The sequence below is a fragment of the Bos mutus genome, chromosome 8, assembly GCF_027580195.1.
Source record: "Bos mutus isolate GX-2022 chromosome 8, NWIPB_WYAK_1.1, whole genome shotgun sequence".
In the NCBI taxonomy this organism is placed as follows: domain Eukaryota; kingdom Metazoa; phylum Chordata; class Mammalia; order Artiodactyla; family Bovidae; genus Bos; species Bos mutus.
Genome location: NC_091624.1, coordinates 35,460,545 through 35,586,866, shown reverse-complemented (window position 1 = coordinate 35,586,866; position 126,322 = coordinate 35,460,545). Strand labels below are relative to the sequence as shown.

The following is a 126,322-nucleotide window of genomic DNA, read 5'->3' as shown; positions in this document are numbered from 1 at the left end:
TATTCTTGCCTGGAGAATCCCATGGACAGAGGAGCCTGGCAGCTACAGTCCAGAGGGTCGCACAGAGTCAGACACGACAGAAGCGACTTAGCACACACAGATGTACCCCTGCAAATTCATTGGAAGGACTGATGCTGAAGCTGAAACTCTAATACTTTGGCCACCTGATTCAAAAAACTGACTCATTAGAAAAGACCCTGATGCTGGGAAAGATTTAAGGTGGGAGGAGAAGGGGACAACAGAGGATGAGTTGCCTGGATGGCATCACTGACTTGATGGACATGAGTTTAAGTAGGCTCCAGGAGTTGGTGATAGACAGGGAAGCCTTGACAGGAAGTCCTTGAGGTCACAAACAGTCGGACACGATTGAGTGACTGAACAGAACTGAACTGAATGTATCCCTACTCCACCTGCTAGGCCAGCCAATCACTTGGCTCTTACCCCAGGCCCCAGGCAGGGGACCTGGGACTCGAGCCAGGTTAATTAGCCAGCTACAGAGTTTTTTGTATGGACTATTGGCAAAGATTTGCACTCTGTTGCCTGTGCTGCTGCTGCTGCTGCTGCTAAGTCGCTTCAGTCATGTCCAACTCTGTGTGACCCCATAGACGGCAGCCCACCAGGCTCCCCCCAGTCCCTGGGATTCTCCAGGCAAGAACATCATTAGCTATTAGAGTCATCTCTTCCAACAGAGCAAAAATGTGTAATCTTTGTGCATTTTAATCTATTGACCATAACTGGGCATTGCTAAGGCCAGCTCTTTCCCTGGATTTATTTTTTTTTTTTAATCATTATATTTCCTTTTTCATTAAACTAGTTTGAGTCTGGTTTTTTCCACTCAAAACTAAAACACCCTTAACCCAATGGGAGAAATCAAAACAGAAAGGAAAAGAAAAGAAAAAGGAAAAGAAGGGATATAGTGAATGGGAAAAAAGAGAAACTTGGATGAATGCCACTATAATAAATTCTCCAAACTTCCAATTGCTTTAGTCAATGAGTCTTATACCTGAAAGGAATCATACAAATTACTTAGCCCCATTATATTTTATTAATTTCTTACTTTATATTTGATATCCCTAAGTTAGACAAAAATTACTTTGCCATATTATTTATTCATGCTTGTATTAGGGTCCTCCAGAGAAACAGAGCCAATATATTTACAGAGAGATAGATGTAGATCGAAATTTAGACCTATAATCTATATGTTTGTCCATCCATCCATCCAATCATTCATCCATCCATTCATCTATCTAGAGAGAAAGAGAGATGTATTTTAAGGAATAGGCTCATGTGATTGTGGGGGCTATCAAGTCTGAAATCCATTGGGCAGACTAGCAAATTGTAACTTCAGATGAGTTGATGTCTTGAGTCTAAAATCTTCAGGGCAGAGCAGCAAGTGGGAAACTCAGACAGGTTTTCTATGTTTTAGCCTTGAGGCAGAGTTGTTTGTTCCTTCTTCTGGAAAGCTCAGTCTTTGCCCTGAAGGCCTTCAACTGATTGGTTGAAGCCCCTGCATTATGGCGTGTAATTGCTTTACTCAAGTCTATTGATTATAAATATTAATTATATCTGAAAAATATCTTCAAAGCAACATCTAGACTAATGTTTGACCAACCAGCTGGGCACCCTTGCCTAATCAAGCTGACATAAAATTAACCACCACAGTGTTGTCCTACCTCAACCGGTAAATAACTAGAGACATGCATATATTTTATAAAATGATACAAAAAGAAAATTAGAACCAGAACCAGAGACTCAGACTATCCTCCTGCCTATGTAAATTAAATAGGCATAAAGATTTTAACTGATTTGTTCAAAAGCTGATAATAGAACCAAGACAATGAACATATGATGATTCTCCTTAGGACAACCCAGACTCTTGGATCTTAACACTAGGCATTTTATTCTGTGGAGAACTCACAACTCTGGACTTCCTTACTTTGAGGGTGATTACCTCCCATGGTTTGAGAGCAAATAAAAATGTTACCTACGCCACAACAGCCTTTTTTGTTCTCAGTGAACACACAAGCGCATTAAGAAAGGGCTGATGATGAAAACGTTGAATTTTGGCTGCGCTCTGTACTTTTGAAAAATAATGACAATAAGAAACTCCCCCAACTTTGTTTTATGAAACCCCCTATCCTTTTGTGTTCTGGGAAACAGTATACCCAACAGGATCACCCTTCTTTGTGTGACTTAGATAGGACTGACAACTCTGTCTCGGTCTCCCTTGTTGACTTGTGACTGTGACAAGACCAAACATAGATCTTTCCCCTTTCACCTAAACCTGCTAACAAGGCCAGACACACTCTCCAATTCCTCCTTGTCTCATGATTGATTAGCTGAGATTAGAATTGTTGGTCTGCCTCAAATTAGCTAGACACAAAAGTAAACATTTTCTGTTCAGCCAACTTACTGAGATGCCTCATGACTGCAGAACAACCGCCTATGAATCCCTCACCTGTAAAACAGTAGGGTAATACCACCTGCCAAGAAGCTCTAATCTTGGCATCTGGGGTGTTCTCCATATTGTAATTAACTGGATGAGATCAATTTCCTCACTTGTTCAGGTTTTGTCTTTGGCAATAACATCCATCAAAGGGCTGAAAATTTAAAAAAAAAAATTTTTTTTTTTAAAAAGAGGGACTTCCCTGGTAGTCAAGCAGTTAAGACTCTGTGCACCCAATGCAGGGGACCCAGGTTTGATCCCTAGTCAGGGAACTAGATCCCACATGCCATATGAGATCAGGGCAACCACATAAATAAGAAAAAGGGAAAAAAAGGGGTCTAAACACATGGGGAGACAGCTGGGTCATAGTTACAAAGAAGGGGAAGGTGTAGTTGCTTCAGGTCATATACTGTGGCTCATTAAACCTGTACCTCCTCAACCGAATTATCAAACCACTACCCATTCGGCTTCAGAGGACCAGTGAAGGAGTTCATTAACTGATTTCTGGATTGAAATCAATGAAATCTATTCATTTCTTTAGTGCTAATCAGGGGAAAGTTAAAGGTTGAGAAAGGAACAAAAGCAGCCCCTGACACCAGCCGGCCTGGCATTCACAGGGTATTCTCCTGTATGTGTGTGTGTATATATATACACACACACACAATCTCAGGAGACCTTAAAGTGAGCCAAAATAAGGCCACAGGTTAGTTTGGCCTAGGCCACTGTGCCACACACACAGTACCAAACATCCTGCTATCTTGGTTAAAATGAGTGATTGCTGCTTCTTAACCAATTTCAGCTTTTCCTTGCTTTAGTCTGCCCTCCTTATAGGTAAGATTTGAGATAGCCAAAGGTAGAGCTGCTAGAGCCTTTCTGCAACTCTTACACTCTTCAACTTCATATCTTCTTCAATCCTGTTGCATAGAATGCAGACATCTTAGATCATGAGTCCAGGCTACACTCAGTGGAACAAGAGAAAAGACAGCTGTGTCTTGGACATCAAAGAGCACCATACAGTCCTAAACTGCCTTCCCTGTCTTTTACATGATGAAGTAAACGTGGAAAGCAGGAAGGCTAGAGCTGGCTGAACCTGGAGGAAGGAAGAAGGGGACAAGAGTGGGAAGGAAGGAAAGGGGAAAGACAGGAAAGGAAGAAAAGGGTACAGGGTGGGCAGGAGAAGGAAAGGAGTAGGAAGGGACAGGATGAGGAGTTGAGTTAATCCCAAGGTCTAAGCAAATCTTTGGCTTGTTGTTCCTAGAGCCTTAAAAAGAGCGGGTTTCATTGGAAATTATTAACTATGATACTTTCTACAGAACACTAATTCAAAATGATGGCAATAATAAGGTGCTGTGTTCATCATGTCAGGGATGAAAGCCAGAGCTAAGTTTGACTCAGGCAGGGCAGGTACTGGAGGGCTCTGGCTTCACACAGTGGTTACTACAGCTTCAGGTATCACATTTAGACAGAACGTTGCTCAGGGGAAGAACAGTGATCTCCTTCCATGGCCCTTTCTTAAAAGTGAAGAAACCTTTTGCCAAATGCCTCCCTGCAGACTTGCCCTTCAGTGTACTAGCCAGAGCTAGATTATATATCCATTACTAGAGCAATAACAGACAGAGAATAGCATTACCATGAATAATAAACCATTCTTATTAACTTGGGTCCACTCCTAGAACTAGGGACAAGATCATCTTCCCCTTAGTCACAAAGGGGAGAGATAGATACAAGACCACTACTTCTAGGGTGTGAGTTTTTTAACTTACTCACAAAAAGGAACAAAATTGTCCCATTTGCAGAGATGTGGACAGACCTAGAGACTGTTATACATAGTGAAGTGAGTCAGAAAGAGATAACAAATATTGTATATTAACACATATATGTGGAGTCTAGAAAAGTGGTACAGATGGACCTATCAGAAAAATGGAAACAGAGACACAGATGTAAAGAACAAATGTATGAACACCAAGCAGGGAAGGAGTGGGATAAATTGGGTGATTCGGATTGATGTATATATGCTGCTGCTGCTGCTACTGCTAAGTCACTTCAGTCGTGTCCGACTCTGTGCGACCCCATAGACGGCAGTCCACCAGACTCCCCCATCCCTGGGATTCTCCAGGCAAGAACACTGGAGTGGGTTGCCATTTCCTTCTCCGATGCATGAAGGTGAAGAGTGAAAGTGAAGTCACTCAGTCGTGTCCGACTCTTCGAGACCCCATGGACTGCAGCCCACCAGGCTCCTCCGTCCATGGGTTTTCCAGGCAAGAGTACTGGAGTGGCGTGCCATCGCCTTCTCCGGTATATATGCTACTATGTATAAAATAGATAACCAATGAGAACTTACTGTATAGCACAGGGAACTCTTACTCAGTGCTCTGTGGTGACCTAAAAGGGAAGGAAATTTAAAAAGGGGATATACGTAAACATATGGATGATTCACTTTGCTGTACAATATAAACTAATACAACATTGTAAAGCATCTACACTCCAATTAAAAAAAAAAAAAGGGCAGTATATGACTCAGATGCCCCATTCACATTCCCACTTTGTCATTTGTAAAGTTACTCCGACAAGTTTCCAGCAGATGGCAGTAAAGTGCTTGGAGAAATGACTGCTGCCACTGCTAAGTCACTTCAGTCATGCCAGACTCTGTGTGACCCCATAGACGGCAACCTACCAGGCTCCCCCATCCCTGGGATTCTCCAGGCAAGAACACTGCAGTGGGTTGCCATTTCCTTCTCCAATGCATGAAAGTGAAAAGTGAAAGTGAAGTTGCTCAGTCATGTCCAACTCTTAGCAACCCCCATGGACTGCAGCCTACCAGGCTCCTCCACCCAAGGGATTTTCCCGCAAGAGTACTGGAGTGGGGTGCCATCGCCTTCTCCGAGCTTTCCCTAATTTACACACAGTGAGGTGACAAGGTAGATAATTAACAAAAATCAAGATTATGTTAGACGATGGGCTTCCCTGGTGGCTCAGACTATAAAGAATTCCCCTGCAGTGTGGGAGACCTGGGTTTGATTCCTGAGTTGGGAAGACCCCCTGGAGGAGGGCATGGCAACCCACTCCAGTATTCTTGCCTGGAGAATCCCATGGAAAGAGGAGCCTGGCAGGGTACAGTATGTGGGGTCACAAAGAGTTGGACATGACTGAATGACTAACCACATTAGACAAAAGTGGTGGTGAAGCTGAGAAATGAGAGTCCTACAACATAGATAATCAAATTCAAGTAAACTTTAAAAAAATATATCCGGCAAATTCTATTTAATGAAACAATTCATTCCATATTTAAGAAATGTTTAAAAAATCTTTATTCAATGAATTTCAATATAGTTACTCTGGAAAAAAAAAAGATATCCTAAATTGAAAATCATTATGTTAATCAACAAAAAGTTTTAAAATATCTGTCAAGATTGATTTCTATAAGAGTGGGAGCATTCAATACAGCAAAGACCCTACTCTCTCTTATATCAAATGATTATGGTACACAGAAAATTACTATACCATGAAAAAAGATACCGATTGAATGGATGAAATATTATCACTAAAGATCATTATAAGACATGATTAATTTTAAGAAATCTGAGATTTAAAGAAAGCATTAAATTTTCTTCATTATTTCTCTCATGTATCTGTAGAAAGGGAAAATATACTCAAAATTAAACAAGCAAACAAAGGATAAAATTAGGAATACAGGGTGATATGTCAGGAAAAGATTTTAAGAGAGTCTGGCTAATCAATTTTCTTGTTGCTGTAACCTCTACCACTTTCTCTTAATATCAAAGCAGAATTGTATAAATAATTATGGTACAAAAATGCAAGGAATTTCTTAGGATCAGTTTACACTATGGGTCAATAATATATGCAACGTGTACGATGAAATGGAATTCCTTTCATATCTTCCCTGTGATCACGGGCATAGTCCCATAAGTAATAATCCAAAAGAATGGAATTGATCTCTCCAGTAGTTTTTTCACCCTTTTTTTCAATAAGCTCCAGAAGACAATCCCGGATCAGCTCGACACACCAAACTGAGCACCCTCTGATTTCTACCTCTTGCCTATTCCCATAAAAGAGCATTTCTCCTGCAAGGAAGAAAAAGAAAAATAAGCACTAATAGTCAATGAAATAAAATGTATTCAAAACTTTACTGTAGGACAAAATGCAGTAAACAGTACTCATTTTCAAATTGTAAATCTCAGACTTTATTTATTTTTGGTAATTTAAACCATGTCTAAACTCGAATTAATTCAAAATTGCAAGTTAAGTTCCACATGGACAGGGATTGTGTCTGATTTGATTGTCTCAATATTCATAGGACCTAGCATGATCCCTTGTATATACTAGCTCCCCAATAAATATCTGCTAATTGAATATGGGTGAGCCATACATTTGAAAATATGACAGCAAGATTATTAAATTATTTAAAAGAGAGGATTTAAAATTTGGGTTTGATGTTGGAGAAAAAAAATTACTGCAAAATTTGGAGGACTCCCAGGGGGCCAAATAAACAGCACCTCCTTTACCCTTGAGAACTTAATGTTGTCTTGTGTACACTCCAGATACATCAAGAAAAACCTAGGAGATCAAAGTTCTTAGCTTGAGCAAGGAAAACCATGCTTGTTCTTCAGAGTCAGGATCCTTCTGTCAGCTCTGCCTGAATACAGAGCCGCTAGATCCTACAGGTATTCAGTGCTTATCTCCAGAGTATATCTGATCCTACAAGGTGGACACTGGCAGTGCTTTGCCAGGGAGACTAGAATTGGGCTTAGCAACTCAACTGTCGTTAAAGATGAGGCAGACAGAGTAAGTGGATGCAGCAGCTGGATGCAAAATGCTGCCCCGTCAAGGTAGACCCCAAAGTTTGAGCATTTTTCTTCTCTTGGAAATCAGAAAATTGAATTTCATGTGAAATCTAATTGTCAAGTGTTGATAACTAATTAAAAATTGCTTAAAACACTGTTCAAGCCAAACAAAACACATCTGCAAGCTATATTTGGCCTCAGGCCACCAATCGGTACTCTTGCACAGAGCTTCGCAGTAGCTGAGAAGCCCTGTGATCCACTGAGACCTAGAGGAAATGCCCTACCCATACTGGTTCCATTCTGTCCCTTGGGATCTTAAATAGTGTTACTTGTGTCCCTTCCATATCTCTATCTCTGATCCTTGGGGCAAGTGGAAGAACAGACACTGACTTAGCATTTGAGTTAAGCCTTTTTGGATGTGTAGGATTTGAACTGAATAGAAGAAAATTTGGGTGGGGGAAACCAGGCAAGAAAGTGTTTATAAAGATAGGAATGTGTATTGCATATACCCTCCCCCCAAAAAAATCAACTGATTATGGCTGTATGTAGAAGAAGCCCTGACTGCTAAAGGTTGTCCCTTTAAAGGTATTCAACAATTAATGATCCCAGACATGAGTATTATGACATAGAACAGCTTGCTATTTTTCAAATGAGGAAATGAGCAAAATGGATTGCCCGAGGCTACATAAAAATGTGGTAGAAGCAACCATAGGAATAATGGTACCTTTATATAATGTGTCATTCTTATTTTGGGTGATTGAAATCTATTTCACAGGAGAAAATTACTCATCATAAAAACAACTTCTTTTAAAAATAAAGAAAAAAGTAGCTGAAAATATTGCCCCTAAAAGAGAAATTAACACGAAAATTGTACAATATAATTATTTTCCTTATGCAAAGGGATATTTAAAAAGCGAAAAGTTACTTTTCATACAAACACAATCATCTATACTTATGGCAAATAAATCAGCCTAGAAAAGTCAGTGACTTGTGCAAGATAAACCAGCAGCAGACCTTGGAGCCTCCTCACTCAAAATCCAGTACATATTTATCTGTCAGCCCACTTTTTATTTCACAGTGTAGTGTGCTCTTAAGCTTAATTAATAACACTCTGAATACAAACCTGAACTGTCTTAGTGTTGCACACCTTCATGTGACATAAATGTAGGTGTCATTTTAATGTAAGACTCTGAAATGATGATGTCCAGATAGTGTGATTTCCAGCAAAACCATATTCCACGGTGTAAAAAACAAAAACCAATTTTCTCTATAATTTAATTGCCCTTGCATTCTTTACATGTGCTTTTAACAATAATAGTGTTTTGTTTTTTTTTTAAGGGAAGACCTTTTGTGAAAGAAATGACAAAGACTGAACAATTCACAGTATAACAAAAAATGTCTTAATTAAGCTAGCAAACCTTTGAGAAGCTTCTCCAGTAGTTCATTGGAGTATTTCAGGGCTCCCAGGTAAACGAGAACCTGAGGTAATCTATAGTCGGCAAACATGGTGATACTGGAGATGTCCTTAAAGCAGCCATCTCCTTTCCCCTCTAATACACTCCACGTATCTGCCACCAGGATTTGGGCCCTTTTGTAAAAAGAAATTCTTTTCCCCTGATGAATGAAGAGAATATGAATGTTACCTGGGTATCTGAAAGCCTTATGTATGCTATTAAAAAAAGGTACACATCGAAAACATTTTTTCAAGGGTAAATAATCTTACTCTTTGGTAAGAATTTATAGACCTTTTATAGAAAAAAAGGGAGTCTATAGATACTAAATTATCACTCCAGGTTTATTTCCTTTATTTTTCAAAACACATAAAATACAATTCATGTCATCATGGTACTACTTAGTTCTTTTTCAATGACATTACTTTATATACATACATATTTCTGTGCCACTATAATTTATCTGCTTACTATGTTTAAGGGCTAGATTAGCATGGACTGTAGAAAAATATAATTACAATCTACTCCTAGTCTTAATACCAAGGCTAATGACCTCAAATCATCTTTTACAACTGTGAGTCTGCTAACTGTGAAAAAGTATCACTGGCTCCCAAAACACATTCTGACCACCTTGGAGAATGTTTAAATAAGTAAATGACATAAAGAAGTAAATAAAAAATGAAATTAAATTCTTCAAGGATAGACTCCATATAAAAATTCTTTAAGATGATAATATAGATTCCTTTATTTATTAAAAAAAAACTCTATTAAAACTACTTCTTTTAAAAATATTGCTATACTATCCTAATGAGAAATAACTTAATATTGTTTAACCTTAAAGAATACCCCCTGCAATCAATCCAGATGTACTTTTTCTAAGTAAACTAAGTTTTCCATTTTTCTTTAACTAAATTTTCTAAAGCCACCACTAAGAAACTGAGTATTTTGTTTTTTAGGGCAAATACCTATACTCATTTTTTGGTGTAAAGTCTGTAAATTACATTGAGTGATGGGGGAAGAAATTACCACTAAGAAATATTTCTATATCATCTGGGAATAATCTATATTCCCAAACCTACCAAAATATGACAACCTGGAAATTGTTCCTTTATGGATGCTGGACTTGTAGATGGTAACTAGATTTCTAATTCAAGTAAACTTTATTGAATAGCAAGCATAAAACTTAATTCACAAAATAAAACTGTTCCAAAAAGAAGTATTCATCATAATATATATTATAATAGAAGCTATTGTCTCCTATTTTTAACAAGATTCATAGAGCAAGGGCGTCCCAGGCGGCACTAGTGGTAAAGAACCCTCCTGCGAATTCAGGAGACATAAGAGATATGGGTTCAATCCCTGGCTTGGGAAGATCCCCTGGAGGAGAGCACGATGTCTGGAGATTCCCATGGACAGAGAAGCGTGGCAGGCTTCAGTCTATAGGGTTGCAAAGAGTTGGACATGACTGAAACACCTTAACATGCATACATGCATAGAGCAAACAGGAAAAATCTAGGAGCCAGACTTATATAACAAAATCAGTGCCAGCATCTAACACAACACAAATTGTCACATCATGAGCACTGTTTCCATGGTAGCCAACTAGGATATCATGAAGGTTAGATTATAAAACCCTAAAATGAAAACAAAAACAAATTCAAGTGAAGAATCTAAAAATAAATTCAAATCACCTATAAAGCATTTTTTAAGAAGCTGATATGGTTTTTAGTAGTCAAATAATTTTAGTAACCAAATCTACATCTCTAAAATATTAACTGCTATCACTGAAAATACCAGTAAATTCTCTAGTAACAATTCCCTATATGTTCCATAGGGCTTCCCTGGTGGCTCAGATGGTAAAGAATCCTCCTGCAAGGCGGGAGACCTGGGTTCAATCCCTGGGTTGGGAAGATCCCCGGGAGGAGGGCATGGCAACCTACCCCAGTATTCTTGCCTGGGAAATCCCATGGACAGAGGAGCCTGGTGGGCCACAGCCCATGGGGTCACAAAGAGTCAGACATGACTGAGCAACTAAGTACATAACACATATGTACCATAATGCTTTGCATTAAAGCTTTGCTTTGCAAATAAAATATTTTCAAAATAGTACCTTTATAAAATAATAATCAATGTAAAACACTATAACCATGAGTTGATTTTCTGCAACAAACTTATCATGAACAAATAGAAAGGTCAAGAATTACAAATGCTTAATCATAACGTAACATGTTATCAGTTATGCTTAGTCACCCAGTCCTATCTGACTCTCTGCAACCCCATGGGCTGTTGCCAACCAGGCTCCTCTGTCCATGAGGATTCTCCAAGCAAGAATACTGGAGTGGGTTGCCATGCTCTCCTCCAGGGGATCTTCCCAACCCAGGGATCAAAGCCAGGTTTCCCGAATTGCAGGCTGATTCTGAACCACCAGGGGAGAAAAGCTCAAGCTTTTCATGTATATTTATCAGTATGTTAGCATAAAGGAAGTTGATTTGTTAATTAGGGCTTTTATATATACTGAATGGGCTTCCCTGATGGCTCAGTGATAAAGAATCCACCTGCCAACACTGGAGATGCAGGTTTATTAATCCCTGGATTGGAAGTTGCCCTGGAGAAGGAAATGGCAAACCACTCCAGTATTCCTGCCTGGAAAATCCCATGGACAGAGGAGCCTGGCGGGCTACAGTCACTGGGGTTGAAAAAGACTCGGACATGACTTAGCAACTAAACAACAATAGTTACTGAATATTCTAAATCAGAGTCACTTTAAGAGCTTTAAAAAATAAAGTTCTTTTACCCAGTGATCAGAATCTTTGATGGTGGTGCTTTGGAAATGTATCTGAATTCTGAAGTCTCCTGATTCTGGGGCACAGCCAGGTTGAGAAATCACTCATCTAAACTGTTGCATTTAGACAAATTCTCTAACTTCACTAACTTGTTCACAATGTCTAAAAACGAATGATAATCTCAGTAAATAAGTGTAACATTAAAAACAATTATAACTATTTTTAGTAACTTGCTGAAGATTAAAAAATACAGCAATTGATACTACTACAATATTATGAAGGAGTAGGGAAAAGGACACTCAAATATGCTACTGCTGATCCTCTTTGTTATTGTTTTCCTGGAGAAGTGTAACCATTTTTATGTATTATAAGTCTGAAAATCCTGGCCACACTCTAACTCAGTAATCCCATTACGGGGAATTCATTCTAAGGAAATAACTACGGGTGTTAAACTGCTGTGCAATATTGCTTATTTTTACATAAAACTGGAAACAATAAGATATAAAATTTAATTTAAAAATAAAACTATATATCACAATTATTGTGGTAAAATAGTTTGGGCAAATAATTATGGTAATGTACATCAATACAGTGGAGTACTATGAAGCCATTAAGAAGAGTAGCATGGAAAAAAGTTGTGCTGTGAAAGAATTTTTACTGACATAGATGCTCATAATATATTAAATTTTAAAACAGTTTATATAGCATATTTCTTCCCAGCTCATATATATATCTATAGTCTCTATACATATATATACATATAGTCACACACAGAAAAAGACCAAATTGTGAACAATGGTTACCTCTTGGCAGAATAAAGACCACTTCTCTGTACTATCCAAATTCTATAATTAATTTTACTTTTGCAATTAGAAAAAAAATTTTAAATATGTATAGAAAGGACTTCCCTGGTGGTACAGTGGATAAGAATATACCTGCCAATTCAAGGGACATGGGTTCGATCCCTGGCCTGGAAGATTTCACATGCCTCAGAGCAACTGAGCGCATGTGCCACAACTACGGAGCCCGAGCTCTACGGCCCATGAGCCACAACTACGGAGCCCAAAGTGCGGCAACTACTGAAGCCCACACACCTAGAACCTGTGCTCTGCAACAAGAGATGCCACCACAACGAGAAGCCCTGCACTACAACTGGAGATAGCCCCTGCTTGCCACAACTAGAGAAAAGCCCGAGCACAGCAACAAAGACCCAGTGCAGCCAATAAATAATCAACTAAATTTTTAAAAATACATTTGATTTTATCACTTTCTGAATTCAGCAGCAGTGCCAAAAGTTCATCAGAATTCCTTTAGACTTGGAATTGAGCAAAGTGCTTTAATTATTTGTTTATCTTTTAAATGAATATGCAGAATCACAGATGTAGAAAACAAACTTATGGTTACCAGGGGTGGAAAATTGGGTGGGGGGGGAGATCATTTGGAAGATTGGGATTGACATATACACACTACTATATATAAAGTAGATAACTAATAAGACCTACTGTACAGCACAGAGAACTCTACTCAATATTCTGCAATGTGAAAAGAATCTAAAAAAGAGTGGACAAAAAAATAAATAAAGAGTAGACATATGTATAACTGATTCGCTTTGGTGAATTATTTATGTCACCAGAAACTAACACAACATTGTAAATCAACTATACTCCATAAAAAATTTTAAAAATAAATAAATATGCAAAGGTAACTTAAAATTAACTAATCAAAGGATTGAGTCCTCACTATACACTCAGTGTTATGTGAGGAGTCACAGGGATTCAAGAAATATAGTGCCTTGGGATAACAATAATCATAATCTTATGAAAATATAAATGAAAAATGAAAAAATGTAGTAATACTTCTTTAAGTGAAAGTGAAAGTGAAGTCGCTCAGTCGTGTCCGCTCAGTCGTGTCTGACTCTGCGACCCCATGGACTGTAGCCTATCAGGCTCCTCCATCCATGGGATTTTCCAGGCAAGAGTGCTGGAATGGATTGCCATTTCCTTCTCCAGGGGATCTTCCCGACCCAGGAATCGAAGCCGGGTCTCCTGCATTGCAGGCAGATGCTTTACAGTCTGAGCCACCAGGGAAGCTTCTTTAAGAAAGTACTAAAATGTTTAAATTTGATTTTTGTTACATTTTGGGGAATTTTCTGTAAGAATGTATTTTAGAAATGAGTACTGATGGGAAATGGCTCAGGTACTAATTTTCATTTTAAAATGTATCAGTCACAGACTTCCCTGGCAGTCCAGTGGTTAAGACTATGAGTTTCAAATACAGGGCGCACAGGTTCAATATCTGGTAAGGGACTAAAAGCCTACATGCCGCATGGTGTGGCCAAAAAGGAAAAAAAAAAATGTGTTATCAGCCTTAAAAATTAATCTATATCCTGGTACAGTTTCTAATTGAACTTCTCAGCATATATAACAAATGAAAAGAAAGCACTCTGCTATAAATAAAAGAGAATTTCAGCAAACACTTACTAACTCAATCTTATCTACCAAAAAAATTCACTCCTTTCTCTCACAGAAACAAAAATTCAGGACAACTTGAAAGTAAACAACTACCTGATGTCCTGAATTCATTCCATCCTAGTAAGGGAGTAAGCAAGTGAAAGTCGCTCAGTTGTGTCCGACTCTTTGAGACCCCATGAACTACATACTCCATGGAATTCTCCAGGCCAGAATACTGGAATGGATAGCCTTTCCCTTCTCCAGGGGATCTTCCCAACCCAGGAATCGAACCCAAGTCTCCCGCATTGCAGGCAGATTCTTCACCAACTTAGCCACCATCCTAAAGTCATGTTAAATTTAATCTTAGCCCTTCTTCTACAACAACCACGTTGATTCTGGAATACACAGATTCCAAGCAACATGAATGACAGTTTGATTTCTTTTATACACTGTTTAATATATTTAAATGGCCAGTATGAAATAAGGAACTTGATCTAAATTTCCTGAAAAACAAGGTTGAAATGACATACTTTGAAGACTAAGATAAAGCTCATAGGAACCTCTGCATTAATAAAATGGTTCCTCAGAAGAGAATGAAGTTCAACAGTGGCCTAGGGTCTCTTCCCTAGGAACTGCCTGTGTCCCATCCGTACTACTCTCCACAGGCACACTTAACTGGTCATAATCCATGCCAGGTCAATCAGTCCTTGTCCAGGAGTTTTAGAACTGGAAGCAAGAGAGTTCCTCCCTCTCTCCCTGGTGGCTAAAGTGATAAAATGGGGAACTCTTTTCCTACTATAGAGTATTGAGTAGAGTTACAGACTAGGCTATCACAGAGCACTGAGTAGAGTTCTCTGTGCTATACAGTAGGTCCTATCAGTTATCTACTTTTCTACTTCATGGAGAAAGTTGGTCTGCGGTAAGAGAAAAATGGAGTCAACAGAAACAAAGAAGAGAGGACTGAATTCCCATGGCTTTGAGTCCCTGATCCTGGATATTTATCTCCAAATCTTGTTTTGTGTCTGTCACTTGCAATTAAAAGAATCTTAACATAATCAGGCATCTTTCACTTTACAGTAGAACTGAAAAGCTAGCTATTTCTTGACTAAATGACCTAAGATATTGTACATTAGCTAACCTTTCTATTTTTGAGACTTTGGTTCCAAGTCTACAAATAGGACTATAATGCTCCTTGTCCTTAGCCCTACAGAATTGTTCTGTGGATCAATGAGTGTGCATGCAAATACCTTGTAAATCATAAAGAGAGATTTGAACAATACTACCATTTTAGTTGTTGTGATTATAAAAGGGTAGCTTTAAAATTCCAAGTTGACATAAGTACTTATTAACTTAGTCAAGAGATTTATATATATGGTCCCTCTTGTTACTTTTAATTCTATTCAACAGTTAAAATACACAGTGATAATGAATTCTAAAAGAATTATACAAAAATAAAATCCAGGTGTATACTAGGAGAGTATACAAAATGTTCACCATTTAAAAAGTATGCCTACTTAAATTTTTTTGTGAAGAAGTGAAGTGAAGTCACTCAGTCATGTCTGACTCTTTGCGACCCCATGGACTGTAGCCTACCAGGCTTCTCCGTCCATGGGATTCTCCAGGCAAGAATACTGGAGTGGGTTGCCATTTCCTTCTCCAAGAGATCTTCGAGACCCAGGGACTGAACCTGGGTCTCCTGCATTGTAGGCAGACGCTTTACCGTCTGAGCCACCAGGGAAGTCTTTGTACCACAGAGCAAATGATACTGTTAAACTACCCTGTGCATGAAAAAGGAAATACATAGTATATATACATTAGAACTCAACATCAAATTTTTTTAAGAGAAAATTTAGTATACATTCTGATTCTTATCCAATGAAGTAAAGTTTTTGAAGTACTAAAACGACCTCACTATCCCTAAGTGACATCATGTTAAGTCTAGCGTTTTCTTAGGTTTGAAACATTGTAAAAGACAAAATAAAGGAAATACACTGATTAGAAAACATTAAGAGAAGTGATGTCTTTGAAAAACTGCTTAACAATTTTGTTACTGTTCCTTGGTTCCATTAGGAAAAAATTCCAGAATTTAAATTTTTATTCTCGAAAGGAGTTCTGAAAGTAAGAGAGATATCTATGGGAAGATAATTAAGAACTCTAAAATCTCTAGAAGGGGAGCAACTCACCTCAAACTGAGTCACATCTCTGTAAGAAGGAAAGTTTTCAACTACCAGGTGCAATAACTTCTGAGCACTTTTATCACTTTTTTGGACACAATTAAGAAAAGAGCCTCCAAACTTCTCAAGCAGAATTTTCCCGGTTTCATTGAGAATCCGATGCCTCTCTTCTATCAAAGGCATGGGGACATCTGTGTCAGACCGGAGTATATGCCGAACCTCATCAAGGGTCACTGTTGCATAGTAGGAAGCACTAGTTATTGGGATCCCTTAGGAAGAAAAGCACATGCAGAGGAACAATGTCATACTTTTATATTCATTAGGCCCTTGCTTTTACAACATACAATTAAAATGAAACCACTTAAGTATTACAGGAATGAATTAAAAGTAGATGAATAATTAAAAATCAGGAACAGATCCCTCATTCTGTATTTGCTCGTCTGTACTTACTCAATCACTTCTAACAATTGTAATATTACACCAAATGTATTTTGACTGTGTAGAGTGTGGGATAATATTTGTCCCTTTGCTCCTCAGATATCATCAGAGTGGCGTTCCTAAGAAAACCGACTTTCAGTCTTAGCTGCGACAGTGCTAAGTATTAAAATCAGAATCATTTCACACTGAAGATTTTATGCCAGCTTCTTCTCGTACTTTTAAGCAGAGGTACCGGCAATAAATTCATCTTATCAATACATTATTCCATGTCCCAGCCCACTCTGTGGGACCCTCCTAGTAAAATGAAATCTCAACGCCACTGGGTCTGACCGGGAGTAGAGGTACCAACCTTCGTCCAGAGCTCTGTTGACCGCGGCGCACAGGGACCAGTACCCACTGTACGTCTTCCCCCCGAACCCCACCTGACATTTATACTCGTCACTCTCCGACCAGAAGGAGAAGTTGAGCGTGTCTGTCACGAACACCCAGTTAACGGCGGCCTCGTCAGTGCCCCTAGGGTTCAGCTCGTGAATCGCCTTCCAGCCCCCAATGCGCAGCTCGGGCCCCGTGGCCTTGGCCAGCAGCAGCTCGGCCACCCTCCGCACGCCTCCGTCATCAATGAACACATCTCGACTGTTCTCGGCAATGAATTTTGCAGACTCCCTGGGAGTCAGAAGCCCATCCATCCCGCACTTCTGTGGAACAGGAACCGACACTTTTGCCCGCGGGCTGGCCAAACGCCCTTTCCTCTCTAGCAGGGACAAAGGCCAGGGTCCCCTACGACTTTCCCTCCCTTGCCACCGCGGGATCGTTGCCCTAACAGGCTCCCGCCCTCTCAGAGAGGATAAGAGAACCGACGGTCCCCAAACCCCTACGGCCCCGCGCGCACCACTGGGGCACAGCGAAAACCAGCCTGAGGCTGCAGGCACTTCCGGGAGGGGGGCTCCGCCCACTCGGGCCGGGGCGCGCGCCCAGACCCGTTTCCGGTTCTGAAGGTCCGGAAACCGCTTCCGAGAGTCGGTCGCGCGCCTACTGTGAGTTGCCCAACCTAAGACCTGAGGACTTAGCTGATTTGCCCGTGCGCCCACCCTCCCCCCGGCAGGTGGGCCTGCGAGAACGCTGTGGCCCGAGTTTCAGCTACTCCAACCGGTGTATTGTGTTGCTCTCACTCGGCACTCGCGCCTCTCCTGCCTACTGAGGGCGAAGTCTGGGCAGGACACCGTTGGCGACACGCTGCAGCCAAGTTCCTGGGACTCGAGGAACTTTATGGCCGTGGGTCATCGTGTCGGGGACCGAGCCACCCCAAGACTGCGACACGGGTTGGCGGTCCCCCCAACCCCTATCCCCCAGGCAGTCCTCTTCATTTTGCTGTATTCCTGGCCCCTTTGGTGGCTCAGACAGTATAGGATCCGTCAGCAGTGCGGGAGACCTGGGTTCGATCTCAGGGTTGAGATTCCCTGGAGAAGGAAATGGCAACCCACTCCAATAGTCTTGCCTGGAGAATCCCCATGGACGGAGAAGCCTGGTAGGCTACAGTCCATGGGGTTGCAGAGTCGGGCAGGACTGAGCAAATAAGCACACCAGGCCCATTGGGAGATTTAGGACTGGTTGGAATGTTTGGAGAAGTGAATGAGGAAACATCCATTTAAATTGTTAAATTAATATTGTGTGTCTGGATTTGTGCTTAAATACTGAAATACTGAATCCCAGTTAGTCTTGGGCCATGTCAAAAGCAGCAACTGTAATCCCCGTTTTTGCAAGAGAAACTGAGTGGTTCAGTGCTTAGTCCCTGGTCACAGCAGTGGTCTAGGCTGAGATGAGATCTCCAAGTCAAAGGCACTTTCTGTGAACCAAGCTTAGCAATGCCAACTATCCTGGTCAGGTAGGGGCTATGTCAGTGGCTCTAATCAACTGAGGAGACATTATTAGAAGATATACGTATCCCCTCACAACCCCAAACTTTAAAAACAAAACAAAAACAAAAACAAACACAAACTTTCTAGTAGGATGAGGAATGAATTTTAGAAGTCAATGACCCAAATTTGCCTAGTGATGAAATTTTAGAAAGAAAGCAAATATTTTTTTTCTCCTTTAGAGACTTTTATTTCCATGGATCATATTACATGTTCACATCTTTGAAAATCAACTATTAAAAACAATCATCAGTAGTCATCTCTAGTTATGAATTTGGGGAGGATTTGGAACTTTACATCTGACAACTGTGCCCCTAGAAAAGCAGAACATCTTCATCCCTCTTCTCCATTTGGATGAGAAAAAGGAGCTTTTAAGAACTTCACTACAAAAAAAAAAAAAAGAACTTCACTACGATTTGCTGCTGCTAAGTCGCTTCAGTCGTGTCCGACTCTGTGCGATCCCATGGACGGCAGCCCACCAGGCTCCCCCGTCCCTGGGATTCTCCAGGCAAGAATACTGGAGTGGGTTGCCATTTCCTTCTTCAATGCATGAAAGTGAAAAAGGAAAGTGAAGTCGCTCAGTCGTGCCCAACTCTTAGTGACCCAATGGACTGCAGCCCACCAGACTCCTCCGTCCATGGGATTTTCCAGGCAAGAGTACGGGAGTGGGCTGCCATTGCCTTCTCTGATGATTTGCTCTCCTTGAAAAAGTAACTAATACAGTAACACAGTTATTGAATAAATGTCAACCTGTTGACTATCCCAGCAGTTCTAAGTCTTGGGAGTCAAAGAAGTTGATTAGTACAGAGTTCCCTGGTGGTCTAGTAGTTAGGAGTTGGCACTTTCACTGCCGTTGTCCCAGCTGCAATCCCTTGTGGGGAACTAAACATCCTGTAAGCCATGTGGCCAAAAGAAAAAAAAAGTTGATGGATTAGCAAGAAGTTCTAGCAATCTACAAAAGAATCCAAGAGGTTAAATAATTTAGGCTATTTTCTGAGGCTTGTTGACAGAAAAATCAACAACTTGAATTCTACTATGTTCAGGCTATTGAGTTAGACACAGGAGTAGTATAAACAGAAGTAAAACATTATTCCTTCTCTCAAGGAACTTGTTGAGATAAAGTATAAACTTTGCATGTGTAGGGTGGAGTTTTTTTTTTTTAAGTATGTTTGCAAGATGCTGGGAGTACAAAAAGTGAGTTCTTTACCTACTCAACATCCTTGCCTTCCTTTGTCAGAATTTCTTCCCAACAGGATTTTGATGTTCAGAAATCCCTCTCTCATTCACAGTTGATGTAGCACAGCATTCTCAGCTCCAGAGGTCTGGACTGGTCTAAGGGTAATATTACCCTCTTGCCAGAGATTGGATTAGGATCATGCATGTTCCCCAGTTCACCTCGGTGAGTTGCAAGAATAGGTTTGAAGGCTGCTTCCAGAAAAACTTTTCCAGGAGAACTTTGAGAAGTGATTGACAATTCTTCTGGACATAGTTATTATTGGATGTGAGGCTTGAAATTGCTACAGTTCTTTTAAAAATAATTAATCTTTGGCTGTGCTGGGTCTTTGTTGCTTTGTGAAGCTTTCTCTGGTTGTGGCAAGCAGGGGACTACTCTCTAATTGAGATGCACGGGCTTCTCATTGCAGTGGCTTCTTTTGTTGCCAGATCTCAAGCTCTAGAGCACAGGGTCAATAGTTGTGGTGAGCAGGCTTAGTTTCTCCGCAGCACATGGAATCTTCCTGCATTAGGGATCAAACCCATGTCTCCTGCATTGGCAGGTGGATTCTTTACCACTGAGCCATCAGGGAAGCCCCCACTACAGTCCTTTTGATGGTAACTGGAACAGAAGTCTACATATAGGGGAAGTCAAAAGAACGGCAGAGAGAGAAATGGAACTGGAATCATGGGATTATGTCTACTCTTAAGTTTGTCTTACTTCTAGATCTCCAATTATCTGAGTTAATAAACTTCTTTATCAGTTCAGTTCAATTCAGTTCAGCCGCTCAGTCGTGTCCGACTCTTTGCGACCCCATGAATCACATCATGCCAGGCCTCCCTGTCCATCACCAACTCCTGGAGTTCACTCAGACTCACGTCCATCGAATCAGTGATGCCATCCAGCCATCTCATCCTCTGTCATCCCCTTCTCCTCCTGCCCCCAATCCCTCCCAGCATCAGACTCTTTTCCAATGAGTCGACTCTTTGCATGAGGTGGCCAAGCTGGAGTTTCAGCTTTCACATCATTCCTTCCAAAGAACACCCAGGGATGATCTCCTCTAGAATGGACTGGTTGGATCTCCTTGCAGTCCAAGGGACTCTCAAGAGTCTTCTCCAACACCACAGTTCAAAAGCATCAATTCTTCAGCACTCAGCCTTCTTCACAGTCCAACTCTCACATCCATACATGACCACAGGAAAAACCATAGCCTTGACTAGATGGACCTTTGTTGGCAAAGTAACGTCTCTGCTTTTGAATATGCTATCTAGGTTGGTCATAACTTTCCTTCCAAGGAGTAAGCGTCTTTTAATTTCATGGCTGCAATCACCATCTGCAGTGATTTTGGAGCCCAAAAAATAAAGTCTGACACTGTTTCCACCGTTTCCCCATCTATTTCCCATGAAGTGGTGGGACCGGATGCCATGACCTTTGTTTTCTGAATGTTGAGCTTTAAGCCAACTTTTTCACTCTCCACTTTCACTTTGATCAAGAAGCTTTTTAGTTCCTCTTCACTTTCTGTCATAAGGGTGGTGTCATCTGCATATCTGAGGTTATTGATATTTCTCCCGGCAATCTTGATTCCAGCTTGTGCTTCTTCCAGTCCAGCGTTTCTCATGATGTACTCTGCATATAAGTTGAATAAGCAGGGTGACAATATACAGCCTTTTCCTGTTTGGAACCAGTCTGTTGTTCCATGTCCAGTTCTAACTGTTGCTTCCTGACCTGCATACAGATTTCTCAAGAGGCAGGTCAGGTGGTCTGGTATTCCCATCTCTTTCAGAATTTTCCACAGTTTATTGTGGTTCATACAGTCAAAGACTTTGGCATAGTCAATAAAGCAGAAATAGATGTTTTTCTGGAACTCTTGCTTTTTCCATGATCCAGCGGATGTTGGCAATTTGATCTCTGGTTCCTCTGCCTTTTCTAAAACCAGCTTGAACATCAGGAAGTTCACAGTTCACATATTGCTGAAGCCTGGCTTGGAGAATTTTGAGGACCACTTTGCTAGCATGTGAGATGAGTGCAATTGTGCGGTAGTTTGAGCATTCTTTGGCATTGCTTTTCTTTGGGATTGGAATGAAAACTGACCTTTTCCAGTCCTGTGGCCACTGCTGAGTTTTCCAAATTTGCTGGCATATTGAGTGCAGCACTTTCACGACGTCATCTTTCAGGATTTGAAATAGCTCAACTGGAATTCCATCACCTCCACTAGCTTTGTTCGTAGAGATGCTTTCTAAGGCCCACTTGACTTCACATTCCAGGATGTCTGGCTCTAGGTCAGTGATCACATCATCGTAATTATCTGGGTCATGAAGATCTTTTTGTACAGTTCTTCTTTATAGTTAAAGACATTTTGAGTTGGGTTTTCTATTATTTTCTATGAAAGCATCCTAGCTTACACAGGTAGCAGATCCTATCTGATATCTTATGATTTAGTGGGAAAAGTAGACAATCAAATGTCTGGGTAGAGTTATACATGAGCAACAGAAACCAGACTCCAGTGACTAAATGAAAAAGAGATTGTTATTATCATACAGTAAGAACCCCAGAAGTAGACACTCCAAGGCTGGTGCAGCTATTTGAGAATGTCAGCAAGGAACTAGGCTCCTCTTTTTCTATCATTAGTATGTGGCTTTATAGTTGTCAGATGGCTCTAAAGGGCCAAGGAAACATACCAAGTGAGTATGTTTCTTTTGAAAACCTTTACCAGAAACTCTATCCCTTAGGCATAGGCTTTTGAAGAGAAGATCAGAGAGGGAGGCATGATCAATGATGTTGTGTCCCTATCAATTTTCCCCCTCCTGACCAGTAATCAAGTTTGATTATTCCAATTATCAGTGAACCGTCAGTCTGAATAGCTGAATTAAATTTCAGGCATTGGCAACAATCATTGCTACATCTTCTATTTTCTATCATGATTGATTATGACAGATACTTAAAGAAAATGAGTTAAAATGCATTCTTGAGCATAAGTTGCAAAAGTTGGCTGGAGCAATGGATGGACAATAGACTAGATGGGAGTAGTGGACAATGGCTAGATAGGAGTAGTTTCTGATATATGCAGAAGGAGGAAAACAAAGAAGTAAAATGGATTTTGTGAAGGTAGGATATCTGTTGTTTTCATTTCTCATGACTCTCCCAAAGTGATCAATAGACTAAAGCCCCAAGAAGACAACAGAAAAGAGATATAGTTCACTACTGTGTAATTTTCCAGTTCAGTTTTTCCTTGATTTATCCATATATCGCATTTAAAATTGACTGCATGCGTGAGTGCTAAGTTGCTTCAGTCGTGTCCAATTCTTCGACACTATACACTATAGCCTGCCAAGTTCCCCTGTCTACAGGATTCTCCAGGTAAGAACACTGAAATGGCTTGCCATTCTCTCCTCCAGGGGATCTTCCTGACCCAGGAATAGAACCCCCATCCCTTACATCTCCTGCATTGGCAGGTGGGTTTTTTATTTTTTATTTTTTTACCACTGGCGCCATCTGGGAAGCCCCTTAAAATTGACTACTTTCTTAAAATTCACTCTCAACTTCTAGGGCATTGTGAAAGTGTAAGTGAAAGTCTCTCAGTCATGTCTGACTCTTTGTGACCCCCATGGACTGATGGAATTCTCCAGGCCAGTATACTGGAGAGGGTAGCCGTTCCCTTCTCCAGGGGTCTTCCCAACCAGGGATCAGACCTAGGTCTCCTGCATTACAGGGAATTATCCTAGTTTTCTTAGAAAAGAAAAGAAAAGAAAAGACTCTTCTCTTCCTACTCTATTCTTATTGTATGTAAAATATCCCACCTCCAGGCTTGGATTAGGGACAGAATGGACTCCTTCTGATGAAAACTCTTGAGGATAACTATCATTTCCATTATAGAGCATTAACATTCTTACTATTGTTCAAAACCAATTAGAATTTTTTTGAACCATAGTTTACTTTTAGCTAGTGAAATATTAATATTTCCTACTTTGGAGGAAGAAGTAAGTATTATAAACAAAACAAAACAAAACAACAACTCAGTTCAGAGCTTCCAGATTGGTGAGATTCAGGGAAAGTAACAGGATGGGAAAGCACAAGCCTTCTACATCCCTTCCTACATACTTTGCCCTATCCATCTCTTGTGTCTGGCTGTTCCCGTGTTGTATCCTTTTACAGTAAACTGATAGTCTATAATTACTTTCCTTGCTGTGTACAGATTACACAACAAAGTTCTGGAATAAGCTAGACAGTCCTTGAGAAGTTTGCTGAGTTCCAGTGATGTTCCTTTAGCAGATTCCAAGCAAGACTTAAATGTCATTGAAGAAGTGATTTGAATGATATTAGAGATCATCAGTTCCTGCCTGTCTGCCAAATTCTCTTCACCACCATCCAGACTTGGTGTATGCACTGCTTTGCACATGCGGTCTCTTTGAACAATATTGAACTCACCACACTTCATTTCAGGATATAACACAAAATATTGGTCTGGTAATCACCGTTAGCTCAAGGTTGCTACAAGCTGGAGCTGAGCTGTCAGTGGAATGGAGTCTGGAAATCATCAAGAAAGGGGTTGTTGCACTGCTCAAAGACAAGCTAAAGAAGTTTCCAGAACTGATATTCAAATATGTGGAAGTAGGGGGGAGAAATTGAATGAAGGCAGCCAGAAGTTATGAACTTCCAGTTATAAGTACTATTTTAATGTACAACATGCCAAATATAATTAACATTGCTGGATGTTATATATGAAAGTTGTTAACAGAGTAAATCCTAAGAGTTCTCATTGTAAGAAAAACACATTTCCTTTCTTTAATTTTGCACCTATATGAAGTAATGGATGTTCAACTGAACTTATGATCATCACTTCACAATAAAATTTATGTAAATCAAATCATTATGCTGTACACCTTAAACTTATACAGTGCTGCATGTCAATTATATCTCAATAAAACTGGAAGAAACTAAACAACCAAAAAAAAGACACCGAAATATTCGGGAGAGACTCTGAGGAACAGAAGTAGACAGATTGGTGTATTTTTTAGTAAAGTATTGCAGTAAGCCAGGCTTTCTTCCTGCAGATCCTCGCCGACGCCGTCCCCGCTTCAAATTCCCTGGATCCACCGGGGCTGGACCCCGGCAAAGGATCACACAATTGTGTTTGCAATGCATACTTTGATTTGGAGAATTGGTGCCAGTTGGCAGTAGATCACTTAGACAGTAGTGGGGGAGAAAACGGTGTGGGCAGAGAGGAGATTCACAACGCTAACATATGTGAAAAATCTGCTTTTAAAAAGTGCAAAAATAAATAGATACGAAAGAAAACTATGGTGACAGAACCTGAGGCAGGGATTAAGTGCTAATGTTTTATCTATGAGGTGTAGTCTGAGGGCACTGACAGCGAAGGAGAGGGAAAGAGGAAGTTTGGTTGGCAAGTGATGTGTGCTGGCTACTGCTTTGTGGGGAGCCTGGAACAGACGCAACTTTGAAACAGTCTACACCACACTGGACAAACTACTCGAAGATACTGTCTCTCAGAGAGGTTTGTGGAGGGAGAAAGGGAGGAAATTCTCCTCTTTCTCTCTTTTTTTGATGTTTTATGATTTTAATGTTCTTTACCTTTCAACATAAACTTCTGATTGTGTCGATTGTGTCTAAACAATAGGGGAAAAGACTCTTCAGGAAAGATCTTCCAAAATTCACCGTATCCCTCTCTTCAAATACTATAAAGAGAACGTTCAAGTGAACAAAGGATACGAGAGTTTAACAGAGAGTTTTAGTTCAATGGCTTAACTAAAAAAGAGCCAACCAACCAACCTTCTTTTCTACTCTTTCAAAGGAAAACAAAAGTGAACCTGAGAACTTCTAAATCTTTTTTTGGGGGGGTTTTGGTATCCAAATATTTCTTTAAAAGGAAGGGAAGGTGGAAGGGGAGAGGGCCACCACTGTTGCTAAGATTACTATAACCCAAGAAGTCAAGGATTCTATCAAATTCTAAAAATCTCTAAATGTATTACCGAGAACCACATTATTGGAAATATAAATGCATAGGGATATAAACTATTTGGTAGTAAAAAGACTTTGCTATATAAACATGTAGGATGTCACTTTAATCTCTTGATGAGAATTACAGTACAGAGAACAATCTCCAGTTTGCCCTTTATTTATTTATTTATTTATTTATTTTATTATAATTTTTAAAAAAAAAAAAAAAAAAAAAGATCAAGCAGACCGGACACTCAAAGAGACTCGCCAAGTCATTGTTGGAGGCGGTTGTGCCCGTCAGGGCAGGCACCCTCTGGGACGGTGCACACTTTGAGGTTCCAGTAGGTAATGCTGTTGCAGTCTGACGGCTCATTTCTGTCAAGCTGAATTAAAGATAAAACAAGCACCTTTTCCCAGGATATAGTGGGCTGCTTTCTTTTAGAATGGCAAGATCCAGGACACTGATAACACCGAATGCTGATGGGCACGTGGAACAACGATTCATTGCTGGTGGGAATGCAAAATTGTACAGCCACTTGGAAGGCAGTTTAGCAGTTTATTCAAAACTACACATATACCATGCTGCTGCTGCTGCTAAGTCACTTCAGTCGTGTCCGACTCTGTGTGACCCCATAGACATCAACCCACCAGGGTCCTCTGCACATGGGATTTTCCAGGCAAGAGTACTGGAGTGGAGTGCCATTGCCTTCTCCCAGTTTGCCCTTTAGTCTGGAATTCCTGAACACTTAGCATGCCATTGGTGTTGCCCTGAACTAACAGCTTTGGAACCCAGAAGACCCCACTGCTGTCATTTTGTAAAGGATCACGAATCACGCTCCTAGAAGACACCATTCACCCCACCCCCACGCTTTGTGTTTGTGTGCCTCTAGATACAAATAACTGTAATTTGCATAATTAAGTCCACAATCAAGTCTGAATACTGAGATCTAGCTAGAAAAAGTAGCAGCAAAGGCAACCTAAGCTAGTTTGTTAGAAAAGCAAGAGGAAGATTTCTCAAACACTTCAGTTCAAGTGGGGAATCCCTGGTGACTCAGTGATAAAGAATCTGCCCGCAATGCAGGAGATGTGGGTTTGATCCCTGGGTCGGCAAGATCCCCTGGAGGAGGAAATGGCAACCCAACCCACTCCAGTATTCTTGGCCTGGGAAATCCCTCAGATAGAGGAGCCTGGTGCGCTATGGTCCATGAGGTTGCAAAGAGCTGGACACGATTGAAGCAACTGATGACATGCATGCAAGTCCCACCAGCTGTGGATGTTTTGCTGTTGTTCCTTGAAAAAGAAGAATCTCTATCTTCCTGACCCAGAGACAGAACGTTTCTCTTCTCCATTGTCAAGCGGATTCTTTACTACTGAGCCACATGGGAAGCCATAATAAACATGTCCATTCAAGAAAAATGCCATGTTTGTTAAGGTTTTTTGGAGCAATTCCCAAGTTACTTTAAACTTTGTACGTTATTCAAGGACAGAGTGCATATTGGTTGGGATGTGTTCGTCACTGATACATCTCCAAAGAATATTTCATGGAGGCTACCAACTTCTGAACATCTTCTATCCTGCCATCATTATTCAAAGAAGCCATGATACCTCCCACAGACCCATGCCCTTTCAAGGAAATTATAGTGAATTCAAGAGCTTTATCAAGAAATCTTTTATTCTAAAGCGGCATCTCCATTGGCATTGCCAATGCAGAGTGAAATATTCATCTTGCTTCTATTCTGGGTTTCACTAGATATACATAGAATCCTTCAGAATTATCAATAATATGATAAATCATTTGAGATTTGATGGAACTAAGCTTCATGGCTGCTTCACCACTATTATTCTTTTTTTTTTTTTGAGGGGGTGACTTACTTGACCAGAGATCAAACCTGCACCCCTGTAGTGGAAACATCGGAGAAGGCAATGGCACCCCACTCCAGTACTCTTGCCTGGAAAATCCCATGGATGGAGGAACCTGGTGGGCTGCAGTCCATGGGATCGCTAAGAGTTGGACACGACTGAGCGACTTCCCTTTCACTTTTCACTTTCATGCATTGGAGAAGGAAATGGCAACCCACTCCAGTGTTCTTGCCTGGAGAATCCCAGGGACGGGGGAGCCTGGTGGGCTGCCGTCTATGGGGTCACACAGAGTCAGACATGACTGAAGTGACTTAGCAGCAGTAGCAGCAGCAGTGGAAACATGGTGTCTTAACCACTGGGTCACCAGGGAAGTCCTTTGCCACTGTTATTCTTGATCTACTCCAAGACCAAGCTGATGCTGTAGAAACAAGGAAGGGAGTTGTGTTGAATAAAGTGTTGTTTCCGGCCTGCACTTTGTATTCCACAAGGGAAGGGCACTCTCTGAGGGCAAACCCTAGCAGGATATCTTGAAATATCACCATCGTGACCCCTACAGAGCCAGCATTCTTCTGGGCACCATCAAAAATCACACCAAACTTTTAAACATCAAACTGGTTTATATGGGAAATTTGAGGACATGTCAAAAAGCAGCCACTGCTCCTTTGACATCAGGAACAAAGCAAAATTCTGCTCTGGGCCTGGTCTCATTTGTGCAGTAATACATGCAGTGGTGACCTGATTGAGGTTCCAGGGTCTTGGATTCAGAATTTTCCTGTAACTTCTAAGTTTAGAATGGATAACATTCACAGTTCCCAAACTTCAAGGCTTCTGGGGCCTTAGGTGACCAAGCTTTTGCCATCGAATGGCTGGCACACCTCCCTACTTTCAGGTCAATCAAGCTTAAGGGGATAGCATGGAACTGGCTCATCCAACCCTCCTCTTTGTACAAAAATCATTGTCTGGAATGGCTAACAATTTCTGCACAAGATTCTATATGTTATTAATAATCTTAGCTAAAGCTGATAGGCTGTAGCTCATTTCAAGAACATGAATGCCAGCTCTTTGTGGCCTAATAATTCTTTCTATATCTCTAACAACACAGAGCTCAGTAGCTTGTTGCCCTGAGCTGAAATTGACCACCTACCTCCAGGTGTCTTCAGATAGTGGCATAGGCAGAGTTGGCCAGAGAGGATTTATCAGTGGGCAGTCAGTATCTCTCTTCTATTTCCTTTTGGCCAGAGGTTTCCCTGCTGGGCATGTTAAGAGTTGGACTATAAAGAAAGCTGAGCACCGAAAAATTGATGCTTTTGAACTTTGGTGTTGGAGAAGACTCTTGAGAGTCCCTTGGACTGCAAGGAGATCCAACCAGTCAATCTTAAAGGAAATCAGTCCTGAACATTCATTGGAAGGACTGATGCTGAAGCTGAAAACTCCAATACTTTGGCCACCTGATGCGAAGATCCAACTCATTTGAAAAGACCCTGATGCTGGGAAAGATTGAAGGCAGGAGAAGGGGACAACAGAGGATGAGATGCTTAGATGGCATCCCCGACGTGATGAACATGAGTTTGTGTAGGCTTCGGGAGTTGATGATGGACAAGGAAGCCTGGCATGCTGCAGTTCATGGGGCTGCAAAGAGTACATGACTGAGCAACTGAACTGAACTGCACTGAACTTCCCTGCTGGGAGTTAACTCCACTAGCATTTCAGATTGCATCATCCAGCGCTTCGGTGACTGTTAGGGAAGGCAGATCCACTGCCTGTGAGGTGTGGTATTTTATCAAAGTCTGAAAGTGAAAGAGAAAGCCAGAAACTTAGGGCACATTGATAGTTGCTCTGTATGTTCAGTGGCAGCCTTGAGATAAGGCCTGGCACTCTCCTAGAAAATGACTGATTTATGCCCAAAATGGCATCGCTGTGAAGGCCCAAGTGACACTGGTTGCAGTAGTGGCAGCTGAGGTGGAGCAGGAAGCTGTCACCCATACTTTGTGGCTCTCCTCCCTTGAAATTAGCAATGCTGCCTGTACAAGAAAAGCCCCTTAATGCAACAACATGGATGGACTTGGAGAAATTACGCTCAGTGGAATAAGCCAGACAGAGAAAGACAAATACTGTGTGATATCACTAACACATGGAATCTAAAAAATACAACAAACTAGCGAATATAATAAAACAGAAGTAGACTTATACAGCGCAAATCAGTGGTTAGGAGTGGGAAGAGGGAAACAGGGCAAGACTGGGGTAGTGGATTAAGAGGTACAAACTACTATGTGTAAAATAAATAGGCTACTGGGATATATACTATACACACAGAGAATATAGCAAATATTTTATATAGTATAACTAAAAATTGTAACTCACTATATTGTACACCTGCAACTTATATAATATTGTACCTCAACTATGTCTCAATAAAAAATTTAAAAGACTCTTCATTTGATGGGCTGCATATAATAGCAAGTGATCAGCTAATTAATTTAAGGAAAATTAATTTTTTAAAAGTCACAAATGGGACTTCCCTGGTGATCAAGTGGCTAAGACTCTGCACTCCCAAGGCAGGGGGCCTGGGTTCAATACCTGGTCAGGGAACTAAATTCCCCAACTAAGAGTTCACATGACTCAACTAAAGATCCTATGTGCAGCAACTAAGATCTGGTGCAGCCGAATAAACAAATAAATATAAAAAAAATAAAATGAGAAAGTTGTGAAAAATCTCTCGGGATGGAAGGGAAGGCTGGGGAACGAGATATGTAAACAGAAATCAGGCAGTTCTAGAATACTGAGAGCAGGAACCACCCAAGGTTTTACTGATGCTGCTGAAAAAATATGATAATTTTACCTTGTTTCCATTATTTTGTTCAAGGTACAAATTCCCAGGACAAAGTGCATTGTTGGGCAAGCCTGGGTCAAATGCCTACACTTTTGGGTGATAAGGCATCTCAAATGACCAAGATTTCTATCTCATGAAGTCTATACAACTGGGAGAGAAAAAGTCTAAAAAGAAACCTGGGTTCTATTAGAAAAGAAAAACTGATGCTGTATTATTTAATAAAATTCACCCTTATGGCTGTTCAGCATCAAAAACAATTTTATTCCCATATATATATATACCTTCAACAATACTCCTGCCTAATAGAATGCAGCTATTCCTCATTAAGTAAAAAAAATTCTCACTCCTTCTTCAGGAGATAATTCAATGTCTCATGACTTACTGCATCAAAATCTATGTCAAGGATGTCTAAGTGAAATAAATTTTTGCTCTAGCTCCAGCTCAGCTGTCTTAGATCAAACCCCTAGAAGCAGAGCCCAACCCAGGGATTCTTGCACCAGGGATGTGCTGGGGCATTGCTCTCAGATAAACGGAGTGAGGGCAGCAGGATAAGGCAGGGAATCAGTCAAGCCATGATGTGGTCTCAGTCTGATTCCAGAGTTCTGAAGTCCAAACTGTACACAGATTTGGTGCCAGTTTGAAACACAGGTATGAATAAATGATCTCAATTAAAAAGGTCACATGATCTTACCGAATAAAGGCTCTAACCCAACTGGGGCCACCTCCACCTGGAACATATGTAGGTAAGGTAGTTTAGCTTGATCTCTTCTGCTTTTAAGAGATTTCTAGAGGTCTCAAATTCCCTTATACCCTCTTCCTTGGTAATTTTGAACTCCCATTGACTTTAGAAGAAACACATAAACTTGCCAAGCAAAAGTAGGTTGATCTCTTCCAGTTTAAAATGATCTAATTCAAGGTAGATAATTATTCAGTTCAAGATCTGACCTTTAAGGCTGTTTGCACTAAAAGCTCTTGATCTCCACCTTTCTAAGACTTTTTGAGGTCTGACTGCAGAAGGTTTAGGTTTTCTGATAATGAAAGTGAAGGGCCTTGTCTCATGTCTTAATTTTGGCATCTCTTCTCCCTATGGTTACCACTGAATAACCAAACCTAGCATAACTGGTGGTCTGGTTTCTCTAGCACTCAGCTCAGTGGTTTTCCTTGACCAACTTGATCTCATTTGGCTTTCACTGGTATTGACAATCCTTTGAGATTCTGCTCTGTCTCCAACCAGTCCCCAGCTGAGCTGTCTACCATATTGCTCCCACTATGCAGGAACTGTCCCCTTTCATCATGGTGGCCCTATGGAAAGCCCCGTAGCACTTAACTGGTGTTCCTCTTATGCCACATAGGAAGCAAAGGGAATTCTGAGATAACGAGAGAAATCTCAGGTTCTCTCTGCCAAACGTGATATGCCTTCATTCTGCTGTGCTTTACTAGTTTATGTGGTCATAGGAACACTTAGCAGGGTTCCAGACAGAAATCAGTCTTGTGTTTGGCTTCTTACTTAACCTATCTGAAATTTCTGCTCTCACTTGCCCTGCCCCATGCTGAACCCTAGGAAGGTCTTGGAGGGACCTAGCTGGCACTTTCTACTGTTTCTGCCAAATCTGCCTCATTACTATCAAAATCAGTTATCCTCCTTTGGTCTGAGAAGCGGGTATTATATGCTTTCCTTCCCTACTATATATACCCTTTCTTCTTTCTAGGTAAACAAGGTGGCCCTTCCTTTCCAATGAAGCCTGTCTTTAATGGTAGCAAGACTTCAGGGTAAAAAGGAGCAAAGGGGAAAATGGGGAATTTCCTGGTAGCCCAGTAGTTAGGACTCTGAGCTTCCACTGCATAAGCACACAGGTTTAGTCCCTTGTCAGGAACTAAGAGCCCGCCTGAATGCCTGCAAAAAAAAAGGCAGGGGGGAGGTGGATGGGGAAAATTTTGAAAAGCGTGAGATTTTGGTGACCAAACCTTTATTCCTAATTACAGGTTCCTGGGTTATAGGCCTGAGTTTGGGGAAGCAGGGAGAAATAGTGGGGAGAGCTATAGAGAGGGAGGTTAGGAAATTCTTACTGGTTTTGGACAAAGTGAGGTTGAGAATAGAAAGCTTTGAGGTCATAGGGTAGCTAGTGTATCTTTTTACCCCAACACTGTTGCTAGTGCATGTTGTTCAGTTAGCAAACAGGGAAGCCCAACCCCACAAAATGTTTGCATTTTACATTTTCCAATGTGTACTTGCACATCCTACCACCTTGATTCAGATTAGCTCCCCATTCTAAATATAGACAAACGTATACATGCCTGGGCTTTAATTTTTCAGGTATCCATTTCTCACAAGTCAAATAACTGAAATACCAAGGTCTGGCTTGGGTAAATGATGTTAACCTGTGTATACAATGCCCCATTTTTTTAACCTAAGAGGATTCGAGGGCATAATTTTATTCCACACACTGTAATTCCTAGTTTGACATTTGAAGTAACATGCTTGTTAATGTATATACATTCATGTGCATGAACAGATGTTGGTTTCTGCCTCTTAAACACATACTATACAATGAACCTTCTTGCTCCATGTTTACTGGTGTAATTATTGGTCTCTCCAAAATAGCTTTGCTAACCACTGCCTCTTCAGGAGCTACAATGTACACCTCAGGAATTAAATACTTGATATATTAGTAAAATGATAGAAATTTATGGTTCACTTGAACTTGTTATGCAGATTCCTGGCACCTCTCTACAGAACAGGTGGTTCAATAGAGCTCTATTGTGACCCAAAATTCTCATGTTTAACAAGCACTGTTGATTTTGATGGTGGTCCTAGAATAGTTTGACATTGCAGTATTGCTTCCTAAGGGTTCATTGCCTCCGTAACAAGTTAGGCTGGAACTTTCTTGGTAGTCCAGTGGTTAACACCACTCTGGGCTTTCACTGCAGGGGGTGTGGAGTTCAGATACCTTGTTGGGAACTACGATCCTGCAGTGTGTGGCAGAGCGCCCCCCCCCCAAAAAAAAAGTCATCAGTTTCACTTCAAATTTGCTAACAATGGGCAAACTTTGATAAATACAATACAGCATTTAAGGCTACTTTAATTTACACTCAACACATCAAGACTGAATTTCCTTTTATGTGGAACAGCAATTCCCTTCAGAGTACCAACAATATAAGGTGTTTTACATTTTAAGACAATCATTGATAGGGTTAAGAGAAAAACTTGATTTTCCTAAAAGATTCTGTGTATTCCAGTGGTTAGACAAGAGTAACCGCTGGTTCATTCAAAAATATTTAAAGTACTGTGCAAAGATAGACTCTGCAAACTATTAACATTTGAATAGCAGGTAAAATTTTTAAATTCCTTTTCTCACTTCTGAAAAAATTTTGGTGCAATCTGGTTTACAACATTGTTGTTAGCATATTGATAATTTACAAAATTAAGCCAAAACCACTTTTGAAACTACTTCAGTTTTAAAAGTTCAATCAGCCTATACAACTGGTTTAATGTTCCATTTCATTCAGTGCCTTTCAAGCTTGAAAATTTTCTCAGAACTGCCAGCTTATGTTCAAACACTATTTAGTGGTTAAGAATGGAAATGACAAAGGTCTCTCCCCCTGAAGTTGTATCCCAGATTTACCCTCAAGATATCTTTCAACCTATTTTTTAGTAGGTTGTGTTCAAAGTCTGATTTTTCAAAGGCAAAAACAGGAACACTTTCACCGGTCTATTTATATAATTAATTTCTGAATGACAAGTGAAAACTTTGAAAGCCTGTATTCTCTCCAGGGATACTTTCCTCCAATAGAATTACAATTTGACTAAAATATCATTACTGATAATCTTTCTCCAGAGGAAGGTCTCATTTCAACATGAATAGGTTACACTACCCTCAGCAACCCAAGCTTACTCATGCTTAAAATACAGAAGCGGAAAGCTAACCAACACCCAGGTGGCAATTCAGACTAATATCATCTTTGAGGAAACCTCGTCACAGGTAGCATTATGTTGTGATACCACTGTCACTTATCAAAAGAACACTCACTGCACCACACCCCCACCCCCGCCTCCTTGAACTAAGAGGGCTATCACTAAAACATTAAACACCTTCACGTGTACTGCTCACACATTTCAGAAAATTCTGCTCACTTCAGCCTATATGTTTTCTTGAAACTTAGAATTGCATCCATGAATTATTTTCCACGTTCTCAGGCTTTCTAGACAAATTCAAAGTTAACCGGTAGCACGTGACTTATGAGCCAAGAACCAGGGGGGAAAAAAAATTCTCCCAACAAACCAGAGCTATTTTAAAGATAGAAACCTAAGAATCTGCAAGCATATCACAGGTAATATGAGAACAGGAAGACTTGTAAAATTGGTATGACTCAGCTCTATGTTCAACTCCTCTTTGGAAGTTTTCAATTTACCACCCCCATGAAATCTGACTTATAAATGCTAGAAAAACACTTCACACAAAAAATACATAATTTAAGATTATTGTATTTCCTTAGAAGAGGAACGTTTTAACAAATTTTACAGGTGTCAATCAACCCTTGTTCAAAATTGGGCACACATCAAATCTAGCATTATGGGAGTTTTATTTGGAAGTGAACTTTAACTATTAATACAAATGCCAAGAGATACTACACAAAACATCCACAGGAATTTTTTTCATCTTTTTTTTTGAATTGTTCACAAACATTTCCTACATAATCCAACATACAACAGAGAAATGGTACATCTTTTTCTTTCAATTTGCATACAATGGAAAAACAAGAATATATATATATTTTACAAAGTTTAACTAATAGACACTACCAAGCTGACAGTTTAAGTCTATATGTGAGAAATTATCTAATAAAAAATAATCAGAATTTATTTAGCATCAGTCACTTCCATAACCAAGTATTATTCTGATTGATAAAACTTGTCATTAAGCTTCTGGTATAAACTTATACCACTATTCCATCGGTTGTGTTGCTCCCCACCTTGGTTCTTCAGAATTACGAACAGAAAATCGTTGCAAAGTAGGGGCAAGCATTTGCAAAAACAAACAAAAATCCCCAGCTTATTATAAGCATGAATGTGTGGTGGAATTTCCTCCCAAGCAATGGACTTCAAATCATTAAGAATCACCAGAACTGAGTATTGTCAAGATATTTCGCCTAAGTCCAAGAAGAGATGCCATTTATTTATATCCAACAGAGGACTGAAAATTAAACTTAGTGTTCCGTTTGGGGGTAGGTTGGAGGGAATTCAGCCATTTGAAAAATGACCATCTTAAAAAAAATGACCACCAAAAATAGGTTCACTAAATTTATTTTAAAAATCATAAAACGTTTCTTACAAAAGAGCATTACATTCTGCACACTGCTCTGAATAGATGCCAGGGACATATGGACTACTGTTACTTTTCCTCCCTGTCCCACCACCCCAAATGTTACAGTGACCACAAAGCAAAGTGTTCACAATAATTACATGGGGGGACTTCTTTAAACCACCAACAATGAACAAAAATTAAAATTCACTCACTCTGCTGCTGTTTCAAAATTTCAATGTTAGTTTTTGCACACCCTCCCCCACCCCCACCCTGTTTGTAAGGAACTAAAACATTACATCTGGTGAACAGCAAAGATTTCACTACACCTCAAATGCAGAACACCTATGAAGCAGAGGAATGTTGGCTTTTTAAACAGAAGCAGATAAAAAAAAAAAGATGCAGGACTCCTTCAGTTCTTCACTAGTCTTAGAAAAACTTTCCAGAATACTGCTTCACACTATAAAAAAGAAAAAATATCTTGCATTAGAATCCTTCAACATCTGCATACTGCTTCACACTATAAAAGAAAAGAAAAAAAAGTACGAATTAGAATTTTTGTTCGTAACATCTTAATCAATCTTAATCAACATTAAGACAATTTCAATGCTAAATTAAAATGATAAACATGTCCATTACACAATTAGAGATAAGAACTAAAACATTAGTAACTACAAATTAGAGCAATGTAAAGTCCAAGAAAAAAGATTAATAGTAAATCAGACATTAGTAGAGCAGAATTGTTAATATATGGTAGAAAAGACAAAGAAATGCCAGTTAAGGTGTGAATTGCTGCATTTTACAGCACCAATCATTTGTCCTGTAGAGGCATGGCCTGTGCCATATGGCAGACTGTGATTTGTTGTCGATTCAGTTATCTAAAAACAACAAAATCACTAGTCTTCCACACAGAACTAGACCAACATCCACTGAATCTTCTACATTTTCTACAGGCTCTGTATAATTTGTAACAAGTGGTTTTGGCAGCAGTTTTCACCAGAAAAATGAGAAGTTTGCTTGGTTAAGGCTTCTTCCAGTAAGATTAGTATCGAATGTCTTCGTGTTTTAGCAAGAAGGCAGAAGAAAATTAAAGCAAAGCTATTAGAATGTTTAGAAGTTAGGTCCCCAAAAGCTTGAGACACCATGGCTTCTAAAAGAAAAATCAGCTGAGAAAGAGAAGCTTTTTAAGGTTTTAGTATGTGTAGGCTAATAACATAAAGCTAAACAAACTGACCTGTTCTGCAGCAAATACTGTGCATTCTGTATCTGGTCCTGTGTTCCCGTAATGGTAATGATCCGATCTTCGGATCCTTCTAAAGGCTCATCAATTTTGATCGAAGCTCCTGACTCATGACGGATTTGTTTAATCCGCTGACCACCTTTGCCAATAATAGATCCAGCCAACTGCAAAGATTTTTAAAAGCAAGTGTTTATGATATACTTAAAACAAAAACAAAAACCCTACCCTGTATGTTCAGTGACCATCAAGAACACTCTTGTACAACTTATTGACTATACTGTTAATTTAATGCCCTCCAACCAGTCAGTTTGAATTACAACCTATTTATACTACCCACTGACATTTGCTTTAATAAATGAACCAGGGGCTCAAACCCCTGATAATTGCTTTTAATAGCACTGAACACTGTTTGACAAGGCTTAAACTGGAGAACACTTCACTGAAGTCCTTGAAACACAATTTTAATCCTTAAAGGGAATACTTTTGTTAAAACCTTTGTTAAGTCAGAAAACTCATAAAAATGAATCAGTGAATGTCTTTTATAATATTAAAAATACTTACATCTTTGGGAATAGTTACTTGTGTAGTAATAATCGGTCCACCAAGATCACCATATGAGCCACGACCCCCTGCATAGGAATAATCTGATTTAAATAATGAGTATTAAGTTCATATACAAAGCATGAAATAATGTTTGATTTCAGAAAGAAGAAAACTTACCATATCCAGAGCCACCCTAAAAACAGAACAGACAAAAACAGAAAATTACTTTGCCTTCCAAACTTTAGGTAATTAAACACATTTCTAAAAAACCCCCAGTTATTATAAGTAACCAAAGCCCTCCCGTATATTCCCTAGTAAGCCAATTTCAGAAAACAATCTTCAGGGGAAGAAACCATTCAGGTACACAGCGTTCCAAGAAACAAAAATGTTGATGGGGGAAATAAAATATTTAATTGGTGAGTAAATAAGCACTTTAAGATTATTAACATAAACACCCGTGATACTCAACCTGTGGTTCATAAGCCATCTGCCACTCTGATGGGCTCCATGTATCTATTGCAGAGTCCCAGGTTTCATCAGCACTGAAACCAACCTGTGTTGAGAGAGAGAAAACTATTAACATAAACCTGCATGGTATTTGTCAGAGCCACCATTTTTATACATCAATTTCTACTTCATGACTCTACATAAAAGTTTGCAGTAATCATGTATTTTAGGGGCAAACAAAGAGTGGAACAAGTCGTAATATCCCAGCAGACAAACAGAAACAATGATTTAAGTGACTAACAGAGTATATTTGTAAGACAAGTTCTTCAGTTAACACGTTCAATAAAATGTTAGCTAACTTTTAAACCCTTTAGCTCTCATAAATACATTAATGAAGTAGTATCAAAGTTCTTACCATGCCATCATAACGGTCTCCAGGTCTTCCTCTTCTGTCATAGGCCATTAGATCTCTGCAAGCATAGTAATTGTAATCTCAGCTGGTCACGTGTTTGAAGTATTTGAAATGAAAACCTACCCCCTTCTATCTGTGAAGTGCTGCTTCTTGTATGTTAATGTGTGGATGAAAGAAACTTACCCTCCTCTAGGTGGTGGTGGTGGTGGAAGAGGAAGATTCCGAGCTCTACTACCTCCCCGGCCACCTCGTCCGGGAGGGGGTGGAGGAGGTCCTCGACGAGGGCTCATATCATCATAATCTCTTCTGGAGGGAGGCATGGGACGCCCACCCCGACCAGGCGGCATTCTGTCAAAACCACCTCTTCCCCGCATGGGAAATCCCACAGGACGTCCACGGCGGTCATCAAACATCATTGTAAAACCACCATAATCATAGGTTTCATCATAAAAATTGGGATCATAAGGCTGAGCACGTCCTTTGATGGGAGACTGAAAGAAAAACACAGCAACTTTATAGATTGAGGAAAAAAACCTTAGTTCACAGTAGTAATTCTTTTAACAGAAAACTTCAGGCACTTTAAAAAAATTGGGAGTTTTACTGCTCGTGAGGCAACAGTTTAATTTTACCCTTGGCGTTAACAGACCACAAATTCCTTTCAATTTCACAATGGGGATTGGGGATCACCATCTAGTACTATAGAGGAACCATAAAAACTTCATTTGAATGATCAAAAGTTATTTAAAAAAACCTCACCAACAATCAAAGACAACAGTACAGATTCTCCCAAAGTATTTCTAAATTAAATTGATGGGAAAGCAGAGTGACAGAAATTGTTAGGGAAAGGTACTTTGTCTTTGCCTTCTGAAATTACTTTTGAATAAGAAATCTGTTTTGTGAAATTAAATGTAAATAAAAGTGTTCTGAAGGTACCTCTGATATAAGATCAAGGATGATCTTTATGCACTCTACAACCCTATCAGGTTTTCCTCCGATAAGAACGACTCTGTCAGTAGATTGAGGACAACATTCCTGGAAAAGCTTGATTGTTGTCTGAGTATTCTGCAATAGGTTTACAAAATAAGCAGCATTAATCAATCAGAAAAAAAAGGAAATGCACTAAAGAAAAAAAAAGTTCTAGGCTTAGACAGATTTAATGTATATTTTAGTAAAATTTCCCCCCAATGTAAAACCTTGTTAGTAAGGGTTGGGCTTTGCAATACACTTTTGGCAAATAACTTGTCTAGTATGGCCAAGCCATTCTACTATATCTTAATTAGCAAACTACGTAATCTTAGGGGGAGGAAACTCAAAAGAGGGAATGAGAAAAGCCTACCAAATCCTTATAAACAACTATTTTCCAATAATTCAGCAGAAGAAAAAAAAACACTGGCTTTACCTCTCGAAGTTCTTTGATTTTAGCACCTTTGACTCCAATAATTCCTCCTGCCAGACTCTGATGAATCAACAGTCTCAACTCGCAATCAAAGTCGCTTCCTTTATAGTGTTGGTACTGTGGAGGGAGTTACAGAATTTCAGTTCCAAATCATAGATTCCCGAATACACACTTATCTGCTATAAGCATACCAATATACTGTTGCAGTGAGCAACCTGAATTTATATTTCAATAACTTTACCAGTTATGTGCTATTATCCTCAATAGCCAGGCCCAAAAAGGACATTCTGCACCACCTTAAAAAACTATTTTATTTTCAGGTCCTGCAACACCATACCCACACTGCAGCCATTTAGCATGTCGCTGTTACCACAAAATTATTATTAACATTCAAATAACACCATAATAAAAATGACTGCAAAGCACTTTGCAAATGTAGTTAATTCCCACTGCAGCATGGAGCAGGGTCAACAGTGAGTTGTAAGACCATTCATTTATCATCTTTTTAAGCCTTTTTCTATAGAGACGGGAAAAGTACACTATGTTGAAAATAAAATCGATCCTATGGGCCAGGCTCCATACTTCAGTGGGGTTCAATGGCACTATGACATACATTTAAGCATTCCACAGCATCAGATTCGAGCGGGAGCTGGCTGGTTGCAGTGGGTGATGGCAACTGCAGGCCCTGAAAGTAGAAAAATAAGAGTAATAGGTTAAGTGTCTAGTGTGATCAGGCTATTGTCGCATATATTGGTAAAGCTACTACAACATATTTCACAACTACCATTAAATAACAAGAAATTGCTTATCTACACTAACAATCAACATACAATGCTTTTCTCTGTATATCTAGCAAACAAGATTACACAGAATTTAAAAATACTCAAACTAGATCAAACATAGTCCTTTCCAACATAGTCTCACAGTCAGTAGTCTAACTCAAAACCTCTTCTAAAAATTAAAGCCCATAATATACATGCTAAACTCCATGAATGTGCACAACCACAGGTACTTCCTATCTACTCCAGAATGGCTAGACTACATTTTTAAACAAGTAATGTGGGATGTAAAAGAATCCTGCACTTAAAGCAGCAGAGTGTAACACACTGCTGCTAAAAAACTATTATGTCCAGTGTCTTTCCACCTCCCCCATTTTGCCCCATTAAATATATTAAGCACCCCCTCCATTGCGAAATACATTTAAAAAATGAGCCTACCTCTTCCAAGGTAGGGATGATTTTCTTCAGAATTTCTCCAATCGTTTCAATATCAGCACTGATACTCAATATGCTGTCAAACACCACAAATACCAGATAGTACAAAAAAAGGTGGAAAAGAAAAATGAGTTTTGTGGTCATCACCAGTAGTCAAATTTTTACAGAGATGAACATACAATTATTTAATAGTCCCCATTTAAAGTAGCCTATTTATACATTTTTCACATGCATTTTGTTTTATGCCCAATACAAACATGGTAACAATATTAGGAGACTTGCAGAGAGACAGAAAGAATGGGCTCTTGGAAGGGCTCAGATTAAGTGGGCAATAAATTGACCAGAACTGAAGCAGAGTTGAATATTTATGTTCCCCGCCACCACTAAGTTAATTAAGGATACCCTCGCTGTTACATTGGAAAAACTGGCACACCTTCTCTCAGGCAAAGTAGGGGAATATGCAAGTGGTAAACACTGTATTTGGAGTAAGGTTATGGATACCAGTTAGAAATTAGATCACTAATGGGCTCTGCAAGAAAACAAATACAAATGCGAGACAAAAACAAAGACAACACAAATGAGAAGTGAAGGAAAGTGAACCAGAGTTAGCATTTCATCAGAAAAAATTATGAACAGGCAATGTTGGGAAGCAAGGTGGGCCACAAAGACAGAGCGAGAGACTGTTTCGGTAACAATTTGATTTACAATGCAGCAAATATGCAACACTTGAAGCTGTGCTCCTTCCATTGAAATAAAATTAGTGGATCGTTTGGGTGGGCAACTCACGGTAAAAGTTCAGTGACAAAAAGACTTAATGGGGAAAATAAGACAGAAACTTGAAAAACAATACACCGTCTAAAGGGGATACTATTTAATTATATAAAAGGCAGGTAATAAAATACATTTCTCTCTTTCTAATCAGGCAGTGAGGCATAAACTGTTGGGACATACCGCTCGGGGCCACTGCTGTCTGGGACTGAAACACTGGCATTGTACTGCATTGGTCATTGGCGTTCGTGGATGTTGGCATTGGGCATGGGCATTCAATCAGAAGTTGTCAAGTATGGTACCCGTTTGGCAACGAGCACATTTTTGGGCATAGCCAACCAGGGTTTTCACATGGGCGTTCAGGGGCGGATGGGCCAACGTCATGGTGGGCAACGCAGGGGTAAGTCGATCCAGTACATGGGCAACGGAGATATATGGCCAAAAAAACAAGGAGAGGGAAAAGGGGGAAAAGCAATAAATTTTAATTTAATACAAACTATACTCATACTCTCAATTAATGAAACAAGCTTAAGTTGTTCTGAAGACTAACACAATAATGGACTTCTCTATATCTGACTGTGGCTTAACATTTAAGGACCTTTAATGATGGTACTTTTAAAAAACAAACGATGTTTCAGTAGCAGGCTGGCTCATGAGGGTAGACACAAAACCTGTCATGACTTGAATTCTCGAGGAAATGGGGAAATTATTAACCCAGATAATTATATATAACATCTGGATTAAGAGGAAAGAGGTTTATAAAAGACAAAAATTCCCACACCACCAAAAATCCTAACTTCAATGACTGATTTGGTTTCCTGGAGGTTTAAAATGCATTCCTAGATCCTAACAGGCAAGTTTGTAAAATTTAAATTTTTAAGTTCAGTTTACAGTAATCAAGAGGAACATACAAAGATCTGCGACCAAGAGAGAAATGAAATACTATCAAATAAGTTTTCAACACAAAGTTCTTATTTGCCTCAACTTCAGCAAGGAAACATCAAAAGAGTGTGTAACATGAGAAAAAAAATTAAGAAATTTGGTGTAGCCAAGTCCTATAAATATGCTCACTTCTGGTGATACCAACATTTAATGTGTCTAATCACAAGAGTCAACCCACTATAAAATATGAAGACACAAATTATCAGCATTGACAGACGGTCACCCAGTTATAAAATTAAGTGCCTACTCTATTCTTTACCCATATCTAAATCATGCAACCTCAACTTCTTTGTGCTCCATGTGCAAACTATTCAAGAACAGATGGGCAAATTGGGGGGGGGGGAATAAAAATATGGAGTTTAATCAGCCACCTGCAACGGTTTTCAGTACTACTGTACTTGATTCACACATGGGAAATGGTGCAATTAAGGGGTTTTATACTGTTATTTCTAATTAAGATGTTATCTTGCTTGAAGTGAATAATTTGGTGTAAAGTTATTAGAAAGTGAGGAGGTTTAATATAGACCCCCCAACTCAATCTGGGCTTTGTTAGGAATGGCAAATCTTTAGAATTATCTATGTATTCAATTATTATAAAAGGCTTGTATCTAGGCTATTAAATGATTTCTATGATGCAAATCTTTAAATTTCTAAAAACACATAAAACTGAAGCTGCCTGTGTAGTAGGTTTAAACTCTTTAATACTTACGTCTGTACGGAGAGCCTTAATATTCTTGCCTCCTTTTCCAATCACTGCCCCAGCATTCTGGAGAAGATAAAAAGAAACTTAGTGTGTCTTCTTAACCTTTTAGTTAAAGACAAACACCACACAAGTCTACCATATCTAACCTCTTGTTTGGTTATAGCGATGGAAATCTATTTGGGGATATTAAAACCACAAGGTTTAAACAAAAACCAAGAGTCTATGTGACATGTTCCGGGGACTAAATACCTAGACAGAGCTTTGAAATATTCAGAATGCCAGAAATATACTGAGTATAAATCTTAAGCACTGGCACCAAATTTACAATACCCTTTTGCAAGTCAATTAACTTGAATTCTAGTAGATACTTTCACATTTTTTAGCTATATTATCAGTTAAGTAAGCTGCCAATCAGGATGTTATCTAATGAACCCACAATGAAATAAAAAATACTATCTTTAAGGCATTAATGCTATAAGGACCATCCATACCCATCTCCTAATTAGGCTTGTAGTAGTTCACCATGTTAAGGGCTTTCATTTTAATCATTAGCAAAATAATTACCATGGCCTAAAAAGTCTAAGTCTGTTTAGAAAGAGCCACACAATTATTTTACATTCTGCAGCCTTCTGAAGGCTTCCCAGAACGCTCAAACATTTTCTTAATTTCTACTTTGAGTAAGAAACAATTTCAAGAATAAAATCTATACCTTGCTCTGAAGCAGAATGCGTAATTCAACCATCTCATCAGTGTTTCTAGATCTTTTAAAAGCTTGTTCCTCTTCCATATCTTCAGCAGGGCGTTTACCTAAAAATTAACAGTTTAGGTTTCAGAGAGCACCAGCATCTTCAAGAAAGGGTACCTTTAATCACATTTTAGTTTTAACCTACAGATTTAACATTTAACTCCACTCCCTTTGAAGGAATTGTTAAAGCTTGTTAAAAAAAAAAAAAAAAAAAAAAAAGGCATTCAATCTTCAACTTTTAAGTCAAAATACACTCCCTTAATTTTCTAAACACGAGATTTATTGTGACAGCACATCAAAGGATTAGAAATTTCTAAATGCAAGAAAAAAACTTGTATTTACTGGCTTTCTTTTAATCGGTTTCCTCACCTACGCAAATGACAGTTACTTCTAGTTCAAAAAAGTAACTAACAAGGATCTCAGAGAAAATAATGAAATTAACAAAGCAAAAAAATTGTTAAAATGTTTTCTCACCAAATTCGCCATTGGTTTCAGTGTTGGGAAAGGTTTCCTCTGGCTGTTCAGTTTCCATTTTCTTGTATTCAAGGGACACACGAATCTGTTAAAAAATAAAGAGGCTAGTACACTTGGTTTCTTGCAAAGTAGGCTGTGCAGCGTACTAAATATTAAAGACAAGGGAAAGAAATGACTATTTCCAGAACGTACCAGTTATTAAATATATCCTTCCAGGGCAGAACTGAAGTGTTCTGGGCGGGACCAACTGACACCCTAGTGCTGTAGTAGCCTACGAAAACCAACACAAATCAGTTTTGCTTTTTTGGTTATTACCGAATACTAATGACTACAGATTTGAACACAACAAAAAGAGCCATTTCTAAAACTTGTTTTAGGATCTTAAATTTCCAAAGGACCGCCCTGTAACACAATCCAAAAGACCTATCTAATTTTTCTGTAAAAGCAAAAGTACCGTAATTTTGGATCAAGTTCCACCACAACAATGTTTTACATAAATACATAGAAACCAGACGCATAAGGCATTTAAGCCCCCGAGTAATGAGTCTCGAGTAATGCTCCCGAAAGTACACATTTATAAATAGACGCAGAAATTATTTTTACATCTGGATTCTAAACTTCTGGGTTTCTTTCCACCGGTGACTTGAAAAGTCTACTTGAAATATAAAGGCAAATTCAAGCCATACCCAACCGTCTGGCCAATCTACTGGAGCGATAAACAGGCAAACCTGAAACAGGAGTACACCCAAACTGCCTGTAGTACTCGACTAACAACCCTTGAACACCAATAACATCACTAGCGGGATATTTCAAATTACGTTAAAAGCGGTATAACCTGACAATTTCAGCACTACCAGACTGGCGATAGGACTGTGAACAGCCTTTTAGCTCCCCTCTCCTGACTGGCAGGAGGCGACAAGCGGCTCCCGTTATGAGAGAAATAGCTAAACAGCTCACAGTCATGGCAGTATTTACGCCTTCCACTCTTCCCAGGAACTGAAACGCCAACCTGGCCCCAAACTCAAATACTGAGGTGCTACGGAAGATTTAGATAAAGGGGTTTGACGACAAATAGCAATAGCAGGCTGTTTATAACGATAAACCCAATATCCTCCAAGTGCTTTAGTCGCCAGACCCAAAAAATCGCTAAGTATATGCGCGACCAGCCAAGGGCAAACATGCCCTCCTCCCCGCAACGCCCGAAACCGGGATCGGCAACCGCCAAGCAACAGGAGTTGAGAAAGCTCCCGAGGCGAGAGCACCAGCGCCGCACCTCTCCTCGGCCCGATCCGACAGGAAATGGCGGCCCGCGTAATGGCGACTACGTGCTACTAGGCGGAGCCGAGCGCGGACCCCCTCCCCCACCCACCACGCGGTCCCGAGACCTCGTCCCCCGCGCCCTCCCCCCACCGCGGGAGACAAAGCAACCAAGGCAGCCCCGACCCTTCCAGCTCGCCCGTTCCAGACCCAGGCCCGCAGCGCCCAAGTGCGGCGGGCCCCGCACAAAGAGAGCGGCGGCATTCTCTACCGCCCTCCGGCTCCCTCTCCTTCCCACACAAGGCCTAGTTCCCAACAGAACAAAACTCATCCCACCGGCACAAGCCTCGCGACTCTCCGAAGCCTCTAGTACCACAACGCAGACTGCAGATATACGCTCAGGGAAATGGCGGAGGTGGGGGGAGGGGAAACCCGGCAACGTTCCCTCCCAGAACCCGCCAACCACCACCAAGCCCCCAAACGCCTTCCCTCAAATGGAGAAAGTACTCTCCGGCCCTCACCCCCACGCGCCGTTCGCCCAGCCCCATTCCTCACCCGGCAAGGATACCGTCCCTATGCCGCCGCGCCTCCTCAGCCGGTCACAGCTAGACAGAGAACAAGCGTAGGCCCCCACTGCCCTCCCCCGCCTCCACGCACTCTCCTACCCCGCCGCCGGGCCCGATTGGCTGCACCGGCTACAGCGGTGGCGCGAGAGCGAAGCGATTGGCCCAAGGCCGCGTCAATCAAGGCGCCGGAGGAGGCGACAACCCCGCCCCCCGCCGGCGCCTCCCTTCAGACTGTAAGGCCGCTAAGGGCCTGAGAAAAATCAGACTTCGAAAAAGTCAACGCAGCCTTTAGGGAGGCCAAACCCCTGCCCGAACCCGCAGTGCCCAAGCCCCAATAACTCTAAATTACCTATAGGCCGCAAATAGGCGGGAAGTAGACAAGACGTCGAGGTTGGTGCAGCAGAGAAACAGAGGATAATGGCGTCTGCAGTGCTTTCGCCTGAAGCGCCCTCCTCCTTTCTCGTTCGCGCACTCACTGGCTGGGGGGGGAGGGGGGGAGGCTCTCGCGAGAACTAAAGGCTGTCCCGTTCTCGCGCACAGGGAGGGGCGGGTGTAGGGGGTGCTCCTGGACCTGAAGGAGGCTTTCAGGGGTGGGAGGAGGGGCGTGAGCGCGCGGCAAATCGGGCGGGAAGCAGCGAAAAAGGGTTAGGGCGCGCGCTGTGGCGGTTCCTAGTCTCACGGTCGCGTGCCCGGGAACTGCTGTTGCGCGAGGGGAAGGCGGGACGCCCAGGTCGGTGTAGGGCCAGATGAATGCCCCCGTTTCCACAGCCCACATTCGCGTCTTCTTCCCTCCCCGGTACTCCCCTCCCACCCATGCTGCAGGGCGAGCTGCGCGTTGGTAAGTGCAGCCAGCTTGCCGGCCCGGCCCTCGCCGCGCTAACCCGCTGTCTGTAACGGGCCGCAGCGCCCTTCAGGCGTGGCCCGGGCAGGGGGCGCAGCCGGCAGGTTGCGGTCCGCGGTCGGCTGGAGGATCGGGCGGGATTCCGAGAAACGGTGGCAGTCTCGCCGGGCTGTGGCGGTCGAGCCTTGGAGTCCTGTACTCTTCGCCCCCTTTGCTTCCGGCCGGGAGCCTGCGCTCCCAGGGTCTTTACCGGGCTCTGCGTTCTGATGAAACTTTTTTTGCCCTTTTCTTTTCTTTATTAATGGGGCCTGTGATACGAGTATTTTATAGTGTCGCTGTAGTTACGTGTGAAAAATTTCTGAAAGTACTGCTTTCATATCCTACAATGAATGCAAATCGCAAAATAAGCTGTAGACATCCGCTTTCCGTTCACTCGCCTTAAATCAGCCACGGTGTGTCGGCAGTGACTTAGACTAAACCTCTCGCCCTCATATAGATATGTTATCGTCCTAGAGTGTTCGGGTTATACTTAGTGTTCGGCTACTTCTAAGGCCTTTGTGTCAGGCTTTGATGGGTTTTTTTTTGTTAAGGCCCTTAGGTCCAGAATCGGTGACAAACCTCGGAAATTACCAGTAGTAGTACCCAGTCTCCGCATCCCGACTCAACCCTCCAGCTCTCAACCACAACCCCAAACTTGTGTTGAAAAGTGAAAATGTTATACGTTACACATGAAGCTAAATCTACCGTTAGAATACACATTTTTTGGGTAATGATGAATTTGTGCTGATTCATTCCATTGTAATTTGATTTCCCTCTTGAATACTTTGCAAATTAGATGTAACCAGCATCTTAAAAAGTGTGTGATTTTGACCATCTATTTTACTTGCTTAATATGGAAGAAAACTCTTTTTAGGGGAAACTGAGGACTTCATGAAGCACCAAATATTTACTGGCGGGAATGGTAGTTAAGTACTGTTGGAGCATAATGTCTGGGATTGTGGGGTTTATAAAAGGCTCTCTGAGTTGTTTTTTAATGGCCCCCATCGTAAAGAATATTATAGTCTTGTTGGGAAGTAAAACTCAATGTGCGTTTGGTTTTATGATACATAGTTCAAATTCTTATTTAATGTTCAAGAAAAGTTGATTGAATGTATGAAGGGGCTGGGGATATTTGGATTATAGAGATTTAATCTGCCAGTCAGGATTTGCAACATTTAATTGAATCTGTCTTTCAAAACCAGGGACACTTCACTAACACAAATAGGCACATACAGGATAATGTACTAAGGGTGGTTTCTTTCAAACTAGTATTTCTGTTGAAACCATCATTTTCTGCCTTGGTAAACAGTGATGACTGGTGAGCAGGAACGCAAAGTAAGCAGCTCTTAAGAACTTCCCAGTTTCACTGTCTTCTGATTGGACCCTCAAACCTGAAAACTCTTATTCCCCTTTTCTAGATTTTTTTTTATCTAATTGTTTTCTTCCTTTACCTTTTAAAATTTGCTGTTTAGGTTTACTTTTTAAATAACAAGAAAGTCTGTTTTTTACAAACAATTTTATACCTGCTTCATTCAGAGACTTGCCAGTTTGAGGAAGGTCTGTCTTTTCGCCAACCTTTCTTTCATCCTCTGTTATTTTCAGCCAAGCTGTGTTATATCTGCTTATTCAAGGACTTAGCAACTTGATTGACATATTGTGCTCTTGTGTAATTAATTGTGTGATTATTTGGACTCCTGATGAATTTAAGTCTGGTATTACTTAGCTGTGGAATTTACATAAGGTAAACTAATATAATTGAGATTGTACTCTAGTCAGCTGGATGATTATTTAGAATTTTGTAACTATTATTTTTTGAGTTTGTGCCAGACTTTGTGCTGGCCGTTTAATGCTTATTACAGTCCTGTGAGTAAATTGTGGATAAGACAAAGAGAAGTTAAGGAACAAGTCTAAGGTCACAAAGCGTAGATGGGAATCAGACTCCTATACGTGTTTTCCGTCTTTCTCATGTATTAGGTTATGGAGGATCCACAAGCAGCTCCACTAATTACTTCTTTCTGATTTCAGCCATTAAATATAAAATTTTCCCCATAATTTTCAGAAAGTGTCTTCTCAAAATTCTTGGGTTACCTTAATGTTATCCCCAAGAGTTAAAAACAGACTTACGTGTATTTTTTAAAGTAAAGGCAGTGGAAACATGAAACGGTTATAACTTAAATATTTGTTAGTGCTTTTAAGTCTTAACTATTGATTGAATGCCACATACCATGTCTAAAAGGATGGTACTTGTGCCTCTTCTTCGATTTGTTAAAAAATTGGAATATGTGAGGCTGACTGAAAATTAACTTATAGATGAAATTTGTATAAATCTTAGTATTGATGACTGATATTATAGAATTTTCCTACTCTGTTCTCTTCTGCTCAGTTCCTGCAGTCAATATCTAGAATGTAGATTGCTGTGTCAGCCAAGTTAAGCAGGAGCAAGATGTAACTCAGTTTTTAAAAAAATAATGTTTTCATGATTATAAAATTAATGGAGATTAATGTAATTTTACATATGGTCTTTTTTCCTAACAAAATAAAATAACATATTTTCATGTCATTAAATAGTCCTTAAAATATTTCTTTAAAAAACTATTTCCTGGATCCAGTGTGATTATGTATGTATTTATTTTACTGTTGTTGAACATTTAGTTTGTTTTTTTCCACACTGTAAAAGCTTCGTGATAAGCACTCTGGCACATAAATCTTTGTCCTTATTTCTGAGTGTTTTCTTAAGATTAAGTTTTGAAAATAAAAGAAGTAGATCATATGGTGTGAACATTTCTTACTGTACAATTTCAACAACATATACTTTTTTTATATTCTTTTCATGGACAGTGATGTTTTTGAGGATCAAGGGCTGGGAAATTGTGGTGCTCTAGCTGACACCTGGAGAAGGCAATGGCAACCCACTCCAGTACTCTTGCCTGGAAAATCCCATGGATGGAGGAGCCTGGTGGGCTGTAGTCCATGGGGTGGCGAAGAGTCCGACATGACTGAGCGACTTCACTTTCACTTTTCACTTTCATACATTGGAGAAGGAAATGGCAATCTACTCCAGTGTTCTTGCCTGGAGAATCCCAGGGACGGGGGAGCCTGGTGGGCTGCTGCCTATGGAATCGCACAGTCAGACACGACTGAAGTGACTTAGCAGCAGCAGCAGCTGACACTTCCCTTGTGAGTTGCTTACCTGCAGTGACCATGGTTACTCAATTTCTCAAGAAAAGGAGGAACAAAAACCTTAGAAATTCTCTTGAAGGAATAGATGCAAGTAATACAATTTACTAATTAAATACAATTAGTAAATAAACTCCTTAATAATTTAATTAACACAATTAAATTATTAAGGAGCTCAGTTATTGAAACCCAGTCTAAACTTTATAATTTCACATGATAATACTTTTTCCATTTAGCAATTTAATAAGCTTTTCTTTTAATAATTTAATAAGCTTTTTTTTTTTACCTGTAGGAAAAAAATTTATATGTTAGAAACATCTTTTTATAAAATTGTTTTAACATGCATTTGTAGGCACTAAATTATGTTTTATATCAATATGCCCTCTACCTGTCTTTGCTGTTAAATGAAGAATTCTATGCATATTCTATGCAAATGTGCATTTAGTTATGGTAACGTTGTTATAAAATTATAGTACATCTCTGGAAGTGGAGATCCAAATCCTGAGGGTAGTATTTTAAGAAAATTATTTATTAGGAATTTGTCCAGACTACTGTCTGAAAGGATTTTTGTCACTTTCTGTGTTCAACAACACAAACAAGGAAATGCATGTTTGAAATAAGTACAAAATTTAAAAATGAATACATAAGTCTTAAAATATCAGTTTGTGATATTTAAAAAAATTTAAAACTGCTTTATATGGTACTTTAGTAGAGTTATAGCAAAAGGAAAAGTAATAGTGATAACACTGCTTTGAAGCTATTACAAAGATAGATGCAGTAGGTGATGTGTTTCTTTCGTTTGACTTTGTAAATGAAATAATTTAGAATGTACTAGGTGAGCTTGTCATTTATATGAGATCAGAGCAAAGTCTGTTGATTGTTAATACTGTAGTGCTATTACAAACTAGCCATTTATGAATATGTTTTGTATGCAAGTGGGTATATGTAAATGAGAGACTGACTTTACTTTCTCTTTTCACTTATGTCAAACAGCATCTAGAAAATGGTATACGAATGGAGATTAGCAGAATCTAGTTCAGAGCCTGATACTATGTATGATCTTTATGTCTTTAATCTTCATGCCTGTTTCATTCTCACCCAAATAGAAGACAGTACCTACCCTTTCTATCATAAATGACTATTTTGAGGTTTAGGTAATATTACAGATGTAAAACAATATATTTTGAAAAAGTTTAAAATCTTAAGAGGTTTTAATTTTTACTCACCCTTTTCTTCACTTCTCTGTTTATACAGCTATACTGCTGCTATATAGAATTGACACCACTGAAATTCATTTCTTTAATTTCATTTTCTATCCAGCCTTGACCTTTTCAATTCACAATCAGTCAGTCTTCCTTTTTTTTTGGTTTCTTCCTCCTCCTAGAAGTATTAACAGTATTAACTCCTACTATTTAACAGGTTCATGTAGAAAATGGCATTTGTGTTAAGTGTCTGCATGTAATAACTTAGGGGTGTATATGGTTATATACTATACTGTACATCCTGAATGATTCATAGTACAAAACATTCTGCAAACAATTTAATTGATGCGGCATTTATACTTGCTAATTCATTTAAATAATTCTAACTACCAAAAGTACACTTTCTTGATTTCAGTTTACTTAATGACTATCAACTCATTACAACACCCCTGCCAATTATACCAGGCCCATTTGCCAGTGTTGTGGTGGTTAAATTTTAGTGAAGAAAATAAAGTAACTTACTGAATGAGTACACCTGAGAGCCTTGGATATAGCTTAATTTTTGATGTTAATAATGTCAACAGATAAAAATAGATCTATAAAGTACAGATCTGTGTCTTGAAGATAAGATATCACTCAACTATGGCATCATAAAATCATGCTTGGAGATTTTAACATGCCTTATTTTAATTAATTTCATGTGTTGATGGTATTTTGTTCTAGGTCCATCTTTTAAGCATACAGCTGAACTTGGTTTATTCAATTTGAGAGTATCTTTTAAGAGGTGAGTTAATCTATATTCATTATGATTGCTGATATATTTAGACTAATTTTTACCATCTTGTTAATTTCTGTTTATCAGTTCAGTTCAGTCGCTCAGTTGTATCCAGCTCTTTCCGACTCCATGGACTGCAGCGCGCCAGGCCTCCGTGCCCATCACCAGCTCCCAGAGCTTACTCAAACTCGTGTCCATTGAGTTGATTGTGCCATCCAACCATCTCATCCTCTGTCATCCCCTTCTCCTGCCATCAGTCTTTCCAGCATCAGAGTATTTTCAGATGAGTCAGTTCTTTGTGTCAGGTGTCCAAAGTATTGGAGTTTCAGCTTCAGCATCAGTCCTTCCAATGAATATTCAAGACTGATTTCCTTTAGGATGGACTGGTTGAATTTCCTTACAGTCCAAGGGACTCTCAAGAGTCTTCTCCAACACCACAGTTCAAAAGCATCAATTCTTTGGTGCTCAGCTTTGTTTATCGTTCAACTCTCACATCCATACATGATTACTGGAAAAATCATAGCTTTGACTAGACAGACCTTTGTTGACAAAGTAAAGTCTCTGCTTTTTAATATGCTGTCTAGGTTGGTGATAGCTTTTCTTCCAAGGAGCAAGCGTCTTTTAACTTCATGGCTGCAGTCACCATCTGCAGCGGTTTTGGAAGCCCCAAAATAAAGTCTGTCACTGTTTTCACTGTTTCCCCATCTATTTGCCATGATGTGATGGGACGAGATTCCATGATCTTAGTTTTCTTAATGTTGAGTTTTAAGCCTGCTCTTCCACTGTCCTCTTTCACTTTCATCAAGAGGCTCTTTAATTCCTCTTCGCTTTTTGCCATAAGGGTGGTGTCATCTGCATATCTGAGGTTATTGATATTTCTCCCGGCAATCTTGATTCCAGCTTGTGCTTCATCCAGTCCAGCATTTCTCGTGATGTACTCTGTATATAAGTTAAACAAACAGGGTGACAATATATAGCCTTGGCATACTCCTTTCCCAATTTGTAACCAGTCTGTTTTTCCATGTCCAGTTCTAACTGTTGCTTCCTGACCTGCATACAGGTTTCTCAAGAGGCAGGTCAGGTGGTCTGGTGTTCGGATCTCCTTCAGAATTTTCCACAGTTTATTGTGGTTCACACAGTCAAAGGCTTTGGCATAGTCAATAAAGCAGAAATAGATGTTTTTCTGGAACTCTCTTGCTGTTTTGATGATCCAGCGGATGTTGGCAATTTGATCTCTGGTTCCTCTGCCTTTTCTAAATCCAGCTTGAACATCGGGAAGTTCACGGTTCACGTACTGTTGAAGCCTGGCTTGGAGAATTTTGAGCATTTCTTTGCTAGCATTGAGATGAGTGCAATTGTGTGGTAGTTTGAGTATTCTTTGGCATTGCCTTTCTTTGGGATTGGAATGAAAACTGATCTTTTCCAGTCCTGTGGCCACTGCTGAGTTTTCCAAATTTGCTGGCATATTGAGTGCAGCACTTTCACAGCCCCGTTCCCTTTGTGCCTTCTTTTGGATTGTTTTCTTTATTTTGTGTTTTTCTCAGCAAATTTGAAAATCAGTTGTTATATTTCTATCATTTTGGTGTTTGTCTTCAGTATTTTTATTAAGTATATAATTTACATTCAGTAAAATTTATGTTCTTTTTGATGTATAGTTCTGTGAGCTTTGACAAACATTAGTCGCATGACCATTGCTGTCACCTGTTACTATGGTGCTGCCTTTTCCATTGTTGTTATTCAGTTGCTAAGTTGTGTCTGATTCTTTGCAACCCCATGGACTGCAGCATGCAAGGCCTTCCTGTCCTCCACTCTCTCCTGGAGTTTGCTCAAGTTCATGTCCGTGAAGTTGGTGATACCTTTCCATAATGCCCTGTAACTGGAATTATACAGTCTTTGTCTAACTTTTACCTAGCATGCTGCATTTGCTATTTGTTTCAGTCTATTTGGGCTACTATGACAAAATAGCATAAACTGAGTGGTTCATAAATGACAGAAATTTATTTGAAAACTGAAAAGTCCATGGTCAAGGTGATGGCAGATTTTGTGGGTGTCTGATAAGGACATGCTTCCTGGTTCTTGGATGACAGCCTTTTTATAGCAACCTCTTGTGGCAGACGGAGAAGGCGATGGCACCCCACTCCAGTACTCTTGCCTAGAAAATCCCATGGACGGAGGAGCCTGGTAGGCTGCAGTCCATGGGGTTGTGAAGAGTCGGATACGACTGAGGGACTTCATTTTCACTTTTCACTTTAATGCATTGGAGAAGGAAATGGCAACCCACTCCAGTGTTCTTGCCTGGAGAATCCCAGAGACCTGGGAGCCTGGTGGGCTGCCGTCTATGGGGTCGCACAGAGTCGGACACGACTGAAGTGACTTAGCAGCAGCAGTGGAAGTGGGGAGTCTGAACCACTGGGCCACCAGGGAATTTCTATGAGGGCTTCATTCTCATAATCTAAGCACTTCATAGAGGCCCCACCTCCCGATACCATCACATTGGGTATTAGGATTTCAACATACGAATTTTCTGAGGGAGAATATCTGTAGCAGTATTCATCTTTGTTATTGCATTTATTAGAAGTGTATTCTTTTTTAACACTGAATGATATTTCATTGTAATGATGTACTATTATTTGTCCATGAAGGACATGTGGGTTGTTTCTGATTTTTGGTGATTATGAAACAAGCTGCTGTAATTGTTCACATACAGATTTTTAATGAATGTAAGTTTTCATTTCTCTTGAGTAAATACCTAGTAATGCTGGGTTGCATGATGAGTGTATATTTAACTTTGTAAGAAAATACTGAACTGTTTTTCTTCCTAATAAACTGCTAAACTGTTTTTCTTCCTAAAAATCTGCTAAACTGTTTTTTAAAGTGATTGTGCTATTTTGCTTTCCAACCAGCAATGTATGAGAATTCCAGTACTTGGAATTATCAGTTGTCTTTTTTATTTTAGCTATATTTTAATTTTAGATTTCCGTAATGTCTTGTCGTTTTGCATATCTTTTGGTGAAATGTCTATTCAGCTCTTTTGCTCCTTTTAAAATTAGTTTGTTTTCCTATTGAATTTTTAAAAAGATTTTTTTCTTTTTTTTGGTGTGGACAATTTTTAATTCATTTTTATTGAATATGTTGCATATTGCTTTTTGTTTTATGTTTTGTTTTTTCGGCTGTGAGTCATGTGAGATTTTAGCTCCCCCACCAGGGGTTGAAGCCACACCCTCTGCATTGGAAGGTGATGTATTAACCACTGGACTGCCAGGGAAGTCCTCCTATTGAATTTTAAAATTATTTTTGTAATCTAAATATGTCTTTTGTCAGTTACCTATTTCTCCCAGTCTGTGGCTTGTCTTTTGTGTTTGTTTGTCTTATCTTTATACTTTAAGCAGTGTCTTTCATAGAGCAGAATTTTAAAATTTTGGTGAAGCTCAATTCATTAGTTTCTTTCTTTTATGAATTATGTATGCTTCTAGTGTTGTATCTGAGAAAACTTTTAAGAAATTAAGATCACAAAGATTATTCTCCTAACTTTCCTTCCCCTTAAAAAAATATAATTGACATATAACATTTTAGGTTCAGTTGTACAACATCATAATTTGTATTATTGCAGAAAGTGAAGTCGCTCAGTCATGTCTGACTCTTTGCAACCCCATGGACTGTAGCCCACCAGGCTCCTCCATCCGTGGGATTTTTCCAGGCAAGAGTACTGGAGTGAGTTGCCATTTCCTTCTCCAGGGGATCTTCCCGACCCAGGAATCAAACCTGTGTCTCCCGCATTGCGGGCAGACTCTTTACCAACTGAGCCACCAGGGGATCCCTATTATTGCAGAACTCACCACAGTTAAGCCCAGATGACATCCATCACCACACTTAGTTAGAAAATTTTATATTTCTTGTGATGAGAACTTTTAAGATCTACTCTCTTAACTTTTAAATATGCAATATAGTATTTTAACTACAGTGACCATACTGTACATTACATTTCTATGACTTACTGATTTTATAACTGGAAGTTTGTACCTTGTGACCCCTTTCGTCTGTTTCGCCCACCCCTGACCTCTGGCAGCTGTCAATCTGTTCTCTGTTATATATGAGCTTTTTTTTTTCTCCTAGCTTTTTTAGTTTTCACATTTATATCTGTGCTTCATTTAGAGTTAATTTTTGTATGTGGTATGAGGTACTGGTTGCGGTTTAAGGTTTTGTGTGTGGAGATATCCCTGCCTCTTTGAGAATATTAATAATAGTTTTTTTTGAAGTTTTTTGTGTTCTTTCATAGTCACTTTATTCTTATTTTTTAAACATTTAAGATTCTGCATTTAAAAACAAACTTCTCCAGGTATAAATTCTTCTCTTGGTTGTGTGTCCTGATGTGGCTCATCATGGTAATTTTCCTCAAATATAGTTTTGGCTTGAGAGCTCATGTTGGATAGAGGTTTTTCCCTTTGGTGTGTTTTTGGAGTTGCTTCAACCTGCCCTCTGACTGGCATAGGTCTAGATCAGCTGTGTCCTTAGAGATTTGGGTATTTACTTTAGTGAAGAGCCTGGTTCTGGACCATGTTGTATTCTATACAAGTTGTATACTCTATGTATCTATTCTTAGATTATCTCTGTTCTCTCCATAGGCCATAGGTAGGTGCTGAATAGAACATTTTTGGGCACAATTCTAGCAAGTAGTCTGTTGTGCCCTATAATTGGCATACTGGGCCCTTAGAGCCTTGTAGCTTTCGCCTGCAAGTCCCCTTTTCCTGGTGTCTTTAGTGCCCGCTTAAAACTCTAAAGTAAAAGTTTCTCAGTCGTGTCCAACTCTTTGTAACCCCATGGACTGTACCGTCCATTGAATTCTCCAGGCTAGAATGCTGGAGTGGGTAGCTCTTCCCTTCTCCAGGGGATCTTCTGAACCCAGGGATCGAACCCAGGTTTCCCCAGGTGGATTCTTTACCAGCTGAGCCACCAGAGAAGCCCAAGAATACTGGAGTGGGTAGCCTATCCCTTCTTCAGGGCATCTTCCTGAGTTCCTGGCCCAGAAGTTTTTACTCTTTGTTATTGAGTGTAGCTATGTATTTAAAGTTTTATCTTGTTTCTTGTATATCCTTCTAGATAGAGGTCCTATATGTACAAAATCAAGAAGAATATGCTTATTGTCCTTTCTTTTGTACACAAAAGTTAGCATGCTGTGTTTTGTTTTTCTTAGCAACAAGTTAGAGAATATTTCCATTTGGTAAACCAGAGGGCTCGTGTAGAGATTGTTGGTTTCTTTGTTAAAGAGACATGCTGATTTGACTCTACATGGTTTATTTTTATCAGAATGGGCGTGGACCTCTCCTACCTCTCCTATCTGTTTTCACATTGTTTTTCATACATGATTTAAAATGTATCTGTACTCTTAATTATTTTCTTCAAAGTAAAGATTCATCAGTTTGGTAGTTATGACCTTCTTAATTCTTCCTCCTAAAATGTTATTCTTGTATTTCTCATAATAACTGTAACTCTTCCTTTAAATTTTAACCATTTGTTGAATTAGTAATGTGACTACTTATTTAGGGTCACAGAGCTTGTAAGTAAAAGAAATTTGGCACCAGAGTTGTACACTGAACCTCTGGATTATATGTTAGTCTCCTTTTTTATTTCACTTTTTTAACACAGTAAAGGGTTTTTACTTTTAAATGTCTATCAGTATATCAAATAATAACATGTTAACAAATTCTTGAATTCTGTCATCTAGTAATTTTGATTAAAAAATGCTAAAAGTAGCCCAAACAATTTTACTAGCATTCATTGTTTTTTTTAGCCAGAAAGGACTGTTTTAAGGCTAGATGCTGCTTAGTACAGGTTACAAATAACTACTTACTATTTTTTTCATAGATAAAGCCCCTGACCTTCAGAAAGCTTTAGGGGAAAAAAAATTAATCCCCCTTTTTAAGTTAAAAATTAAAAAAAAAACTATACCTACAAAAAAAGTCTGTGTGTGTGTATATGTATATGTATAGACACATATTTGTCGCTTGAGCTAAAAGATGTAGGAAACCAGACAATATATGCCTATTAAATTTCTAAGAAATGCAAGGTTAAAAAAAGAAATATTTGTATAAGCTCTAAGTTTTTACAAGGATGCTAGATTTACTATTTTCTAAAAATGAGAGGACCTACTATATAATATACAGAAATAATTTAATGCCTTTTCACAAGAATATGTCTTGAACTAGTCCATGGGACAGGACTTCTTCCCTGGTCCATTTATGCAGTAGTTTTTATGGATCTGCCAGATGTTGCAGACAAAGGCTGAGAGGTTATCTAGGACTTCATCCCTGTTTTGCCAGAAGTAAACCTGAAGGATAGTCATCCCTGGGTCTCCTTTTCCACGTCACTGCTGCAGCTGCCATGGCATCCAGAGCTCTGGCTTCTTTAACTTTGAGCCCTTCTCCCTCTGTAGGCGGTCAGTTTCAATTTCAGCTGCTTTGGCCTCCTTTCACCTTAGGTTGCTTGTGAACCTCCGACATCTTCTCCTATCCTTTAATTTTCACGGTAGCCCTCTGCAGTAAGGAAGGCAAGGAAGCAACCTAAGATAGAGTGTCTAAGTTTCTTGTGGTCCCTTGCTTTTGTTTATTTCATTCCAAACCTCATGTTTTTAGTGTGTACTACCTCCACTCTACCCTGATTGATAATAGGAAACTTCAAAACCATACCATCAAACTCTTGCACTTACAAAAATAGGCCAGTGATTGTTTCTGCAGCTTCCTCTTATAACCCTTACTGTTTTTTGTCTTAGCTCTCAGGCCATTTCTGAGCAATAGAGGTTACAAGTACTCCACTGAACAACCAGTTCTAAATCCTGTCATCAAATCCTGTGCTCCTGTTCCAAATGGTAAGTTTTCTTATGGGCATATTAAAACTTTATAAATTTAGAGTCTTCCTCTGTTGAAGGAAAAAATTTAATTTGTGAGAAAAGCTTAGTCTTTTTAGTGTTTTGCTACTTTTTTTAATCATACTGAGAAAATCAGAAGTATATTTACGTGATACGACTGTTGAGAATCATTTAGATAAATAAGATGCTTTACATCAGCTAAGAATCTGTTACTTGTTATAATTTTACCTGATTATTATATTAATATAATAACTACTAACATTGTATGTATTGCGTAGGTCTGACATTGTGCTTTACAAATGTTAATCATGTAATCCTCACAACAGCCCCATTAGGTAGGAGGTGGTATTGACATTTTATAGATGAAAAAACTAGGTTAGAAGAAGTTAAAAAATTTATGCTAGGCTGTAGAGCTTATAATTTGACAGAGCTAGCCTTCAAACCTTTATATATCTGTCTCACATTTTTTGCTTTTCTCATTGTACCATCTGATTACTTGTGGCATTTGAATTTTTGCTATGTAGAAAGTCAAAGAATTACATGCTAGAGAGAAAGTCTAAAGGTTTGGCTACTCCTGTTTGTGCATTGTAGAGAATTATAGAAACTCTATTTAGATATACTGAATTACAATAATTTTTTTGTTTGTTTTCAGGTAATAGATGCCTAATATTTCCTTTATGTGAAAGAAATGAGTGTAACTAGTATTGCATTAAGAGTTGAAACCTGGCTTTCAGCTACATGGCATGTTAAAGTGCCTGTAACGTGGCTAGAAGCTTGTATTAACTGGATCCAAGAAGAAAATGATCATGTTAATTTGAGTCAGGCACAAATGAATAAACAAGTGTTTGAGCAGTGGCTCCTTACCGACCTGAGAGATTTGGAGCATCGTCTTTTACCTAGCGGCATTTTAGAAACTCCGAAAGGAGAACTGAATGGATTTTTTGCTCTGCAGATTAATTCATTGGTTGATGTAAGTCAGCCTGCATATGCCCAGATACAAAAGTTGAGAGGAAAGAATACAACCAATGACCTAATTACAGCTGAAACACAAGTAACCCCCAAACCTTGGGAAGCAAAGCCTTCACGAATGTTGATGCTACAGCTAACTGATGGAATTGTACAAATACAAGGAATGGAATATCAGTCTATTCCAGCTCTGCATAGTGATCTTCCTCCAGGTACAAAAATTTTGATTTATGGAAATATTTCTTTCCGTCTTGGTGTTCTCTTGTTGAAACCAGAAAATGTGAAAGTGTTGGGAGGAGAAGTCGATGCTCTTTTAGAGGAATATGCCCAAGAAAAAGTTCTTGCAAGATTAATTGGGGAACCTGATCCTATAGTTTCAGTCATACCAAATAATTCTAACCAAAGCATCCCCAGAATTACGGATGTTCTAGATCCTGCGTTGGGACCTTCTGATGAAGAACTCTTGGCAAGTCTTGATGAAAATGATGAGCTTGCAGCAAATAATAATACCTCTTTGGAAAGAAGTTGTTTCATAGGTAATTCCTCAAATACTGTTCCCATCAGACAGTCAGATTTTGAAAGAGAACTTGTTATTTCTCCAAGGCCAAAGGAGAAACCACGAAACCAATCTATGCTTTTTACTGATGAGGAATTAGATGACTTTTCATTGGAGGAGGCCTTGCTTTTAGAAGAAGCTGTCCAGAAAGAACAGATGGAGACCAAAGAATTACAGCTATTGACTTTGAACAGAACTACAGATGAAAGTATAGAGAAGTTTTCACATAGATCTAATACTCTAAATAATTTTTCTTTTATTTGCAAAAATGGAAACAATAATTGGAGTGAAAAAAATTTATCTGAGCAAATGACTAGTGAAGACAAATCTCTTAGTTGTCCATCTACTAGAGACCAAAACAGTAGTAGTCTTTCAGTTAATCATAATGTACCTCTACCCCATGATTTTACAAATAAAGGTAAGAGCTCAGAGACATATAAAATAAAACAAATTAGCAGTTCAGATGGACATTCCTTAAATAATAAAATGTTCAATGGAGAGCTAGTCAGTAATGTACCAAAAAGGAGTTCAGATGTTCCTAATGAAAATGAGCACCATTTACAGACTTGTTCTTTACAGTTGTCAGAGAATAGCACTGGACTTCCTATCACCATGGATTTGTATTCTCCACCCTTTATCTATTTGTCTGTTCTAATGGCCAGCAAACCAAAGGAGGTTACAACAGTGAAAGTCAAAGCATTTATTGTAACTTTAACCGGAAATCTCTCAAGTTCTGGTGGCATTTGGAGTGTAAGAGCAAAAATTTCTGATGGTACTGCATATCTAGATGTAGACTTTGTAGATGAAATACTTACTAGTCTGATAGGGTTTTCAGTATCAGAAATGAAACGGTTGAAAAAGGATCCTTGTAAATACCAAAAGTTCCTGGAAGGTTTGCAGAAATGTCAGAGAGAGCTAATAGATTTGTGCTGTCTGATGACTATTTCATTTAATCCCTCCTTGTCTAAGGCAATGGTACTGGCATTACAAGATGTTAATACGGACCACCTTGAGAACCTAAAGAGGAGATTAAAGAAATAATTTATTGAAGTAGTATTAAAAAACAATTCAAATAAGCAAGGAAATATTTAGAATTAAATTTGTCCTTTTACTTTCACAACTTTTTGAAAAGGAAGTTTCATAACTGATTTCAGTTTAATTTTAAAATGCTTGATCATGATTGTGTGTTTAAGTTTTTTTAATAAAGTTTTTTGTAGTAAGTGTTTGCTGAATGAATTTAATGACCCATTGTTGTTGAGAAATTTTGTTTTCTACTTGTTATTTCACATAAGGTGACTGGTAAAGTATTGGTGTTTACCAATGAGTCATACTGTTGAAAGAAGGTTAACAATTATAAGTAGGTAGTTGAGTACTTCTAATTTGTACCCCAAAAGATTTGTTTATAATGTTTTTCTTAGGAAAAAATGTAAATCCAGTGGAATAGAATGTTAGACTTTCAGATGTTAATTGTTCTGCTGGTTTTTATTTTGCTGATTGTAAATATTTTGTTTGGTATATTTAAGGCAATTATTATCTTAACTAGATACCATTTCAAAGATTATATTGAACAGTTAAAAACTTGATTTTCAAGGATAATCTATTAAGAAGATCCAGTTAACTTTTGGGGGGATTAAAATAAGATGTATATCTATGTCTTTAGTTGTTATCTCCTTTCTGAATTAGTTTTACATGTAAGTCTTCCTTTAGTTTTGTTGGAAGTGCTGATTTCTTTTTCAAGGGAGGCTGTTTCCCACTTTCCCATTTTGCTGTTAAAAAATCACATTTGAAAGGTTAAGTTATTTTTATTATTCTTTTTTAAAAATGTAAATTAAAGTATCTTTAAAACATTAAATAATAAACACATGGCATTTTTAAAGAAATGTAATAGGAAATATCTGGAAGTAAGATAAATACATATATAAAAATATGATATGGATATAGCAGAAAAATATTCTAAAAATCTTTTGTCATTATTGGTTGAAGGATAATTATCAGAGTTCAAGGCACAATCCAGATTTTGCTGCTGTATCCTTTGATAATAACCACTTCTATGTCCTTGCATAGCTTATTTACTACAAGAGGCCTAAATGGATGGTATTATCTTTCATTATCTTTATTCTAAGTGTTCTCCTGTACTCTGTCTCTGTGAGTAGTGCTTGAAAGCTGTTATTAAATTTTATTTTCTCTTCATATTCAGTTACTGAAGACTGGGTATAGTACTTAACAGTCTTCCCAGGTGATGCTAGTGGTTAAAGAGCCCACCTGCCAATGCAGGAGACATAAAAGGTGTGGGTTTGATCCGTGGGTCAGGAAGATCTCCTGGAGGAGGGTATGGCAACCCACTCCAGTATTCTTGCTGGAGAATCCCATGAACAGAGGAGCCTGGTGGGCTACAGTCCATATGGTTGCTAAGAGTCAAAGTTGCAAAGACACTACTGAAGCTTCTTAACAGGCACACACACAGTACTTTACCATATCAATCCTTTCTTCTGTATTGGACCTTTGTTTCTGACTCTAGTCTTCACTGGCCTGGAGTATTCCAGTAGGATTACTAATTGGCCTGTGCTTTGTTTTGTCCTTAAGCCTTTAACCATAATTCTGCCTGAATGATCTTTCTGACCATTCTTGTTTATTAATAAACTTCTTATTTACTACTCTTTGTTGCCCTCTGATACCAACCTTTTCCAAACTCTTCATCTAGTATGTATGACCTTTTGCAGTCTGGTCCTTGCCTTCCTTTTCAGCCTTGCCTTGCCTCCTTATTCTTCACCTACCTCGTCTGCGGTAAATTTTAGTCGAACTTGTTCCACAAATGTGGGGAATATACTTCATACTTATATTCTAGCTCACAGTAATAACCCTACCTCCCAGATTTCCACTCAACTTAAGCTTTAGATGCCCATTGAAGTGTTTCATAAATTTCCCTATCCACTTTCATGCCCTTTGTATATTGTATAGACTATTATTTATGTTTTATTATACTTTTTTGCTTCCTGTATTCTACTGCTACATTTTGGGCAGAATAATTCTTTTGTAGAGAGCTGTCATGGGGACCCTTTAGCAACATCCTGGCCTCTACATGTGATGTAGAATCCTTCCAGTTATAGATGAATGGATAAAGAAGTTGTGGTACATAAATACAATGAAATATTACTTAGCCATAAAAAGGAATGAATTTGAGTCAGCTGAACTGAGATGGATCAACCTAGAGCCTGTTATACAGAGTAAAGTAAGTCAGAAAGAAAAATATCATAAATTAAAACATACATAGAAAAGACAAAGGACCAGAGACCAAATTGCCAACATCTGCTAGATCACTGAAAAAGCAAGAGAATTCAGGAAAACATCTACTTTTCCTTTATTGACTATGCCAAAACCTTTGACTATGTGGATTGCAACAAACTGTGGAAAATTCTTAAAGAGATGGGAATATCAGACCACCTGACCTGCCTCTTGAGAAATCTGTATGTAGGACAAGAAGCAACAATTGGAACTGCACATGGAACAACAGACTGGTTCCAAAATTGGGAAAGGAGTACGTCAAGGCTTTATATTGTCACCCTGTTTGTTTAACTTACATGCAGAGTACATCATGCAGAATGCTGGGCTGGATGAAGTACAAGCTGGAATCAAGATTGCCGGGAGAAATATCAATAACCTCAGATGTGCAGATGACACTACCTTTATGGCAGAAAGCGAGGAACTAAAGACCCTCTTGAAAGTGGAGAGTGAAAAAGTTGGCTTAAAACTCAACATTCAGAAAACTAAGATCATAGCATCTGGTCCTGTCACTTCATGGCAATTAGATGGGGAAACAATGGAAACAGACTATTTTTTTGGGTTCCAAAGTCACTGCAAATGGTGACTGCAGCCATGAAGTTAAAAGATGCTTGCCCCTTGGAAGAAAATCTATGACCAACCTAGACAGCATATTAAAAGGCAGAGACATTACTTTACCAACAAAGATCCATCTAGGCAGAACTGTTTTTTCCAGTAGTCATGTATAGATGTGAGGGTTGGACTATAAAGGAAGCTGAGCACCAAAGAATTGATGCTTTTGAACTGTGGTGTTGGAGAAGACTCTTGAGAGTCCCTTGGACAGCAAGGAGATCCAACCAGGCAGGCCTAAAGGAAATCAGTCCTGAATATTTATTGGAAGGACTGATGCTGAAGCTGAAACTCCAATACTTTGGCCACCTGATACAAAGAACTGACTCATTGGAAAAGACCCTTTAGCTGGGAAAGATTGAAGGCGAGAGGAGAAGGGGGGGTGGCAACAGGATGAGGTGGTTGGATGGCATCACCGATGTGATGGACATAAGTTTGAGTAGGCTCCAGGCGTTGGTGATGGACAGAGAAGCCTGGTGTGCTGCAGTCCATGGGGTCGCAAAGTCAGACACGAGTGAGTGACTGAGCTGAACTGAAAACATACACATGGAATTTAGAAAAATGGTATTGATGAACCTATTTGCAGGGCAGGAATAGAAACACAGACAGAGAACAGACTTGTAGACACAGTGGGGGAAAGAGAGGGTGGGATGAATTGAGAGAGTAGCATTGAAACATCCCTTATCTTATGTAAAATATTAATCCCACCAGGCTCCCCCGTCCCTGGGATTGTCCAGGCAAGAACACTGGAGAGGGTTGCCATTTCCTTCTGCAATGCATGGAAGTGAAAGTGAAGTCGCTCAGTCGTGTCCGACTCTTAGTGACCCATGGACTGCAGCCTACCAGGCTCCTCCGTCCATGGGATTTTCCAGGCAAGAGTACTGGAGTGGGGTGCCATCGCCTTCTCCTGGCACTTAAATTACCTGTGTGATAATCTCCAATTGGGAATTTAACATAAAAAAGAATGACCCTGTGGGAACCTGGCAGAAGCAAATGGAAAGTGGAAAAATGGGTATAATCAGATCATCTTTAACTTAGGAGTGAATCTGCTTTCAGAGATTATATGTTCTTTGCTCCTGCATTCTGTATATCTTATATGTATTGATCGCTACTCTAAGCCACCACTGCTTGTGACTGGTGGGTATATCTGCTCAATTCTGGAGTTAGCAGGCAATAAAAGAAATGCTCAGAGAGCCATGGACTTAATATGTGCAAGAGGGAAACAAAAGAGAAAAGATGAAAATATCAACAGGGGATTGGGTATTTTAAAAAACTAAAAGACTGTAACAGCTGAAATTTTGAAAAGTCAATGAATGAGCTTAACACCAGGTGAAACACAGCTGAAGACACAGTGAAATTTGGTCAGAAGAAAAAATTCAGAGTATATAGAGACAAGAGGATGGAAAAGAACCAAAAAGTGATAAAACACCAAGAAGAGCTAACATTAATGTAACTGTAGTCCCCCCAAAAGAGAGGAAATAGAGAATACTTAGAGTTAATGCTTAAGAAATTTTACAATTTAGGGAAATCAAGCTGCAAATTCTGGAAGTCACACAAAACCTGAGCAAAATATATTCAGAGTAATCATACCTGTGCAAATATCAATACCATTGAAAGCTAAAAAAAAAAAAAAAAAACCAGAATCCAGAGCAGTGAAAGAAGGCATATTTCAAAGCACCAGAATATACCCAGTGTGAATCATGATGTTGTGCACCTGTAACATAATGCCAATTTTACTTCAGTTAAAAAATTTGGGAATCAAAAGATGGGATGTCATTTTCAAAGTGACAAAAAATAAGTACCAACTGAAAGAGTTCTATACAAAGCAAAAATGCCCTCAATAGTAAGGGTGCAACTGGTAAAATTAAGAAAATTTCATACACAAAAATAATTTTTTCCCTAACTACACAAAAATGTCTTTAAGCAGAAGGAAAATGATAACCAAATGGAAACTTAGAGATGCAAGAAGGAATGAACAGCTGAAAGAGTAAATATATGGGTTAAATGAATAGTGATTTTGAAATGGAAATAATGTTTTGAGGGTTTAAAAAAAAAAAAAAACAGAAAAACCCAAAGGACTAAACTACATGAAAACAACAGCATTTAAATTGGGTGAGGAATAAAGAAAAGTATTTTAAGGTCCTATGTCTGAGAAAAGGTTAAAGTTGTAGTTTTATATTAGACTTGAATATTCAGAGTTTTATGTTATAATAATGAGTATCTACACTGAAAGATTTATAAGAGTTTATCACTATATATTAATGGAATAAAAATAACAACAATAACAAAAAGTATACTCAATACAAAAAGCAAGAAAGAGAAAAGAACAAAATGGTGTATAGGAAAAACATTTGGTGAGGTGGTAAATTTAAATCCAAATGGATCAGAAATTACATTAAATGTAAATAAGCTAAGTCTTCCTATAAAAGACAAAAATTGTCAGTAACATAATCCAATTACAGTCAAACTTTGTTTTATTGTGCTTTGCTTTATTGCAGCTTTTATAAATTGAAGGTTTGTGGCAACCCTGTGTCAAGCAAGTCTTTGGTACCATTTTTCTGACTTATTTTAAAGTATATACATCTTTTTAAAAAGACATAATGCTACACACAGTCTACAGTACAGTGTAAACACGGGCTTCCTAGATGGCTCAGTGGTAAGGAATCTTCCTGCCAGTGGAGGAAATGTGAGTTCAATCCCTGGGTCAGGAAGATCCCCTGGAGAAGGAAGTGGCAAACCCACTCCAGTGTTACTGGCTGGGAAGCTGCATGGACAGAGGAGCCTGGTGGGCTACAGTCCATGGGGGTTGCAAAAGAGTCAAACATGACTTAGCAGCTAAACAACAGTGTAAACAAAACCTTTATGTGCACTGGGAAAACAAATTTGTGTGATTGTTGTGATAATTGCTTTATTGTGGAGGTGTAGGACTGAACCCACAATATCTCCGAGGTATGCTTGTATATACAAGAGACACACATAAAATGTAAGAATGCAAAAGAATGAAAGGATATAAAAATATATATAAACACTGGAAAAAAGCTGCTATGGCTATATTAATATCAAACAAGTTTGGGCCAAAGACTTACTAGTAGTAAAGAGAGTTGATAAGACTAATTCAACAGGGAGATTTGGCAATTCTAAATATATAGAATTCAATATATTGTGTCTCAGTTTATCAGAGAACTACAAGGAGAAATGAGAAATCTGCAATCATAGAGGAAGATCACATAGTAACCAAAACTGGTAGAGTTACAGAAAATACTATTGACCTAATAACCGTGTATAGGCTACTGTACTCAACAAATAATACAGTTTTTCATGGACACATGGAGCATTTACAAAAATGACAATTCTCTATACTGGAAAGCAAATCTAAACAAGATTAAAAAATTTGTAACCAGAGCATAATTCTTTGATTGTAATTAAAAAACAAAAACAACAACAAAGGGGGAAGGGTAGAAAATGTCATGTTTAGAAAATACAAAACATACTCCAAAGTAACCTTGGTTTAAGGAAGAATCCACAATGAAAGAAAATATTTAAAAAATAAAGTATCAATGTATGAGGTGTGGACAAAACTGCTTAGAGAAGCACTTTATATTTTTATTAGAATAAAGGCTAAAAGTCAGTGAAAAAGAAAGTGAAGTCGCTCAGTTGTGTCTGACTCTTAGTGACCCCATGGACTGTAGTCTACCAGGATTCTCCATGGGGTTTTCCAGGCAAGAGTACTGGAGTGGATTGCCATTTCCTTTTCCAGGGGATCTTCCCAACTCAGGGATCGAACCCGGGTTTCCCACGTTGTAGGCAGACTTACTGTCTAAGCCAGCAGGGAAGTCCTAAGTGAGTTGAACATTTATCCCAGTATGTTATAAACTGCAAATGAAGCACAAAGAGGGAAGAAATAAGAGCTTAATTTACTGAAATAGGAATCAGATGTCATAAAATTAACAAAGTTAAGAGTTGCTTCTTTGAGAAGATTAAAATGAAGGAAAAAGTATGAAGACACAAATATCGGAAATGAAGTGGAGATAATCACTGCTTAATCTACATACATTAAAAATCTAAGAGGATATGAATAACAATGCTGAGGCATTGAACAGTTTAGATGAAATGATCAAATACCTGAAAAACTACAGATAGAAGAAAGACAAATCTGAACCATTCCATATTTGCTAAAGTAGTTATTTCTGACAAGGAAATAATAGTCTTCAATTAATGGTATTGGGACAATTCCATAGCCACATGCAAAAGAATGAAGTTGAACCTATACCTCACATTATATACCAAAATTAACTCCAAGTTTACTGAGTACTCATATGTAAGAACTGTAACTTAAAACTCTGGAAGAAAACATAGTTGTAAGTTTTTGTGACCTTGAATGGGACAATGGCTTTTTAACACATGGCAACCAAAGTAGAAGCAGATAAATTGGACTTCATAAAATTTTTTAAAAATTGTGCTTCAAAAGGCTTATCAAGAAAATAAAAACTCTCAAGAGTGAGGAAATATATTTGTAAATTATATATCTGATAAAAGACTACTATCTAAAATTCCTCAACAATGAAAAGACAACCCAATTTAAAAATGGGCAAAGTGTTTAAATAAATATTTCATCAAAGAATATCTGTGAATGTCCAGTAAGTACATAAAATGCTCAACATCATTAGTCATTAGGGAAATGCAAGTGAAAAACACAGTTAAGGTACTATATTTCACTGCTGCTGCTAAGTTGCTTCAGTCGTGTCCAACTCTGTGCGACCCCATAGACGGCAGCCCACCAGGCTCCCCTGTCCCTGGGCTTCTCCAGGCAAGAACACTGGAGTGGGTTGCCATTTCCTTCTCCAATGCATGAAAGTGAAAAGTGAAAGTGAAGTCACTCAGTCATGTCCGACTCTTAGCGACCTCATGGACTGCAGCCTACCAGGCTCCTTTGTCCATGGGATTTTCCAGGCAAGAGTACTGGAGTGGGTTGCCATTGCCTTCTCCAATATACTCACTAGGATAGCTATAACAAGACAATGATAATTTTGGCAAGAATGTGGAGAAATTGGAACCTTCACATGTTGATGGGACTATAACATGGTACAGCCTTTTTGTAAAACAGCCTGTCATTCCCTAAACATTTATGATATGACTTAAAAATTACATTCTTGCCTGAGAAAATTGAAAGTGCTCACACAAAAACTTGTATATGAATATGCATAGCCGCATTATTCATAATAATGAAAAAGTAGAAACAACCCAAATGTTCATCAACTGATGAATGGGTAAACAAAATGTAGTACATACAATGGAAAACTGTTCATCCATAAAAAGGAATGAAATATTCATAAATGGAACAACATGGATGAGTCTTGAAAAGCATTATTCAAAGTGGGAAAAGTGACACAAAAGACTATGATCCCACTTACATGAAGTATCCATAATAGTTAAATCCATAGAGACAAAGTAATTCATGGTGGCTCAGAGCAGGAGGGAAGATGATCAGTGAATGACTGCTGATGGATACAGAGTTTCTTTGGGCGATGATTTACATGCTCTGAAATTGGTGATGGTTGCACAACTTTATTAGTATAATAAAGTCAATTATTAGTATAAAGTATATATATATTAGTATAAAGTCAATAATTAGTATAATACAGTCAATCGTACACTTTGTAAAGGAGATCTACTGTTAAAGAGCTCACAAATCCAAGCTTAGATGGCATCCCCACAGATTCTTTCAAATATTAAAGTAATACCACCCTACATAAATTCTTCCACAAGCTGGATAACAAGAAAATATTCCCCAATTCTTTTTACTAGGCTGACGTAACTTGGAATCTGCATAGGAGATTGAAAAAAAAAATTGCAGACTAATCTCATGAATATAATTTCAAAATATAACTTCTTCCTAAATACTAGCAATTAAACCTGAAAATATAAAAAGAATACATCATGACAAAGTGAGGTTATTTCAGGAATGCAAAGATGGTTTAACCAGTCAATGTAATTCACATTAAGAGATAAAAACTAAAGCCATAAAAAAAAAACAAACTAAAGCCATTCTTGGATGTGGAAGAAACATTTCATAAAGTTTATGTATTCATAATAAAAACTTAAACTAATAAGAAGTAGGTTTCTTATCCTAATAAAAGGTATACATAAAACCTATAGTGGACATCATACTTGGGATTAAGACCAGAATATCTACTGTTTACTACTTCAACTCTGTGCTGGAGGTCATAGCCAGAATAATAAGGCTAGAAAAAACAAAATGAAACAGGTGTTGGAGAGAAAGAAATAAGCCTCTTTATTTATTTGCCAGTGACGTGTATGTAGAAAGTCCAAAATCTATAAACTACTAGTAGGACATGGTACTTGTCAAGGTTACTGTATATAGAACAATTAAAATACTTGATTATGTTCTTATATATCAACAACAAGTAAGAGAAACTGCTATTTACTTGCATAAACATTAGCTACTTTGGAATGAAAGTAATGAAAGATGTATAAGACTTCTACACTAAAATTGACAAAATATTGAAGATATAAGTACATTAAGTTCATAGATTAGAATATTCAGTATTTTAAAGATGTCAGTGCTTCCCAAATTGATTTATGGATTCAATGCAATATCCAATTTTCAGAAGAACATGTAAGTGTAAATCGAGCTGATTCTAAAATTTATATGGAACTTCAAAAACTTAAGCTGTGTCACCCCAAATACTTCAGCAAGTATTTCCTATAAACAGTTACAATATATGTAATTAGAATAGGAAAAAAAAATTATGTGGAGTAAAGGATGTTGAGAAACGCTGGGCTGGAAGAAGCACAAGCTGGAATCAAGATTGCCGGGAGAAATATCAATAACCTCAGATATGCAGATGACACCACCCTTATGGCAGAAAGTGAAGAGGAACTAAAAAGCCTCTTGATGAAGGTGAAAGTGGAGAGTGAAAAAGTTGGCTTAAAGCTCAACATTCAGAAAACAAAGATCATGGCATCCGGTCCCATCACTTCATGGGAAATAGATGGGGAAACAGTGTCAGATTTTATTTTTCTGGGCTCCAAAATCACTGCAGATGGTGACTGCAGCCATGAAATTAAAAGATGCTTACTCCTTGGAAGGAAAGTTATGACCAACCTAGATAGCATATTCAAAAGCAGAGACATTACTTTGCCAACACAGGTTCGTTTAGTCAAGGCTATGGTTTTTCCTGTGGTCATGTATGGCTGTGTGAGTTGGACTGTGAAGAAGACTGAGCGCCGAAGAATTGATGCTTTTGAACTGTGGTGTTGGAAAAGACTCTTGAGAGTCCCTTGGACTGCAAGGAGATCCAACCAGTCCATTCTAAAGGAGATCAGCCCTGGGATTTCTTTGGAAGGAATGATGCTAAAGCTGAAACTCCAGTACTTTGGCCACCTGATGTGAAGAGTTGACTCATTGGAAAAGACTCTGATGCTGGGAGGGATTGGGGGCAAGAGGAGAAGGGGACGACAGAGAATGAGATGGCTGGATGGCATCACTGACTCGATGGACATGAGTCTGAGTGAACTCTGGGAGTTGGTGATGGACAGGGAGGCCTGGCGTGCTGCGATTCATGGGGTCGCAAAGAGTCGGACATGACTGAGTGACTGATCTGATCTGATCTGAAAGGATGTTGAAATTAATGTACAATTAGAGGCAAAATTGTTCTTTTCACAGAGAGGACAGGAACTCAGCTGGTCAATTATTCTGCATTGCAATCTGGTATCTACAATTTGAAAAGTGAAAGTGTTAGTCCCTCAGTTGTGTCTGACTTTGCAACCCCATGGACTGTCGCTCTACAACTTACTGAGCTGTAAAATAACTCCCTTAGGATCAGAATTATTTGCCTTGGAGGACAGTTCTCTACACAAGACATAGTTTTCTCTTGTAGCAGACATTTCCCCCTACAGAAAATATCTTCTCCCATTCATTAGGCTGTGGTTTTTTTTTTTCTTTTGTTGATGGTTTCTTTTGCAATACAATACTTTAATTCAGTCTTCCTTGGGTTAGTGGAAAACTCAACCACAGAAAATAGTTGCGTTCCCATTACTCAATGTAAAGTTTCCTGAGGACTTTAGAAAAAACAATACTAGATGAGGCCCCTCTGCTCCCTAGTCCATGCTGTTTACTGCTGGTATTTATGGTGTAAGCCCAAATGATTCCTTTTGTGCCATGTGGGGTATATTTAAGTTTACCAAAAACAGAACCTCCAGATAGCCTAGGGAATGTAAATATAGGTGCAGGAAGGTAAGGATAATGTAAGGTTTTTTTGGTCTCATTAGAATTTGCAAAGATTAGCTTCTTTTCAGCTTCCCCATATATTGACCATAACGCTGTTTAACTTTCTTTAGGTTGTTGAGCCTTGGTGCTAAGTCCAACTTTCCTAGGTGCATCAATAGCCATTCCCCTTTGAGGCCTGTCACCTATTAGGGCAGAGACAAGTGGGGGGATTTGGGGGAGAATGGATTTTATTATTGAAGGTGCCACACTCCACCAGGTACTTTCCAATTTTGAGGAATTCTCCCTTTCCAAATTTTTCATTTTTCTCTTCTTTACCTTCCTCTAACCTAATTCCCTGAGTGCCTAATTCCAGGCACTTAAAAAAAATTGCAGTAGTTTTTTATATATATATATAACATGTACAAATAATAGGTATATAATATATGTGTATTATGTGTATCTCATATAGATATGGTCCACTGGCCATCTGTATGTCTTCTTTGGAAAAATGTCTATTCAGATCCTCTGCCCATTTTAATTTTGTATTTTCTTTGCTCATTTTAAAATTGAATTTTTTTGTTTTTATTGAGCTATATGAGTTCTGTATTTATTTGGATATGCTTATTGGATATATGATTTGCAAATAACTTCTCCCATTCATTAAGTTGTCTTTTTGTTTTGTTGATAATTTCCTTTGCAATACAAAAACTTTTTAGTTTGATGTCAGCCCATTTGTTTATTTTTGCTTTGGTTGCCATTGCCTTTGGAGTGAGATCCAAAAAAAAAAAAAAAAAAATTCCAAGAGTGATGTCATGGAGATTACTATCAATATTTTCTTCTAGGAGTTTTAAGGTTTCTGGTCTTAACATTCAAGTTTTTAATCCATTTTGCGTTAATTTTTTTGTATGATGTAAAATAGTGGTCTAGTTCCTTTCTTTGCCTGTTACTTTCCAGGTTTCCTAAGACTTATTTATTGAAGAGGCTGTTCTTTATCATGTATTCTTGGCTCCTATGTTGTAAATTAATTGACTATATATGTGGGTTTATTTCTGAGCTCTCTGTTCTATTCCATTGATCAATGTGTCTGTTTTTAATGCCAATACTGTTTTGATTATCGTAACTTTGTAATATAGTTTGAAATCAGGGAACATGATGCCTCCATCTTTGTTCTTACTTAAGAATGCTTTGGCTATATGGGGACTTCTGTGATTCCATATAAATTTTAGGATCATTCTGTTTCTGTGAAAAATGCCATTGAATTTTGCTAAAAATTGCATTGAATCTATAAATTGCTTTGGGTAAAATAGGCATTTTAAAAATATTAATTCTTCCAAACCATGTGTGTGGAATATCTTTCCATTAATTTGTGTCTTCGATTTTTTTTTAATCAGTGTCTTATAGTGTGCATTCTGCAGGTCTTTCACCTCCTTTTTTTGTGAAAGTTAACCAAAACAAAATAAAAACACATTCAGTATTCATGGTTAAGAGCATGCTTTCTACTGTCTACCACTTCCCTCATTATTATTATTTTTTGTCCAAAAGATAATCACCAGTCTGACAGCTATTTTGCTCCCTGGTTTTTAGGAGGAGAATCCATGCTTTCCATATACAGGCTTTAAATAATTTCCCTGCTTTCAGGCCCAGTTCCTGTTGTCCATCCTAATTAGAATGTCCTGGTTCTAAGCATTTTGGGTTTCTTTAGTAAGATTGGTGCACTACATTCTTTTCCACTCATATTCTAAGTAGTATTTCCTCTGGTCTTACTTAATTAGCCATCAGTCTTTCATCTTCTTTCTGTTTCTGAAACTTTGTTAAAATAGCATTTTCTGAGACTTTCTTGGTGGTCTAGTGGCTAAGACTCCACATTCCTAACACAGGGGGCCTTGGTTTGATCCCTGGTCAGGGAACTAGTTCCCGCATGCTGCAACTAAAAATTCTGCGTACCACAACTAAGACCTGGCATAGCCAAATAAATAAATATTTTTTTTAATAAGTAAAATAGCATGTTTTCTAATGACTTTCCTTACTTCCTCTTAAATGTTGTAGACTTATACCCTGAAAATAACTTTCAATGTTACTTATTTATTTATTTTTTCACAAAAAGCTTTTTTGAGTTTTATTTTTTCCCTTGGGTTAGAGATTCATTTTCAATGTTATTTAAACAAGGTTTTCAGAGAGATTAACAAAAAGCATTTGGGTCTTCATCATCTTGAAGAGGAACACATTATTTAATTCTTAGAACAACCCTATACCATTCTATTTTACAGGTTTGGAAATATTGGCACAAGGAGGTTAAGTAGATTTCTCTAAGACAAATAAGGTATTTGGTGATGGAGTGGGAATAAAATCCCAGAAGTTCCACTCCAGAGCTTCATATTCTTATTTTCTCACTAGATTCACTACTATGAAATCCTAAGGCATTTAGAAATATCCTAGGAGATAGCAGAAATATTATATCTTGGACTATTTAATTTTCAAAAACCCAGAAGACACCAGGTTAAGTATATGACTTAAAATTGACTATGTTTGGCAGTTGATTCTAAAATGTATCAAAGTATGTTTGCTCTGGATTATTCCACCTTGCATCCCCTTATTCAGTTGTTAGTTGTTTCATATTATTTGATTTATTTGGAGCTATTTAATCTGTTGAAAAAATTTTTTTAATCAGAGAAGGGCAATGGAAAAAAGTAGGTATCATTTGGAGACATGAACAATAACAAAGGTGGAAGTGGGGTGGCTTAAAGTGGCATACATTAAGCATAAGTTTGTTCGTACATCCTTTTCCCTAAAGCCTTATTCTTAAGGGACTTCCGTAAAACAGAAACCAATTGGGTTGGCCAAAAAATTTTTCGAAGTTTTCTGTAACATCTTACAAATGAACTTTTCGGCCAACCCAATACCAGCTAGCCATGCTGAGACCTGGTTAACACCAGCAAATACTGCCTTATAAACGCTAGATGAGATCTGTATATTTGAACATAGTAACCTGTATACTGGAGAAGGCAATGGCAACCCACTCCAGTACTCTTGCCTGGAAAATCCCATGGACAGAGGAGCCTGGTAGGCTGCAGTCCATGGAGTCGCTAGGAGTAGGACACTACTGAGCGACTTCACTTTCACTTTTCACTTTCATGCATTGGAGAAGGAAATGGCAACCCACTCCAGTGTTCTTGCCTGGAGAATCCCAGGGACAGGGGAGCCTGGTGGGCTGCCCTCTCTGGGGTCGCGCAGAGTTGGACACGACTGAAGCGACTTAGCAGCAGCAGCAACCTTTATACTGAATGCCAGGAACTTAGTTTTGAATATTCAGTGTATATCCTTGCACTGACCATTGAGTTGACTCCTTGATTTTCCATCCTGTTTTGCCATTGAGAATGAGCAAATCATGTTTCTCAGAATCCCAGTTTCCTTACATATACAGTGAAGAGGCTGGACCAGATGATCTCAAAGATCTTTACCTCTCACAGAATTCTGTTATTCAGCTCTTCTTATTTTATTTTTGGTGGTTTTTAATATATTAATACCTTTTGGGCTTCCCCAGTGGCTTAGCGGCAAAAAATCTGCCTACAATTCAGAAGCAGCGGGAGACGCCAGTTCGATCCCTGGGTTGGAAAGATCTCCTGGAGTAGGGCATGGCAACCCACTCTAGTATTCTCACCTGGAAAATCCCATGGACAGAGGAGCCTGGCTATAGTCCATGGGGTTGCAAAGAGTTGGACATGACTGAAGTGACTGAGCACAAGCAATATACCTTTTGATCAACACTTTATTATAGTTTACATGTGGTTTAACACACAAATTTAAAAGATTGCTTGATAATAAAAACCCAGCTTTATTGAGATATAATTAACATGCTACGAAATTCAACTGTTTAATATGTACAACTCAATGGTTTCTAGTCTATTAACAGATTTTTCAACCATTACCATTATTAAATTTTAGAAAAATTTCAATATCCCCCTGAAAAACCTCATACACATTAGCAGTCACTGCCAATTCCCCTTTTCTCTCTTCCCCTCAGCCCTTGGCACTTGCTAATCTACTTTCTATCTTAATACATTTGTCTGTTTTGGACCTTTAAGTGGAATCTTACAATATGTGGTCTTTGTGATTGGCTTCTCTCATTTAGCATAATGTTTTTGAGGTTTATTTGTATTGTAGCAAGTATCAGTATTTCATTCCTTTTTGTTGCTAAAAAGTTCCATTTTATGTATGTACCATATTTTGTTTATCCATTCATTAGACGGTGGCCATTTAGGCTTTTTCCACTTTTTGGTTACAGTGAATTATGCTACTGTGAACATTTATGTAGGCATGTATTTATATTTCTCTTGGGTAGAGACCTGGAAGAATTGCTGAGTCATATGGTAACACTATGTTCAGCATTTTGAGGCACTGCCAAACTATTTTCCAAAGTGTTTGTAATATTTTACATTTTTACCAGAAATGTATGAGGAGTACCACTTTATTATAGCTTTACTAACATTTATTATTGTTCTTTTTATTATAGCCATTTCTATTACGAGGGAAGTGGTATCTCATTTTTCACTGACTTTTTATACATCTACACTTTCATGATCCTCACCAGATAAAGATATGTACCATTTTCATTGTCCTGAAAGTTTTTTTGTGTGCCTTTTCTCAGTCAACATCAGTTCCTTGCCCCTAGCTTACCACTTTTCTAACTTAAAAACACCATAAATTAGTTTTACCTGTTCTTGAACATCATATAAATGGAATCAGACATTATGTTTGATTTATAATCAAAGTACATGAATGTTCATAGCAGTGTTATTCATAATAGCCAATAGTAAAAGCCACTCAAATCTCCATTAACCGATGAATGGATTGGCAATATACAGTATATCTGTAAAATGGATACTATTTGTTAATAAAAAGGAAAGAAGTACTGATATACTCGTTAGTGTGGGGCTTCTTTTAGTCAATGTAATGATTTTGAGATTTTCCCCATGTTATTGTGTGTATCAGTAATTCATTCCTTATTATCACTGAGTAGTATTCCAAATAATGTAAAACCTCAGACCTATCACGGTTTTTGACAAAATGACATTCAATAAACATATACACTTATTTATAAAATCTCTTAGCCAACTTAGGAAAATGGGGAATTTACTCAAGGTGGTAATAAGGATGTATCAAAGGAAATTTAGCATGTGTCATACTTAATAGTAATACTTGAAAAGCAGTCTCAGTTATATCAGGAATGGACCTTAGTTTGGAGTGTATTAATTGCTGTAAGAAACCAACTCCAAAATATCAGTAGCTTAACAAGATAGAAGTACATTTCTTGCTAATATAACAGTACAATGTGGATGTTCCTCATCAGCAGATGACAATTCTAGAGCTCATTCAGAGACCTAGGCTTCTTCTATATCCTTCAAGAGTTCACAGTTCTCTGCTTGTAGCCAGCAGAGTAAGAAAGGGTGGTGAAGACATGCCTGTTTCTTAGTTAACTTTGTCTAGAAGTGACAGATACCATTTTTGCTCATAACTGCAACTGTACCCCAGGGGGTTTTAAATCTAAATTACAAACTAAATTTAAATTGTAAACTAAAATCTGAGTGCTTTTAATACCATCTCAATCAGTGGCTCCTTTCTGAGGTTACATCTTACAGAATAGAAATCTGAAATCAAGCACATTTTGAAGAAGAAAGTAGAGTAATTTATGACTTAGAGGGCAAAGCCAAAGACTGAGCAACACAGTTTAATATTATAGTGAGAAGATTTCCCATCTTATGGTAGCACTATTAAAACTGTAACTACACGTTTTTAAAAAACTTCACAGTTTTCAGACAAGTCTAAAACCTTGAATGTAATTTAGTTGGAGTTGTTGTATTTAACCTCACTTTTACATTTCTTTCCTACTCTTAGTGATTATTTACATCCGTGGTTCCCAAACTGCGGAGGTGCTCTAGGCATTCCAGTGAACTTACAGAAACCTACATTTTTAAGAGACCCGGTGTCATGTGTTGGATACCATGCAGATTATTGCTACTAGGTTCTGAACGTAGCTAATAATAAGTGGAAATGGTTGACTATTTCTTTTGACCTATGGTGCTTCGTGATGTTGAACATGTTTTCATGTGCGTATTGGCCATTTGCATAGCTTATTTGGAGAAATGTCTATTCGGGTCCTTTGTCCATTTTTTAGTTTGGCTTTGTTGTTGTTGAATTGTCAGAGTTCTTTTTTAAACAAATATTTTAATATTTATTTCATCTCAGTTGCAGCACGAAAGCTCTTCCTTGTGTCATCCAGTCTGTTTAGATGTGGCAGATGAGATCTGGTTCCCTGACCAGGTATCGAACCCAGCCCCCTGAACTGGGAGCATGAAGTCTTAGCCACTGGTCCACCAGGAAAGTCCCTGGAGTTCTTTACATATTCTGGACATTAATCTCATAAAATACATATACGTTCTTTCATTATGTGGGTTGACTTTTCGCTTTGTTTATTGTGTCCCTTGATGCACAGAAGTTTTACACTTTGATGTAGTCTAATTTATTTTTTCTTTTATTGCATGTGCTTTTGGTGTCATATCCAAGAAATCATTCTTGAACTCCAAATCAATATCATTAAGCTTTTCACCTATGTTTTCTTCTAAGAGTTTCATGTTATATTTAGTTTTCGACCTATTTTGAATTAATTTTTACGTATGATATGTATAGTGTATAAGGGTTCAACTTCATTCTTCCTCATGTGGATATTCAGTTTTCCCAACACCATTTGTTGGAATGATATTGAATGATCTTGCACTCCTCTCAAAAAACATTTGGCATTCCTGTCAAAACCCCATATATACAGGATTTTTTGGTGGGGGTTGGGGGCGTCTCTATTTTATTTCATTGTTCTACATGTGTATATTTATGCCGGTACTTCTCTATTTAGGTTACTGAACTTGGCAATAAGTTTTGAAATCAGGAAATGTGAAACCTCTGACTTTGCTATTCTTTTTCAAGGTTGTTTTGGCTATTTGGGGGTCCCTTGAAATTCCATGTGAGTTTTAGGATAGATTTCTTTCTTTTTGTGAAAATGCAATTAGGATTTTGGTAGGATAGTTTCTGAAATACTATGAATGTTAGCTATAACTATTGTTGTTATTATTAAGTTTAAAATCAATTTGGTGACCTGAAATTCCTGAATACGAGTATAGGAAAAAAAATTGTATATATATATTTTGAAGAATTAAGCTTCTATAAGCTTTTTAAAAACTTAACTTTATTGAAGTATAATGTATGTACAATAAGCTGCATGCTTTTAAAGGGTACACAGTTTGATGAATTTTATATATACCTTTAAAAAAACTACCATAATCAAAATATAGAACATTTTCATCATCATCCTCCCTTCCTCTTGTGTCTGTGAGGTCTATCCCTCCTGCTCCTGGCCTCAGGCAATCACTGATCTGTTTTTTTCGGGGTTTTTTTTTTTGGTTACTGTAAACTAGTTTGCATTCCTGTGCTTTTTATGTAAATATCATCATATAATGTGTGCTCTTTTGTGTCTGGCTTCTTTTACTCAGCATAATGAATTTGAGGTTTATCCATGGTGGGTATATAGGCATATCAGTATTTCATTCCTTTTTTGTTGCTCAGTGGCTCATCTGGTAAAGAATCTGCCTGCAATGCAGGAGACGTGGGTTTGATCCCTGGGTTGAGAAGATCCCCTGGAGAAGGGAAAGGCTACCCACTCCAGTATTCTGGCCTAGAGAATTCCATGGACTGTATAGTCCATGGGGTCGCAAAGAGTTGGACACAACTGAGCGACTTTCACTCACTCAGTATTCCATTTTGTGAATATACTATGTTTTGTTTATTCATTCACCTGTTGATGCATATGTGAATTGCTTTCAGTTTGGGGCTATTGTTAATAAAGCTATTTGAACATTTGTTGCAAGTCTTTGTGTAAACATGCACTTTCATTTCTCTTGGATACACACCTAGGGGTAGAATTCAGGATCATATTGCAGATGTATGATTAATTTTGTAAGAAACTCTTGAGCAGTTTTCCACAGTGGTAGTATTATTGTACATTCCCATGAGCAGTGTATTAGACTTCTCTTATGGCTTTTAAACAAATGTTTATATAGATGGTCCATTTTTATTGTAGAAATATTTAAAAATATGTGAGTAAACAAAATAAATCACTCAAAATCCTACTACAAGACATCATAAGTTAACATTTTGGAATATGTTCTTCTAGTTTTTTAAAAACTTGTGCTAATTTTTTTATGGTTTAATAGGCTTTTTTAAAAAAGTGAGATATAATTGATACATGACATTAGTTTCAGATATATAACACAATGGTTTGATATTTGATACACTACAAAATGGTCACTACAGTAAGTCTTTTCACCATCCACACTTACACTATTTTTAATAAAAGTTGTACTATATATACTACTTTGTATTTCACTTTTCCCACTAAACATGGACTAGATTTCTATTTCAATAAGTATAGAGTTGTACCATCATTTATAATAGGCATACAATATTCCATTGCATCAATGCATAATACACTGAAACTAGCCATTTGGCTATTATTGGACCTTTAGGTTGTTGCCTCTTCCCCTTCTTATAAATAATGGTATAATGGACATCATTATATTAATATAGTGTTTATTTCACTGCTTATTTCTTTATGATAAACTCCAAGGAGAACTGCTCTCTCTAAAATATAGAAATTTAAAAGATATTTAATATTCATTGCCAAATTGCCTTCTAGCTCTGTTGTGTTTTTCACTATCTTTGTTTTCTTGGGTATGTTACTTAACCTTTTCTGAAGATCATTATCTCCTCATTCATAAAACAGAGATAATGTAAAAATGTTATTTTAAAGCAGTTAGCACAGTACCTACCGCATGGTAAATACTCAGTGATAGCTATTCTTTTCTTTTCTTTTCAGTTTTTCTGCTTCGTATTCCTACCTGGAGTGTTTAAGAGTTTGTGGTTTCTCAGCGTCTCAGATACTTAGAAGTTAATTATTATGAAAAAAATTCACTGCTGATCTGATCATTGTATTTCTTCTTTTGTGAACTGTCTTCCTTGATTATGAGTGAAGCCGCTCAGTCGCGTCTGACTCTTTGTGACCCCGTGGACAGTAGCCCACCAGGCTCCTCTGTCCATGGGATTCTCCAGGCAAGAATACTGGAGTGGGTTGCCATTTCCTTCTCCAGGGGATCTTCCTGACCCAGGGATCGAACCCAGGTTTCCCGCATTGTAGGCAGACGCTTTAACCTCTAAGCTACCAGGGAAGCAATAATTCTCAAGCACTAAGATGAGCAATAGGCAGGCAGATTCTTTACTGTATAAGCTATGGTAGAGTCACAATAGAACACCGAGGTTTTATTAATAGAAAGGTCTCTAACAATTAGGAGTGAAAGGTGATTTATCCCATTAGTAAATTCAGTAAATTTGGTATTTTTATTGTATTTTTGAATTTATGCTATTGGTATTCAATGTGGCTTTGAGATTCAGGGCACCAAACTCAGAGTGCATTTTAAAGATTCAATACAAATCAACTTTAAATATGTATTTGACATTATTACTTTTACATGTTGGCCTGGTTTTTATGCCAATTTTTATGTTACCTCAGTGCTAATGAAATGAAACAGAGCTGCATAAGCTCAAATTTATTTAATCTGATTTTTTTCTTCTTTTTTGTTTTCTGAAACAGAACCAGAGAGCTGAGATGTTTTTGTTAGGTTACATTTCTGGAGAATCCATAGTGACAGATTGTACTTGGTAATTTTATATTATGAATATCACTATATGTAATCAAGCTATTTACTTAAGAGCTTTTAAAATTTTTCATGTTTAACTCTGAGTGGTGGTAGGGGAAGTAAGAGTAGACGGTGGAAGGAGAATGGAAGAGAAGCACATCAAGTGTTTCTGTTTTGGCTTTGTCCTTGGAGTTCACAAATGTTTAGAAGGGAGAACAAGTTCCTGAAGAACAAGAACAAGACTCCTGAAGACAGGAGTCTTCTATGATGGAGTGGAAATGTAGCTAATGGGCAATGAGAAGGTACCTCCTGACCAGCTTCTCCCTCCCAAATTATCATATATATGTCCCAAACAAAACAAGACAAAATCTTTCCCTTTCCTCCAACCTTCTAGAGATTTAAGGAATTAATCCATTAAAATGCTTTTACTTAATGTCAATTACAATGGTTAGACATTCAATTTTCAACTCTTTTATGGTTGTTCACTGACTGATAACTCACTAATAATAATGAAACTCTTGACTGAAAAACAAAGCACAACCTAAAGGTTGAGAGTTGTATTTTGTTTGGTGGGCATTCTTAGGAGTTCAAGCCCAGGTAGCAGCATCTCAAATAACTCTAAGAGACTGCACAGAAGGGGCAGGGGCCAGGGGGCAGAGGGGTAGCCAGGATATAAGTTTTTGCAAGAAAAGACCAGGTAGTTGGACTATCAAAAGATTATTGTTACTAAAAGAAAACCAGATATCTCAAGAAATTTAGTGCTTTTCTATGTATGGGAAGATGCAGGAATCTGGGCTTACTGAAATCATTCTTTTGATACGTATCTAGACTATCTGGGGCTTCCCTTGTGGCTCAGCTGGTAAAGAATCTGCCTGCAATGCAGGAAACCTGGGTTTGATCCCTGGGTTGAGAAGATACCCTGGAGAAGGAAAGGCTACCCACTCCAGTATTCTGGAGGAATTCTCGAGAATTCCAAAAGGGGGTCGCACCAATTTTGTGTGTTCACCCATAGAAGTAATAGAAATAATAAATCTGAATTAGGATTGCAGGCCACTTGCATGTCTCTTACAATTTTTCTATATGTATGTTTGGCTATCTCATCTTGCTAGTAAGCACAAGTTTGTGTGCCTGACATACAGTGAGGCCAAACTAACTGAAACATTGAAGTTTGGAGCAGGGAAAGGTTTATTGAAGAGCCATGCAAGGAGATGGTTTGCTTATCTACCTAACCCCCAACCCTGTACTCTCTGAAAGTTTTCAGCAAGCATTTTTGAAGGCCAGGTGAGGGAGGGGTTTTGCAGGGTTTGTGGTCAGCTACTGCCCATTTCTCTGATTAGTGAATGGTAAGGTAATAGGATGGTGTCACGGGGGTTAACATTATCAGTCCTTAGGCTCTGGGAAGCCTGGGGTTATGTGCTCATGGTCATCAGATAGTTAACATCTTCTATTTGGTAGGGGTTTTTCACATCTATGAAACAACTTAGGAAATGTGCATTAGTTCAGTTCAGTTCAGTTGCTCAGTAGTGTCCGACTCTTTGCGACCCCATGGACTGCATGCAGCATGCCAGGCCTCCCTGTCCATCGCCAACACCTGGAGTTTACTCAAACTCATGTCCATTGTTCGGAGAAGGCAATGGCAACCCACTTCAGTACTCTTGCCTGGAAAATCCCATGGACAGAGGAGCCTGGTAGGCTGCAGTCCATGGGGTTGCGAAGAGTCGGACACAACTGAAGCGACTTAGCAGCAGCAGCAGCAGCATGTCCATAGAGTTGGTTATGCCATCCAGCCATCTCATCCTCTGTCTTTCCCTTCTCCTCCTGCCTTCAATATTTCCAGCATCAGTGTCTTTTCAAATGAGTCAGTTCTTCATATCAAGTGACCTAAGTATTTGAGTTTCAGCTTCAACATCAGTCCTTCCAATGAATATTCAGGACTGATTTCCTTTAGGATTGACTGGCTGGATCTCCTTGCAGTCCAAGGGACTCCAAGAATCTCCAACACCACACTTCAAAAGCATCAATTCTTCGGTGCTCAGCTTTCTTTTATAGTCCAACTCTCACATCAATACATGACTACTGGAAAAAACATAGCTTTGCCTAGACAGACCGTTATTGGCAAAGTAATGTCTCTGCTTTTTAATATGCTGTCTAGGTTGATCATAACTTTCTTTCAAGGAGCAAGCGTCTTTTAATTTCATAGCTGCAGTCACCATCTGCAGTGATTTTGGAGCCCCCAAAAATAAAGTCTGCCACTGTTTCCACTGTTTCCCCATATTTGCCACAAACTGATGGGACTCGGATACCATGATCTTAGTTTTCTGAATGTTGAGTTTTAAGCCAACTTTTTCACTCTTCTCTTTCACTTTGATCAAGAGGCTCTTTAGTTCTTCACTTTCTGCCATAAGTGTGGTGTCTGTTGCATATCTGAGGTTATTGATCTTTCTCCTGCAATCTTGATTCCAGCTTGCACTTCATCCAGCCCAGCTTTTCTCATGATGTACTCTGCATATAAGTTAAACAAGCAGGGTGACAATATACAGCCTTGACGTACTCCTTTCCCTACTTAGAAACAGTCTCTTGTTCCATGTCCAATTCTAACTGTTGCTTCCTGACCTGCATACAGATTTCTCAGGAGGCAGGTCAGGTGGTATGATATTCCCATCTCTTTAGGAATTTTCCAGTTTTTGCTGTGGTCCACACAGTCAAGGCTTTGGCATAGTCAATAAAACAGAAGTAGACGTTTTTCTGGAACTCTCTTGCTGTTTTGATGATCCAGTGGATGTTGGCCATTTGATCTCTGGTTCCTCTGCCTTTTCTCAATCCAGCTTGAACATCTGGAAGTTCATGGTTCACGTACTGTTGAAGCCTGGCTTGGAGAATTTTGAGCACCACTTTGCTAGCATGTGAGATGAGTGCAATTGTGCGGTAGTTTGAGCATTCTTTGGCATTGCCTTTCTTTGGGATTGGAATGAATACTGACATTTTGCAGTCCTGTGGGCACTGCTGAGTTTTCCAAATTTGTTGGCATATTGAGTGCAGCACTTTCACAGTATCATCTTTTAGGATTTGAAATAGCTCAATTGGAATTCCATCACCTTTGCTAGCTTTGTTCGTAGTGATGCTTCCTAAGGCTCACTTGACTTCACATTCCAGGATGTCTGGCTCTAGGTGAGTGATCACACCATCGTGATTATCTGGGTCATGAAGATCTTTTTTGTACAGTTCTTCTGTGTATTCTTGCCACCTCTTCTTAATATCTTCTGCTTCTGTTAGGTCCATACCATTTCTGTCCTTTATTGTGCCCATCTTTGCATGAAATATTTCCTTTGTACCTCTAATTTTCTTGAAGAGATCCCTAGACTTTCCCATTCTATTGTTTTCCTCTATTTCTTTGCACTGATCACTGATGAAGGCTTTCTTATCGTTCCTTGCTATTCTTTGGAACTCAGCATTCTAATGGGTATAACTTTCCTTTTCTCCTTTGCCTTTTGCTTCTCTTCTTTTCACAGCTATTTGTAAGGCCTCCTCAGACAACCATTTTGCCTTTTGGCATTTCTTTTCTTTGGGGATGGTCTTGATCCCTGCCTCCTGTACAATGTCATGAACCTCTGTCCATAGTTCTTCAGGTACTCTGTCTATTAGATCTAATCCTTTGAATTGATTTGTCAGTTCCACTGTATAATTGTAAGGGATTTCATTTAGGTCGTACCTGAGTGCTCTAGTGGTTTTCCCTACTTTCTTCAATTTAAGTCTGAATTTGGCAATAAGGAATTCATGGTCTGTGCCACAGTCAGCTCCCAATCTTCTTTTTGCTGACTGTATAAAGCTTCTCCATCTTTGGCTACAAAGAATATAATCAATCTGATTTTGGTATTGACCATCTGGTGATGTCCTTGTGTAGAGTCTTCTTTTGTGTTTTTGGAAGAGGGTGTTTGCTATGACCAGTGCATTCTCTTGGCAAAACTCTATTAGCCTTTGCCCTGCTTCATTTTGTACTCCAAGGCCAAATTTACCTGTTACTCCAGGTATTTCTTGACTTCCTACTTTTGCATTCCAGTCCCCTATAATAAAAAGAATATCTTTTTTTGGGTGTTAGTTCTAGAAGGTTGTGTAGGTCTTCAAAGAACCATTTAACTTCAGCTTCTTCAGCATTACTGGTCGGGGCATAGACTTGGATTACCGTGATATTGAATGGTTTGCCTTGGAAATGAACAGAGATAATTCTGTCGGTTTTCAGATTGCATCCAAGTACTGCATTTTGGACTCTTTTGTTGGACTATAATGGCTACTCCATTTCTTCTAAGGGATTCCTGCCCAAAGTAGTAGTTATTATGGTCATCTGAGTTAAATTCACCCATTCCAGTCCATTTTAGTTCTCTGATTTCTAAAATGTTGATGTTCACTCTTGGCATCTCCTGTTTGACTACTTCCAATTTGCCTTGATTCATGGACCTGTTAGGTAGGTAGAATACGGAAAACGAGTCCAAAATGGCAGTGGCTAAAAGACAAGGAAGGTCAAAGGAAGGTCTGAGGACGAGAGTGAAGACTTCAGGCAGAGCAAACAGCACTCCTGGCTAAGCCCAATTTGCATAGGGCAGGCCCAGGTGGAGGAAAAAAAAATATAAAAGGAGGAGCCAAAGTGCTTTCTCACAGACTCTCTCCTGCCTGCATGTGCTCTGGCTCTCTCTCTCTCTCACTCTCTCTCTCTCTCTCTCCCTCTCCCTCCCTGCGCACTCCTCCACTCTCTTCTCTTCAAGTCTTTGGGTTGGCATGCCCTCACACTTTAAGGATGGATTCTCCTGCTATCTTCTAAATAAAATAGAGCTGTAACACTGATTTGCTTAAGAGCTATAACACGGTTTGTCCAAGACCAGAGAGCTGTGACGCGCCGAGGGCTTTAATGTCCGTCGCTCCAACTCTTTGCTGTGACGAGACAAAGAACTGAGGAACATACACTCGCATGACAATACTGTTCATGGGGTTCTCAAGGCAAGAATACTGAAGTGGTTTGCCATTCCCTTCTCCAGTGGACCACGTTCTGTCAGAACTCTCCACCATGACCTGTCCATCTTGGGTGGCCCTACATGGCATGGCTCATAGTTTCATTTTTAGACAAGGCTGTGGTCCATGTGATCAGATTGGTTAGTTTCCTGTGACTGTGTTTTCATTCTGTCTGCCCTCTGATGGAGAAGGGTAAGAGGTTTAGGGAAGCTTCCTGATGGGAGGGACTGACTGAGGGAGAAATTGGTCTTGTTCTGATGGGTGGGGCTATGCTCAGTAAATCTTTAATCCAATTTTCTGTTGATGGGTGGGGCTGTATTCCCTCCCTGTTATTTTACCTGGGGTGAAACTATGGTGGAAGTAATGAAGATAATGGCAACCTCCTTCAAAAGGTCCCATGCACAGCACTGCTGCGCTCAGTGATCCAAGCCCTGCAGCAGGCCACTGCCGACCCACGGCTCCACCCGAGACTCCTGGACACTTACGGGAAGTCAGGGTCAGTCTCTTGTGGGATCACTGCTCCTTTCTCCTGGGTCCTGGTATGCACAAGGTTCTGTTTGTGCCAGCCAAGAGTTTGTTTCCCATTCCTGTGTAAGTTCTGGCTGCTCTATGGTGGGGTTAATGGTGACGTCCTCCAAGAGGGCTTATGCCATATCCAGGTGTTCTGCACCCAGAGCCCCTGCTACTGTTATTTAGGTACTTCAGAGAGGAGCTAAAGGAGAGGATATGGGAGAGGACCTGACCCTGGGAAGGCCCCATAGGGTCCTCCTTGGTTACAATCTTCTTAGAGGGTAGAAGATGAATTTTAAAGTATGTATGTTATTAAGTTATATTTCTTTTTCTATGAGTTCTATGTCCCCAAACTTGAGCCACTCAAAACAGAATATTCATGAGACCAGGTTCAAATTGAATCTGTAATTTCTCTAATCAAAGCCTCAAACTTTGTCATTAGACTCCCCGCTGTCTAGGGATGTCCTAAAAAATGTTTAATGACTGGGTTTTATATGTTTGTTAGAATTTTACTGAAGGATGTGTAGCACACAATTTACAAATTATAATAAAGGTATAAAATGATTTCATTGTAAATTCCATATAGCCAATTAACTCTCAAAGAATGCTGACTTTTGACAAATTCTTGTATCTGTAGCCAACCCATGATTGCAAGTCAATCATGAGTTGACAGTTTTTGTGCTATTTATAATGTAATAGTTATTGATATGCACATTTTAAAGTTAAGTCTATTATTAACATTTTATCTAACACTTTCCAAAGTCTAGATAGACAAGAAAACAATAAATAAAGGCCTGATTTGTAACATTTGATGATTTTCATGTTGTAAGTATATTCACTATGGCCAATTTTAATCTACCAACACGATGGAACTAAATGGGAAGGGATATATGGTAGCCCATATTGTTTTATTTATTACCTATTATTTTCACCAAGCTGATAAAATAGATATAAATAATTTCAAAAGGATCAGTTCAGTTCAGTCGCTCAGTCGTGTCCGACTCTTTGAGACCCTATGAATCGCAGCATGCCAGGCCTCCCTGTCCATCACCAACTCCCGGAGTTTACCCAAACTCATGTCCATCGAGTAGGTGATGCCATCCAGCCATCTCATTCTCTGTTGGCCCCTTCTCCTCCTGCCCCCATCCCTCTCTGCATCAGGGTCTTTCCAATGAGTCAATTCTTCACATGAGGTAGCCAAAGTATTGGAGTTTCAGCTTCAGCATCAGTCCTTCCAATGAACACCCATGACTGATCTCCTTTAGAATGGACTGGTTGGATCTCCTTGCAGTCCAAGGGACTCTCAAGAGTCTTCTCCAAAACCACAGTTCAAAAGCATCAATTCTTTGGCACTCAGCTTTCGTCACAGTCCAACTCTCACATCCATACATGACCACTGGAAAAACCATAGCCTGGACTAGATGAAACTTTGTTGGCAAAGTAATGTCTCTGCTTTTGAATATACTATCTAGGTTGGTCATAACTTTCGTTCCAAGGAGTAAGCGTCTTTTAATTTCATGGCTGAAGTCACCATCGGGAGAAGGCAATGGTGATGCACTCCAGTGTTCTTGCCTGGAGAATCCCAGGGACGGCGGAGCCTGGTGGGCTGCCGTCTATGGGGTCGCAGAGAGTCAGACACTACTGAAGAGACTTAACAGCAGCAGCAGCAGCAATCACCATCAGCAGTGATTTTGGAGCCCCCCAAAATAAAGTCTGGCACTGTTTCCACTGTTTCCCAATCTACTTCCCATTAAGTGATGGGACCAGATGCCGTGATCTTAGTTTTCTGAATGTTGAGCTTTAAGCCAAACTTTTCACTCTCCCCTTTCACTTTCAAGAGACTTTTTAGTTCCTCTTCACTTTCTGCCATAAGGGTGGTGTCATCTGCATATCTGAGGTTATTGATATTTCTCCTGGCAATCTTGATTCCAGCTTGTGCTTCCTCCAGCCCAGCGTTTCTCATGATGTACTCTGAATAGAAGTTAAATAAGCAGGGTGACAGTATACAGCCTTGACATACTCCTTTTCCTATTTGGAACCAGTCTGTTGTTCCATGTCCAGTTTTAACTGTTGCTCCTGGCCTGCATACAGATTTCTAAGGAGGCAAGTCAGGTGGTCTGGTATTCCCATCTCTTTCAGAATTTCCCACAGTTTATTGTGATCCACACAGTCAAAGGCTTTGGCATAGTCAATAAAGCAGAAATAGATGTTTTTCTGGGACTCTCTTGCTTTTTCGATGATCCACCAGGTGTTGGCAATTTGATCTCTGGTTCCTCTGCCTTTTCTAAAACCACCTTGAACATCTGGAAGTTCACGGTTCACATATTGCTGAAGCCTGGCTTGGAGAATTTTGAGCATTACTTTACTAGTGTGTGAGATGAGTGCAATTGTGTGGTAGTTTGAGCATTCTTTGGCATTGCCTTTCTTTGGGATTGGAATGAAAACAGACCTTTCCAGTCCTGTGGCCACTGCTGAGTTTTCCAAATTTGCTGCCATATTGAGTGCAGCACTTTCACAGCATCATCTTTCAGGATTTGAAACAGCTCAACTGGAATTCCATCACTTCCACTAGCTTTGTTCATAGTGATCCTTCCTAAGGCCCACTTGACTTCACATTCTAGGATGTCTGGCTCTAGGTAAGTGATCACACCATCGTGATTATTTGGGTCATGAAGATCTTTTTTGTACAGTTCTTCTGTGTATTCTTGCCACCTCTTCTTAATATCTTCTGCTTCTGTTAGGTCCATACCATTTCTGTCCTTTATTGTGCCCATCTTTGCATGAAATGTTCCCTTGGTATCTCTAATTTTCTTGAAGAGATCTCTAGTCTTTCCCATTCTGTTGTTTTCCTCTATTTCTTTGAACTGATGGCTGAGGAGGGCTTTCTTATCTCTCCTTGCTATTCTTTGGAACTCTGCATTCAGATGTTTATATTGTTCCTTTTCTCCTTTGCTTTTTGCTTCTCTTCCTTTCACAGCTATTTTTAAGGCCTCCTCAGACAGCCATATTGCTTTTTTGCATTTCTTTTCCATGGGGATGGTCATGATCCCTGTCTCCTGTACAATGTCACGAACCTCCGTCTATAGTTCATCAGACACTCTATCAGATCTAGTCCCTTAAATCTGTTTCTCACTTCCACTGTATAATTATAAGGGATTTGATTAAGGTTAAACCTAGATGGTCTAGTGGTTTTCCCTACTTTCTTCAATTTAAGGCTGAATTTGGCGATAAGGAGTTCATTATTATCTGACCCACAGTCAGCTCCCGGTCTTGTTTTTGCTGACTGTATAGAGCTTCTCGATCTTTGGCTGCAAAGAATATAATCAATCTGATTTCGATGTTGGCCATCTGGTGATGTCCATATGTAGAGTTTTCTCTTATGTTGTTGGAACAGGGTGTTTGCTATGACCAGTGTGTACTCTTGGTAAAACTCTATTGGCCTTTGCCCTGCTTCAATTTGGCCCAAGGCCAAATTTGCCTGTTACCCCAAGTGTTTCTTGACTTCGTACTTTTGCATACCAGTCCCCTATAATAAAAAGGACATCTTTTTTGAGTGTTAGGTCTTTAAGGTCTTGTAGGTCTTCGTAGAACCATTCAACTTCAGCTTCTTCAGTGTTACTGGTTGGGGCATAGCCTTGGATTACCGTGATATGGAATGGTTTGCCTTGGAAACGAACAGAGATAATTCTGTTGTTTTTGAGATTGTATCCAAGTATTTGCATTTCAGACTCTTTTGTTGACCATGATGGCTACTCCATTTCTTCTAAGGGATTCCTGCCCACAGTAGTAGATATAATGCTTTCAAAAACATAGATAATAGCAAAAATAATTAGGAATTGAAGAGTTTTGCATGTTTATTTTATTCATTTTTTATATAAGTAATTTAATTATAAATTTACAGAAGTTACTTTTTAATAACAGATGTTAAAATGTTTTAAATAGCTGACTTGTAGTATTCCTGAAAATTAACAGTGGGCTTTTGTGAGCTGGTAGGAGAGGGCCCTAATAAACCACTGATTCCCAGAGGCCTCTATATTCTTGCTCCAGTCTAGATTGATCGATGTCTACAGTTACTGTAGGGTTATTATTTTAAGTTTTTTTTTTTTTTTAATTTTCTTCTTTTATTTCTCTTTGCTTATTATACTCCCTCATCTTGCTGGAGTACCTCCTCAAATAATTTGCAAAGAACGTACCTTTTATATGTGAAGTAAAAAGAATAACAAAATTTGAGTTCTTGTATGCTTGATGATATCCTTATTTTCTTATACTGACTGAAAGTTTGGGTATAGTACTTTAAGTTGAAAATTAATTTGAAATTTAAAGGGTTTGTACCATTGATTTCTAGAAACCTGGGCTGCTGATAAGCAGGTTGGTGCATATGTTTCCCCCTTCTGGGCGGTTTTAAGAGCTTTCCTTCATTTTGGAGTTTTGAAATTTCATAGAGATGTGTCTGTTTTCACTCATTGTGTAAGATACTTGGTGCAATTTTTTTCAAAATAATGTCCTTCTTTTGGCAAAACCTATGGTACAGGGTCTTTGATAATCCCACATTTTCCCTCTTCTCTTTGCTAGCACCTTATCAGTCAAATGTGAGGGGTCTCAGATTGACTCTGAGTCTTACTGCTGTCATATTTTTTTCTATTTTGCCTTTTGTTTTTCAGTCTGGGAGATTTCTTCAACCGTATCTTCTATCTCCTTAATAAATTTTAGTTTAGACAATTGTATTTTTTAATTTCCAAAAACTGTTTCCTTTTCACAAGTTGTTTTCCTCTCACAGCATCCTTATTTTTATGGACTCATACTTTCTTAAATCTCTCTGAGAATTACAAATATAACTTTAAAAATCTCTTTTATTCTTCTTTGATTGTCTTTGTTTCTTCCAGGGCTATTTTTTCTTCTTTATTTTGATTTTTTTCATGTTTCCAAACTTCTGAACACTCAGTAGTATATCCATTTCCAGTAATAGAAAACTCTCAAACAACCTTAAAATAACACTTTTATATCATGTGCTTATATTTTGAAACAGCAACTTCACCTTGTGGAATTAATTTTTAAAAACGAGAAGATATATTAATATATTCAAGGATATTCACAAAGCTTTATCTTCAGTAATAAAAATAGCCAGCATATATTGAAACTTACTATGTGCCAGTCACATTTAAGGGCTCTACATTTTCAAACCCCCTTAATTCTAACAACCATTTGAATTCAATATTATTATCTCCATTTTATAGATGAGGAACAAAGCAAGAGGTTAATCAGCTTGCCCATGATTGCACAATTAGTAAGTGCAGGATTCTAACTCAGACTGAGGGTCCAAACTGAGGACTCTTAACCAATGCGTACTAATACTGATACACTAGAAAAAGATTAGAAATAATTAGACCAAAATATTAATAGTGATTATATTTGGATAATGGGATTATGAGTACTGTTTTTATGAATTTCCTTTTGTTTAAATTAAACAATTGAAATTGTGGGTACATATAATTTTCAAAATTTCTATCTTTAAATTGAAATGGACATCACATATCATAAAATTTCCTGACTTAAAGTGAACAATTCAGTGGTTTTTATGTATTCAAAAGTTACATAACTATCATGTTAATTCCAGACAATTTTCATTATTCCCAAAATAAATTCTTTAACCATTAAGCTGTCAGTTCTAATTCCCTCTTCTTCCCAACCCTTAAGAATCAGTAATCTACTTTCTATCTCTTTGAATTTACCTATTATGGACATTTCATATAAATGGAAAGATATGTCACCTTTTATGTCTGGTTTCTTTCACTTTAATGTAACTTATCTATGGCCTCAGGCAGCTACAATGTTAAAAAATTGCCTTTGGTTTTTTTAAAAAAGTATTTATTGAAATATATTTGACTTACAATATTATATTATTTTCAGGTATCAGGTCAGTTCAGTTCAGTTGCTCAGTCATGTCCGACTCTTTGCAGCCCCGTGGACTACAGCACATCAGGCCTCCCTGTCCATCACCAACTCTCGGAGTTTACCCAAACCCACGTCCACTGAGTCGGTGATGCCATCCAACCATCTCATCCTCTATTGTCCTCTTCTCCTCCTGCCCTCAATCTTACCCAGCATCAGGGTCTTTTCAAATGAGTCAGCTCTTCGCATCAGGTGGCCAAAGTACTGGAGTTTCAGCTTCAGCATCAGTCCTTCCAATGAATGTTCAGGACTGATCTCCTTTAGAATGGACTGGTTGGATCTCCTTGCAGTCCAAGGGACTCTCAAGAGTCTTCTCCAACACCACAGTTCAAAAGCATCAATTCTTCGGCGCTCAGCTTTCTTTACAGTTCAGCTCTCACATCCATACATGACCACTGGAAAAACCATAGCCTTGACTAGACAGACCTTTGTTGACAAAGTAATGTCTCTGCTTTTTAATATGCTGTCTAGGTTGGTCATAGCTTTTCTTCCAAGGAGTAAGCGTCTTTTAATTTCATAGCTGCAGTCACCATCTGCAGTGATTTTGGAGCCCCCAGAAATAAAGTTAGCCACTGTTTCTACTGTTTCCCCATCTATTTGCCATGAAGTGATGGGACTGGATGCCACATTGTTATTTGATATTTTCATAGATTACACACCATACAAAGTAACTATAAAATATTGACTAAATTCCCTTTGCTGTGACTTATTTTATGACTGCTAGTTTGTACTCTTAATCCCCTTTACCTATTTTGTCCCTTCCCCTCCTCCTGTCCCCTGTGGTAACCAATACCTTTTACTCTGGCTCTGTTTCTGTTTCCCTTGTTTGTTTTGTCTCTGATTTTTTTTTTTTACAAACATCCATAAGAAAAATGTTGTCAGCATGAATGACCTCTGGGTAAGGTTTTATGTTGTTGTTGTTTAGGCGCAACTGTGTCCCACCCTTTTGTGATCCCAAGGACTGTAGTCTGCCAAGCTCCTCTGTCCAGGAGATGCATGCAATAAAATCAACATTTTTTTTTTTTTAAGAAAAATATGCATTAATTTTGAAAAATAATTTTTAAACAAAAGAAAAATCCTATTTGAAGATTAGACTTCCTATGGTTAATATTTGGCTTCTGTAGCATTAGACATCTATAGCCTTAGCTTGTGAATATTTTTTTCTACAGTGATTGAGAGGATAGTATTTAAAGTATAATTAATAGATATATACAAGAAGAAAGATTACTATGTTTTGAGCATACTGAGTTTGGGTTATCAGGAGGATAGGCAGATGTCCAACATGCAGTTTAAAATGTGGACTTGAGCATTAGTCAAAATGTAAGATTGGTAGAAAAGATTGAGTAAAATTCCCAAAGGAGATACATAAAGAGAAGAGAAATGAACCATGGGCATAACCAAAGGGAGTACTTACTTTTGGGGTCAGAAGGAGAAAGAAGAATCGGAGAATGAGAACTAGATCTGAGGGTGAACACATTATGAACAATCACGGGAGAAGATGCTATGAAGAATTAGGAGTTGATAGTGACTGGCTGCAGAGAATCTGAGGAGGATGAAAACAAAAAGCTATTGGATTTGATCCTTCAGTGGTTATCAAGAGAGAATTGTTTGTATTTGGTGAGGTTACACATTGTTAGATGGTGAGGAATGGAAACCCTGACAAAGAAACTTGGTGGTAAAGGAAAGGAAGTGGGAACAGGAATGTAATTCAAGGAGTAGCCTGGTGAGTGGAGGTGATGTGTGTGGGGGTGTGTGTGTGTATTAAGATGGGGAGCACTTCAAAACATTTATACATTGGCAGGAAGAAGTCACAGAAGAAGGAATGAGATGTAGTTAAATGTGGTCAAGTTGTGGGGATTCCTGATGAAGTAAGGCCCCAGAGAATGGATGAGAATGAGGGACACAGAATGAGCTTTCACTTTGAGATAAAGGAAGATCATTTATTTTTTCTTTCCTTTTTCTTCATAGCAATCACATCTGTTTATTTCAGGATATAATATGCTATTTAGACCCATGCATGGTACTAAAGTATAATCCTGTTTAGATATTTTATTTTGCCAAGATAAGTTCTAAAAATCATAAGGCTGAATAGATTAATGATATAATATGTATCAAACTTAGATTTAAAATGTAGATCAGGATTCTCATTGACTCTGTCCTACTGCTAAAGATGTTGCAAAGATACACATTTAGAAGACCAGCCTGCTGTTCTCTCTTGAGGAGACTATATTCAAATTGATAAGAAATACACCGACATTTATAGACATAGCTATAATCAAAAGGTATTTCTGTGATGTTGCAAGAATAAATAGTCCAAATTTTATTCTTTATGACTACTGACATGATTTAATATATACATTATATTTCAGACCATCAAATTAAAATGTTATTCTCTTATATGTGTGTACTACATTGTTAAATTTGCACATATCTTTTCCAATTTCAGACTATGCAAAGACATACATTTGGAGCTGTATTAATGTATCAAAGTAAAAGACAACCCAACTTAGTACCAAGAAATATCGTGACCGTAGTGTAGTGTTGATAGAGAAAACACTGATTTTTGACACATCACTTTATTCAGATAGCAGTCTGGTCACACATGGTTCAATGACACTCAAATAATAAACCAAATATAATCAGATGTTAAAGACTGGTTTTCAAACATAACCAGTTATGCTGCACTTGCCTATGATCTCACCAACATAAAATCACACTAACAATTTAGTGGCCATGAGACCATTCAGTGGAGCTTCCTTAATTTAACTGTGAAGCCACTAGTCTGAGCACTAATGACTATTTTTTTAAACCTCTGAATAGCAATAGGAATGTCAGCAGGGTTGGAGGAACTAACTCAACTTTAACCTAGTGCAAACTATGGCTAGTCGAGGCTTCACAGCAGGGAAGTCACAGCAGCATTGGCTAGGGCTTGAGCCTTCTCTGTGAGGTTATGGACAAAGTGGGCCATAGTTCTAGAGTAGAAAAATCTCACCCAGAACTGGAGGGTCACCACTTTCTCTGAGACAGTAGTGAAGGAAAGGAGGATGGGAGAAAAGACAAAGAAGTGGTGTTAATGTGGAAGCCTGTCCACATTTTGAATGAAGTAATAAAAGAGGTCATCTGCAGGGAATAAGGAGACCTGGATAGAAGGGGATTTTACATATATAGGATAGTCTTATGAAAGTTAGAAAAGATGCCAAGTTCTTTTCTTAATATAGCAAAGCAGATGGTTTGCAGCATCATGACACAAGAGAAAGAACTTTAGCTTTGGGACCACAAAGACTTGAGTTTGAGTCCTGACTTTATTCCTTTTAAAGTGAAAAAGAAGTCGCTCAGTCGTGTCCGACTCTTTGCGACCCCATAGACTGTAGCCTAGCAGGATCCTCTGTCCATGGGATTTTCCAGGCAATAGTACTGGAGTGGGTTACCATTTCCTTCTCCTATTCCTTTTAAACAAGTTACCAAACTTGTCTTTCTCAGTTTCTTCACAGTAAAATGGGGACAACAGTACCTATTTTGTCATAGAGTTATGACATATAGAATCAACAATAGGACATGTCAGTTAACTTCCAACAAACATTTATTAATCTCCTACTCTGCATGTAGTACTTCACTAGATGTGTATCTCGGAGGATTTTGAAGTCTAAGAGGGAATTTACTTCTTCATTCTTTTTGGGGACATAAAATAATTGACTTTTAAAAAATTATTTGTATTTCTTTTTGGCTGCACTGGGTGTTTGTTGCTGTGAGTGAACTTCCTCTTGTGGAACACTGGCTCTAGAGTGTGGACTCGGTGGTTGTGGCACATGGGCACAGTTGCCCTTCAGCATGTGGAATCTTCCCAGACCAGTGATCAAACTGGTGTCCCCTGCACTGGCAGGCAGATTCTTAACCAATGGACCACAGGGAAGTCCCCCAAATAATCAACTTTTGCAGAATTGTGGAAGGACTTGCTAATTACTGCCCTGTATGTTTTTATGTAAATACTAGATTAGGTCCCGCCTGTAGGTGCTTTTCCAGTCTGCCTGGTTTTATCCACTAATGCTGGGTGAGCCACTTCTCCAAGTCAGCATCTGTGCTATTCTGACCTCTTGCCCTCTGGACAGCAGGCTTGGCAGAGGGAACTCTTTGCAGCTGCCAATCATGAGGCATGAGTGGCCTTGGGCTACTGACCTCTTCAGTGGTGATTCAGCATGTTTCATTCTTATCTCTGAAGTAAGTGTGATGTGTATTTTTTTTTCCCATCTCCCTTTTGTTGTTGTTGTTATTAGCAGCTAACTCTATGATTGTTTAGATTCCAAAGAGCATCCCGGAGGGAAATGGTGCCAGACCAAGGACCTGAGAACAACTGACCACAATCATGAACAGTAATGAAATCCATCCATTTATAATCTCTATTACTTTTAGGGAGAATAAGTAAAGACATGCATCCTTGATTAAGGAGATTGGAATTAATTGTAATGATTAGACTTGGAGTGTGAATCTAGAGAAATAGTAAATTAAGTTCTAACAGAAGTGCTTTGGCAAAAGGATTATGAATTAAAGGTTTAATATGTGTACTCTAGTTACTTAAGTGATTGTCACATCATTTAAGCATTTAATAATAATAAAATTGTTCCAGTGTCATCTGTGGTTTGTGATGATCAGAACATCTAGATCAGAAATGAAGCTCATCACCAAGGAAAGGACAAAACATTCTGGCCAATACCTGGACTGTGTAATTTACATCTTTCCCTTCTTTAGTTCTTTTCCAACGCAGCAGAGTATTTATAACCTTATGCTGTATCAGTAAGGAATAGGTTGGCTCCATTTCTAGGACCATGTAAATACCAACCTTTCAAAGTTGGCAGCGGGGAGTTCCTAGGTGTATCTTTTTCATATAGGTGACCTCTCAGATCTCTCAGGCAGGCCAATTTGTTTTCCACAGGACTGATCTATTTTCCTAGTTATCAGCCTTGTATGAGAATTATCACCGTGTCATGGGCATTAGTCGTGGTTTACTTTTATTAGGCCTTTGAGGAATGATGGAAAACAACAACGAAAAACAACTGGCAAGTGCCAAGGTACTATCAGTGATTAACAACAATTTTCTCTGGACATTTTGTGATTCCATTAAAATAGAAGCAGAAGAGAAATTACCTTGCTTTGGGTGAGATAAGGTACAAAAGTCACTCCCTCATCACAGAGCCAGTGCTCAGTAAGTGAAGCTCTTAGTACCATTATTTGGAAGGAATGTCGCCTATTTCCCCTCTTTCTCCCACTCTGGTTCTCACAAACATCTTTTATTCTGAACCTCAGTGGTATGAAGGTAAACAACATTCATTCTATTTTCTGAGAACAGGCTGCCCTGATGTTGAAGATGGTAGGACAATCAGCGGCCCTGGAAGCCCTATTCCAGATTCCAGGTAAATTGGCTTGGTCAGCCCAGCCTTGCAAACTGGCAGCTGTCTGGAAGATTGAGGTCATGTTCTGCCTTGGCCTGCACCGCCAACAATCTTCTCTGGCAATACGAAGTGAAGAGTAACACTTAATAGCATTCCTTTAAACCATGCACTCCTAAGCTGAAACATAAATGCTGCACTAACAAGGGAGCCAACTTTTGAATAGTCAAAGGCATTTTGTCAACAAAGCATCATTATTCAGGCAACCAAGTTAGGTTTGCCATATATTCTATTCAGCTCAGCTCACCTTGTAGATAGACAATTTGGAACTTTTGTAGCTTCTAAATCAACTCTTATTTCAATGGAGTTTGCTCCTTGTTCTAAATAATGTCCTCAATGTTCTTGTCCTGAAGGCTTGGCATTTCTAACTGCCTGATGGACATATCCACTTGGATTTCCAACTATTAACACCTTTTCCCAACATCCTTATTTCTATCTATACTCTCACCAATATTGAGAAACTAGATATGTAGTGGTAAAGGGTGAAGTCTTGGGAGGCTGACTGTCTAGTTTTAATTCCCTGCCCTGCTACTTATGAGATGGGTGGCCTTGGCCAAATTATTTGACTTTTTTGACGCCTTAATTACCTCATCTGTATAACTGGGGTAATAATAACACATTCCTCATCAAATTGTTGTAAAACATCGAGTTAAATTTCTTAGATCAGTACCTGGCACATAGTCGGTGTTTATATCAGTCTGGTTGTATTGCGTTGCAAGTAACAGAATGCCAATTAACAGTACTGTAGGTAAAAAACATGTTTAATTATCTTTTATAACTAGAATTTCAGAGGTAGGTAGTTCCAGGTTTGGTGCATCAGTTCAATGATGCCACCAAAGACCCCATTTCTTTCTACCTTCTCCTCTGCCATCTTTAGTGTGCTGACTTATCGTCTTCACAGTTGTCACATTGTGGTCACCAGGCGTTGCAGGTCCAGATGTCATATCTGCACTCAAGGCAAGAAAGCAGAAGGGCAGGCCCAGCACCCACTGTCTCTTTCATCAAGAAAACAAAAGCTTTCCTGGAAGTCTCTCAAAGGACTTCTCCCTACATCTGATTGCCAAGGATAAGTCACATGTCCACTCTTGTCGGTAAGAGAGGCTGTGAAAGAAACTTTAGTTTTTGGCCTCTGTAATGGGAGATGAGTGCAAAAGAAGAGAGTTGGGCATGGTTGTTGAGGTAGCCTGGCCGCAGTGACTACCTATAGTGATTATTACATGCTAGTTGTTATCGCTATTATCATTCCAGTTCCTTAAGTTAGAAATATAGAAGTTATTTTTCTTTTCATTTTTCAGTTTTTCTTTTTAAAAATTTTTATTGGAGTATAGTTGATTTATAATGTTGTATTAGTTTCAGCTGTACAGCAGAGTGAATCAGTTATACATATACATATGTCCGCTCATTTTTAAAAAATATTCTTTTCCCATAGAGGCCAGAATATTGAGTAGAGTTCCCTGTGCCATGCATCAGGTTCTTATTAGTTATCTACTTTATATATAGTAGTATATATATGTCAATCCCAGTCTTCCAATTTATCCATTCCTCTCCTTATTCCCTGGTAATCATGTTTGTTTTCTACATCCGTGACTCTACTTCTGTTTTGTAAATAAGTTTATTTGTACACCTCCCCATTTTTTTTAGATTCCACATATAAGTGATATCATATGATACTGCCTTTCTCTGACTTCATTCAGTGTGACAATCTCTAGGTCCATCCATGTTGCTGCGAATGGCATTATTCTTTTTAATGGCTGAGTAGTATTTCATTGTATATGTGAACCGCATCTTTTTTATCCATTCCTCTCTTGATGGACATTTAGATTGCTTCCATGTCCTGGCTATTGTAAATTGTGCTGCAGTGCACTATTGGGGTGCATGCATCTTTTTGAATTATGGTTTTCTCTGGGTATATGCCCAGGAGTGGGATTGCTGGATTATATGGTAGCTCTATTTTTAGTTTTTAAAGGAATTTCCATACTCCTTTCTCCATAGTGGCTATACCAATTTATATTCCCACCAACAGCATAAGAAGGTTCCCTTTTCTCCACACCGTCTCCGGCTTTATTGTTTGCAGATTTTAAAAAATATTTATTTATTTATTTGGCTGTGCCAGGTCTTCATTTTGGCATGCGGGATCTTTAGTTGCAGCATGTGGAATCTTTAGTTGCTACAAGCAAAGTCTTAGTTGAGACATGTGGAGATCTAGTTTCTAACCAGGGATTGAACCCAGGCTCCATGCATTGGGAGTGTAGAGTCTTAGCCACTGAATCACCAACGAAATCCCTGTTTGTAGATTATTTTGATGATGGCCATTCTGACTGGTGTAAGGTAATACCTCATTGTAGTTTTGATTTACATTTCTCTAATAAATGCTTCCACGGTGGCTCAGCAGTAAAGAATCCACCTGCCAATGCAGGAGACTCAGTTTTGATCCCTAGCTTGGGAAGATCCCCTGGAGAAGGAAATGTCAACCCACTCTAGTCTTCTTGCCTAGGACATCCTATGGACAGAGGAACCTGGCAGGCTACAGTCCATGGGGTTGCAAAAGAGTAGGACATGACTCAGCAACTCAACAACAACAACAATTGGTGATGTTGAGCATCTTTTCATGTGCTTTTTGGCCATTGGCATATTTTCTTTGGAGAAATGTCTGTTAGATCTTCTGCCAATTTTTTGATTGGTGGAAAGATATAAAAAAAGATACTAAGCTGCTTTAGCTGTTTGTATATTTTGGAGATTATTCTCTTGTCGGTTGCTTCATTTGCAAATATTTCTCCCATTCTGAGGGTTGTTCTTTTGTTTATGGTTTCCTTTGCTGTGCAAGAGATTTTAAGTTTAATTAAATTCCTTTTAAATTTTTTTGTTTTTATTTTCATTATTCTAGGATATGGACCAAAAAAGATCTTGCTGCGACTTATGTCAAAGAGTGTTCTGCATATGTTTTCATCTAAGAATTTTATAGTGTCTGGCTTTACATTTAGATCTTTAATCTATTTTGAATTTATTTTTGTTTACGGTGTTAGGGAGTGTTCTTATTTCATTCTTTTACATGTAGCTGTCCAGTTTTCTGAGTGCTACTTATGGAAAAGACTGTCTTTTCTCCATTGTATATTCTTGTCTCCTTTATCATAGATTAGATGCCCATAGATGTATGGATTTATCTCTGAGCTTTCTACCCTGTAGGTACCTGTACCATTGACCTATATTTCTGTTTTTCTGCCAGTACCATAATGTCTTGATCACTGTAGTATAGTCTGAATTCAGGGAGCCTGATTCCTCCAGCTTTGTTTTTCTTGACATTGCTTTGACTATTCAGGATCTAGTGTTTCCATACAACTGTATAATTTTTTGTTTTAATTATGTGAAAACTGCCATTGGTAATTTGATAGGGATTTTACTCAATTTCTAGATTGCTTTGGGTAGTACAGTCATTTTTACAATATTAATTCTTCCAATCCAAGAACATGGTATATCTCTCCATCTGTTTCTGTTGTCTTTGATTTCTTTCATCAGTATCTTATACTTTTCTGAGTACAGGTCTTTTGCCTCCATAGGTAGGTTTATTCCTAGGTATTTTATTCTTTTTGTTGTGATGGTAAGTGGGATTGTTTCCTTAATTTCTCTTTCTGATCTTTTGTTGTTAGTGCATTGGGATACAGGAGATTTCTGTATATTAATTTTGCATCCTGCAGCTTTACGAAATTCACTGATGAGCTCTGAAGTTATTTTTCATTCTCCTTCTCTAGCAAACGTTCAGTCACTAAATTTGGTGATTCCTTCTGCTCAGGGCTTTCCATGCCTAATGCTTTCTTTCCCTTTATGCTCTTCCTAGTGTTTCTAGTCTTTATTATCTCATGAGTGGAGAAATACAGCAGCTTTCATTCTGTATCTTTGATCTCCATTTTCTCTGTACTCTGTTTCATCTTGCATTCTGCTAGATGAATCTTCACCTTGCTTCAAATACGTCAGTCCCTCCCTATTATCTACAATACTGATTCTTAACCTTTATTGTACTTTAGATCACCTGGAAAGCTAGTTAAAAATAAAATGTCTCAAAAAAAAAATCTCTCAAAAAGTAGATGCTGAGGTTACAAATTATATACCCTCAAAGCATTCACAGTATAATGAGAAAGACAGGTAAAATAATGATAACCAAGGGTATTGTCATTTATTTTCTATACTGCTCATTTGACACATTAAATGAACTGCTTTACCTAATATTCATTATTGCTTATCTTTTCATGTGTATATAAGTCTCAGCTCTTCCAGTAGACCAGAAATGCCTTGAAGGCAGAGATTCAGTTCAGTTCAGTCGCTCAGTCATGTCCAATTCTATGCAACCCCATGAACTGCAGCATGCCAGGCCTCCCTGTCCATCACCATCTCCTGGAGTTCACCCAAACCCATGTCCATTGAATCTGTGATGCCATCCAACCATCTCATCCTCTGTCGTCCCCTTCTCATCCTGCCCTCAATCTTTCCCAGCATCAGGGTCTTTTCAAATGAGTCAGCTCTTCGCATCAGGTGGCCCAAAGTATTGGAGTTCCAGCTTCAACATCAGTCCTACCAATGAACACCTAGGACTGATATCCTTTAGAATGGACTGGTTGGATCTCCTTGCAGTCCAAGGGACTCTCAAGAGTCTTCTCCAACACCACAGTTCAAAAGCATCAATTCTTTGGTGCTCAGCTTTCTTCACAGTCCAACTCTCACATCCATACATGACCACTGGAAAACCCACAGCCTTGACTAGACGGACCTTTGTTGACAAGGTCATGTCTCTACTGTTCAATATGCTGTTTAGGTTGGTCATAACTTTCCTTCCAAGGAGTAAACATCTTTTAATTTCATGGGGCAATCACTATCTGCAGTGACTTTGGAGCCCCCCAAAATAAAGTCAGCCACTGTTTCCACTCTTTCCCCATCTATTTGCCATGAAGTGATGGGACTGGATGCCATGATCTTTGTTTTTTGAATGTTGAGTTTGAAGCCAACTTTTTCACTCTCCTCTTTCATTTTCATCAAGAGGCTCTTTAGTTCTTCTTCACTTTCTGCCATAAGGGTGGTGTCATCTGCATATCTGAGGTTATTGATATTTCTCCCTGTAATCTTGATTCCAGCTTGTGCTTCCTCCAGCCCAGCATTTCTCATGATGTACTCTGCATATAAGTTAAATAAGCAGGGTGACAATACACAGCCTTGACATACTCCTTTTCCTATTTGGAACCAGTCTGTTCCATGTCCAGTTCTAACTGTTGCTTCCTGACCTGCATACAGGTTTCTCAAGAGGCAGGTCAGGTGGTCTGGTGTTCGGATCTCCTTCAGAATTTTCCACAGTTTCTTGTGATCCACACAGTCAAAGGCTTTGGCATAGTCAATAAAGCAGAAATAGATGTTTTTCTGGAACTCTTGCTTTTTTGATGATCCAGCAGGTGTTGGCAACTTGATCTCTGGTTCCTCTGCCTTTTATAAAACCACCTTGAACATCTGGAAGTTCATGGTTCCAATATTGCTGAAGCCTGGCTTGGAGAATTTTGAGCATTACTTTACTAGCGTGTGAGATGAGTGCAATTGTGTGGTAGTTTGAGCATTCTTTGGCATTGCCTTTCTTTGGGATTGGAATGAAAACAGATGTTTTCCAGGCCTGTGGCCACTGCTGAGTTTTCCAAATTTGCTGCCATATTGAGTGTGGTGCTTTCACAGCATCATCTTTTAGGATTTGAAATAGCTCAACTGGAATTCCATCACCTTTGCTAGCTTTGTTCATAGTGATGCTTCCTAAGGCCCACTTGACTTCACATTCTAGGATGTCTGCCTCTAGGTGAGAGATCACACCATTGTGATTATCTGGGTCATGAAGATCTTTTTTGTACAGTTCTTCTGTGTATTCTTGCCACCTCTTCTTAATATCTTCTGCTTCTGTTAGGTCCCCACCATTTCTGTCCTTTATTGTGCCCATCTTTGCATGAAATGTTCCCTTGGTATCTAATTTTCTTGAAGAGATCTCTTGTCTTTCCCATTCTGTTGTTTTCCTCTATTTCTTTTCATTGATCGCTGAGGAAAGCTTTCTTATCTCTCCTTGCTATTCTTTAGAACTCTGCATTCAAATGGGTATATCTTTCCTTTTCTCCTTTGATTTTCGCTTCTCTTCTTTTCATAGCTATTTGTAAGGCCTCCTCAGACAGCCATTTTGCTTTTTTGCATTTCTTTTTCTTGGGGATGGTTTGATTCCTGTTTCCTGTACAATGTCACGACCATCCATCTATAGTTCATCAGGCACTCTGTTTATCAGATCCGCACTGTTGCAGCTGAGAAGCAGTGTCGAGGGCGGCAGCCGAGAGGAGCTACCCCATGTCCAAGGTAAGGAGCAGCGGCTGTGCTTTGGTGGAACAGCCGTGAAGAGATACCCCACGTCTAAGGTACGAGAAACCCAAGAAAGATGGTAGGCACTGAGAGAGGGCATCAGAGGGCAGACAGACTGAAACCAAAATCACAGACAACTAGCCAATCTGATCACACGGACCAGTCTTGTCTAGTTCAATGAAACTAAGCCATGCCACGTAGGGCCACCCAAGATGGATGGGTCACAGTGGAGAGGTCTGGCAGAATGTGGTCCACCGGAGAAGGGAATGGCAAACCACTTTGGTACTCTTGCCTCGAGAACCCCATGAACAGTATGAAAAGGCAAAAAGATAGGACACTGAAAGATGAACTCCCCAGGTCGGTAGGTGCCCAATCTGCTACTGGAGATCAGTGGAGAAATAACTCCAGAAAGAATGAAGGGATGGAGCCAAAGCAAAAACAACACCCAGTTGTGGATGGGACTGGTGATAGAAGCAAGGTCTGATGCTAAAAGAGCAATATTGCATAGGAACCTGGAATGTTGGGTGCATGAATCAAGGCAAATTGGAAGTGGTCAAACAGGAGATGACAAGAGTGAACATCAACATTCTAGGAATCAGTGAACTAAGATGGACTGGAATGGGTGAATTTAACTCAGATGACCATTATATCTACTACTGTGGGCAGGAATCACTTAGAAGAAATGGAGTAGCCATTATAGTCAACAAAAGAGTCTGAAATGCAGTACTTAGATGCAATCTGAAAAATGACAGAATGATCTCTGTTCATTTCCAAGACAAACCATTCAATATCACAGTAATCCAAGTCTATGCCCCAACCAGTAACACTGAAGAAGGTGAAGTTGAACAGTTCTATGAAGACCTACAAGATCTTCTAGAGCTAACACCCAAAAAAGATGTCCTTTTCATTATAGGGGACTGGAATGCAAAAGTAGGAAGTCAAGAAACACCTGGAGTGACAGGCAAATTTTTGGCCTTCGAGTACAGAATGAAGCAGGGCAAAGGCTAATAGAGTTCTGCTGAGAGAACGCACTGGTCATTGCAAACACCCTCTTCCAACAACACAAGAGAAGACTCTACACATGTACATCGTCAGGTGGTTGACATTAAAATCAGATTGATTATATTCTTTGTAGCCAAAGATGGAAAAGCTCTATACAGTCAACAAAAACAAGACCGGGAGCTGACTGTGACTCAGTTCATGAACTCCTTATTGCCAAATTCAGACTGAAATGGAAGAAAGTGGAGAAAACCACTAGACCATTCAGGTATGACTTAGATCAAATCCCTTATGACTATACAGTGGAAATGAGAAATAGATTTAAGAGACTAGATCTGATAGACAGAAGATTATATTATACCATTTTGAGACTCTATTAGTCCTGAACATTCAATGAAATGTATGTTGAAGAATCAGTGGCATTCGTACAAAATATTTAGTGGGTACTTAATAAATGTTGGCCAGATCCATCAAAAACATTAGAAAACCTCAGCGACACAAGACACTGGGTAAAGAAATGCTCTACTTGTTAGATTAGATATATAGTTTTAAGCAACAGAGACACACCTGTCTGAGAAATGGATATAATGTAATGATGGTGCAAGTAGATCTTGCATGATTCAAATGGAAAACTACAGTATAGATTTGCAAAAATGCAAAACTTTCAGGTGTGAAAGGGCATCACTAATCAGTAATTCTACCACTAATGCGATTAGTTTGATTAATGTGAAAGATACTTTCATTACATAATGTTCTTTTCAAGATACTCATGATACCCACTGGAGGTAAGCTGCTTTCAGCTTACCTGTATTGTGTATTGTGAATTAAATGTAGAAGAAAAAGGTGATCATTCATTTGTTCAATTAATCAACCAAAAATTAACAAATACCTGATGTGTGCCAGGGTATTTAATGATGGATAGTACTCAGTCTGTCCAAGAACTTTGGTGTCCAGTAAGACAAAGAAGCATGCAAACAAGTTCAGTAGATGATTTCATATGTGACCATAGAGTACAGTATGGGAATCAGGACAGGATAGCAGGGTCTATTCTGTTTGGAAGTGTGGGGACAGAATAGAGTTATGTTCACCAGAGTGACCTTCCACAGTACTGCTAGAGTTGCTACTTTTCTTAGGTGTGGTCTCACTTTCTTTAGTTCAGTTAAGTTCAGTCCCTCAGTCACGTTCGACTCTTTGTGACCCCACGGACATCAGGCTTCTCTGTCCATCACCAACTCCCGGAGCTTGCTCAAACTCATGTTCATCATCAGTGATGCCATCCAACCATCTCATCCTCTGTTGTCCCCTTCTCCTCCTGCCTTCAACCTTTCCCAGCATCTAGGTATTTTCTAATGAGTCAGTTCTTCACATCAGGTGGCCAAAGTTTTGGAGTTCAGCTTTAGCATCAGTCCTTCCAATGAATATTCAGGACTGATTTCCTTTAGGATTGACTGGTTTTGTCTCCTTGCAGTCCAAGGGACTCTCAAGAGTCTTCTCCAACACCACAGTTCAAAAGCATCAATTGGTGCTCAACTTTTTTTATGGTCCAACTCTCACATCCATACATGACTACTAGAAAAACCATAGCTTTGACTAGGTGGACATTTGTTGGCAAAGTAATGTCTCTGCTTTTTAATGTGCTGTCTAGTTTGGTCATGGCTTCTCTTCCAAGGAGTAAGCGTCTTTTAATTTCATAGCTACGGTCACCATCTGCAGTGATTTTGGAGCCCAAGAAAATAAAGTCTGTCACTGTTTCCGTTGTTTCCGTATTTATTGGCCATGAAGTGATGGGACCAGATGCCATGATCTTAGTTTTTCGAATGCTGAGTTTTAAGCCAATCTTTCACTCTCTTTCACTTTCATCAAGAGGCTCTTTAATTCCTCTTCATTTTCTGCCATAGGGTGGTGTCATCTGCATATCTGAGGTTATTGATATTACCAGCTACTAAACTGAAGCAACAGTTAGAACATGGACATGGAACAACAGACTGGTTCCAAATAGGAAAAGGAGTACGCCAAGGCTGTGTATTATCACCCTGTTTATTTAACTTATATGCAGAGTACATAATGAGAAACGCTGGGCTGGAGGGAGCACAAGCGGGAATTAAGATTGCCGGGAGAAATATCAATAACCTCAGATATGCAGATGACACCACCCTTATGGCAGAAAGTGAGGAGCTAAAGAGCCTCTTGATGAAAGTGAAAGAGGAGAATGAAAAGGTTGGCTTAAAGCTCAACATTCAGAAAACAAAGATCATGGCATCTGGTCCCATCATTTCATGGGTAATAGATGGGGGAACAGTGGAAGCAGTGTCAGACTTTATTTTTTGGGGCTCCAAAATCACTGCAGATGATGACTTGCAGCCATGAAATTAAAAGACGCTTACTCCTTGGAAGGAAAGTTATGACCAACTAGATAGCATATTCAAAAGCAGAGACATTACTTTGCTAACAAAGTTCTGTCTAGTCAAGGCTATGGTTTTTCCAGTGGTCATGTATGGATGTGAGAGTTGGACTGTGAAGAAAGCTGAGCGCCAAAGAATTGATGCTTTTGAACTGTGGTGTTGGAGAAGACTCTTGAGAGTCCCTTGGACTGCAAGGAGATCCAACCAGTCCATTCTAAAGGAGATCAGTCGTGGGTGTTCATTGGAAGAACTGATGCTAAAGCTGAAACTCCAATACTTTGGCCACCTCATGCAGAGAGTTGACTCATTGGAAAAGACTCTGATGCTGGGAGGGATTGGGGGCAGGAGGAGAAGGGGACGACAGAGGATGAGATGGTTGGATAGCATCACCGACTCGATTGGACATGAGTTTGAGTAAACTCTGGGAGTTGGTGATGGACAGGGAGGCCTGGCGTGCTGCGATTCATAGGGTCTCAAAGAGTCGGACACGACTGAGCGACTGAACTGAACTGAAGTTAGGAAATTAACATCTAAGCAACTGATAACATCTTTGCCCCTTTGCACTGATTAGACTGGAAACAACCTCAGAAATCATCAAATGTGAGCCACCTTTACAAACATAATAGTCATCTGCTCTCTCATGTTCCACCTTCCCCAGTTTTCCCATCCTCATTCCCTGAATATGAGAGGCTAAGGGTGATTAACTATCCTGGTGTTGATCTACTATCCTGGTGCTGGTATCTGGGGAATGAGGGATGTCCTACGGTTAATACCTGGAGAGTCCCAGGCAAATTGGGATGAATTGGTCACTCAAGGATAATGTAAAAGGATTTGGAATTATGCAACCTAGGTTAAATTCCTTACTGTGGGCAAATCTCTTAATCTTGGTGGCTGCTTTATGCCGCCAGGCATGAGTATCTCTGAAACCAAGGTAGCCCCCAACCTTTGCAAATTCGGAATGAGCATTTCAGCATAGCCTACTGGGTTTGTCTTGTCCACTGGCTGGGCCAAGTCAGCATGGGGCATATGTTAGTAGTAAATATTTGACATAACTTTCTTAGAATTTCCCATTATCACAGATTCTTATGGTCTAGTAATAAAATTGCATTACACAAAAATAGAATATATTTAACAACTTTTACATCAACTTTCAGATATTTATTTGCTCCAGGAGGTTGGTTCCAGTTGTCTGAGAGTCAGGTACAGATCCTAGCTTTGTCATTTACTAGCTGTATGACCCTGAATAAGGGTTTTATTTTTCTCATCTGGACAAATGATAAGATTCATTGCAATGATTAAATGGGTAAGTATGAGTATTAGTCATGAAACAGAGACTATTTTTTCCAGTTTTGTTGAGATATAATTAGCATACAGTGCTGTATGTTTGTGTGCAGTGTAATGATTTGACTTACATTCATCATGAAATGATTTCACAAGTGTATTGAACATCCATCATCTCATATAGATACAAAATTGTTTTTCTTCTTATGAGAACTCTTAAGATTTACACACTTAACAACTTTCATGTATTACATACAGCAGTGTTAATTATATTTATCATTTATCATTACATCCCTAATTTTTATCTTATAACTGGAAGTTTGTACCCTTTGACTGGGCTTCCCAGGTGGCACTAGTGGTAAAGAACCTGCCTGCCAGTGCAGGAGATAGAAGAGATGCAAGTTTGATCCCTGGGTCAGGAAGATCCCCTGGAGGAGGGCATGGTAACCCGCTCCAGTATTCTTGCCTAGAGAATTCCATGGACAGAGGAGTCTGGCAGGCTACAGTCCATAGGGTTGCAAACAGTCATATGACTGAAGCAACTTAGCACACATGCACTACCCTTTGACTGCCTTTATCAAATTCCCCCTCCCTCCTACCTCCTCCCACTGGTAACCACACATCTGATCTCTTTTTCTATGAGTTTGTTTATTTTTGAAGTGTAATTGACCTATAACACTATGTTAGTTCCTGTTACACAACACAGTGATTCAATATTTCTATACACTTCAAAATGATAACTGCAATAAGTCTAGTTATGATCAGTTACCATACAAATATATTACAGTATTGACTACATTCCCACACTGCATGTTTCATACTCATGACTCATTTATTTTGCAACTGGAAGTTAATCTCCCTTACCTATTTCTTTCCTCTTGCCTCCCCTCTCCCCTCTGGCTGCTGCTGCTGCTGCTAAGTCGAGACCCCATAGACGGCAGCCCACCAGGCTCCCCCGTCCCTGGGATTCTCCAGGCAAGAACACTGGAGTGGGTTGCCATTTCCTCCTCCAATGCATGAAAGTGAAAAGTGAAAGTGAAGTCGCTCAGTCATGTCCGACTCCTAGCGACCCCATGGACTGCAGTCTACCAGGCTCCTCCATCCATGGGATTTTCTAGGCAAAAGTACTGGAGTAGGGTGCCATTGCCTTCTCCGCAACCCACCTATTTGTTCTCTGTATCATTATCTGTTTCTGTTTTGTTATGTGTGGTCATCTTTTTTTTTTTTTTAGATTCCACATGTAAGTGAAATCATATAGTATTTATCTTTCTAAACAGATTATTTTTATTCAGAGCTTTTCAAATGAGGAAACTGAACCACAAGAGGGAAGCACCTTGCCCGAGGTCACATAACTAGCAAAGTGTAGAGCCAGGACTGATTCCCCAGTGGCCCAACCTCCTGATTCATGCTCTTAATTGCTACTCTTTCTCTACTGCCTCCTGGCTGTGGGCCCTGTGGCCTGTTGGAATGGTAATGAAACAGGAGGGAAGAGGGCAGGGCACAGCCTTTAAAAATTTCATAGCCATAGGACATGACAAAAACTGGTTAGAACAAACTAAATCCAAGGTGGTGGAAAATTTGACTTCCAGTGGACCGTGAGCCATATTATATGCTGATTGTAATACATTGTAGTGCATTGTATGTGTGCTCAGTTGTGTCCAACTCTTTTCGACCCCATGGACTGTAGCCCACCAGGCTTTGCTTTCCATGGGATTTCCCAAGCAAGAATACTGGAGTGGGTTGCCATTTCCTTCTTCAAGGGATCTTCCAGACCCAGGGATTGAACCCACTTCTGCTGCATTGACAGGTGGATTCTTTACCACAGAGCCTCTGGGGAAGCTCTAGCCTACGAAATTACCCAGTCCATAAAAACTAACCACCCCATATTTCAGGATCTCTTGGCTTCTAAGTTGGCCCACACTCTGTCCGTGGAGTGTGCTTCTCTCTAAAATAGTCCACTTCTTACCTATTACTTTGTCTCTCACTGAAGAACCTGAAATTCATTAAGTCCTGAGACCAGGTGTGTGATCTCAATTAAAAAACCACGGGGTCAGGACTTCCCTGGTGGTCCAGTGATTAAGACTCCATGCTTCCAATGCAAGGGGCACAGGCTCAATCCCTGGTCAGGGAACTGAGATCCTACATGTTGTATGGCACAGCCACAAAACAAAACAAACCATGGGTTCAAGTCTCAGTCTGGGTTCCGACTGGCTTTGAGTCCTGGCCCGTAGATCCCATCTGAATTTCATGGTTTTAGCAGGACCTTAAAGGGGAGTGGATGCGTTGGCAAGACTAGATCTTGGATACTGAGGCCTGGGGGTTTCCCTGTAGCTCAGATAGTAAAGAATTTGCCTGTAATGCAGGAAACCAGGGTTCGATCCCTGGGTCAGGAAGATCCCCTGGAGATGGAAATGGAAATGGAAATGGAAATGGCAACACAACTGAGGAACTAACACTATTACTACACTGAGGCTCTGAGAAGCTAGTGTCCCAAGCCCAGTATGGAAGCTGCCTGTCTTTGAGAATCTGAACCTGGAGAGAGAAGGAATGACCACAGTGGACTGAAGGTGAGGATTGTTAATGTTTTCCTGGGACCTCACATGTCTCTGTGATACTTGGGTAACTTAAAGAAAGGAAAGGTGTCTAGGATCAGTTGAGATTGAATTGTCTAGTACAAGCATTCTGATTTAAATTGAATCAGGGAAAATAAGGAAATTGATGTCATCTTTACTTTGCCTGAGTTTGTCATTATAACATCATTCCAACTACACACAGAGAAAGAGCCTGAAGGATAAACACAATAGATTTTTCCTTTTCTTTCTTTTCTTTTTTCTTTGGAGGAGGTTGGCAGTTGAATTTGGCTCACATGTTTTAACTTTATGTACTTATTTTTGTTTTAGTTTTAATGGGGTGAATTATGTTCTTCTCACTCCCCAAATTCATATTTTTGAAGTCTTAACATTTAATACCTCAAAACGTGACAGTATTTGAAGACAGGGCCTTTAAAGAGGTGATTAAATTAATGATGGCCCTAGTCCACTATAACTGATGTCCTTTAAGAAGAAAGAGACTAGGACACAGACACACAGAGGAAAGATCATGTGAAGACACAGGGAGAAGACGTCCACAGAAGAGGCCTCAGAAGAAACCAATCCTGCTGACACTTTGATCTTGGACTTCTAGCCTCTGGAGTTGTGAGAAAACAAATTTCTATTCTTTAAATCACCCAGGCTGTGATCCTTTGTTATGGAAGCCTGAGCTGAGAAATACATGGGCATTGTCTTAGGTAGGACTTCCTCAGATGCACATGGGGATTTACGCACCAATAGTTTATCTGGGTGGACAAGGAAATGGCAACCCACTCCAGTATTCTTGCCTAGAGAATCCCGTGGACAGAGGAGCCTGGTGGGCTGCTGTCCATGGGGTTGCACAGAGTTGGACACGACTGAAGCGCCTTAGCATGCATGCATGCATTGGAGAAGGAAATGGCAATCCACTCCAATATTCTTGACTGGAAAATCCCAGGGACAGAGGAGCCTGGTGGGCTGCCGTCTATGGGGTCACACAGAGTCGGACCCGACTGGAGTGACTTAGCAGCAGCAGCAGCAGTTTATCTGGGAGGTGATCCCGGAAACTCCAAAAGGCAGAGGGAATGTGAGAAGGAAAGGAAGGAGACCAATCTAAAGCTTCTGGGGATGACTGGGACCCAGTTCTGCTGTGGGCCTCTGAAGACCATGAAGAACACACCTCAGATGGTCCCACTATGGGGAGCTTGAGCAGGTTGTTCACATTTCATCTCCCATTTGTCTTGAGGGAGTGATTAGCTGACGACCTCCCTCCCAGGCTGGCCTGCGCAGCGGTGAGCTCACTCCTGCAGTCAGGAAAGCTGGAGGGCAGAGGGCTAGAGGGGCTCCCAGTAAGAAACTATAGGTCATGCACAGCAAGAGTAAATGAGCGCTTTATTTGCTTTGGTAATAAAAATCAATGAAGACTTAAAAAAAAAAAAAAAACCAGGAAAGTTTATTACTGGAAGCAGTTTTATTTACCTTTAACATTAGAACAAAATGAATGCTTGGTACAGACTCTGGAATTTGGACTAGAAAGAACGGTTGTCTCTGCTAGGTAGGTTGTGAGATGTGATAGGATTCATCTGTTTTTAGTGCCCCTGTGGCCTCCCTGCCTGCCAATGCAAGAGACATAAGAGACGCAGGTTCAACCCCGGGTCAGGAAGATATCCTGGAGGAGAAATGGCAACCCACTCCAGTATTCTTGCCTGGAGAATCCTATGGACAAAGGAGCCTGGCTGGCTACAGGCCATGGAGTCACAAAGAATCAGACATGACTGAAGCGAGTTAGCACACGCATGCGGCCTCCTGTAGCAGGCCTGCAGTGCCAGCCTCACTGTCATTCCCAAGTTCCCAGAAATTATGCTTTGTTGGTACTAAAGGGCTCTGGGGTCCTTTAAATCGGTCTAATATTGATTAAAATAAGAAGTGCAAGCATACATGCATGTGTTTGTGCTCAGTCCTGTCCAACTCTGTGTTACTCTTTGAGAGGTGGGGGCTGGCCTTGGTGGAGGAGAGAAGGAGAAATAGGAGCCAGATTCTGAGCCAGGGGCTGGGCATTTTGGCGGGATCTCCCTTCTTGCACCAATCTCCCTGAGTACCCCTCACACACTGTCTGCCGGTCATCCCGTGACTCTGACAGACTGGTGGGACAAGTATAAATGACTAATGATATAAAAAAAAAGTTGCTTGGCCTCATTATTAGCCAAAAAAAGGGGGGGGAATTAAAACAATTAATTAGATAGATAATTGATTATGGGTTTTAAACGGGAGGGATATAGTTAGAAAATTTTCTAAATGAATGCTTCTTGACTAGAGTACTTATTTTAATGCAGCATGTAATTCTCTGGTTAAGTCTCAGAATGAGGGTTCAGACTTTTAAAAAATACTCAAATAACAGCATTATACCAACCAAAGACTTGCATTTTTGTGATTAAAAAAGGAACATTGTATATAATACTGAAAAGATGTACTGTAGCCCAGGGCCTGATATGTGATACACCATCCACAGATAATAGCTATGATTATAATTATTGCCACCATCTTTCCAATCCAGTGCCTTACCCTGCACTGCTGAGAATTTGCTTGCATGAGAGGGTAATGAGTGATGGAGACTCTATAGGGATTTAGTGGTGAGAGGAGACTGCAGTCAAGCTCACAACACACACTCACTTCAGGGGATTCCTTTTGCCTCTTGGACACATCTGCTCCCCCAATCCCCTTTCTCTGTCTCTCTCTCTCTTCTTCCTTTATACAAGCTTAGCTTACTTAGCTGTCTCTTGCCTTATGAGACATGTAATGTGTCATGTAATGTGATGGCCACAAAAATTGACCTGAAATCACTGTCTAGTAGAGAAGATAGCTAGTAGCTCAGCTGGTAAAGAATCCACCTGCTATGCAGGAGATCCCAGTTCGATTCCTGGGTCGAGAAGTTCCTCTGAAGAAGGAATAGGCTACCTACTCCAGTATTCTTGGGCTTCCCTGTTGGCTCAGCCAGTAAAGAATCTGCCTGCAATGCAGGAGACCTGGGTTCGATCCCTGGGTCAGGAAGATCCCCTGGAGGAGGGGATGGCAACCCACTCCAGTATTCTGGCCTAGAGAATCCCCATGGACAAAGGAGCCTGGCAGGCTACAGTCCATGGGGTCACAAAGAGTCAGACACAACTGAGCGACTGAGCCCAGCCCAGCACAGAGGAGATATAAACTGATCTGTTATAAATTATGATTTATAATGGTATAAAGTTGTTTAGTTAATTGCTTAATTAATTAGAATTTAAGAGGTTAATTACTGTGATATACCAGGGGTACAAACAACAGGGATTCAAAGGAGGGCAGGCATCCTAGATCTTAAAGGATCTTATTAGAGTTAGGCTGAGAGCAGTGGGAATGGGTAGTCTTGTTGGAAGGACAGCTTGAATAGAAGCACAAACTGCCCATATTTTACAAATGAGGACAGTGAGTCTCAGGGAAGATAAGAAATTTGTTCGTGGTCTCATGACCTTTAGGAGTGGAGATAGAATTTGAAGAAGAGCTTCCTGACTCTTGCTTTTGAATGGTCCCCTGAGTGGTTCGATCTTGTCTGCTGCTCTGTCCTTCCTACTCTATCCTCTAGTTCCATCTTAGATCTCAGCATCTTCTACACATGATGTATTTCCTGCAGGTTTGCACTTGCCTATGCTGCTTTCTTAGACTGAAATGTCTCCTCCCCCTCCTTTTATTCATTGTTCAAATTTAATCTCCAATAATCTTGTGAGGTGAGTGTTATTAGTCTCAGTTTATAGATGATGAAATGGAGACTGAGACTAAGCATATTGCTCAAGGTAACGCAATTAGCAAGCAGCAGAGCTGAGCTGAAACTCCAGCGTGACTCCAAAAGCTTGTGTCCTGGAGCACTATGACGCTGAAAACTGCCTAGTGATGGTGCCTAGCAGAGTTCAACATCACGTTGGTTCTGCATGATGCAGACAGTTCTCTGTACACAGACAGAAAGCTCCCTGTCCAGCTACTGTAGCACTGCAAAGTTAAGGGAATGAACATGAGACGTCTGAGTGATGCCCGAGGTGTCTTCTCTCCTCTTCTTCCTTCTCTCTCCCATCAACTGAACATGTTTAGAATGCATTCTCAGAACTTCTAGCCTTGTTGCTTTGATAGACTTGACCAAAGAGAATCAAAAAAACTAAGAGATGTTATTTCTTCTATTTACTTGGCGTAGGCAGAGAAGCAAGATTTCCAGTGTATCTTGTTAGAATCACCTGTAAACAAATACCTTCATTAAGAGCAGCTTTAACAACTTATGTGAGTGTGGGGAGGGAGATATTTAAGACTCAGAGTTTCATATCCCTAATAACCCCAAAACTTGGATAATGGAAATAAAGACTTCCAGTGAATCAATGGCAACACTTATGTTAGCTCTGCATAAGCTGATAGGAAGTACAAAGCTGGAGCACATTTTGCAGAATTCTATGGGCAATACCCTCACTGGGCTTAATGTAATTGCATTAAAAATTTTTTTATATCTGAAAGGGCATTAATTAGGCCTTATGAGTAGAAGTAGCAATTTAAATGGTTTGACAGAAGTGTGAGGAGGGGGGCTTCCCTGGAAGGTCAGTGGTAAAGAATCAGCCTGCCAATGCAGGTGACCCAGGTTTGATTCCTGATCAGGGAAGATCCCACATACCAAAGAGCGACTAAGCCCAGGCACTACAACTACTGAGCCTGCGCTCTAGAGCCAGGGAGCCGCAACTACTGAAGCCTGCACACCCTGGAGTCTGTGCGTGGCAACAAGAGAAGATACTGCAATGAGAAGCCTGTGCACGGCAACCAGAGAGTAGCCCCTGCTCTCCACAACTAGAGAAAAGCAGCAATGGAGACTCAGCACAGCCAAAAATAAATAAATAAAATATTTTAAAATAAAATGAAAAGAAGTGTGAGGAGGAACTAGAGCAGATTTCAGCAGGTAGTGGTAGAAGATTTGGGGGATTGGTGTTTTCCAAAAACAAATGGATTAGACTTGTTTATTCTGGCAATGCAAGGGAAGAAGAGAGGATTGTGACGTTTTTCCTGTGAAGAAATGAATAACAGGTTTTTACCATGTCTTCCTATGTCAGTAACTAAGGGGTTTATATAAATGCTTAGAAGGATGCCGTGAAAAGACAGAACAATAAAATATGGGAGGAGTCCTTCTTGGAAATTTTTAAAGAATAAAGTAAATGGGAAGTCTTATTTCCTAGATCACACAGTGAGTTTTCTTTTAGCTCTGTGTTTTTATGAAAAAGTGTGGATGTTTTTAGTTTAACTTGTATTTGTCCTCTATTCTAAGAAGACAGCTTTAACTGTAATCTTTTGCTTTGGAGAATAATTTCGCATTTTTTCCTCCTTCAAAGTGAAATATGAGTTAAAAAAAAAATCATGCCCTGCAGTTGTTGCAGCATTTTGATGTGCTTTTATATTTTAAGAATTTTTAAGGTAGTATATTAATTTTGAATACATAAGTGTTCTCACACACATGCATGCTGGTGGTAATCGTCTATGTCTACCTTCTTATTTGTACATTTTCGGGGAGAGCTAATACATTCTGATAACTCATTAGGATACATGGTTGGAAAATTCACATTTTAAAGTAGAATAGTTGTTAAGCAACATTAAGATGTAATTAGAACTCTTCACTGCATTTCATTATGAGGTTATTTTATAATTACGCAGCAAGTCCTGGTGTTTACTAACACAGAAGTGACAGCACATAATACTGCTAAATTATGGCTGTGGCGCTGGAGAAGACAACTGGAAAATGGGGAAGAGATGAAGGCATTATTTAAAAAACCTCTAGGGAAAACAGAAGTTCAGGACACAGTCCTTATTTTCTTTAAAACTACCTTTTCAATGTTCATCTAGTGCACATATAGCATGTAAACCGGCTCACTCATAGGTTAAGTAGCCTACATGTAATGTCTCCAGTTAGAGTTTTCACATTTTGTAAGAGTAGGTGTGAAGTGGCACTTGGTAGACACAGTTTTATATTTCTCAGATACCTTATATGTGGGGAGAAAAGAAACCTCCAAATAAATTGCCCCAAACTGAGATTTCTAAGAAGATTTATATGTTTTAAATCATTATATTTTTATTCTTCTTGAATTATGATACAGATAATAACATTATGACCAGAGAACACAGTGCTGTTAGAAACGTACCCTGACCCTCCCAACATGGCAAGGATGTGTGGGTTGCAATTTTCATCTATTAGCACATTAAAATTATTTTTTCTTTAAAAAAATTTCCTTTTGCAGACCTCACAATCTTGCTGTTAATTTGATTCCCTTTTCCTTCTTCTCATTATGCCCAAGATGGCATATGTCCATTCAAAGCGAATTGAAGCAACTATTTTGATAATTTGGATGAAAATTAGTTTTAAAAAGGACATTCAAATAATAGGCATGATTTGTGTCTGTGTGTGTGTATTTGTGTGTTGGTGTTGGAGTTGGTCTGGTGGAGGGGGTTGAGGTGAGGGGATGAATAAGATCTATGGAATTATCTTGATAAATCACAGACTCTCCTCTTCATATGCCTATTCACACTAGATTAGGAGAGCAGACATTCTTGTTCCTGATTTTGGGCTGGAGGCTGGGGGGACCACTCAATCTTTCATCCTTAGATACAGTGTTAGTTATAGGTTCCTGTATTATTTTGTAGGTATCTTGTGTTAAGGGTGCCATAACAGAGTACCACAGACTGGGTGGCTTAAACAACAGAAATTTTATTTCTCACTGTTCTAGAAGCTGGAAGTCTCAGAAGGTGTCAGCAGGTCTGATTTCTTGTGTGGTCTCTCTCCTTGTCTTGCACCTGCCTGCCTTTTCTCTATGTCCTCACATGGTCTTTCCTCTGTGTGCACGTCCCTGGTGTTTCCTTGTGTGTCCAAATTTCTTTTTATAAAGACACCATCCAGATTGGATTAGGGCCTATCCTTTCTTCATTTTAACATAATCACCTCTTTAAATCACCTATCTACACAATGCAGAGTTCAGTTCAGTTCAGTTCATTTCAGTTGCTCAGTCATGTCCGACTCTTTGCAACCCCATGAATTGCAGCACGCCAGGCCTCCCTGTCCATCACCAACTCCCAGAGTTCACTCAAACTCATATCCATTGAGTCAGTGATGCCATCCAGCCATCTCATCCTCTGTTGTCCCCTTCTCCTCCTGCCCCCAATCCCTCCCAGCATCACAGTCTTTTCCAATGAGTCAACTCTTCGCATGAGGTGGCCAAAGTACTGGAGTTTCAGCTTTAGCATCATTCCTTCCAAAGAACACCCAGGGCTGATCTCCTTTAGAATGGACTGGGTGGATCTCCTTGCAGTCCAAGGGACTCTCAAGAGTCTTCTCCAACACCACAGTTCAAAAGCATCAATTCTTTGGCGCTCAGCTTTCTTCACAGTCCAACTCTCACATCTATACATGATTACTGGAAAAACCATAGCCTTGACTAGACAGATCTTTGTTGGCAAAGTAATGTCTCTACTTTTTAATATGCTATCTAGGTTGGTCATAACTTTCCTTCCAAGGAGTAAGCATCTTTTAATTTCATGGCTGCAGTCACCATCTGCAGTGATTTTGGAGCCCCCAAAAATAAAGTCTGTCACTGTTTCCATTGTTTCCCCATCTATTTCCCATAAAGTGATGGGACCAGATGCCATGATATTATTTTTCTGAATGTTGAGCTTTAAGCCAACTTTTTCTCCACAATGCAGAGTACTAACCACTATAAGATCATGGTGTGCCACCTCAAAGGCTTGTCTCCAAATGTAGTTGCATTCTGAGGTACTGGAGATTAGGGCTTCCAAGTACAAATTTTGCAAGGGACACAATTCAGCCAATAACGCTACCTTCTATTAAGTTGATGAAGTTCCATTCTGTTTCAGTTGTTGAGAGCTTTTGTCATGAATGAATATTGAATTTGTTGAAGTGATTTTTTTTGAAATACTATATATATGTGTGTGTGTGTGTGTGTGTGTGTGTGTGTGTATGTATATATATATATATATATATATATATATATATACACAAATTTATGTATATGGGCTTCCCGGGTGGCTCAATGGGTAAAGAATTTGCCTGCAATGCAGAAGATGCTGAGATGCAAGTTTGATCCCTGAATCAGGAAGATTCCCTGGAGAAGGGCATGGCAACCCACTCCAGTATTCTTGCCTGCAGAATTCCCATGGACAGAGGAGCCTGGCAGTCCATAGAGTCACAAAGAGTCTGAGATGACTGAAGCAACTGAACACACACACACACACACACACACACAAACACACACATGAATATATATATACTGCTGGATTCCATTTGCTAGTATTTCATTTTGTATTTTGCAAACATTTTCAGAAGGTAGATGGTTTTCTTTTCTTTCACTTTAACCTAGCTATGTCATTATATTTGAGGTGAATTTCTTATAGACAGCATATAATCTCATATTTTTATTCTTTCTAAATCCATCATCCATCTGGTAACCTCTGTTTTAACTGGTATATTTTGAACATTTAATGTAATTATTGATATATTTGAACTTGGACCTATCATTTTATTATTTATGTTCTGTTTTTTTCCTTTCTGTTTTCCTTCCCTTCCTTTTTTGTTTTTGCTTATTTAACATAGTTTAGTATTCAATTCAATGATGCCTTTCATGAACAGTGTTATGACTCCTCAATAGATTGAAGACAAAATTGGGAAGTCAGTCAAATATGTCATGGGGATTCCAGCCTTTCCTTTCCACAGCTTTTGCCAACTTCAGTAGCCCCAGAACACTCACTTTTTCATGCAGAAGGATTCCTGTGTTCTTTTATACCTGGAGTGGATAAACTGGGTCCAATCATACATATCAACTATTATTAGGATGCCATGTTGAGAAGATTGTCAAGTTCAGAAGGAAATTGTGCTGGATTCTATTAGTGATGTCTGTTATGGTCTGGGAAAAGGCGGAGCCAGCTGATGTTCTATTGTATTATTTTCTAACTATTTTCCTTTTCTCACATAAAAACATTATCTGCAAAAAGATCTGCTATAGTCAGGGTGGGTTTTTTTAAAAAATAAATTTAAGGTAATTTGCTTTCCTTATCTCATATCTGTTCTACCATCATTCTATGCTGCAATTGTGGACTAAAGGCCTGATCATCTTTTAAAGGAATTGCTAGGGTCAGTGAGCAGCTGTAAGCAACTTGTGGGGAGAGAAAAGTAGTGAGTGCTGGTGGGCAGAATCCAGTTGTGGTTCCTTGTATATCCAGTAAGGTCAATCATGTCTGTGTGTGTAATAATATAAGAGCCTTCCTTGATTAGAAGAGGAAATTAACAGGCTCAAATGGCAGACCATTCAAATGACATGGTTCCAGTCAGCAGGTGGAATTTCTTAGCAGGGTCAGTGGCTGTTATTACAGCATTGAAAAAGACTCACAGCTTGCAGGAGCAGTCCAAGGAGTCTTGACCTCCATACAGAATGGGAAAAGCATCTGACTGGGAAGACACTAAGCTAGACATATGTGAGTCAGCTTTGCTGTTGTTAAGTTGTCCAACTCTTTGCGATCCCATGGAGTAAAGCATACCAGGCTTCCCTGTCCTTCACTCTCTCCTCAAGTTTGCTCAAACTTGTGTTTACTGAGTCGAGGATACCATCCAACCATCTCATCCTTTGTCACCACCTTCTCCTCCTACCCTTAATCTTTCCCAGCATCTGGGTCTTTTCCAATGAGTTGAGTCTTTGCATCAGGTGGTCAAAGTATTGGAGCTTCAACTTCAGCATCAGTCATTCTAATGAATATTCAACCAGCCTAGAAGAGTGATTAGAACTATGGGCTTTGTAATAAAACACACACGACTTTGAATTCTGGATTTACCACTTATTAGTTGTGAAACTGAGGATCAGCTGCTACTTCTCTGATACTTGGTTTCCTCATCTGTTAAAATAGGATAGGAACATTTATCCACTTTTCTCTCTGGGGGACTGTGGAGACCAACTGACATAATCTGAAGAAGAAAATGCCTGGCACCATCAGTAGATACTCAGTGAATATTAGCTTTTCATTATTCTTAGATTGTGTTGTGGGTGTCAACAGTCGCTGCTCACCTTGGTTTTTCTGACAGGGTGCCCACCTGGGGCAAAATCCTCAGTATGGCATTTCTTGGATGGGCCAAAGAGTTATGTTTTTCATGCTGAAACTAAATCAGTTCCTTAAGTCTAATATTACCAGAACTAACAAAGATTTATTTTTTTAAACAGTGCCATGAAATTCAGGACAGTTTTAAATTGTGAATTGCTTTCTTTAAAACAAAAATTTCACCTAAGTAAATGTTAATATTTCAGGAAAATTCTTTGAGGGGTTTTAATTGACACATATAAATGCTGTAGTTCAATTTGCATTTAAATAGGTATTCCTAATATTTCATTTTAAATGAGCTTTATCTTTCTTGTAAGACAAAAAATTGATTTCTTCTTTTTAGCAAAATGGGTGCCTACTAAGGTTCATGGTTAAGAGATGTGGTGTAGCTGTTCTTTTATTTCTCCCACTCAGCGTGGAAATAGCCTTACCATAGCAAGGCAGAAGTGAACAATAGACATAATATTTTTTTTTAAATGTGCTTCTGCAAAAGATTGATCAGTGGTTTAACAAAGATCGACATCAGCATGGCATTCTCTCCATGAATCCTCAAGGCTGCACAGAATAATCTCCCCTATTGACAACTATAGTCAATCTTCCAGCTCTTATTTCTCCTTCATACCATGGTGACTCTCTTAAAATACACTGTTCAGTTCAGTTCAGTTCAGTCATTCAGTCGTGTCTGACTCTTTGCAACCCCCATGGACTGCAGCATACCAGGCTTCCCTGTCCATCACCAACTCCTGGAGTTTACTCAAACTCATGTCCATTGAGTCAGTGATGCCATCCAACCATCTCATCCTCTGTCATCCCCTTCTCCTCCCACCTTCAATCTTTCCTAGCATTAGGATCTTTTCAAATGAGTCAGTTCTTTGCATCATGTGGCCAAAGTATTGGAGTTTCAGCTTTAGCATCAGTCCTTCCAATGAACACTCAGGACTGATTTCCTTTAGGATGGACTGGTTGGATCTCCTTGCAGTCCAAGGGACTCTCAAGAGTCTTCTCCAACACCACAGTTCAAAAGCATCAATTGGTGCTCAACATTCTTTATAGTCCAACTCTCACATCCATACATGACTACTGGAAAAACCATAGCTTTGACTAGATGGACCTTTGTTGGCAAAGTAATGTCTCTGCTTTTTAATGTGCTGTCTAGGTTGGTCATAGCTTCTCTTCCAATGAGCAGGCATCTTTTAATTTCCTAGCTGCAGCCACCATCTGCAGTGATTTTGGAGCCCAAGAAAATAAAGTCTGTCACTGTTCCATTGTTTCCGCATTTATTTGCCATGAAGTGATGGGACCAGATGCCATGATCTTAGTTTTCTGAATGTTGAGTTTTAAGCCAACTTTTTCACTCTCCTCTTTCACTTTCATCACTGTAGGGATGGGCTTTCCTTGTGTTTCTATACTGGGCTGAGGGCAGGAGGAGAAGTGGATAACAGAGATTGAGGTGGTTGGGTGGCATCACCAACTCAATGGACATGCATGCTTGCCTGATGAGTCGCTTCCGTCATTTCCGACTCTGTGTGACCCTATGGACTGCAGCCTGCCAGGCTCCTCTGTCCGTGGGATTCTTCAGGCAGGAAAACTGGAGTAGGTTGCTGTGCTCTCCCCCAGGGGATCTTCCTGGCCCAGGTATCAGACCTGTGTCTCTTACATCTCCTGCATTGACAGGTGGGTTCTTTACCACTAGCGCCACCTGAGAAGCCCCAGTGAGACATGAGTTTGAGCAAACTCTGAAAGATAGTGAAGGACAGGGAAGCCTGACATGCTACAGTCCAGGGGATCGCAAAGAGTCAGACTCAATTTAGCAAACAACAAGAGCAACTGGGCTGGGAGAAGTTCCCTGAAAAAGCTCCCAGTAGTAGAATTTCAGGAGGTAGAATTCTCATCCAGACTTTATTACTAAAGTAACTCTTGAACAGCTGTTTGACACATGTTCCCAGTCTCCTGAGAAGAGGAACCACAATGTGGAGCTCAGGATTTATTGAGGTTCCGTATTCAAATCTGACTTTTTAGGCTTGCTAATGATCTGTGACAGGAAATACTAGGGACTCACCCAAATCCACATTCTCCTCTTCATTCTGGGCACAGAGCTAGACTATGTTTCCCTGCCTCCTTTGTAGTTAGGTGTGGTCATGTGCCTGAGTTTTATCTGAAATTGGTTTCCACAGTGCTTCATCTAAACCTCTTGCAAGTTCCATGCTTCTTCCCTTTCTGGCTGGTTAGACTGAGTTGATTCTAGAACAACCTTGGAAGCCTCTGTTGAATGCTGCAGCACCTCCATCAGCTTGGACTCCCTGAATGACTGTTTGGCCAACTTGCTCACTTGTTCAGTGCTGTTTCATGAGTAAGAAACAAAATTCTGTTGAGTTTGAGCCATTATATATTTGGGAGCTTATTCACTATAGCAGTTAACTTATCCTAACTACATGTGCATGTGTGCTTAGTCACTCAGTCTTGTCTGACTCTCTGCAGCCCCATGGATTGTACCTGCCACATTCCTCTGTCCATGGGATTTCCCAGGCAAGAATATCGGAGTGGGTTGCCATTTTCCTACTCCGGGGATCTTCTCAACCCAGGGATCGAACCCATGTATCCTGAGTCTCCTGCATTGTCAGGCAGATTCTTTACCACTTGCACCACCTGGGAATCCCTATGCTAACTATAACTTATACTTTTTCTATACTTATATACACAATATATATTTTAACAGGGCTATGAGTTCTGCTGACACAGGGCCAGTGCTCCTTTCAGCAATCTGGTATATCTCTTAATCCTCATGCATCCTTTTCTCTCGAGATCTGCAGTCTTGCTTATTGTCCAGTAATGCTAAAGTGGTTCTTTCTCAGACTCTCTGGCATTTCTGTTCTACCAAATCACTTTGAGGAAATTTCTCTTTGGTCGCATTTTTTATTCAACCACTCATTCATTTCACCATTTGATGAGTAAATTATTCATTCATTTTATTCTACATTCTAAATTGATTAGATTGACCATTCTAAAAATGTTGCAAATATGTAAGGCAGTTTATAAGATTAATAAGATACCATAAAGTGGCCTATGAAAACCAAACC

General features: G+C 39.2%; 3 protein-coding genes and 1 pseudogene across 11 annotated transcripts; 1 reads left to right on the top strand and 3 right to left on the bottom strand.

Moving 5' to 3' along the window:
* Nucleotides 1-5,738: 5,738 nt before the first annotated feature.
* Nucleotides 5,739-17,474, bottom strand: QNG1 (Q-nucleotide N-glycosylase 1). Its single transcript, XM_005896652.3, has 4 exons — nt 16,894-17,474; nt 16,116-16,375; nt 8,667-8,862; nt 5,739-6,528 (listed from the first exon to the last, which is right to left on the bottom strand). The coding sequence occupies exons 1-4, from the start codon at nt 17,228-17,230 to the stop codon at nt 6,296-6,298; spliced, it is 1,026 nt and encodes a 341-aa protein (XP_005896714.1). The 5' UTR covers nt 17,231-17,474; the 3' UTR covers nt 5,739-6,295.
* Nucleotides 17,475-27,138: 9,664 nt separating this feature from the next.
* On the bottom strand, nt 27,139-30,374 carry LOC102280305 (phosphoserine aminotransferase pseudogene; annotated as a pseudogene).
* Nucleotides 30,375-34,778: 4,404 nt separating this feature from the next.
* On the bottom strand, nt 34,779-46,808 carry HNRNPK (heterogeneous nuclear ribonucleoprotein K). Of its 8 annotated transcripts, none has more exons than XM_005896647.3 (17): nt 46,672-46,808; nt 44,692-44,770; nt 44,500-44,584; nt 43,990-44,087; nt 43,287-43,343; nt 41,819-41,862; nt 40,871-40,943; nt 40,267-40,338; nt 39,657-39,770; nt 39,191-39,319; nt 38,441-38,748; nt 38,261-38,315; nt 37,868-37,951; nt 37,576-37,591; nt 37,417-37,499; nt 36,850-37,019; nt 34,779-36,135 (listed from the first exon to the last, which is right to left on the bottom strand). In XM_005896647.3, exons 3-17 carry the CDS (start codon nt 44,555-44,557, stop codon nt 36,102-36,104), a joined length of 1,395 nt encoding a protein of 464 aa, XP_005896709.2. In that variant the 5' UTR covers nt 44,558-44,584; nt 44,692-44,770; nt 46,672-46,808; the 3' UTR covers nt 34,779-36,101. The 8 variants fall into 8 exon arrangements, with proteins under 8 accessions (XP_005896709.2, XP_070231509.1, XP_070231505.1 ...); XM_070375408.1 differs by lacking the exon at nt 46,672-46,808 and adding an exon at nt 46,312-46,425 and having other exon boundaries at nt 37,417-37,484; XM_070375404.1 differs by lacking the exon at nt 46,672-46,808 and adding an exon at nt 46,312-46,424.
* A 111-nt stretch (nt 46,809-46,919) lies between these two features.
* RMI1 (RecQ mediated genome instability 1) lies at nt 46,920-62,599 on the top strand. 2 transcript variants are annotated; one of them, XM_070375403.1, is made up of 4 exons: nt 46,920-47,052; nt 52,305-52,365; nt 59,123-59,218; nt 59,871-62,599. In XM_070375403.1, the coding sequence occupies exon 4, from the start codon at nt 59,907-59,909 to the stop codon at nt 61,779-61,781; it is 1,875 nt and encodes a 624-aa protein (XP_070231504.1). In that variant the 5' UTR covers nt 46,920-47,052; nt 52,305-52,365; nt 59,123-59,218; nt 59,871-59,906; the 3' UTR covers nt 61,782-62,599. The 2 variants fall into 2 exon arrangements, with proteins under 2 accessions (XP_070231504.1, XP_005896708.1); XM_005896646.3 differs by having other exon boundaries at nt 46,932-47,160.
* Nucleotides 62,600-126,322: the final 63,723 nt, after the last annotated feature.

Excerpts from the sequence above, each read along its gene's own strand:
- HNRNPK (XM_005896647.3), bottom strand. The coding sequence starts at position 44,557 with ATGGAAACTGAACAGCCAGAGGAAACCTTTCCCAACACTGAAACCAAT. Across the intron at positions 44,088-44,499 it reads TGAAACCAATGGCGAATTTG|GTAAACGCCCTGCTGAAGAT; the intron begins GTGAGAAAACAT and ends GTTAATTTTTAG. Across the intron at positions 40,944-41,818 it reads GACAGCAGTGGCCCCGAGCG|CATATTGAGTATCAGTGCTG; the intron begins GTATGTCCCAAC and ends GGTGTTTGACAG.
- RMI1 (XM_070375403.1), top strand. The coding sequence starts at position 59,907 with ATGAGTGTAACTAGTATTGCATTAAGAGTTGAAACCTGGCTTTCAGCT.
- QNG1 (XM_005896652.3), bottom strand. The coding sequence starts at position 17,230 with ATGGATGGGCTTCTGACTCCCAGGGAGTCTGCAAAATTCATTGCCGAG. Across the intron at positions 16,376-16,893 it reads CAACAGAGCTCTGGACGAAG|GGATCCCAATAACTAGTGCT; the intron begins GTTGGTACCTCT and ends TTTCTTCCTAAG. Across the intron at positions 8,863-16,115 it reads GAGATGTGACTCAGTTTGAG|GGGAAAAGAATTTCTTTTTA; the intron begins GTGAGTTGCTCC and ends TTCATTCATCAG.